Source organism: Osmerus mordax, chromosome 9 (genome assembly GCF_038355195.1).
Source record: "Osmerus mordax isolate fOsmMor3 chromosome 9, fOsmMor3.pri, whole genome shotgun sequence".
Classification (NCBI taxonomy): Eukaryota; Metazoa; Chordata; class Actinopteri; order Osmeriformes; family Osmeridae; genus Osmerus; species Osmerus mordax.
In genome coordinates, this window is record NC_090058.1 from 15583366 (window position 1) to 15704834 (window position 121469).

Sequence of the window (121469 nt, forward strand, 5' to 3'; positions counted from 1 at the left end):
ATGTTCTCCTCCAACCTGCGCTCCAAGTAGGCAGACACCAGTAGATGTCTGGTGCCAGTTAGAGGGGTGAGGGTCTCATTTGACACGTGAAGTGAAAGACAAAGATCTTCTGATTTGGTTGGAACAGCATAATAAGACTTCATACGAGTTATGAATCCAAAAATGACCATACATGCAACTGCATATATGAGAATAACCTTCCATTGTAGTTTTATTCGTTGCATTTGGGTAGGATGGTCGAACCTGAGACAGAGTTTAATCTAAGTTTATTAACAAAGGGGATACATCTTGAAAACTGTACATGCATGCACTTTCTATTAAAAACATCCATGAGAGACAAGACTAGACAAACTACAATATGATTAATTTGATACAAATGAATTCATACAGTTTAGGCCTGTTTCGAATTTACAAGAACTCACCTAATTACTGAATTATTCTTATAATTGGAGGCAATCATATCCAATTCAGTTATGTGAACAGTCATGTCTTGTCACACATTGGCTGCACCCTGCACAAACAGAAATCATTTCACAATTAATTTAGGAGTATATCAGGGTTCTAGAGTGCGACCAATTTGTTCGCATATGCGACCAAAATGTGTACGGGTGCGACTAAAATTCTTACTAGGTCGCACCGGTACACCTAACCTCCTCGCATCCGCTGCCTCTCCAGGAACGAAGCGTTTGTTTCTTCTTTGAAGGAACTCGCACTCATGGTTGGATCATATCGTGGTCTAAACTAATCAGAGACAGAGATGGGGCGGGTCTTTGCCTCTGATATTCAGATATTCCTGTAGGCCTACACTGCTCCGTGCTGTGTGATTGAAATTACGACCTGAGCACCAGAGAATCAGTTATGGCAGAACTGGGCATTGTACGGCCCGCAGGGCCACAACCGGCCCACAGGCTGTTCCAATCCAGCCCGCGTGAGGTAAATCTAAAATTAAAAATAAATAAATGTGTTGAGCGGTTGTAAATATGTAGTCCTGAAACACTAGTGATCAGGCAATTTACATATGTGCGCTTGCGCAACCTCACCGACAGGAGAGTTAGGTGGTTAGCCCTCGAAAATGAAAAACGAAAGGTTGATACAGAATGTAGAGTTTTTAACAAGACATGGACTTCTAAGTATCTGTTTACTGAGGTCAAAGTCAAAGCTGTGTTCTTAGTTTTGGAGAACAGGTCGCTGTGTTGAAGGATTACAATTTGAATCGGCACTAAGGGACTCAAGAAAAAAACTAACGCGGACATAATAAGAACTTGACTGATTCAGTGGGCGCGGGCTGATGGTTTGCTAGTTAAATTGCACACTCGGATCATCACCCGTCAGCTGTCCTTCGCATATCCACCTCAGACATTCAGCCAGATTTCGATGCACTTGTTCAAGCCCACTGGATTCCTCTCACATAACAAAATGAACGGCAAAAAAGTATTGCTTTTTGTATAAAGTTGATCAATTGCATATCTTTAACATACTGCAAAACAACTTTTCAGTGTTGGTGAAGATTAACTAGTTACAAATAAAATGAAACACTGATGTAATGATTATTTTAGTTTTTACTGTTACGTCGATAGTCTTTTCCTAGTTGACCAACATGTAAAATATTTATATAAATATTTAGAATATCCTTATTCTTCTGATAACCAGTAGCGGCTAATCAAAATATATACTTTACTGCTTTTTACAATGGGGGAAAATGAATAGTGAGCAGAATTAAGTTCAAGTTATCGTTGATGCGGCCCTCCAACACATTTCAGGTTTCTCATGTGGCACCTTGTCAAAATTAATTGCCCACCCCTGAGTTACGGAGCTGGGCCATGGAGCTAACCCATGGAGCTAGGATGTTGATGCTAGGGAGAGTGTGGCAAGGGGGGACCCGCTATAAGACTTTGAGCCATGAAATGTTAGGTCTCAGTTCAGGGAAGCACTTTTAAACAGTAGCACTTTCTAATAAACAGTAGCACTTTCTATTTTAAAATGTTTTATTTTGCTTGCAATGTTTTAGTTTGGCAGCTCAGTGAAGCACTTAAAATATTTTTATATACAGTTTAATTGTGCGTCAAATAACCAATATTTACCTACACCTTATTCTTGTTTAAGGTCATTTACATAATATATGAATGTATATGGAGCGTGATAAAAAGGTGACCTTGAAATTGTGGCGACGCAAGGAAAAATTTGGGTGCACCTAAATTTTGTGCTGGTGCACCTAAATAAAAAAGTTAGGCGCACCAGTGCAACCAAGGGAAAAAGTTAGTCTGGAGCCCTGAATACTTAAATGTGATGTTTAATATAACTAAATCTGTGCGGGTGCACACACAAACACACACATTGATTTAGTTCAGGGACGCACAATTTTCAGCATCATACATTTAAGCAATTCAAGACTTGCATGTACAGTAAGTAATGTCACATTAAATAATGTATTTAAACTCAAGCTTGTTTGGTGCGTCGCTGTTTTCAATGCCACAGCCTAAACTTAATGTCAAAAGAAACGTTTCTCATTTCCGGCACATTCAAACAATCCCCTCAGTGAAGTTTGGCTAGCAACAGCAGCTAGCTTGCTCGTAGCACAATTTACCGGGGTCATGTTCTCCACGCAGGGCTCTAGACTGAGGCCAAATGGTCGTATTTGGCATTGTTACTGACAATGATCGCTTCCAGCAAACTTCTTTTGAATTAGCCATTTCCCCCTAAAAAAATGTCTTATTTAAGTTTTTGGGGGCATATTTTCCGTTAGCAGATGGTACTGTTTGAATCGCGATTCCTTCTGAAATACTGCTGGTGGCAACGTTGTTATAATAGCATTTTTCAAAAGGGGTTCAGCTTGTTTCAAAGGTGGTTCTTAATGAATTAATGCAATATGAATGAGCTAAATGCTTGAAAATATCACTACTGTAGAAGGGAAATACTTAAGGTGACATTTATATAGGTTAGGTTCATTCTACATAACATTTAGTCATTTAGCAGACGCCCGTATCCAGAGCGACTTACAGTAAGTACAGGGACATGCTACACTTCACTTTTTGTATTTTGAATTGTACATGAGCAGCAACAAATGTAGGCTATGCTTTTAAATCTATGCAATCTTCATAAATAATAAGTAGGCATTTTTATATAAAATATACAGAAATATCAGTTGTAAAAATTACAGTTTATAAACGGACCCATCTGCAACCGATGCAAGCAAGCACACCCTACAATTTCCCCCAAAATTGTACCCTCTCTAGTTTAATGTGAAATTACTTACTGTACATGCAAGTCTTGAATTACTTAAATGTATGATGCTGCCAGTACCGTGCGCAACAGTCTTACTACATCTATGCACGTTGTAGTTATGCGTCGTTGCTAACGTGTGCTGACGTTGGGCTTGCACTGATTCCCTTTGGCGACAAAAGGCACTTTTTGCCACAAAAACGTAATTTCAACTTAAACCGTGCAACGGAACTTGAATAAAAATACAAGCAACGCAATCGCAAACAACACAAACCTTTTGACACTGCCGTTGTCTATGTAGCGCAAATATTGATTGATCCTTAGGGGTGGGAAAATAATCAAAATAATAATATACAGGTGAGAGAACAATGGTTGTGCTCGCCGAAGGCGTGAGCACACCCAATAATGATTAACAAACAACAGTACAACACAAAACACTTAACAAACAACCAGTCTAACAGGCTGGTCAAATGTCACAAATCACAAGTCCTGGGGGGTGTTCCATCAACGTCGCTAACGCAAGTCGCGCTAATACGAATAAGTCTCACTTGGGTAAACGTCAACTTAGACTTAAGCCTCAAGCCGTTCCACTAACAGGCAACGCTAATTCAAGCTAGACCTCAATAAGCTTAGAATGTGCAGCCCAGATCAGGCGATCGTTGGAAAGAGGAGTTATGTCACAAAAAGTGTAGCGTAAAGCAGCAGAGGGGTGTTGTTTCAGCAGCGTAAATTGATTTTTTGAGTTTTTTTGGAGTTGTCCCCAAAAAGGGCAATGTTGCCGCAATTAACATGGCAAGGGAGACAACTTGTCAAACCATTATGACCGTTAAAATGTGTAAATTGTAGACCTAACAAATCTACTTAACATATATATATATATATATATATATATGCATTTAGGCCTACTGATAATTAGCGTAATTTGATGAGCTGTCTGAAACCGTTCTGACAGTAGGCTAGCCTATGGCCGATATTCTCAACAGGAGATTGAGAATAATAGCCCAAAAAAGAACGTGGCAGCAATTGAAAATTGTAGGATAAAATTCAAAACACTGAAGAAGGACATGGTTAATTGCACTTGATGTGGGCTAATAATGTTTTTGTCTTCACATCTTGAACAAAATAAAAAATTACTTCAAAATAACTTTGCCACACATTTATTAACTGATAGGCTAAATGCTGAGCTTTAAGATAAAAGGGAAAGATAACCATGACTTCACTGAAATGACTGGTATTGCACAGATCGAGCACTGACTTTTTAGATCAGAAGGTGACCCAAACTGCACACTTTGTTTGGCAGAACAGTCATTTAAAATTGCTCAGCATGACTATCATTATTATATTACGAGTATTTCCAATTAACATAGTCTGCCTCCACAGATCCAGAGGGGGCTTGGACAGTGACAGACTGTGGCTGTGCCAAGTGTTGTCACAGCCTCACTTTGGGAAAGCATGCCCTACTGGGAACATTAAGGGAGACTGTTGGGCACAGAATCTAATTGTCTTCTTTGGAAAGGGCAACATTTGGGACACTGTCATGTAGGGGTAGCATAAAGGGCACTTCATAACAGCACCTTTTTCCATTGGAAGTAAGGGCATGGGAACAGTCCAATTTAGGCCATTGTAAGGGCACCTTATAGGGTACTGCATCACATTTTCTATACTATAAAGGAACTCATAAAGACATGTTTTTACATTTATAGAGGGCACACTGTCATTTATTGCATGGGGCATCCTGTGCACTCAAGCATATTTCACAATGTGAATGGCAGACAGTAGGGCAATTGGTCTAATTTTTGCCACTCTAGAGGACCTTTTAGAAACACTTTCAACCATGGGGGCACCAGGCAGTCACCCCCTGAGTCTTCCAGTGGGCCTGGATACACCCATGGGGAGAGTATATTGCACCTATTGGGGAAGCCAGAGGAGAGGTAATATAGAGGCTTGTCAACATATAGGCTACTTTAAACAATGAAAATACTTTATACAATTGAATAAAAAGTCTCCTTGATCCTTTGTGTTTCAAGATTACCTGAAAAACTGATGATAATATTCAGGTACTGCTTTCGAGCAAGGTATACCCTTCATATTTCCTGGCATAGTTGCCCGTTCAAGAATGTCCCACATGCAAAGACAGACAGATGCAGACAGACTGAACAGTGTCAAGGCTTGGCTACAGTGGATTTGCTTCCTTGTGTGTGATACCAGCAGACTACATAGTCTAGGCCTACCTACATAGACTGCAGTCTACTACCCTCCTTTCTACTAGTATAGTCTACTCTCCTTTCTATTACTTTCTACAAAGGATGGTAGGCTGCTCTTATGTGTTCATTGCCATCCTTAAGAGTTGCTAAAGTGTTATTTCATATATATATATATTTATGTATTTATTTTTTTAAGAATGACAATTAAATGTATCTAGATAAACTATGCTGGGCCTGCTGAACCTATACTTCTTCCACAGATACTGGTCAGGGAAGCATTACTTCTGTCTCTGAAGACCCTTGGGGCTGGTGGGATAAACGCTCTTTGTATAATCTGAGCACCTTCATCCACCACAGGGTTGTCAAAGAACGGATACGCCATAATTGATTGTAACTTGTCTAGACGCTCTGCTTAGTTTCTAAGTCCTTATTTTATGTCAATTAACCAATGGCTTTTGAAAACAGTTAAAGTGACATTATTTCTAACTTGTTTATTTAAATTTATATATTTTTTGGAGATGAAGTAAACATGTAGCTAAATCATTAATGTCTGTGTGACGGTGGTCAAACAGGGGACTGACGAACACTTTTGACGAAGATTGCTTGGTTCTTTAATTCCTGTTCATGCACAAACAGTTGGCATACGCAGCATCGTTGACAGGCAAACTTCTTCTGTCTAGTTACGGCAACAGTACACGCATACAAGCTGCATATCTGCAGTACGCCACAGCTCCAAAGGGGGCTCCAAAACACCAAAATTATTAACAACTGTAGAATTATGGTGAAACTCATCAGTTAAACTGATTTTTCAACTCCGTTACATCTGCACTTCAAAAAATCTGAATTTACGTTTCCGAACACGGACTAAAGTGGTTTGCGCGCAGGAATTTACTCGACGGAACTGTCTTTTGAGATTCTGTTTCCGCCTGTTTGAAATTATTTGCAACACATTTTAGTTTAGCTTGACTTTTAGCCTGACACGGATCAGGCTAAACGCCCCCCCCCCCCCCCCCCCCCCCCCCCCCCCCAAATACACAAACCCTGAGGTTTGGTGTCGTGACAACACACACGGACCCCTGTCATCGCATAGCTGCTAAAGTTACCAGACGCGTGACAAGGCATCCGCAACCACATTACTAGACCCCTTTATGTGCTGGATCTGTAAATGGTACCCCTGTACAATCAACGCCCACCGCATTAGGCGACGGTTGTGGTTGTACATTCTATTGAGGAATACCAAGGGATTATGGTCAGTAAAGACCACTACCAGCAACGCACTGGACCCAACGTACACCTCAAAAAACTGTAAAGCGAGTAACAAGGCCAAAGTTTCTTGCTCAACTGTAATCTAGTCTGGCATGGATTAAACTTATTTGAGAAGAAACACACGGGACGGTCTACTCCACCATCGTCTTCCTGAAGAAGAACTGCCCCAGCTTCTGTACTACTGGCATCAACCTCCAATTTAAATGGCTTGTTGAAGTTTGGAGCTGCTAGAACGGGAGTAGTGCAGAACAGCCTCTACTTTCCTGGCCACTGGGCGCACTTCGCCACGGCCTACCTCTTTCCCCAAATAGGTAACAGTAGCCTTGCCAAACTCACATTTGGCTAAATTCAATGTCAGCGATGCAGTCTGCAATCTTTGGAATTGCACCTTTTAATGTGGAAACATGCTTTGCCCACGTGGAGGAGTGAACCACAACATCGTCGAGGTAAGCGGTACAATGTGGCACATCAGCCAATACTACGTTCACAAGCTGCTGAAACGTAGCAGGCGCATTGCGCATCCCAAAAGCCATTACAGTGTATTGCAAAGGCTGGCATTACAAAGGCTGAAATGTCTGAAGCACGGGAGGTCAGCGGAACCTGCCAATAACTTTTCAACATGTCAAGCTTACTGACGTATACTGCAAAGCCGATGGTATCCACACAATCGTCTATGCGTGGCATTGGATACGAGTCGGGTACAGTGACAGCGTTTACGCGTCAGTGCATAGCCTAGAAGTGCCGTCTGGCTTGGGCACAAGGATGCATGGCGAACTCCAAGGACTACTACTTGGTGTAGCCATACCGTGTTCGACCAAGTAATCTGCTTCCTTTCGCATTACCTCTCGTTTGTGGGCGTTGATGCGGTATGGATGCTGTCTGATAGGCGTGGCATCTCCTACATCAACGTCGTGTTCCAACACTGATGTGCGGCTTGGAACGTCTTGGAAGAGGCTGGGAAAAGCACGGATTAGATGGACAAGATCAGCTTGTTTCTTCCTATCTAAGTGTAACATTACCTTAGGTAGCACATTCAGTGTTTCAGAGTTACACAGACGTTCGCACTTCACATGAGCTTTGCGCTCTTCTAACCCATCATCGGCATCGTCCTCAGGTTCAGCATCAGCTACCAGCATTCCAGCCACCCGACATGACCCTTTGGGCTGGGCGGACCTGTTCAACCTGGGAGGAGAGTCCCTTCTAAGGTACTCTTTCAACATGTTGACATGGCAAAGACGTGAGGAATGCCTGCGCTCTGGGGTTTTAACCATGTAGTTGGTGTCACTAATGCGCTTCTCCACAGTGTACGGACCGGAAAAACTGGGCTGACAAGGATGAACCAGGCAGCGGCAACAAAACTAACACCTGATCACCAGGCACAAACCCCCGGCTCACAGTCTTCTTATCATACCTTGTTTTCATCCGTTTCTGGGCAACTGAGAGAGACTCCCCTGCCAACGCGCACGCGTCATGCAGTCTGTCACGGGTCTTGGACACGTAATCCAACACATTTCTCATAGTACAGACTGAGTTATGACCCAACTTTTGCTCTTTCACTTCTTTTAGAGGACCTCTCACTGTATGTCCGAAAACAAGGTCAGCTGGACTGAACCCCAACGACTCTTGTGCTGTTTCTCTTATAGCGAACAAACAAACGGAACCCCTTCATCCCAGTCTGATTTTGTTGCTAAACCGTATCTCCTAAGCATCCCCTTCAAAGTTTGGTGCCATCTCTCTAATGCACCCTGGCTCTCGGGATGGTACGCACTGGAAGTCTGATGTCTGATGGCAAGTGTCTGCATCACAGAGGCAAACAGTTTGGACGTGAAGTTGGATCCTTGATCAGATTGTAACGTCCTCGATAGGCCAAACATAGTGAAAAACTTAATCAATACCTTAACCCTTGTGTTATCTTCGGGTCATTCTGACCCATCAGTCATTGTGTCCCACCGTCGTATTGCGACAACTTTACCGCATACAAAAACAAAGTGAAGCATTTTCTTTTAACCGTTGGGCTGTCTCAGACCCCCCACATTGCAAAGGTTAAAAGAAAATTATTTTAATTTGTTTTTGTATTGGGTAAAATTGGGTAAACACAACGATGGTTCGTTATGAACCTTTGGGTCATGTGACCCGAAGGCAGCACAAGGGTTAATCACTGTTTTTGCGGTGATTGCACGGAGAGGGATTGCGTCGGTACTTCGTAGTACAGCACATTATGGTTAGTAAAAACTGGTTGCCTGACTTCGTTTTTGGGAGTGGGCCAACACAGTCTATTATCACCCTTTCAAAAGGCTCACCCACCACCGGTATCGGGTAGACAGGAGCTCGGGGAATCGTCTGATTTGGCTTTCCCGTCAGTTGACACACATGACATGTTTTGCAATACTTCACTACATCAGTTTTTAGGCCAGGCCAGAAGAAATGCCTAAGGACACGATCGTACGTCTTTGTGATCCCCAAGTGTCCTGACCTTGCAAAGTCATGTGCTAGCGCCAACACCTGCTGTCGAAACTGAGTAGGTAGGACTACCTGACAGACGGAATCCAATCCTTTCTCTTTGCCATGGGCGTTCCATTCCCTCATCAAAACCCCTTTCTCTAAAAAGTAGGTGGTTTTCGCTTCGCTGGCTATACCTGCTGAATCCACTGAAGCGAAACACTTCTGAAGGCTTTCGTCTTTTTGCTGGCACTCCATCACCCTCACAGGTGTGATGGTGTCCAACAAACTGCTTAACTCCTCATCGCAGGCACTTGGTTTGAGATCCGTTCTAGGTGGCTTGAGCGACTCCACCTGAGACACAGGGGGCGCAACTGGACTCTTGTCGGATGTGTATAACGGAGAAAGATCGATGATCTCTCCGCTCTTACCCACTTGGGCGCGAGTCACCGCGCAAGCCGGAAACACTGGAAGGTTTACGTTCGGATCTGAATCCAAGTAAGTGGGATCAGGGTTGTCCAACACCTCCATTACGGGGACAACTCTACCCCCAGCAAGATTGTTACCTAATAACAGAGCCACACCTTTGACGGGCAATTTGGGCACCACCCCAACACGGAAACGGCCAGACACCAAACCTGATGACCGATAAACCCAATGCAGAGGCACTGAAACTGTCCCAATTTCGATTTCCGTTAACAAAACATGCGACCCACAATAGGATTCGGAAGACCAGGGCAGAACGTCTGACATAATTATAGTTTGTGCTGCTCCTGTGTCACGTAGTACCTGTACTGGCTGGCGGTTGGCGGTTTCTTCACTCAGGGAAACCCACCCACTAGAAATGAACGGACTATACCCACAATCAAGCTCCTCGGAGCGCACAAAGCCAACACTTGTGTGTTTTTTCTTTTGAGGAGGCGACATGGGTGGCCTAGGCTTGTTCTTTAAAGTAGGACAGTTAGCGACTAAGTGGCCTTCACGATGGCAGTAAAAGCATTCCCTCATGTACTTACCCAGTACAGAGGGAGAGTCAGCTGAATAGCGAGACGGTCGAGCCACTTGCGAAGTGTTTGACCTATTCTCGGAAGGTGGTCCTTAAAATCCTCCAGTAATATTAGTTCACGTATACCTGCGTAATCAGTCGCTTTACTGTTTACTTTTTCTGCAAAGCACAACAACCTTAAGCTTTCCTAAAAAAGATGGGGGATCATGGGTCATTTGTGGACTGTAATAATAAGTTTTTAATTATAATAAGTAGGCTACTTGAGTATTGTCTGCTGTTTTATACTTGTAGTCCACTGCATCTTGGACACAATTATTGTACTTTGAATTTTCATTTTGCTTTTTATACTTTTACTTTTTAAAAGATGCACAGTTTTGTTTTGTTTGAACACATGGGCTCAGGCCTGAAGTGGCCATCCGAAGAATTCCTGGTGGGCTGCTCTGCCCGCTTATAAATTGGGCCAGCAGATCGCCTGCTTTCTCTTTGTTTTTTTCACACACCGAATAAAACGATGTGTTAAGTTTGTTAAGTTACTGTGTGACTGATAAGTAAGCTAATAGGCTACACTAGGTTTTAATTTAAATAAGCGCATTATCAGACTGCATTAAAAAGTGCTGTTTTCAGTTGTTGTGCATGCTCTCTTTCTCAAACCCAAGTGCGTGTACCAAGGTTGTTGACATGGAGACAACCCTAAACCATTTATTGTTGTGGAGGGAGTTAGCAAGATTAAGCTGATGCGAAAAGAATAACATGGATGGGAAAAAGATGCCAGGGGGAACTGAAAAAGCCAGGTAAAAAAAGAAAGATCTGTCACTTCATAAATCTAGGTTCCTGCAAGGGTGGGAAAAATATGTTTTCTCAAAAGCCCTGAATCTTTCAGGTAAAAATTTGGGCTGTAATTTCCGTAAAATATAACAATATGAGTCCAACGTAATGATTATATTACATAAAGCTCAAAAAACCTCGCTTGCACGCTCGCATTAGTGTGAAGTTCCAATTTCACCTCACATCAACACCTTGACTAGGTTCGGGTTAAGCCCCGAATGTTCAATGTATGGCTCAGCCCCTGGTGGGGATGGGCTGGTTTTGGCCATTACACTCCCAGGCTGAAAATGGGTGCCACTCCAGCCCTGACTGGGCTTATTCCGGTCCTGACTGGGCTTATTCCTGTTGTGAATTATCATCATGATCAAACACTAACTACCGTAGTTCAAAAGTATTTTTGTGTTTGTTTTGTTAAAGCTATTCACATATAGGGATTCCCATGTACCGTTTACCCATGCCACCCTGCCAAGACCTCTTGCCACCCCATGTAACATTTTCTAGATCCGCCACTGAGTACATGAGTGAATACTACATGTTCAATAATGTGCAGTATAGTTTGAGCACCAGGAAATGGAGCTTCACCCCCATCCCCCAGATAATAGGCCAGCTTCCAGGTAATAGGTTTATACATTGTTTCTTCAGTCTTCTTTTTCCTTCTTTCTTCTACCTTTAGTCAGATCTATATTCCATTCTTTCTGTATCAAATCTCCAGAAGGGCCTTCTTTTGCTTAAAAATGTCATTGTGTTACATTTTTCACAACCAGCACAGAGAACAAGTGAGTTTGTAGGGAGTATGAGAGACAAATAAAGAGAGTTGGTCTGTTTGTAATGGGACACAATAATATAATACTCTGGCCAAATACCCTGACAGCAACTCACAATATGACAAACACGTTGAGGCTACTGGTGATAAATATATTGTATGCACTGTATTCATCCTAACTATAGTCATTTCACTTACCTCCAGTCTTGGATGTGACTAAAGCCTTTTTACTTTCTTCTATGTTTTGGGTTTGCACTCTTCTTCTTACTCCTCTTTCAGTGTTATGGACCTGTTCAAATAACTAGAACTTAAGTTTAACCAGAGTCTATTGAAGTTTATTGATTCCACACAGTCCACACTGGAACTTATTCAGCTACAATTTTAGCTCTCTAGTTTAGCCAGATATCAGCCTACTGAGCCAACATTTAAGAATGAGCAGACAGCAACAGTGTTGTGTGTATAGATGTGTGCAAGTGTATGGCACTACCAACAAGGAACAATTGAAAAAAAAAAACCAGTCAGGCAGGATATCTATTTCCTATTGTGTGTGCGTTAAGGGTATGTCTAACAGCAGCCATATAGCAGCTGCAATATGATGAGTAAAAGCCACAGGGTTATATTTGTTTGGGTGTATTACGTGTTTGTTTCGCAGCTTTGTTGAATACTTTAATCTGATTGGTCAATTATGGCATTATATAGTCTTTTATTTCTGAAAAGCAGGCCAATAAAAAACCATTGCTGTGGAAGCAGTTCCGACCAAAGACTCTGGAGGACCACGTACAATCATATCAATCCACAGGAAGAATTTGGATACATTTTGTTCTAGGTGTATCAACTGCAAAGCCCCAGCAAGAATTCCTACTGTACTGTTATAAACGTCGTAATTAATATTCCTCAAAGAAGTCCCTTTCACTTCTCCATCAATTGAAATGTAAAATGTAATGTGAATTAGGCTAATCCCCAGATTGGCCTCACATGTTACTGTAATTATTGTTTTGTGTGGTTTCTGATTCTTAATGTTTGAACCTTGATGAGGTTTGTTACATTTACATTTGGTCATTTAGCAGACGCTCTTATCCTGAGCGACTTGTTACTTTGCTGTGTAGTTATTTGGTTGGCACTGTTTTGATAGTTTAATGAACAGTTGGATTCAAGAATTTGACTTTTGCCTCTGACTCATTTGGAAACATTACACGTGTCAGAAGTAAGATTAGGTCAAAGGACTACAATTCTGTCAATGGCTGGCCTAACGTGATGTCAGTGAGTTAGCTGGTTAGCTAGCTACTTATCATGAACTATTGTGGTGGGACAAGAGTAAAGAAGGAGGAGGTGAGACAGGATGAAGGAAAGAGCATGTGGTTGGTCAGAGGACGTGGCCAGGCGCAGGGAGTTTGGTGTTCACCAGAAGCAAAGGATAGCCTAAGGGAGCTGAAGTGTGCATAACTTCTTCATATGTGTTTTGCTCTGTTTTTTGCATAGACCTGGCGCGCGTGTGTGCTTGCATGTTTGAGTGTGTGAGTGTGTGTGTGCGCTCTCTGACCCCTCTAAGCTTGACCACATTATTAACTCTTTTATGGCTGCTCCAGTAAGATAGTGGTCAGCCCAGGTCCCCTTGTTTATGTAAGCCTAGTGTTATCCAGAGTTCAGATTTGGGGGACCTCTTTTTGAACACAAAGCTAAACACAGTATCATTTTATACAGAATACAAGGTTACATCTTCAATTTTTCCGACACATCCCTCCTGTTTATCCTGAATAAAATGTGTTATTCCAAAACCACACCAACACAGTCAATAAAATCAAAAATACATAAAAAAATCTTGTGAGTCAGGTGGCTAAGCGGTTAGGGTATCGGGCTATGGTTCAACAAAGGCATACACGGTATTTTATTTCATTTATTTTGCCATCAATGTGTTTTATATTTGATTGGAGCCATGATGTAATGTAATTAAGTTTGTAAAGTGATTAAGTTTGTGCATGTTTCAATGTGTGCTGCGCCATTTAGCCCACCTAAGATGGCAGATCAATAATTCAAACTTTTGTCTTTTATTTTCTTAGTTTTCACGTTGTTAGTTGAAGAGAGAGAGAGAGATAAAATAAACTTCAAGGAACATCTGTATGATTCGTGGACTTAATTAATTGAACCGGTGTAGCTACACCAACAAACCTGGCGTCATAGAGCCGACCAGCTAAATAGTTATTTAAGACTTACATGTACAGTAGGCCTACGTAATAGCGGTTTAGGTTTATATAGGGTGACCAGACGCCCTGTAGCAAACCAGGAAAATCAGACCAGCCAATCCAGCACAAAAGGCGGGTCCATAGACTTAAATTAGGGGAGGTGATAGAAGGAGTCTGTCTGCCTGTCGAAATGCTGCTGCCACTTGGCACATGGCACTGGTCACACCTGCAGCCCATCAGCTGATCAGGAGAGGGCATAAAGGGAGCCAACCCAAGGCCGCAGGGGGAGAGAAGGGACCAGAGACAACCCTGGAGGAGCGTTGTGCAGACAAGAGACGACTGACCTCTCGCTCTGCTTTTACCCCCCACAGGACCACACCCCATGAAGGCAAACAGACCCCGGACGGGAAGAATCCTGATTTGAAGTTTGTCCCAGTACCCTTACCCTCTCCCTTATGTTTCACCTTCTTGCACGAGCTCTGACTGTAAAGACACCTGTCATTTTGATCAGATAGTGCGGTATGCAATACACGACCAGCACCCCCCAACGTCGATGCAAGGTTCTTTTTCACAAACCCAAATCTGGTCACCCTAGTTTATATTACAGTTAGTGAAATAGTCTGGTTCAGTACATAAGTGAAGTGAACACCATTTTGCTACCATATACCTAGCAATAGCTTAGATTCGTTTTGCTCCTAGATTCAGACATAGCCCTGGTAAATTGTAGAGCTAGCTAACTACTAGACTTCTGCCTGCATTTTACAAAATTCTTTATTGATTAAATAGTTTCTTGATTCAAGAACTTCATGCAAATATCATGGTGGATTATTACCTTAATCCGTCATGCTGTATAATGAGGATTTATCATGTTATATGCGAGTGACACTGAATATTCAGTACAATATGTGCCATTCCTGAGGTCAACCCATTAAATGTGCCTTCTGGGCATAAGAGTGACCAAGGTGAATTGTCTTAGAAATAAAAGACTTTTCTAAATGTAACGCAAAAGTAACTTAACGCTTACTCTCTACAGCAAGTAACTAAGTAACGTAACTAGTTACTTTACAAGAAATGTAACTAGTAACTGTAATTAGTTACTTTAAAAAGTAACGTTACCCAACTCTGCTCACGTGTACCATGCTATCTCCTTGATCACCTCTGATACTAGCCAGGAATGACCCCATCCACCTCGGGTCATTTCCAGGACAATCCAGTCTCCTGATCTTAGGTCCTCGGACCTCTCACTGGGTTGAGACAGCATTTCCCGCCTGTCTGTGAATTTCAGAACGAAGTAGACTACACACATAGTAATAAGGGTTTCTCTGGTAGGAGAATCCTATTGTTATTGGTGGCCAAGCAGCGAAGCTGGGAAGCCACCTAGAGGGTTTCTACGTATTTAGGGGCCAAGCTATTGTTTTTGTTAGTATTATTATTAGGGTTCCTCCGGTAGGAGGGAACCTATTGTTGGTATTATTAGGATTCCTCTGTCAGGAGGAACCCTATTGTAATTGTTGGTATTATTAGGGTTCCTCCGGTAGGAGGGAACCTATTGTTTTTGTTAGTATTTCTAATATTAGGGTTCCTCCGGTAGGAAGAAAGCTATTGTTTTTGTTAGTAATCTTATTATTAGGGTTCTTCCGGTAGGAGGGAACATGTTGTTTTTGTTAGTATTCTTATTATTATTTTTCCTCTTCTCCGCTAAATGGCTCAATAGCTCAAAAAGTCCTCGACCCGATTTTTTCAAATTTGGCCCAATGATACAACAGGTCACTCACGACCCCCAGACGGCTAGTGGCCTACCTACGCCCATAGGTGGCGCTATAAGTCACGCTCAAAGTGTACGTGATTTCCCCAGCGCCCCATTACTCCAAAATGCCTGAAAATTGTATACTTGCCTTATTTCTCATGGGGAACAAAAAAGCCTCAAGGACCCATAAGGTCCGCCATGATGGATTTTCCTGTACAGCGACATTTTGCAAAAACCTTCAAAATCGATCTCTTTAAGAAAAGGTCAAATTGACTTGAATTTTTTTACAGATATGTATCATTGATGTATTTAAAAAAGTTACTTAAGACAGTGAATCGTTTTTTCCTTAAAACATTTTCGTTTGTTGGCACATCCAATTCTTGCAATTTATTTCTGTAGCTTAGTTCAAAGTTAGCAACTTTATCAGGCAATCGCCTCCCCTAAAACTCTTTGGCGCCCCCCCAGAGGAGGCGGGCCTCACACTTTGAAAACCCTTGCCTTAGCACATCCTAATGCCTCCGCTTTCACTTTTGCAACCATAGGGTCAAACTGGACACAGGGGGCTAAAGTGACTTGACCGTCTGTCATCTGCATTTTAAATGCATAAAATAAGTCTCCGCCTAACACTGCAGACCCATGCTTTACGATGTAGAGGTCTGTGTCAGTATTGCGGCTCCCAAATGCTACATTAGCTTTTAAGCATCCCTGCACAGGAATATCACTTCCCCCATAGTGGGTGGTGGGCCGAGGCCGCATATCTGCTTTAGTTTTTGAAATTACCTGTCTCGTCGATGGAGGAGCTGGATTTTTGATATTATCAACATCGTTTTTTTCTTAAAACATTTTCATTTGTTGGAATATACAATTCTTGCAAATTTTTTCTGTTCAAAGTTAACAACTTAATCAGGCAACTACCTAACTCTCCAACCAACCAGAACTTGTGTATCATCTTGTTAGCTAACCGAATTGTTTGTAACAGGATCAGCTGGTAAAAACAACCTAAGTGACCATGTGTCAAGTAGCTAGCCTAATAAGCCTACAAGTCTCGGCATCACAATGGTAACTCAGTTGAGCTTTAATTAAATACTTGCTTTCCGTGTCACTGTCTGTCTTTAATTTACCTTATTTTCTTAATTTTTTAAATGTGGCGGTGATTAAAACTGTTGGGCACTCACTGACACTGGAGATTTAGCTGGCTGTGCTCAGGATAGCCAAAAAACACAAAGAAATATGAGAACATTATTGAGACGTTTTTATACAACGAATACCATAATATAGCATGTTGAAAGTGTTTGTGTAATCTCGGCTCTTCCTCTTGTTGTGTTTAGTGGAGACTTAAAATCGACACTGGCTGACCCTGAATGGGGTAGCCCTTGCAAGTTCCAAAAACCCTGTAAAAAGTAATACACAACATCCGAGTTGGACTGTTTTTAAACATCTGATGCTATAATGTGTTCCAGGTAGAGGGTGTAAGCTGTCTTGTGTCTACCTCTTGTTGAGTGTACTGTAGACTGAGCTGGCTGGTGATGGGACCCAGAGCTGACTGGAGATAGTAGACTGAGCTGGCTGGTGATGGGACCCTGAGCTGACTGGAGATGGTAGACTGACCTGGCTGAAGATGGGAGACCGAGCTGTGTCAACATAATCAAACAAGCGATAGGTCTCGGTCTGTTATTTCCCGACCTTTAACCTTCGTCATTGTCTTTCTTTCTCTGTCCTTAAACATCTAGGCCCAGTTTCCCGGACATGGATTTAACCTAGTCCTAGACTAAAAACGTTTTCAATGGAGATCTTCATTGAAATATTATCTTTCTCTACGACTAGGCTTAATCCATGTCTGGGAAACTGGGCCCTAAAGATAACTTTTTTAATCTCTTCACTCTATAGCCTTTATTGTACAAACTCTACAAAGGCATTGTCTCCTCTCTCTTCAGCCTCAAAAAGGTCGCTGACAACAGCATCTGATGCTAGTTTTCATGATGTTATGTGACTTTCTCCCTCTAATGTTTGGTCAAATGGGTTGATCATACATTGTTGACATGTTTTGAATATCCTTTTTATCTTTTCATGATTCATGCAGTTCACTGTGTTGGAGTGATGTGGTGCTTCTATGCACTGCATCTTTGTGTCGGGAGAATCCAGTCAGTCCAATTTTAGTTTTGGAGTCTCTGTTGGCTGTGTTTGCAAAACCATACTCCTGTTGTCTCTGAGAAACAAAATCCCCAAATTGTACCTGTAGGTATATGCAAAATGTATGTCCTACAGACTGTTCACCTCCAGACAGTAAGAAGAAAGGCATCTTGCATAGTTTACCTTATCGTATGGAAAGAAAACATGGGAGCAGACACTCGGACGACTAGAGTTGCATGGTATTCCACATCAGATTATAGGTCTTCTTTGTCCTGCCCATCCTCTCCTCTGCCCTGCCCATCCTGTCTGTGATTTTAATAAGCATGCAATGTATGTCAACTTATTTTTAAATAAAATGTGGTGCACTTAGATTGTAACAGCAAAATTGATTGTGCAGTAGGTTATTTGTATACACTGACACCACTGTAAATGTTGCCATACAAAATACAGAAAAACTTCTCCAGAGCTGTATTTTCACTCTTAAGGCCGATTTATACTTCTGCGTTTTTACGGAGACAGGGAACGCCCTCTCCGTCAAGGAACGCCCTCTCCGTGCCCTCTCCGAGCCCCTCGGAGAGCTCTACGTGCACCTCCTGATTTTCCTGACTATCCATCTGTCCGTCCGTCATTTTACGGATAACCCTTGGCTGTGATTGGTCCGTATTAAGAACCGCTTGCGTCAGGGGCGGGGTTGCCGTGATAAACAGGACTAACAGAATCCTTTGACCGCCATTGCTGTATGTTTTTACAATTCATATTTCAGCTAAACAGTACATGTAAATCAGCATTTGAATTAAAATGTGACGATAAATGGGCAGTGTAGTTGCTGAAAATGTGCGTATTTTATTGATGAAACGGCTAATTTGTACATTTGCTCCGACTTCTCGAAAACCTAGGTAAATAAACACTCGACGTCGACTTACAAAAAACCGTCGCGCCACCTAACTACTCTTCTGGCGGTGAATTGTTTTCAGCACCCACGGCCTTCGGAGTACTATAAATTCAACCAATCCGTCCGACTCCGTCCGTCTGTCCGTAACGGAGTCTGAGAAGTATAATTCGGCCTTTACATGCTTACATGCTCTACAGCCTGCTAACGACCATTGAAATGAATAGTCGTTAGCAGGCTTCTGCATAACTAGATAACGACCCATTCATTTGAATCAGGTGTGTTGGAGCAGGGAAACATCTAAAACATGCAGGACAGGGGTGCCCTGAGGACCAGGGTTGAGCCACACTGCTTTAGCTATATGTGTTGGTGAAGTTACTGTAACACCCCTGTGAAATCCAGCATTACTTAGCACAGTGGTTCCCAACCCTGGTCCTCAGGGGTGCCCTGAGGACCAGATGTCTGTGGCGGCCATATTGAATTAAAACAAAATGGCCACCGTAAAACATTAATTTATAATATCTCGGCTTCTGAAAAAGCTGGAATGTTGATTTTAACTGCTAAACCAATATTTTCAGGGTCAAGGAATCCAATGGTGCTAGTTACAAAGCTACAAGACTTTACCACATTAACCCATAGATGCATAAGTGGGTAAAAAATGACCCGGTGTAGTTATCAGTTATCACAAGCAGTTGGTCAGATAACTCGGAGTTCCTTTTATTGAAGAGTTTAAAATTAGCTAATGTAAAACATGGATGTTTTATGTATGATTAAGCAACCTTTTTAAAAAGACAGTTTCTATACATCATCATCGCTTTCATACATCACGGCTTGGGAATCGTCATCGTTCTGGCACTAGCTGCTGCAGGGTAAGTCCTTAGCTCTGCAGGAGCACCTCCCAGAAGAGCAGTCAGATTTACATTTGCATTGAACCAACTCAAGGATGGCCTTTGGGGCTGGGAGGACCTCTGTGGTCACTGGTTTAAGCATGCCATCCGAGTGTTTGAAATATCCGTTTTGCAGAGGATCCAGTTGTGGATCCTGCAGAGCAATGGCTGCCTGTGCCCATACTGTTGTTTGAACATGGACTCTCAAGATGTGCTGCTTCAGAGCCCCAAGTGTTGGAGGGAGCTTGTCACTTTCTGCCGTGTTTGCAGAAGATATGCCATCGCAGTTGAGGGATTGCCTTGATGTTGATCCCCTTGGGTGTGTAAGCTGCACATGTAAAGGATTCCAGGGCTGACAGCATTCCTTCTGTCACATCTGCTTCATCCAAAAGCATCTGCAGAGCTTTGACAATATCTTCATCTGCTTTGAGGTAGACCTGCAGCCAGGTTGCCTTGCCTATGCGGGAGAACCTTCCTGTGTTGTCAGCCCCAGTGAATGCATGGAAATGGAATAGAAATGGACGTGTTCTTCAACATGAGATCATAGTTTGCTGTGACTACCACTAAAACATCTGTATCTGTTGAGAAAAACACCAACTGTGCATCATGTGGGTTTCGCTGTGAAGCCAGCACAGTCTGGTGAATCAGCAGTGTGTCTGCTTCTTCATGGTTTTTTTCTTCAAAGACAAGGTCTTTGTTGCTCCTAGTGAGCCCAGAAGCAGATGTGATGATCAGCTTGGAGGATCCCTTGTTGTACTCCAGAGTTTTAGCAGCAAGATATTCAGTCAAATCACTCTTAGTCTTGTCATGGGAGAGGAACCTGCTCATTGGGATGTGTTTGATGTTTGTGTCATCTCTGACTTGATACTGAATAGAAGCTTTTCCTTGTCTTCGTTTAGCTCTAGTTGCACTCTTCAGAGAATCTGCCCTATATGTGTCAAACACAAGGATGATTTCATCATAATCTTGTGTTAGTTGCATCAGTCTGTCATTGAAGCAGCCACTCAGATCCTTGACTGTCAATACAGTCGCTGTTTTTTTGCTCAGCTTCTGCACAAGCACCATACCGTCCACCAGTGTTATCTTCCAACTTGGCTGATCAGAAGATGTGAGGTCTGTGAGTCCTGTATCCATTGTATCTTGGTGAGTAGAACTTCCAACTTGAGGCGGCTGCTGGTCTTCATGGGGCATGTCTTCTTTTGTCAGCTTCTCAAGTAGATGGAGTAACTTGGATTTGTCATGGCATGGCAGAATTGTTCCATCAGGAGCGAACAGTGCCCTTGGTGTCAGGGTGAATTCATAGTTTCCTATGGCCTCTTTCTGGTTGATGTCTCGGTGTGACCTGGCAAGTAGCATCAGCCTTGCAAAAAGGTCCTTGGTCTCCTTCAGATCCACAGTATTGTCTCTGAGTTTCACTATAATCTTCTTGTTCCCAGACAGGAACATCTTGTTGTTCTCTTTCTTCACAGGGGCCCAGAGGCTGACATCTCCATTGATACGCTCTGACACATAGTCTTCATATAACATCTGGCCAGTGACATCAGCATTCAAGATCTGTTGTACATACTCATCTGGGATGTAGGCTTGCGTGATCACATTGTGCAGGTTGTCAGCTTTAGTGGTAAAGGGGTTTCCATGGCTGAGTATGGCTGCCTTGATCTTGTCGATTGTATCATGTGCCCTCTTGACTGCACTTGGCCCAAGCTCATGATGCTCTGTGATTCTGTCAGCTTCCATGTCAAACTGACTCTTGAACTCTTTCAACAGACGAGAAAGTTCTGGTGTGACCATGAAAAATCTCTTCCTGACATTGGCATTGAGATGCCAATGATCCCAGAGCTAATCTTCATTAGCTTGTTCAGGTGTTGACTTGGTGACTGACATATTGCCTGCTCGTAGTTCCTCCCATGTCTGAGGGTGATTGGTCCTAAAGTCATGCATGTCTGCGATGTATCTTGGCCAGAGTCGCTTGTACTTGATGCGGTCCATGGCAAAGAACAGCTTGCTAAGTGCTTCTTCAGCTTGTAGATGGAGTTCCAGGTCAGCATTCCGAGATGCCGCTATAAAGGACAGGATTATTTCCACACGATGTAGGTAATTCATCATGACCTTGAACATTGCATTCTGGGTGTAGAGGCCAAAGTACAATTCATAGTAATGTGAATAAGACTTAATGTTAAAATGGTAAGTAATTTCATTTGGAAGTTCATGTAATGGTTAACCTGTTAAATGATTCATCAAATGTTAAAAGCATACTAGAATTCACGTTTTTATAGGATTTTGTACATATTGGTAAAATAATGTACTGCCTCTTTAAGAACCAGCCAACTCCGGCTAGTTACGTTGATTTTCATTTTGTGTGATTCAGATCTTGAGAGCTGTGGAAGCAAACGGATTTCTTACCTGTTAACTGCTAACTTCTAGCTATTTCTATTAAGAATTTCTTTTAATGTCATTAGCAACTATAATAAGTGTATTAGTAGGCTCACATTCTCTCTTGTAAATCGGAAACCAAGGAATAAAAACCGGAGATTTTCAACTTTTATTTCAACAACGTTGCAGAGGCGGATTTATTGGACTGTGTTGCTGGGTTTTCAAATGGGATTAGCTGCTTGGAATAATGTTAGTTAGATAGTTACAGGGTAAGCCATTGCATATTTTAAGATTTCAAACCTCTACATTAGTAAGAAAACCTGCTTGACATTGGACAACGAGCCTTTGTGGAAAATGGAACATAGGGACTGATCATGTGCTGTGCTCGTGGCTGGTGAGCGATGAGTGGATTGCTAACGGTCTCAACAAGCTCGTTGTTGCTGCTGCGTGACTGTTGCAAGTGGAACCTGTAAAAAAAACTGACTGACAATCAAAGCAATCATGACGGAGACTGGAACAGAAGCCACGGTAAGTCTAACTGAGGAAAAGCGAGTGGTTAAACCAACACTTAAAGCACTGGAACACGATCTGCAAACAAAAATAAGCTCCAGAAGAGCCATACTAGGACAACTTACTGAGAAAAAGAACGACTTGTATGCTTTAATGGATGATGATGCAAATGTGGAAATCATAGCAAAGGGATAGTTGGCCAAGTATGGACCAACAGGTTCAATTGTAACTTGTTTAACTGCATGCTCTTATGGTTCTTCCCTTTGGCACTTATTTGGTTTTCCACAATGTATGCTTCATGTTTTGGCTGCTTGCAATGTTTGGGGCTATCTCGTTGTTATGATCAGTGACCTATGCTCTTTTGTAAAGCTCTCTCTTGGAAGTCGCTTTGGATAAAAGCATCTGCTAAATGCATAAATGTAAGTATGAAACACTGATAAAGGAATTCAGTAAAATAAATGCTGACGTTAAAGACAAACTCCGCCAGATTGAATGCGTAGAGAATTTGAACGCAGATCAAAGGGATTGGTTTGAGCCAAGAAATAATGAGCACAAAGAATTTGTGCAAGAAGTGGATGCATGGATACAGAATGCAATACTACGCAGAGAAGAAGCTAACAAGGTTAGTGAGCAGATATATCCTGAAGATAGTGTGTCAGTCACATCCAGGAACTCTAGAAAATCTAAGTCTGTTTCTGCTACTTCTGCAACATCCTCAGCTCCTGCTGAGCGCTTAAAGGTTGAATTGGAGAGAGCTGCTCTGTTAGCCAAATCAGCCACATTGAAAAAAAGACAGACTTAAGAGGAGCACGAGCTACAGTTCAAGGTTGAAAAAGAGCAGTTGGAGCTGCAAGCAGGGCTCGCTGCAACTGATGCACGATTAGCCGTATTAAGAAAATATTAACCCTTGTGCTACCTTCGGGTCATTGTGACCCACCGTCGTGTTGCGATACCTATACATACCCCTTGTGCTACCTTCGGGTCATTGTGACCCACCGTCGTGTAGCGATACCTTTACCTACTAACAATAAAAATAAATATTATTTTTGCATTAACCCTGCCACGCCGTGTCGGTGCGACTCTTCCTAATACAAAAACGTAGATACGTAGGGGAGGGGTATATCACATAATATCAACAGTTAAAACTAGGAGGAACACTCGCGCTGCCCTCAGGTCATTGTGACCCACCGCAGTGTCTGCGTTGTCAAAGTGTGTATATCACGTTATATCACTAGTTAACACTAGGTGGAGCTGTCTCCGGGTCATTGTGACCCAGCGCAGTGTCTGCGTTGTCAATTGTGAACCCGCCGCCTGCCCCAGAAGTTTATATATCAGGTTATATCACTAGTTAACACTAGGTGGAGATGTCCGCGGGTCGTTGTGACCCACCGCAGTGTCTGCGTTGTCAATTACGGCGGTCGAATTAGGTAGGCGTCATTGTGCTCTCTCAACTTGACGAGGTTTGATCCACGCCTCCAACCTCTCCCCTGAGTCTAATGACGCCTTTACGATTCGACAATCAGCGACGCCTCTCGGCGGTAGAATGAGTGTGACGTCTGGCGTCAGAGAAACCGCTATCGGACCCGTCTGCCAAGCGGCCGTGCGGCCCCTCGGAATCGGATTGGCCACATTGACCTAGATAAAATTGATAAGGTCGGAACGAAGGGAGACAGATGAAATCGACGCCTCTCTCCGACCTCGTCTCGTCCACTTTATTTATTTTATATTATTTTTTATCTATTTATTTATTTATATTTATTTTTTTGTCCAACCGCGCGCGCACGCGCCTCCTTTTACGATTCAACGATTGGCGATCCCTCTCGGCGGGAGAATTGTCTGTGCGTCAGAGAACACCGCGGTCGGACCCTTCTGACAAGTTGCCGTGCAGGTCGGACGGCCTCGGCAAGCAGACAGGCCACGTGACGTCTGGCGTCAGAGAAACCGCGGCCGGACCTCTCTCACCACTTTGTTTTTATTTTATTTTTTGGTCCAACCAGAGAAACAGAGAAAACCGCGGCCGGACCTCTCTCACCACTTTATTTATTTATTTCTTTTTGGTCCAACCAGAGAAACAGAGAAAACCGCGGCCGGACCTCTCTCACCACTTTGTTTTATTTTTTATTTTTTTTGTGTCCAACCAGAGAAACAGAGAAAACCGCGGCCGGACCTCTCTCACCACTTTATTTATTTCTTTCTTTTTGGTCCAACCAGAGAAACAGAGAAAACCGCGGCCGGACCTCTCTCACCACTTTATTTATTTCTTTCTTTTTGGTCCAACCAGAGAAACAGAGAAAACCGCGGCCGGACCTCTCTCACCACTTTGTTTTTTGTTTTTTTGTGTCCAACCAGAGAAACAGAGAAAACCGTGGCCGGACCTCTCTCACCACTTTGTTTTTATTTTTTATTTTTTTGTGTCCAACCAGAGAAACAGAGAAAACCGCGGCCGGACCTCTCTCACCACTTTATTTCTTTCTTTCTTTTTGGTCCAACCAGAGAACCAGACAAAACCGCCGTCGGACCCTTCTGCCAGATTGCAGGTTGGACGGCCTCGGCAAGCAGACGGGCCACGTGACGTCTGGCTTCAGAGAACACCGTGGTCGGACCCGTCTGCCAAGCGGCTGCGGCCCCTCTGAATCGGATTGGCCACATTGACCTGGATAAAATTGATAAGGTCGGAACGAAGGGAGACAGATGAAATCGACGCCTCTCTCCGACCTCGTCTCGTCCACTTTATTTATTTATTTGTATATTATTTTTTATATATATATATTTTTTTTTTTTTGTCCAACCAGGCGCGCGCGCCGCCTTTTACGATTCGACGATTGGCGATCCCTCTCGGCGGGAGAATTGTCCTTGCGTCAGACAAATGGTAACCGTGGTCGGACCCGTGTGCCAAGCGGCCGCGCGGCTGCGGCCCCTCGGAATCGGATTGGCCACATTGATCTACATTAATTTGATAAGGTCGGAACGGCGGGAGACAAATGGTGACCGTGGTCGGACCCGTGTGCCAAGCGAACGGCCGAGAGGGGTCGGCGCAGGTCAACATTTCAAAGACGGCCTTTACGATTCGACGATTCTTGATCGCTCTTTGGCGGTCGAATTAGGGAGGCGTCCTTAGAATAATTTGTCCATGCAATGTCGTAAGCTGTAGACAAGTGCTACTAACACACATTCCGTGGGGGTCAGGACAGCTTCTGTCTAGGGTAACGCAGCTATGGCTCAGGATTTCAGTGCGCTGCAAGTTCTACAGCAGATTTTTGCCAATATCGAGCAAAGTGAGTCTGAAGAGGAGGCAGAGGATGTGTCAGAAGATGACGGCAAAGAGTGTGCAGAGAATGTGGCAGAAGAGGACGAAGAAGAAGAAGAAGACGGGCAAGAGTACGCCGAGCATGTGTCAGAAGAGGAAGACGAAGACGGGCAAGAGTACGAGGCAGTCAACCACGACGACGACGCTGCCGCCGCCGCCGACCAAGCCCCTCAAATCGACAGAGATACTTTCTTGTCGAAAAACGGCCAAATTGAATGGTGTTCGATTGCGTATCGGAGGAATCCGAGGCTGCTGTCGCAAAGTGACAGTACGGAGAGGACCCCCAGAGGACCCACAGCTTACACCGTTTCCCACGCTCACGACATCGTCTCCGCATTTTTACTCTTTGTCACGCCACAAATCGAAAGAGTAATCTTGGACGTCACAAATCGGGAAGGTTATCTGAAACGCGGAGAGGAGTGGAAAGCCATGGACGCCACTGACCTACGTGCCTACATAGGGCTGCTAATCCTGGCAGGGGTGTACAAGTCCCGAGGCGAAGCGGCCGCCAGTCTATGGGACGCGCAAAGCGGCAGAGCGATTTTCCGCGCTACCATGCAGCTGAAACTCTTCTACACCTATTCGACGTCGATACGATTTGACGACCGTGGGACACGAGCGGCGAGACGCGCGACGGACAAGTTGGCGGCGATAAGAGAGGTCTGGGATATGTGGGTAGAGAGATTACCACGCCTCTACGACCCAGGGCCCGAAGTGACCGTGGATGAACAACTGCTCGCGTTCAGAGGACGGTGTCCTTTCAAGCAGTACATGCCAAGCAAACCGGCGAAATACGGCATCAAGTCGTGGGTCGCGTGCGATGCAAAATCAAGCTACGCTTGGAAGATGCAAGTCTACACCGGGAAGCAGATGGACGGAGTCCCGGAGAGGAACCAGGGGATGCGCGTCGTGCTCGACGTGACAGAGGGCCTGAAGGATCGCAATGTAACGTGTGACAATTTCTTCACCTCTTACGAACTCGGACGAGAGCTCATGGCGACGAGAAACATGACCGTGGTTGGCACCGTGCGAAAGAACAGGGCCGAGCTCCCGTCCGAGCTGCTGACGACGAAGACGCGACGGGTGCTGTCGTCGCAGTTCGCCTTCACTCCAACCACCACTCTGGTTTCCTACCTCGCAAAGAAAAATAAGAACGTTTTACTCATGAGCACACGCCACACAGACGCTGAAATCAGTGACAGAAACGACGGCAAACCGACCATCGTCCTGGATTACAATTTGAACAAAGGAGGAGTCGACAATCTGGATAAGGTCATCACGGCCTACAGCTGTAAAAGGAAGACGGCCCGCTGGCCCCTCGTCATCTTCAGCAACATCGTTGACGTCTCCTCCTACAACGCCTTTGTGATATGGAGAGAGGTCAACCCCAACTGGATGCCGCGTAAGCGCAACAAGAGGAGGTTTTTCCTCGAGCAGCTCGGAAGGGCCCTCGTGACTCCGCTGATCGAAAGAAGACGATGTCTGCCCCGCACGGGAGCTGCTGCCGCGGTTGTGAAAGATCTACGGATGGAGCAGCAGGACCGACGTCGCCGGTGCCTGCCAGTAAGAGGAAGAGATGTCAAGTCTGCCCGGTGAAGAAGGACCGTAAAACGTTCACCGTTTGTCGCGGGTGTAAGAGGCCTGTCTGCAAATCATGTTCTCATGTATACTGCCCCACATGCCAAGGAGAGGTTCCCGTTGACCCTGGACGACCTGCGGGAGTGTGTGCAGAAGACTGAACAACTCAGTCGAGTGCAGAAGAGGGCTTCGCTCAAGCCACAGCGCTGCTAACGCTACTACCAACACATGCATCACGATGTATATGTCGTGGTGAAGCAAACTGACGTTGTGACAACTTTTTCATAATAAAAAATAAATAAAGTCAAACCTTTTATTTCTAGCCTTGTCTGCCTAGCCTATTAGTACACTCTCGCGCTGTATCCTAGTCTGCGCTGTGACTCACCATACCTAGTCTGTTACGCCACCCTCGTGCTGACAACCTTTCGTAATACAAAAATAGTCAAGTGAAACATTATCCGTCTAAATAAAAATGAAATCGTATTTGCCCTGACCGTGAAGCGAACCCCGGCCACGGAGCTGAAAGCCCCACAGTCTTGCCACTAGACCACCAGGGAGATACTTGTTTATTGCCTTTCATTCCCACGCTGTGGGTCACAACGACCCCCGAAACAGCGCGAAGGTGGCGTAATATACAACGCTGTGGGTCACAATGACCCGGAGACAGCGCGAAGGATAAGTTCAGGTTGCATAGACAATGAGGAGAGCGTAAGGGTTATTGCGCTGTCTCTGCCTTTTTGTTAGACACGGCAACGTCTGTGGTGTCTATTACGAGACCCCGCACTGTCTCCGGTTCCTTGTGACCCACAGCGGTCTTCTGAAAATTTTACATAATACAAAAATAAATAAAGTCAAACTTTTCATTCCCACGCTGTGGGTCACAACGACCCCCGAGACAGCGCGAAGGTGGCGTAATATACAACGCTGCGGGTCACAACGACCCCCCGAGACAGCGCGAAGGTGACGTAATATACAACGTTGTGGGTCACAATGACCCGGAGACAGCGCGAAGGATAAGTTCAGGCTGCATAGACAATGAGGAGAGCTTGAGGGTTAAAGTTCAGATGTGTCACGTAGAACCAAAGGCAGTAGAGTGGAAATATTGATGTCCGAGCCAAGGAAACGTGATGTCAGCCACAGTAAGAGAAGTGTAGCTAGCGGTGGAACTTGGCATAGCCACACTAGTGGAAGAGGCATAGATGTGATACGAGCTCCTGTCACTTCAGATAATCACACAGATAACCTGGTTACCGTCATGCAACGGTAAAACGACATCACTGAAAGCCTAATAAAGCAGCAAAGGCTATCTACATTGCCATCAACGAACATTACAGTTTTTAAGGGAGATCCATTAGAATATCGTCTCTTCATGAGAGCCTTTGAGCACCACATAGAAAGCAAGACTGAAAACAGAAAAGATCGGCTTTACTATCTAGAACAGCACACAAATGGGCAGGCTAATGACTTAGTGCGCAATTGTTTTCATATGGATCCAGATCAGGGTTACCCTGAAGTCAAGAGACTGCTAAAGGAACGCTTTGGTGATAAATATAAGATATCTTGACAAGGCTTTAAACTGGCCTGCCATTAAAGCAGATGACACCAAAGCACTTGAAGCATACGCCCTCTTTATGACAAACTGCAATAATGCAATGTCAGATCTGGAGTACTTAGAAAAGATGGAAAATGCTGCTAACATGTGCACCATCATCTCAAAGCTCCCATACAGTCTTAGAGAGAGATTTAGGAGTGTCGCCATAGACATTCAGAAAAAACAAGATCGGCGGACAAAGTTCAAAGGCGTAGTGTCATTTATCAACGCACTGGCTGAAATGGCAGCACACCCTGTATTTGGTGAAATCTCAGGACAAACAAATCACCAGACTGAAAGGTCGAGTGGAAAGAAAAACATCACAACACTAGCCACTGAAGTAAAAGAACAGAAAGCTGAGAAAGATGCCGCTGGTGCCGGAAACAAGAAAGTTCAGGAGAAGGGAACAAACAAGGACAAAGCCTTCATGAAACCTTGTATCTTCTGTCAGGGAGATCATATCATGGAATAGTGCAACAAACTCAAAACTAGAGAGGGTACAATTTCTGGGGAAATTGTAGGGTGTGCTTGCTTGCGTCGGTTGCACAGGGGTCTGTATATTTTATATAAAAATGCATAGGGCCTACTTATTATTTATAAAGATCACATAGATTTAAAAGCATCTGCTTTTGCTACTCATTTATAACTCAAAATACGAGTGAAGTGTAGAATGAAATATGATGTCTTCTCATTTCCCCTGCAAGAGGCAGCCTCATCGTTGAATCAAAACGAATACATTTGGCAGACCGGTGTAAAAATTGACCTAATCTCTATGACTTAAACGTCCTTTTATGTTTTTCCTTTCTCGTGATATTTTCAGGCATTTAGCCTACTCATTGCATTCATTCATTAATAAAGAACCCCCTTTGAAGATTATTCTACGACGTTACCGGCAGTAGAAGATGGAATCGCGATTCAAACAGTACCATCTGCTAACTGAAAATATGGCCCCCAAAACGTAAATAAGCTTGACATTTATTTAGTGGAAAATCGCTCATTCATAAAAAGCTCACTGGTAGCGATCATTGTCAGTAACAACGCAAAATGCGATATAGCCCTGTGTAGAGAAGCCCCGGTAAATTGTACTACTACGGTACAGTACTAGACTACTGCTGTGTTCGTCTTGGTAGCGATTGCGTTGGTTGAATTTGAATTAACGTTCCGTTGTACGGTTTAGGCTGAAATTAATTATTTTCATGAACAGATTGACAAAGTTTAGGCTGTGGCAATGAAGTTCAGGTTAGTAGTTAGACTTTTGATTTAAGTAAGGGGAGTGCCGAACATGTTCTGTCGCCGTTTGACTTCCTAAACAGCTGTGTATATGTTTTTATAGTGTCTCGCGTAGGCTACAACGTTGCAGTGAGCTACACTAGTTTGAAACCACAGGTAATGATAATTTCACCCACAAATCGTTTACTTGTAATCTAATGTCATAATAAATCCTACAACGAAAATGTATTTGTGAGGAATGTTTAATTTAACGATTGAAAACAGATGCATCATAGACCACTGTAGTATGTGTTGCCCGGGCAACAGAGGCTAATGTCGTGATGCTAATACTTCAGTGAAATAGTAGACTACTGTTTCCAAAAGTAGATGTACTTCCTTAATAATATCAGCTTATATTGTACATTACACATCACAATTGTGTGTCATATCACAAAGTAAAATGAGTAAATAGTTATCACCCTGGCCTCTTTTCTTGTGGCGTTTCTGCAGCTGCCTTGCAGTAAAGCTATAGTTAGCCTAGCTATCCCCCAAGTTAACAGATGCGAAACGAATGTTCTGCCAAAGGTAGTCACGCGTGTTTTCGTGACGTTAGTAACGTCAGTGACTGTGGCTAGCAAATTAGCCACCGTTAGCTTCACTTTTCGCCACAAAACCTTAACTTCAGCCTAAACCATGCAACGGAACGTAAATTCCAATAGAAGCAACTCAATCGCTACCAAGACGAAACGTTTGACACCTACGTTGTCTATGTAGGCCAAATATTGACTGAGTTTTAGGGGGGCAAAAAGAATAATAATAATAATAATAATATATATGTGAGAGAACAAAGGTTGTGCCCTTGCCGAAGGCAAAGCACACCCAAAAAGGCTGCACAAAAAAAAGCTTGAATTCCTTAAGAGCAAAGGACTTTGTTTCAGTTGTCTTATAGGAGGACACATGAGTAACGCCTGTGAAAAAAGAAGAGCTGTCAGATATGTTCAGCGACACACCCTACGTTCTTACACATAAAGCAGAAATTTAAAGACTTACCAAAGGAAGAGGCTTCACAGGGGCCAAAAAGAGGAGTCTCCAAAGGAAGAGCAAACTATTGTCAGTGGATTCGTGGATGCAGGGGAAGCATGCTCTGTACCTGTACCACCGACCCCAGTCGGTAATGTAATGTCCTCGCCATCATTCCTGTGAAAGTAAAGGCAAAGTAAGGCAACAAGGTGCTGACTTGTTATGCATTCATGGATCCAGGGAGTAATGCCTCTTTCTTCACTAACAAGCTGGCGAACGACCTTCACTTGCAAGGAAAAAATGTGAAGATCCTACTCACCACTATGGGAGACCAAAAGACAGTCTCATGCAAAGCTGTATCAGACCTAGAAGTGAGTAGCCTAGAAGGTGATGACTTCATCGAGCTTCCAGGTGTTTTCGCACAAAAGGTTATCCCCGCAAGTAAAGAAAACATTCCAACCCAAAAAGATGTTGATAAGTGGCCACATCTGCGAGGTGTACAAATTCCATCGATCAACGCGGATATCGGTCTTCTGATTGGAACTGATGTGGCAAGGCTTTGGAGCCAAAAGAGGTAATACGCAGTGTCAAGGATGGGCCGTATGCAGTACGCACAGCTTTGGGATGGACAGTAAACGGACCGCTGCGTGAGAACATCAGAAGCTGGACAAAGAATAGACACCCGCATATCCAGATGAATCGTATCTCAGTGGCTCGACTCGAAGACTTGTGGACTCAGCAGTTCAAGTATGATTTTCCTGAGAACGCTCAAGGAGAGCAGTTAGAAATGTCTAAGGAAGACCAACTGTTTATGGACAGTCACCAAATCGGCAAAGCTGGTCAACGGCCACTACTCTATTGGTCTGCCGTTGAAGAACAAAGAGGTGAAAACACCCAACAACAGAGCAATGACAGAGCAACGAGCGCTCAAAATGAAAAAGAAGCTTCAGAGAAATCAGACGTTCAAAGAAGACTATGTCAGCTTCATGAATGATATGATAAAAAAGGGCTACGCTGTAAAGGTCCCAGATGAAAAACTAAAACGGAGTGATGGAAAGGTGTGGTTTATCCCGCATCACGGTGTATACCACCCTAAGAAGCATAAAATGCGAGTGGTATTCGACTGTGGCGCTTCGTATCAAGGAACCACACTCAATGAACAATTACTGCAAGGGCCTGACATGACAAGCAGTCTGATTGGTGTCTTAACTAGATTACGTCAAGAGCGAGTCGCAGTCATGGCGGATGTGGAAGCGATGTTCCACCAGGTCAAAGTCCCACCAGAAGATGCTGACCTCCTCAGGTTTTTGTTTTGGCCGGACAGCGACACCTCAAAAGAGCTGCAAGAATACAGAATGGTGGTACACTTATTCGGAGCCACCTCCTCACCAAGCTGCGCGGGTTATGCGTTGAGGAGGTGTGCGGAGGACAACAAGAATACGTTTAGTGCAACAGTAGTGGACACAGTCTTACATAATTTTTACGCAGACGATTGCTTGAGACTAGTTGCCACTGAACAAGAAGCAGTCAGACTACTCCAAGATTTGAAGGCCATCTGTCAAACAGGAGGTTTTAGACTGACAAAATGGACAACGAACAAAATGTGTTGTTAAACATTCCATTTGAGGACCGGGCAACAGAAGTCAAAGATCTCGATCTTGACCAGGATTCACTCGCCATCAAGAGAGCTTTGGGAGTACAGTGGTGTATCTGGTCAGATCAGTTCAAGTTCCACGTGCACATAGAGCAAAAGCCTCTCACCAGGAGAGGTATCCTGTCCACGATGAGTTCAGTCTACGACCCACTGGGAATGTTGTCGCCAGTCATACTGTCTGATAGAAACATCCTGCAAGAATTGTGTAGACTAAGAACAGGCTGGGATGACACTGTGCCAGAACATTTCGCACAACAATGGACAGAGTGGACTGAGGAACTTCAACAGCTCACTGACTGTGCGGTGAGGGAATCGGGCTAGTAATCCGAAGGTTGCCAGTTCGATTCCCGGTCATGCCAACTGACGTTGTGTCCTTGGGCAAGGCACTTCACCCTACTTGCCTCGGGGGAATGTCCCTGTACTTACTGTAAGTCGCTCTGGATAAGAGCGTCTGCTAAATGACTAAATGTAAATGTAAGAAGAGTAGTCGAATCTTCAGACTGAATCCACAACTTGAAGAGGGAATTCTTTGTGTTGGAGGGAGGCTCAGTCGAGCATCTATGCCAGCCGAAGCCAAGCACCCGATGTTTCTGCCTAAGAAACATCGTGTGGCTGACCTAATTCTCCAGGATTCACATGAGCAGCTGGGACACAGTGGACGTAATCATGTCTTGTCTCATGTACGTCAAAAATACTGGATTATCGATGCTCCCTCGTCAATTAGAAGAATGCTGTCACAGTGTACTATCTGTCGAAGACAACATGGTGCATCAGGCACACAAATGATGGCGGATTTACCAAGAAACAGAGTTATACCAAACGAGCCACCCTTCACCAGAACTGGAGTGGATCTTTTCGGTCCATTCAACATTAAACGTGGAAGATCATCTGTAAAAAGATAAAGGGTGATATTTACCTGCCTTGCTTGTCGTGCGGTCCACATAGAAATGGCAACATCATTGGAAACAAACCTCCTTTATTCAAGTTCTGCATCGCTCCATTGCTAGAAGAGGTCAGGTGAAGGAGATGAGATCTGATAATGGGAACAACTTTGTTGGAGCTGATCATGAGCTCAGAAAGGCAATAAAGGAGTGGAATACTTCACAAATCGAGTACAGCTTGCTCCAACGTGACATCAGATGGTTATTCAATCCACCATCCGGATCCCATCATGGAGGGGTGTGGGAAAGAATCATCTGCTCCATCAGGAAAATCATGGGTGCTACACTGAGAGAACAAAACTTGGATGAGTAAGGTCTTCAGACGTTCTTCTGTGAATGTGAAGCCATTGTAAATAGTAGGCCTATTACCATGCCTTCCAATGATATTAATGATCTGGAAGCTCTTACCCCACAGCACTTACTCCTGTTAAAGACTAACCCCAATTTACCACCAGGACTCTTCCATAAGGATGATACTTATGCGCGTAAAAGATGGAGGCAAGTCCAGTATATGAGCGATCTGTTCTGGAGGCGCTGGACCAAGGAATATCTGCCTCAACTCCAGAAGAGACAAAAATGGAACCATCCATCACGGAACTTCATCCCGGGAGACGTAGTCTTGATTGTCGACGAATCAGCCCCCATGGGATCATGGCTGATGGGAAGAATCGTTAAGACTATGGAGGACGAGCATGGAGTGGTCCGCAAGGTTCGAGTCAAGACAAAGACGAATGAACTTGAGAGGCCGATAAATAAACTCTGCTTACTTCAGGAAGCAGTATGAGAAGGACTGTTATTGAGTTTTACTCAAAAGAAAGGCATTTAAAGTTGAGGGAGTCAGGTGGCTGAGCGGTAAGGGAGTCGGGCTAGTAATCTGAAGGTTACTGGTTCGATTCCAGGCTGTGCAAAATTACGTTGTCTCCTTGGGCAAGGCACTTCACCCTACTTGCCTCAGGGGGAATGTCCCTGTACTTACTGTAAGTCGCTCTGGATAAGAGCGTCTGCTAAATGACTAAATGTAAAGTTGTAATTGCTTCTAGGTTAGAAGGCAATTCGGGGCCGGGTATGTAGAGGCCAAAGTACAATTCATAGTAATGTGAATAACACTTAATTTTAAAAGGGTAAGTAATTTCATTTGGAAGTTCATGTAATGGTTAACCTGTTAAATAATTCATAAAAGGTTAAAAGCATACTAGAATTCACGTTTTTATAGAATTTTGTACATATTGGTAAAATAATGTACTGCTTCTTTAACCCTTTGACACCTAAGTTCTAAATTTCTTGACTGCCCCCACAGCGTGAATTATTTTGGCACGTGAGTTTGTTATCTAGGCTATGTTACGTTGTTTGTGTGGTCGGACTATAACGAATACACAATCATTCATATTCATCCAGTCAGTCTAACTTGATTGCTATGCATCGTTTTGTTTTCTCTATATGGCTTCCATCTCGTAAACCTACTGAGGTGGCAACACAGCCCGTGTTTACAAAATAAGTAAGGAAAATAAAACGATGCATCCTAGCAAGTTCTGACTGGATGCACCTGCATTATTTTGTACTCGTTTTAATCTGATCACACAAACAACGTAACATAGCCTAGTAAATTATCAACAACTGTTGATTGTCAACCAAGTTGGAAAATAACTCCCAGACCCCTCGACCAAAGACAATCAAGCAAGCTCATGCTGCTTGGATACCTTCAACCCTTTTTGGTTGGCTTCTACTTTTCTGGGCAAAGCTTTCTGGTAAGTATATTAAATGAAAGCATGACCTGTTGTTGATTTCCACGATCTGATGTCTTTGCTAGCTAGCTCGTAGTAACTTGCTATGTTTAGTCTAATTAGAGCAAACACAATAATGCAGACATCCATTCTAAATTGATGGCTGTTTTGTGATCTCTTGCTACCATCTACTGCCATTCATTTCCGTGTTGATGGAACATTTATTATTCCTCGTTCCAAAAGACAGAAAATGTTGGAGGATTGCACTGCTGTACAAGTTGTCCATGTATAGTACTACATGACCTTCTCTCAGGTGTGCAGAGCAAGTAAGGTCAGCACAAAGCAACCCATCCCTACTGAACATCAACTAAACCGTTGAGCACCTAATTCCTTGGTGTACCAGCAGTGGCTAAAAGCCCATCTCCCATCCCACATCTTCACCACATTGTATAAAGGGACTATAGAGAGCATCCCGGCCTGGTTTGGGAACTGCACCGCTTCGAACCGCAACTCTGCAGAGGATAGTGAGGACAGCCGGGAAGATAGTCGGGGTCTCTCTTCCCTCCCTCACAAACATCTATACCTAACACTGCCTCCGCAAAGCCACACGCATTGTGGACAAACCCATGCACCCCACATGCTCCTGTACATCATCAGACTCCACTCAATATTTTTGCATATGGATGCTACCTTAATAACTGATGCTCACATATGGTATTAGTATGTTATGTTTACATTCACATATCGTATATTATCTGTATATTTAGGAGGTTCCCTACATTTTAGCTTATCATAGATGTAATCTATGTTCTGTGTACTTATATGTTATGTTATGCCAGGTTGTCTTGCGTTGTCTTGTCCTAAGAATTTCAGTGCCCAGTCTGAACTTGTGGTGTTCTGTGCACCTGACAATAAAAGACTTGAACTTGAAGTATCCCCACCTCTTTGTGTCTTGGGGAATTTGTCACAATTTCATCTTATCTTGTTGGACCAATTTTATTTACCTAATTCTACTTAGTTGTTGTAGTTGTCTAGGTTATGTCTAGGTCCTGGAAGAATGTTGTTTCGTTTCATTGTGTAATGTAAGTGTATGATGACAATAAATGCCAGTTGACTTGTCAAGACAACGGACCCAGATATCCCAAGCCCATCATGATCCTGGATGTCCATAGTGGATCCTGTTTAAAGGTCCTAAATATAGCCAGTATATCACACAACTCATACATGCTGTACATGTTTGAGTTGTGATATGTTTTATGGCTCAATGTCTGTGCTAATGATATTCCTTGATATGTAACGTGAGAGTGATGTGATTGTACCCTTTCCTGGACATGTACCTGAAAACGGGCTCTGCCTGAAACGAATTCAAGGTAATACTGTGGTAAAAATTAAGAAACTTGTTTGTGTGGGTTTTTTTATAGGTTGTTGCGAATTAGGGTTATAACTTATTACTGTCATTACTGTTCCGAATTTGAAATATTCATATAAGTGAATCCACAGTGATCGGATATGGTATAGGATCGTATGTAGCTGTCGACAAGCTAACTTGGCTATAACCGATCATGTGGGCTGCCATGTTTTTTGTTTTGATCAGTACTCAATGCATTGTGGGTGTCAAAGGGTCAATGAGTTAACCTACTCTTCTCACAAGAAAATACTGAGGTGTACGGGGTAAAGTGGTACATCATCAAAGTTCATCTTTGTTGCCGGAACACAAAAAAATCAAAGATGGCCGCAAGTAAATACGAGATGAAAGACAGACGAATGTCGGATGTTTTAGATGCATATTTTTGAATGTATATCTATTATTTTCGATCGCTGGTTGGTTGTACAATAGTAAAATATGTTGAAAGTGATTGCCAAGTCAAGGAATACGGATAATATTATGGTTTACTAGGTGGCGTAAAAGCGTGAGTTATTTTTGGTTAGCTGTTAGCTAACATTAGCTAAAACTACATTGTCTGAACTTTTTCATATAGATAATAAAGGTAAACTTTCTCAAAATATACAGTAAATTGAGTCTTATGTTTATAATATACACGTAGGCTAATGTTTGACTCTCTATTGTGATGTTTATAAACAAAACTGGATGTTCGAAGGACGCGTTCTGCTCACACCTGTGTGATCGTACGCTCCTGGGCCCAGCCAGAACTGATCACACTGGTGTGATCGTACGCGTCAAAGGGTTAAGAACCAGCCAACTCCGGCTACGTTACGTTGATTTTCATTATGTGTGATTCAGATCTTGAGAGCTTTGGAAGCAAACGGTTTTCTTACCTGTTAACTGCTAACTTCTAGCTATTTCTATCAAAAACTTTTTATCTCATTAGCAACTATAATAAGTGTATTAGTCAACTCACATTCTCTCTTGTAAATCGGAAACCAAGGAATAAAAACTGGAGATTTTCATCTTTTATTTCAACAACGTTGCGGAGGCGGATTTATTGGACTGTGTTGATGGGTTTTCAATGGACATTACAAATGGGATTAGCTGCTTGGAATAATGTTAGATAGTTACAGCGTAAGCCATTGCATATCTCAAGATTTCAAACCTCTACACTGGGATTTCTGTTCCTTCCATTTCTGGAATGCTGTGATGACCTCAGCAGTAGTCAAGGCTTCCAAGAGGGTGCTGTTTGCTTGCTTCATGGATTCAGCCTTTGTGTCTTTTCCTTCAGAGCAGGCAGCTTCTACTCCCTCTGTAGCCTTCAGGCACACATCTTTCAGTTGTGAGTTGTCCTTGAAGAACTCCAAAGCCATTTCAGAGAGTGCTACATATGAGTAGATGTGGGCATGGAGAGCTCGCTTATAGTGTGTGCATTTCAGGATTTGCCTTGTCGCAGGACCATACACATCAGCTTCCATCCAGGCATCATCTATGCCCGAGTTCTCCATGGAGGCACCAAGAGCTGAGGGCTGCCATGACAACATGCAAGTCACCCGGTCTGGGAACAACAATTTGTTTCAAGTCAGGTCTGGCATCTAGGAGCTTCACCACTTTCTCATAGAGGGCCATGTCAAAGGTAATGACCGTGGGGTGATCTTTCCCAACTGCCAACTTCCTCAGCTTATTTGCTTGCATGATCACAGTCAGCAGAGTTGACCACTCGTGTGCCACCTCTGGGAGTAGTGGCAAAGCTCCAACCTGTGTCAAGGGAAGGCTTTCAGACAGCAGTGAGGTGTATCCTGCCCAGACTGGAATGTTGCTGGAAGTTTCTTCTGCTTTCATTCTTGATAAAGCAAATGCAAAAACCCATCCTAGCTGTGTCAGCTGATAGGATTCTGAGATCCCCTGGATGATGGCAAACTGTTCTGACCTCTTGGTAAGCTGCGGTTTCGGCTTGTCACAATGAAGCATCTCTACATGGTAGGGAGTGACTGATAGACTCTTTGCATCACCTATGATCAGAATCAGAATTCTGTTTATGCGCCATGTATGTTATAAAAAATACGGAATTTACTGTGGCTGGGAGGTGCAAATCACTAAACATATACGAATCTTAAATTAAGTAAAAGTACAAAAGTTTAACTATTTTTAAGAACTAAACAATCTAAGAATACAACAATTTAAATATAAAATAAAAAATATATACAAATATATATAAAAATAAGAATAAGGTTCAGAGGTTCTGCAACAGGTTCTTTTGGGATCAACCTTCTGGTACACTGCAGTGATCGTTCCGTGAGTGGTTACTTTTCCATCAGGAGTGTCCTGTGTTAAAGTCTGTTATCTAATGCAGAAAACACGAAGGTTCCCTTCTTCAGGAATGGTGGTACATAGAGGCCTTGGTGCGCTTTGATGTTTTCTACAACAGCATTGGCGAAAGCAGTTTCCATGAGAAGGGCACGGCCATGTGAAACCGAGTAGCCATGAACATTGAGAAGATTCATTAGCTTCTTGTTGCGTGTGTCGTGGTGGACAGTCAGTGCTAGTCCCAGAACCTGTGGGTTCTCTCGTGCCTGGGGTGACCTGAATGATGCTGCTTCACTGCTCGGCATGTACTTTACCTGTGCACAGGATTTGAACCCATACATGATATTCTGGCTCAGGGTTGCTCGGTCAACAACTCTGGTTCTCTTTTCAGTTTGCAGCTTTTCAACAGGCCCAACCATTATCAAATGTATTAAGGTGTGTAGTTCAGCTGGAACATCGCCAATATCACTAGATACCTTTATGACATTTCTCTCCTTGGTCTTGGTAAAGGTTGCAATACTTTTCCTTATTATTTCCTCCTCCTTGCCAGCTGTCATTGTGGTAGTAACCATGTCCTCTTCACATGCATCTGGGGGGTAGAGGACTGCTGGCCTCTTTCTATTTGGACAAACAGACATCAGGTGTGGCAAATCAGTGAGGAATATTTCTTTCAGACATTTTCTGCTGAATGCAGGTACATGAGTTTCCAAGACTTCTGAACCAATCAAATTGAGATGTGGTTTCAATGTCATCCATATGAAGGTACGTTTGGTTTCGTGTTTCAACATCAATAAGGTTTATCAGCTCAAGAAGACTCGACCTTTGTAGAAAGGGTTCTTCGGCAGTTTTGCTAGTGGTAGTTTTTCAAAGAGCGTGAAACACATTTTCTCTCCAGCAAGATTTGTGGTATTTCACATCAATTGCATGTGCATCACCAGGTGAAATGCAGGTGTTCAGCCTTGACTTCAGTGCAGTATTATGGGACCTTTCCACAGCATCTTTGAGATCTTTACCAGCACTCTCAGTCCTGATCTTTTACAGTGGCTGGCCATTGTCCTTTTGGCAGAAGAAGCACTCTTCCTTATCCAGTGGATTTGTATGGGATCGTGTGAATGGCAATGAAGAACCATGGGCCTCATGTATAAAGGATTGCGCTGCTTTCATACCAGAAGATGGCATATGGTCAAAACTCGAAAAGTACCTACGCACAGAAATATTCACATGTATAAAACCGGTCATACGCCAGGTCCTGTGCACCTTTCCTTTATAAATCACAATCAACGTGAGATTGACCGCACGTGAATGAGCCACTGACCCGCCTTGCCTCCTCCCATAAATGAATATGCAGATAGCCTATAAATGCGCTCCTGAGGTCATTTCTTTGACTGAATTAAAATGTCTGAACACAAAATAACAATTTCACAGACTGAGGTTCTAACAATAGAGCTGGAGGCGAGAAAATGTTTCCTGTTTGTCGGTCTGTCATCAGGCATTAGCAACATAAGAAAGTCGGCGAAGTAAACTGTCAGGCGCATGCGCCCTTTCTTTTTTTTACCTGAAGCACTTTGAGATTTAGCTAAATATAAAGTGCATTACAAATACAATTATTATTAAAGGGCCGTAAATGCTGTGGGTTCGGAGAACCGGACCATGGCAGAAATTAAGAAAAAAAGGTCCGATGTAAAACTCGAAATTAAGAAACGTGTGGTGGCGCATCGTAACAGCATGATTTCCTGAGTGAATTTGTCGTTTCGTTTGACAGAAGTTATTAAGTGGTGGCGGATTAAACAGTAGCCTACATAGAGCTAGCATTTCCCGTTTGGGTTTTGGCATTTTGATGTGATCATCCACATTAATGAAAAAAAAAGAAGGTAAAAAAATGAAAATGTGATTTGAATAGTCAACGTCATAGACGTATGACAGTAAGTGGAAACTTTATTTTGTAGTGTTAAGTGAGTTTCGGCACTTTGCGACTTTGCGGACGGTCCGCACATTCTCACGTCTGCTCAAAAGTTTCCGTGATGGCCCGCACATTCTCACGTCAAGTAAATCTTAATACATCACACCGTGTGCGTGCTTTTTGTGTGTACGCAACGTTAATACATGAGGCCCCAGATGTTGAGGGGTCTGGCTCAGCCATTTCTGTGCTTCTTTTCTGTCCACGCTTTTTGGCAGTGTAGTGTCCTGTAGCTAAAGAACCCTGATTGTTTTTGCTAGTTTAACATTTTATTACCAAACATATAACTCAATACCAATAGCCTAACACAACAGCAGAATCACAATGTAACACCTATTCAGAGGTGGTGGTTCTCTGCTGTGTATCTGTCCCTAAACAGCTGGTTGACGGTGGTTGATCAGGGCTTGGCAGGGACGGACTGGGAGTAAAAATAGGCCCTGGACTTTGATCCAGACCGGCCCACCAGAACCGGCCCCCGTATACGCCACCACAGCTGCCCTGCCAATGCATCCAGATTCTGTGTCTGATGTGATGCTAGTTATGGAGTTCCCAACGTAATGCGAGCTACATTTTTTGGCCTTTATTTGAGCGCAAAATAGTTTTTGAGCTTCGTGTAAAATAAACAGACGTTTTTCAATTGGTAGAACCTTGTCTAGTGAAGTTGATGTATTTTTGTCTCTTAATGCTTCAGCCCCACCCTTACGTTTCTTAGCCTGGTTTTCCAAATTATAAACATTTAAAACTGAAAGCATGCAGCCAAGGAGCTCTCCACCTTTATTACTAATTTAAAAACTATTTGATAAATCGAATATAAAAGCATCATAGAATGTAAAGTAAAGTAACAGCTAGCTGGCGTCAGTTACTTGTAAAATGCATAGATAAAGTTTAACATTAAAATCTCAATTTAGCTTGCACCTAACATATTTGAGTGTGCTAACATTAGCAATAACGTCAGCTAGTTCGAGGTGTATGCATAGGCTAACCATTTAAATTAGCAGCACATTTCCCGTATTTAACAATGAGTAAACATGGACTTACCTGAAAGTGATGCACGGGCATCATTTTGCAGTTTCTTTCTCTTTCTTATTTCTGCCCCTGACTCCTGTTGTCTTCTTGAGGCCATTTTCGAAAAGTTGACACTACTGTTAAAGTTCGTCAGGCCACTGAGATGGGAAAGGGCGAGCTTGGGAAGTTGAGTGTGTATTTGTTTTGTTTTTTTTTGGGGGGGGGGGGGGGTAATTAATTATATGAGTAATTATATGAGTAATTAAATATATCTCTTGTTCTGGGGGGGCTCCCACAAAGAGCAGCCTAGGGGCCCCTGACCACCTTAATCGCCTCCTGGAAGGGTTAATATGGTAAAGTGCAACTAGCACCATTGGATTCCTTGACCCTGAAAATGTGGGTTTAGCAGTTAAAATCAACATTCCAGTGTTTTCAGAAGCCGAGATATTATAAATTAAAGTTTTACGGTGGCCATTTTGTTTTAATTCAATATGGCCGTCACAGACATCTGGGCAAATGCAAACATTGATTTTCTGACTCCTTATACAATAACCTTCCCAAAAATGTATAATTTAGCTAATCCCCCCAAAAATCCCACAAAGGTTAAAATCTGAATATAATGAAGCTGACTATATTGTTAAATGCGAATTCAAGAATAAAAATGACTGCACCCACTCATTGTCAAACTAATGTTAATGTACAACTGTCAAGTCAAAGATGAGTTTGAACTTTACTTTGGGGTTTAGAGAAAACGCACGGGGAAAACAGAAAGAAGGGAGGTGACAATTTCACTGTGGACCAACGAGACGCAGCAACGGAACACACGTGCAACAAAGAGGAGGGTAACAGGTGCCTAATTAGGTATATACGGTGGCCCTGAAGTGCAAATCACACCCACTAACATGAGTGCATCCCCGAAATGAAAACACTCCCCCCAAATACGAGTCAACTCCCCCCAGATAGGATGACTTGCTCTCCTTCCCTCAATACAAAGACACGCTCCCCCAAATGGGAAACGACATTACATTAACTCAAAAACACATTACATTAACTCCAAACGGAAATGGTTGGTACTGGTACTACACTTTGTCGCTGAATGGATGCAGTAACTAACAAGAACTAGACAGGGTACAATTTCTGGGGAAATTGTAGGGTGTGCTTGCTTGCGTCGGTTGCACAGGGGTCTGTTTTTTAATGACATTTTTACAACTGACATTTCTGTATTTTATATAAAAATGCATACTTATTATTTATAAAGATTACATAGATTTAAAAGTATTTCTTTTTGCTGCTCATTTACAACTGAAAATACGAGTGAAGTGTAGAATTAAATAGATGTCTTCTCATTTCCCCTGCAAGAGGCAGCCTCATCGTTGAATCAAAACGAATAAATTTGGCAGACCGGTGTAAAAATTGACCTAATCTCTATGACTTAAACGTCCTTTTACGTTTTTCCCTTCTCGTGATATTTTCATGCATTTAGCCTACTCATTGCATTCATTCATTAATAAAGAACCCCCTTTGAAGATTATTCTACGACGTTACCGGCAGTAGAAGATGGAATCACGATTCAAACAGTACCATCTGCTAACTGAAAATATGCCCCCCAAAACGTAAATAAGCTTGACATTTATTTAGTTGAAAATCGCTCATTCATAAAAAGCTCGCTGGTAGCGATCATTGTCAGTAACAACGCAAAATGCGATATAGCCCTGTGTGGAGAAGCTGCCCCGGTAAATTTTACTACTACGGTACAGTACTAGACTACTGCTGTGTTCGTCTCGGTAGCGATTGCGTTGGTTGAATTGGATTTAACGTTCCGTTGTACGGTTTAGGCTGAAATTAATTATTTTCATGAACAGATTGACAAAGTTTAGGCTGTGGCAATGAAGTTCAGGTTAGTAGTTAGATAGACTTTTGATTTAAGTAAGGGGAGTGCCGAACATGTTCTGTCGCCGTTTGACTTCCTACAGCTGTGTAGATGTTTTTGTAGTGTCTCGCGTAGGCTACAGCGTTGCAGTGATACACTGGATTGAAACCACAGGTAATGATAATTTCACCCACAAATCGTTTACTTGTAATCTAATGTCATAATAAATCCTACAACGAAAATGTATATGTGAGGAATGTTTATTTTAACGATTGAAAACAGATACATCATAGACCACTGTCGTATGTGTTGCCCGGGCAACACAGGCTAATGTCATGATGCTAATACTTCAGTGAAATAGTAGACTACTGTTTCCGAAAGTAGATGTACTTCCTTAATAATATCATCTTATATTGTACATTACACATCACAATTGTGTGTCATATCACAAAGTAAAATGAGTAAATAGTTATCACCCTGGCCTCTTTGCTTGTGGCGTTTCTGCAGCTGCCTTGCAGTAAAGCTATAGTTAGCCTAGCTATCCCCCAAGTTAACAGATGCAGGTAGTCACGCGTGTTTTCCTGACGTTAGTAACGTCAGTGACTGTGGCTAGCAAATTAGCCACCGTTAGCTTCACTTTTCGCCACAAAAACTTAATTTGAGCCTAAACCATGCAACGGAATGTAAATCCCAATAGAAGCAACTCAATCGCTACCAAGACGAAGCTTTGGACACCTAGGTTGTCTATGTAGGCCAAATATTGACTGAGTTTTAGGGGGGCAAAAAGAAAAAAAAAAAAATTATTAAAATATATATGTGTGAGAACAAAGGTTGTGCCCTTGCCGAAGGCACAGCACACCCAAATAAGAAATTGATCGACAGAAGTACAAAATGCAATAGCCTGACAAAGTTACGTGCACCAGGACATTTATTTGGGTATCGAAGCATGTAGCAAATAGTAGGCTACTTATGCAAAAGCATAAATTGCGTGTTAAACGTAAACATCGATAGCCAAACAACCATCCCGGTCCACGTAACTCTGTCATTATCATGAACTTGATCGTTTTGGTTGGAAGAAAAGAAGAAACATTCAGTCATGACTTGCACTACTCTTTTTTTTTTATCAGGGACATTCCTATGAATTAATCTTAGATATGCTGTTAACGTTTCACAACATTAAAATAAGTAGCCTATGCGCACGCTAAAAACGTCATTTTTTGGAAAACGGCTCTATCGGCCTTAACGTGTTAACCCTACTTGGTGTGCGTTACAAGGGTAGCTACTGGATAGTCTGAAAGTAGTTTCAGGTCAGTGCTGATTAAATCTAAGGGTCTGTACCACGTGTCATTGTTATTTGGTTAGCTAGAATCTGTAAAAAAAAAAAATGATAATAAGATATTATCAATTGATAAAGAGCTATTGTCATTTTAATAAACCAATGTGTCACTTTGTTGACGGCCCCTAACTGTTTTTATCAGACTCAAGAAAAATGAATGGGGAATATCTGTGGAATATCCAACCTAAAACTAACTTTACCTCAGTTAAGCACCTAAACCGTTTGTGCCTTTGTAATAGACTCAAATAACTTGTGTTTTAGAAGTTAGAACGTTCTAAAATGTTGTTATAACCAATATGCTGTGAGCCTTGAATCTGTCGGACTGAACTTTGAGTGAAATCTGTCAAGTCAGGCAACTCTTTTTAGACAAGCTGCATTCTAATTATTTGTAGTGCTATTTGGATTCGCTCATTGGAGCTGAAATCTCACTCGCCTATACCTTAGTTGTAGCTGGTTTTCTACCGGCAACATCAAATGTAGTCTGAGTTTCGGTAGTGATGGAGAATACTATGTAGGATTTTAACTGACAGAGCTAAATTGGGCGAAACCACCAGACCACAGCGAATGAATAGGCTTATTGTTATGCCGCTTTGCTGTCGCTGACCAGGGGTACTTCATTGTGGCTGAGGACATGGCAGCTCAGCTGATCAAATAAAGAGAACGTAGGAATTATGTAGTGGTGCTTTTTGTAGCTTAGTCAGTTGTGCTTAGTTGGTAGACTACAGTCCAAGATAGAAAATCATTTATGCTCTCTTCACAGTGACGCGCTGGATCGTTTTTTGGGCAATAGATTTTCGCTGGCTGGGATTTTCCTGTTTATGGTGGCACAGTGTTGTCAACCCGCAGTGCAAAAGCCTCGTCTCTGCTGAGAATGCTTCCGAACCAAAAGTCAAAAGGCGCCGATGGCGCACCTGGTTCCTTAGTGTCTGAAGCTGCGCCAGTGCCTGGGGATGAGATCCAGGCGTCGGAGTATGGAGTGGTAGACAATCACATAGGAGACAGCGATATCATAAAGTCTCCGAGTGACCCCAAGCAATACAGGTAAGACAATATATCAGTTGTCAATGCAAGGTTATTATTATATATTACCCACCTCCCCCAGCCTCGTAATTGTTTTGCCTACAATCAGTGGCGGAACCAGACTTTTATATATGGGGTGGCCAGGGCTACTTCAGCGGGTCCATAGACCAAGACTGAAAATGTGTGTGTAACCTTAGCCTGGCATCTAAACAGTGTAAATTATTCATATGATTGCTGTTGAGAAATAGAAATTCACTTAAGCCTGAGTTCTTCAGTGTGGCCTAATATGGTCCACTAGGGTTACTTTAATCAAATTCTACATTTACTATGAATAGACTGTGTCTACATCTGAATTGCAACTCATTTCTTAAACACACTGTACTTTACTCACAAACTGGAGAGACTTTGGTCACTCTGTTTTCATGAATATATAATCTGGGTCTAACCAGGTTAGATGTTAGATCCTTTGATGAATCTTTTACATTAAAACATAACTATTAGTGTATACTCACACAAAAAAAGCCATCAACACAAGAACACTCATGAATGAACAACCAACATTTTAAAGTGAGCTCAGCTTTTTGAAGAAGTCTGCTATCTCACCCTTTCTTTGAATGTTTGAAGTGAACCCTAAGCAAAAATAACATGTAGGCCTACACATCCAATTACCCACATTTGAGTCCAATCTTAAACATATCCCCATTATTATCTTCAATCAACTACCAGCCTTTAAGTTACTAGATCATGGCTAGCCCTACTCTGAAATACGTATTTCAAACAGGCATTATACAATAGCAAACAGGGTAGCTATCTGACTGCAGTGTGTTAATCTTTTGTTACGTTAATAGGTTGATATGGCATATCATCAAGGAATCTTAGCAGTTAAAGTACAAAAATCGTGCAGCGACCCACACAGAAAGACGTATATGTTAGGCTGTTAGTTGGTTGTTTACCAGTAGTGTTTGCGGGGTCCGACATGCCAATCAACCTGCTGTCTGCCAATCCCGGGAATGCCCGGAATGTTCGGATGCCAGGCATCCTGGTGGTTGGCGGAGGGGCATGGAGGGGGGTTGGGCAGCTGTTTGGCTAGTAGCCTGTGTATCGTGTGGTTAATAAACGTCAATTCGGGAACTTCACAGTGAACCCAATTGCGTTGCTTGTATCTCCGCAAATGTTCCTTTTTACGGAATTAGTTTATTATTATAGTTTCCCATTTCAAGGCCTGTACAACAAGCTGCGAGTCAGTGGAGACCGACTTAGTGAAGACAAGTCATTTTACTACCTGCATAGCTAGCTATGCCTGACAATTTTTTTTTATAAAGCCCAGGGTGGAATTGCTTTGTTTTTGCGGATATTTTTCAGCTTTTTGTTCGATAGCTAGTTAGCTTCCGGGAGGTAGGCCTACTGTATTGCCAGTCTGTGACTGGCTACACAACAAAATCTACACAACCATCTGGGGGTCAGATGGCTGAGCGGTTAGGGAGTCGGGCTATTAATCAGAAGGTTGTCGGTGTGATTCCCGGCCGTGCAAAATGACGTTGTGTCCTTGGGCAAGGCACTTCACCCTACTTGCCTTGGGGAGAATGTCCCTGTACTTAGTCACTCTGGATAAGAGCGTCTGCTAAATGACTAAATGTAAATGTAAAATGGCCACAGGAACAGCCCAAGGTGAAACTATCATATGTAGATACTGTAGCTTGATAAACTTTGTTCTTCCGGTTAGGAGTCCCCCCATAGTATTAACTGTATTAGTTAATTTTACTTTCTCCGGCATGGAGCGGTAGACTATGATTGCAGCTGGTTGTCGTCCAGGTGAGCATAAATAATGGTATTAGTAATTATGTCTGCTAGCTATTAGCAAAAGTATTAGCTAGTTGTCCAAAGCACCAAGTCTACCAGCTGGTAGCCAGCTACTAGCTGCTACAAGCCAGTTAGCTAGATAAATACTTAGTCAGCTTTGTTGTCCTTTGCACTGATGCTCAGCTAGAATCGTGGTGGGACTTAGGGCTGGGTGGAATGGCCTAAAATGTATATGATGGTATAATTTGGCATGGACGGTAACAGTATATATCACCATATATTTGTTTTTCTTAATTAGTTGGCTAGTCTACCGCACTCGGATTTGGATGGGTTATGGCAGGTGTGTCTACGGTGGCCCACGGGGGCACATCACAACAACATTAGCGAAGCAAACAAAAGTTGAAAACACAACAACTTTAACACACAACACAACGACATTAACAAAAACAATCAACTACTTAAAACACCACAACATTAAGTGACAACACGACAGCATTGGTTCACACCACCAACATCAGCCGAGAACACAGCAGCATTAGCCGAGAACACAGCAGCATTAGCTGAGAACACCGCAGCATTAGCCCAAAACACAACATTTGCAGAAACGCTGCATTTCAAGTAACAGCTTCATGGCAAATCCTGCTTTACATTGTCCCAAGTTTTCAATACTGTCCTCTGTGAAATGGTTCGAGCAAGTATGTAACTGAGGGTTGAACTGCACAGGGATCTTCTCATAGACAAACATCACAGCCCGTCGAGTGTTTGGTTCCTTGGGAAGACTCTGAAAAGTGTCAGCATTCCCTGTACAGCCTGGAACACTGCATTTACGACTGTAAATTGTCCACTGTCCATTTTCAATATCCTTGAAAAACGTTCTTCTTTGTAATTCCCTGGAAGTACACAGAGCAGCGCGCAGCAAATTTGGGGGCGTGACAAAGGTACAGACCAGAGCCAAAAAAGGTGGAGCCACCAACTGACATCAATTCGGTGGCTTTCTCAAAACCTACCGTTTTACAGCTAAATTTAAATTTACAGCAACATTTTTAATATTTAGATTTACATAGGAAAGAGGTGTCAATGGACTTTGGGGTTCACACAAAATGTCAATTTTACCCACTGAACTGTCGTTATTCAACTGTGACAAGGTAAATTCGGTTTTGCAATCAATGACCCCTTTAATAAAATCATTTATGAATGTTGTATTGTTATATTTTGAAGTATAAGCAATGAATGAACATTTCAAACACTGAACCCAAAGTTACCGGCCATTTCACACCTATACGTGAATCTCAGGACAACGCCCAGCTGGAGTAACTGACCAATGAACAATTTCACGTTGACAAAGATACCCCTCTTTTATTGTGGATTATTAAAACCCACGTCGAACAATCACCCGCTTTTTCGTAGGAATAAACCTGAAGTGAATGTGTCACTCCTAACCTATTCTTCTAAATCAGCAACTTACTGACTTACTGGAACAACGGAACTTCAATCAGGAGAGACCAAGTATGAGTAGAGTGATGTTTATTACGGACTGGTAATTGTAATACAAAGTTTGGAGCTTAGACCCCGTGGGGAATCATAGATCAGCGGGCGCCTGCCGGACATCCGAGAAGAATCCCTCCACGGAGTCCAGACACTGGTGGCGGTGGCGGCAGGCGACGACCAACGAGTCGAAGAAAGAGACAGGAACCGGGCGGCGACGGGGAGGTTGAGCAGCCATTGTGTATCCCGCTTTCATTATAGTGTACTGTACTATTCAAACTCAAGACTAACCCATAACTTATCTGGTATTTGTTCATTATATAATTACATGTTCTTAAATAAATCATTGTGTATAATACTTGCGTTATCCCTCATGTTATCTAATCTGATCTACTTTCATAGAATGTATTATTTAAGATTAGACTGATTATTACGAAGGCTATTAAACAAGGTTTCCTCAGCCCCTTTAAACACATTCTGAGGTGGTGTCCCATTATATCAGGATACTTTATCATAGAAATACTTTATTTATCTTAAACGAGCAAACCCCGCTACACATGGCTTCACTCATCCATGCAACATTTTTGACGTTCCAAGTCTTTGTAGGCTAAACGTTGAACGTTGTGTCATATACAACTGAAGGGTAAAGCCCAAAAGTGATTGCATAATATTGCTTGCTATGTTTACGTAGATTGATTGCAAAAGTTGCGTTAAAGCTCTGTACGGTAATCTTATGCCGTGCCTGGTGTGAATGGGTCTGTGCCCCCCCAAAAACCAGGAAGGCTCTACCGCGCTTACATGGTATAGTCAAAATCCATATTGTAGGCCAAATTCACACCGGTAGGGTTACAATTTCCTTTATACACAAAACCAATCAATCAGACCAAATTTTGAATGGGGTGTGAGAGCCATCAAGTTGAGACTGTCCAGAAACTCCAGACTTCAGCATATGAGAGGTGGGACGTGCTTCTGCATTTTTCGAAAAACGGACACATGGGAATGCCCTCGTCTCCGAGGCACGCCCTCTACGAGCTCTCCGTCAGCCCTCGGAGAGCACCGGAGAGCTCGACGTGCACCTCCTGAATTTTCTAACTATCCGTCGTAATTTCGGCGAGCTACGGAGACCCCCTTGGCTGTGATTGGTCAGTATTAAGAACCGCTTGCGTCAGGGGCGGGGTTGCTGTGATAAACAGGACGAACAGAATCCTTTGACCGCCATTGCTGTAAGTTTTTACAATTCATATTTCAGCTAAACAGTACATGTAAATCAGCATCTGAATTCAAATGTGACGAGAAATGGGCAGTGTAGTTGCTGAAAATGTGCGTATTTTATTGATGAAACGGCTAATTTGTAAATTTGCTCCGACTTCTCGATAACCTACATAAATAAACACTCCACGACGACTTACAAAAAAACGTTGCGCCACTTACTCTTCTGGCGGTGAATTGTTTTCAGCACCCACAGCCTACGGAGAACCATAAACGAAGTCTATCCGTCCGTATCCGTGCGCCCGCCCAACCGTAAACGGAGACGCAGAAGCATATTTCGGCCTTTACAATCCTCCCTCTTGGACACAAAAGGACAAACAAAAGCTGCAGTGTTCATCGTGTGCTAACCTGCACCCATAGGAGAGAGGAATTTGGTTCAGAGAATCACTTTTGGATCATGGCTATTTCTCAGAGGATCACTTGGAAGGAGCTTTGTCTATTGGCACGCAGATGTTCCTTGTTTAGCATTTTCCTGCTACTAAAATCCTTGTCCTGTTGCAGAACACACTTGAAGCACAGCACTTGGTTAACAATGAAAATTGTTAAGTTTGGAGTGGTCAACCAATCCACAATACCCAATACTCATCCACACAAACCAACATAGGAACCCATGGATGGACAAAACATATGCACTGTGCATATGCTACAGGAACTGGCGCAGCAACAAATACACTGACCACAACTGAATCTTTGAACTACATCAAAGACTAAATACAGGGGGTAATACAGTAGGAATGTAGCAATCTCACAACTTGGAACTGAATTAAGTAAATGTAAGAGATAGAATTGCACGTCTTGAGTCAAAGGTATTTTTGCCCGATGTATCCCCCAGCGTATGCTGCCTGTAAAATAGAGGAAGCCTACCCGTTCCCAGATCCCAACATTTGGACTCAGTGTGGCCACTTCGTAGACAAGCACGACAAAATATAACTTTGTTGTTTGAATAAAACAAGCTTGTGGGCAGAATACTTCTTCCAAGATCCCAACATCGCATTTCGGTGTGTCCTTGTCTTTTACAGAAGTTAGACTGTCTAGTAATGGGCTGCTGGGGCTTGGTGTTTACCTCGGTCGCCAACCGCCACGACGGTTCTTTGTAGAAGGCGGTTTGGGAATGTGCGCACCAATTCTACTGGCTGTGTCTGAACACCCAGTAGAATGTGAGTCATCATGGGTGGTCTCGTTACTGCTTTTGTTAGCGGTGTATTGCCTTGTGGCACAAAAAGGTTTCGCTGCTTTGAGGACAGAGTTGAGAATACATTTGCCAATGAAATGTACAGTAAGCTTCAATATTTGTTTCTTTTCTGCTTTCTTTTTATGGACTCCTACTGTTTTCCAATGTTCAATGATTTCAGGTAGCGTAAAATCAGTTTTGTCTTTCTTGCTCAATTCAGATAACGTTCGGTTAACGCTAACTTTTCCCCATAGGTTAAAACCATTTGTTTACTTCAGTATCCCATTCCATTTTTCTTCATTTTATGCAGGAGCTAATATCAGAAACTAGTAATAGGCTTGTACCAACGGAAGCAGGCGGAACATAATTAATGTACATTTATAAATTCGTACTCACCGCACCATGGTCTGAGACGCCGGTTTACCAAACTGTAACTGAATTGCTCGAAACATATCACGTCGGGGTCACCAGAACTGTAGGGGGTTAAATATTTGTCAAACAACCAAAACAGTTCCCCTGTGGTTTAAAGGAAGAAGGGAAACTGAACAGTGTATCAACATGAACCAAGTAAGGCCAATACCAATAGAATTACAGTTATTTGACTCTATGGGTTAAATCAGAGCAAGAATGGTCAAAGGCAGGTTGACACCCATTGTCACAGTGTATTTGTTATTGCATTTAAAGTAGTACAAAAACAAGTAGTTCAAGGTATTACAAACTGCGTTCCCTCTGCTTCTGCATTTCCCCTCTGCGTCTATGTTCAGTGAGTGGCGAAAGTCGGAGCGGCACATTCCGTGACCGCACTGTAGCTGACATACAGGGGAATGAGCTGCGCATGTCGACGCAGTTCTTCCACGGACCAATCACTTATAAGCTTCTCCTTTATTTCAAATTTGAACAATTTATTTGTCCTTGTATTCTAATATAGGCTATACTCACTGTCACACTTAAGTCACCTTACAGAAGTCAGTGACTGTAGACATACTTCCATATTAGTAGTTAAAATGGATAAGTTTGTCACGCATGCAAAAAGGAGTTGTGGCGACGACGTTGGCACCAACCCCTAAAAAGTCTAAAACACGTAAATATGATGGTAGCTATCTTCAATTTGGATTTACGGTGGCTGGAACAGATTCTGAACCGCTGCCCCAGTGTGTAATTTGCATAGACTTGCTGGCTAATGATTGCATGAAGCCATGTGAGCTTAGGCGCCATTTGGAGACCAAACAACCAACATTAAAAAATAAACCTTTATATGTTTTCAAACTAAACTTATCTTGCCCAACAAAAAAGCAACATCAGCAAACACACAAGTGTCAAACAGATGTCTGTTTAAAAAAAAAAATATTAGGAAAACCTCACACCATTGCTGAGGCGCTGATCGTGCCTGCTGCCAAAGACATATGTCAAATCATGTTTGGAGAGAGTTTTGCCCAGCAGATTGGTGACATCCCCCTGTCTAATGACACCGTTAGCCACCGGATATCCGACATGGCAAGCGACTTTAGGAAGAAATTGCTAGCTAACATCATGCAAAGCCAGTACTATGCCCTGCAGCTTGATGAAACAACTGATGTTTGCAGGGCTAGCCCAGCTCCTTACCCATGTCAGATATCTTAAAAATTGTCATATCGAGGAGGACATTCTTTTCTGTCGGTCTCTTCCAGCGCACACAAATGGCGAGGCATTGTTTGAAGTTCTGGATGGGTATATAAGGGATGCAGGCATATCCTGGGATAAATGTGTGGGGATATGCACGGACTCACTGATCCACTGCATGATTCATCGCGAATCTCTCGCATCCCAAAAAATGCCTGAGTGTCTGGACTCAATTTTAAAGCAGGCAGTGCAAATAGTCAATTTTATCAAGACACGGCCATTAATTAGGATCAGAATAGTAAATGCACGCCTGTTTTCCTTGCTCTGTCAGGAAATGGGAGACGAACATGGGAGTCAGGTGGCTGAGCGGTGAGGGAATCGGGCTAGTAATCCGAAGGTTGCCAGTTCGATTCCGGGTCATGCCAACTGACGTTGTGTCCTTGGGCAAGGCACTTCACCCTACTTGCCTCGGGGGAATGTCCCTGTACTTACAGTAAGTCTGCTAAATGACTAAATGTAATGTAACGTGAGCAGCTCCTATTTCACACGGAGGTTCAGACTTTGTTTACACGGAGGAAAAACGCATATATTTTCACGCGGTTTGGGCTTTCATTTACACGAAAACACAGGTTTTTATCACGGAAAATGATCATTTCTAAAAACTGGCCAAAGTGGAGACTTCTGAAAACTCAGTTTTTGTGTTTGCGTGTGCACTAGGTCAAACGGGAGTTTTAGGTACTCAAACGTCAAAGTATGCGACTTAAAATACATCACGTCATGTGAGCGTCCTATGTTTACAGTTAGTTTGCTTACTGATCATGGATTGCCAGACAAGGCAGGCAAAAATATAGTTTTATCATGGACTGGTCAATTTTGAGATTTTTGGGCTATTTTGCTTCTAAAACATGTCTATTTTCAAACTAATTAAAAGCAAACATCCAAAATACACATTAAGGTGTTTATTTTAGTACACTTTGTCTCTTTGCGTCGGCAGATTTCTCACAAATTCAACAAAAGTTAGCATTCTAACGTAACGTACAGTACTGCGACCGTTGTCTGCACCATGTCATCAATGATATAGTTGTAAAGCTCGCTTTCTCCTGCACAGTATTATCGGATCCAAACATGGTAATTTCCTTTGTATCAACCACCAATCGTGAAAGTATAAAGGAGGGTTTAGACCTCAAAAGGAAATCCCATTGGCTGGTGTTCATTTTTGACAATGTGATTCGTTCAAATGCATCACGTGACGTGTTCTGACACTCCCTTGTTTAGCTTTCAGCGGGGACAAAACCCTCTCAAAAGACAACAACAATTATCACTAGCAAGAACACAAACGAGACCAACTAATGAAATAGATAATGAAGTGCATCCAAACGTAAATTGTCATTCAGAAAGTTAGAAGATAGCGCGGGTGACCAACGCGCCACACAGCAGAGGCTGATCGTTCATGTAGCGTGTCTGAATGAACTGGTCAGTGGGTTAATCTGTCCTAATTGCATAGGGACAGGCCTTAAAATAAATATAGATCCGCAGAATCATGGGTTCTGCAGCAGTTTGCTACTTGAGTGCAGTCTGTGTGAAAGAGAGAGGTACCGCAAAAGTGTGTACACATCTACCTGTCTTCAAGACGGAACCAGGAACGACGTCGCGTTTGATGTGAATGTGCGAATGGTGCTCTTAGCGCATTAGTTATTGATGGGGTATGCTGCTCTGAAGAAAATAGTTAAGGTGTTAGGGATTCCTGCACTTCATCTGAAATCAGATACATGACAAGAGAGTTTGGAAACAGGGTTTAGATAAAGAAAACTTTAAGCTATGGGGGAGCAAGAAATGCATCTCTCTCACTAGCTGTAAAATTGGTGGCACTATTGAAAACTTCAAAAACTAATGAAGAGTCGCATTCTTCTCCCCCCTCCCCTATATTACTGCTGGCTCCACTGTAGCCTCAATCTATCTGGTTACAAAATAATAAAGTAATATTTCATTCAGTATTTTGTATTATGTGGTCAGTTTTACTTTTATAGGACAGACTTTTCCTTTCGATGTCAAATTGAACAAAGATTTATTTAAATAATGTAGCCTACCAGTACACATTTATTTTTCCTTTTGTGGCAGAAACATAACACACAATAAGTATGTGATTTGGATAGGACATGGAGGCAGCTTACAAAGGATGCGAGGGAGAGAGGTTATTCTTATTGTGTGTCATGCCACAAAGTAAAAAGACATGTGTACTGTATCAACAAAACTTAACCAGGTGAACAGTTTGTGATACGCTATACATTTCATTTTAGTGGCACAAATTGAGAGAGGGCTGGAGTCACTTCACAAGACCAGGGAGCAGATCAGGCAGGCTTACGCAGATGTTGACCAGAAGTGGCAGTGTTGCTGAGGGAGGATGCAGACGCAGTAATAAAATCAGCGTGTCTTTTGACGGCACCTGTCAGAAAAAAGGCTTCACCTCTCACTATGGAATTGGTCGGTGCATTGATCTCCTTTCAGGACTGGTGATAGACTACGAGGTCCTATCCTCATATTGTCATGCTTGTGCCCTGAAGGACAATGCCGAGCGGGAGAATAAAATAACATAGCAGGAGTTTCACAGCTGGAGAGAGACACACAATGACTGTGCTAAAAACTTTGCAGGATCTAGTAAGGCAATGGAGCAGGAGTCAGCAAAGAGGATGTGGGCCAGGTCTGTGAATCGCCACCAGGTGCGGTACACTGAGATGCTGTCAGATGGGGATAGTGCAGCATTTAGGCAGGTGGTTGCACTGAACCCATACCCTGGGCATGACATTTTCACATTGGAGTGCATCAATCATGCTCACAAGCGAATGGGAACAGCACTGAGAAAATTGAGTTAGGAGGAAAGGGTGTGGGAAAGCTGACTGCAAGTAAATGTAAAACGTTACAAAGTTATTACAGGGGGGCAATTCTGAACAACCAGGGTTCAATAGATGGGATGAAGGCAGCAATATGGCAAGTCTCCTTCACTTTATGTCCACTGATGACAACCCCTTGCACACCAGGTGCAATACCTTCTGGTGTTGGTACAGGGAGGCAGAGGAGAATGGGGAAACACCTGGTAGCCATAACCACCATGCTGGAAACATTTTAACACGAGAGGTGGGGAAGAAGCTTATTTCAGTATACCACCGCATGTCGAGTGACAGCCTGCTGCAGCGAATGCAACATGGAGGCACTCAGAACGCAAACGAGTGCCTCAACTCGTTATATGGGCGCGGTGTCCAAAACCTTTGTAGGGAAAAGCATTAAACATAGGCGAGTCTGAGCACAGAAAAAAACTTAAAAGACACAAGCAGGAAGTGGATGAGGGGGTTAAATATGGAGCAGGCATGGAGAACTAGGCTGCAAACACAAATGGTTAGGCTAACTAGGCAAAGTTAAGCAGGATGGACAACCACCAAACCAGGATGGAAGTTTTAGTAGCAGTGTGTGTCTGTGCGGGTGTATTTTACTACAGTTCTGTTCAGGCCAATGCTGGTTCAGTTTTAATGTGTTTGGGATGTTGTCTGTTGTTGTTGCTAAGGTCTTGATGAGATATTTTGTCTGTAAATAGTGCTTTCAAATACATTTGTATAAAATTTTACAACACAAGGCCGTTTTCTCAAAATGAGTTTTATGTCATGCTCTGAGCGTGAAATCTCCACTTCTGTAGTACTTACATACATCAAACTTTCTATTTATATTCCTATTTACTTTGTCTAGGATTTTACTGAGGGGTTTGTTTATACATATTTCATAGCCTGTTTTATTGGGAATTTTATTCAAAGAAAGTGGCGAAAATCGTTTTTTTATAAGTGTTGACAGTATTTTCTGATTTCTGAAGTGATAAAAAGAGATACCTTAAGGTAGTGCTCATTAATGCGTTAATGCAAACCCTTTTGGCCTGTTTGTATTTACAAACACAACTAAACTTTTTTATATCGAGGAGCAGAGGCAAAGAACTGCACGGAGGTCAGCAGTCCTTCTAAAGCTTTCACTCCCAAGACAAAGTTACATTGCCTGCCAACGTTGCCGCCACCGGTTTTGGATCCGACCAGGGTGAACCGCTGTCTGGTGGGAAAACTTTGAGACGTCCTCCCGGAGGAATGTAATGAGCACTTCCGAATGTTGCGCTCATCACTACTGTCTCTTTAGCAGTTACTTCATCCCTCCATAAAAGGTCAGACTACGATCATGCGGTCGCCGGTCAGTGTAGTTAAAAAAGTTGCCCTCACCCTATACTATTTATCTGATGAGGGTAGACTACGTAAAACTTCAAACGCATTCGGTCTGTCTAGATCGGCCATTTCAATAATAATCAGACAGGTGTGTAGAGCCATAAGTTGACTTGGGTCCTAAATATATCAAACTGACAAAAACAGACGCTGCTGTCCAGTCACTTGTGCAGGGATTTGAAGAAGCTCATGGCCTCCCTCAGTGCCTAGGTGTTGTGGATGGGACGCATGTAGAGACTAAGCAACCATCGGCCAATTCTACTGATTACCTCAATAGAAAAGGGAGGTTTACTTTAAACATTCAAGCCACCTGCGATTATAAATATTCCGTCATGGACATAGTAGTGAAATGGCCTGGGAGTGTGCTTGACGCCCGTATTTTTGCAAACTCTTCACTGTCCTTGAAAAATGGAAACATCCCTCCCTTTCCAAGGCAAATCATTAAAGATGAAGAGGCCATACAAGTGTACATACTCGGTGACCCTGCATATCCACTGCTCCCATATGTTATGAAAGAGTACGTAAATGGGGAACGCACTGCCCAGGAGCAGTACTTTGGACTATCTTTGTGCCGAGCACGGATGGTGATAGTGTGTGTTTGGGAGGCTAAAAGACGGGCAAATTTACATTTCCCCGTTTCGCGACATGTGGAGGGCGACACATCACCTAACCGTGAATTTCGCAGAATACGTTGTTGTTTATAATACATTTACATTTATGCATTTAGCAGAAACTTTTATCTAAACCGTCAAATTGTCAAATTAAATTCTTGTGCACAAAATGGGCATTTCACTTCCACTACACCATCACCACAGCAATCACAATGAACCATCCCATCAGATGTAGCCCCCATATGAGGCAACTCTGTAAAGTTAGCGTGTGAAATCATCTGCTGACAATAGTAACTTAGTGCCTGCTGTTCATGATCGCATCCCCTAGCGGTTGCTTTGGTTGTAAACCCAGTGCTCAGAGTGTAACAGATGCTTTTGATGAGACTTGGTGATGGACTCTCCAGAGGTGTGCAACAAACAGCTTTCATGCGTGAGGCTGTAACTCTGCCAGCCCTATATCTGTGCCAGACTTTGCTCTTAGACTGTCCTCTTGTCTGCTGTTCAATCGTGTCAGCTTGCCTTTGAGTAATGTCAACTTCTATAGCACTGCAATGTAGAAGTAACTCATCATTTGCCATGGATACACACTGTTCGTCAAATAGCTCACTCAGGGGCTGGGATGTACTGGTATTTGTAACTGGAGCATAGAGCTCAGCATAGTCTGTTAGACAGAGAGTAAGACCGCTTTGTCACCATTGGCATTTAACTGACTAAAAAAGGAAGCCATCTCCTCATCGGTTGGCTCTGACACATCAGGTAGATTTTTTCCTTTATATTCTGTTGACGTTCCTTCTAACAATGCTTTGTCCAGCTTGCGGTTGACTGTGACTTTGGAGTGAAAATCAATTTTTTCTACCTCAAGGTACTTTGGTTCGGTTCCACCCGGCAATAGCCAATAAGCTGGTTGTTGGGTCCCCGTCTTTGAGTCACGGAGAGTTACAGCTGGCTTCACTGCAAAAAGAACCGCTCCAACATGGCTGCAAGTCTCCCCAAGAGTAGAGTAGACAGAGAAACGTATTATCCCCGGGGGGCAATTTGTAGTACAACCAGCAAACACATATGACAGGGGTTGAAAGAACATGTATCACACAACATGAATACAAAGAGAATGTACAACACTGAACAGTCAGCACCTAGTCCTGCCGTGCATGTACAGTGGGCAGCCAGGATTAAGCCATCCTCTTGGGCAATCACCTATGGCTTCAGGGGCGGGGCACTTAGCTTCTGACTGTGCTTCACCTGTGTCGAGATAAGAACACAAATTGTGTAGTAGTTGTGTCACTTTTGTGCACACAATAGTTTTAGGTCAGAAGTGGCAGGTTCTGTTTAGGAGTCAAATGGCAGATTAGGCTACAATTTATTCATTCACATGGTAACTATTCTTCTAACTAAGTCTAGACTGCTGCTTGCATAACAAGTGTAGCTGGAGATTGCTCTCTGGTCTAGCAGCAAGTTGCATCTCATGTGGCCTTAGCTAACGTAAGCCTTCAGTGATTGGCCCGTATATGCAGAAGAAGTGTTGATTAGATAATTGTAAATGTCACCATATTCAATCAATGTTAAATGTAATGGGTCTTTACTCATATCTTCAACATCAATTTCGTAAGGATCCACTCCTCCAACCAAACGTAATTTATCCGCATATGTAATGTCATTTATTGAAGCCATCGCGTACTTGTGACTCAAATCTGCTGTCAACGGCTGTCTAGCTACGTGGGGGGTGGGGGCTTTCTATAACAACAAAATGGCCCAGGCAGGCTATTGTGACGCTGATCAAATAAGGCCAATATGCCTTTCGGAGATCAGTTCATCTTCTACTCATTTAACTATTCACGGTAACAAACATTGACCAGTGGTGTCAAACTTTTGCATAAATCGATATACATAATATACACACATACAAATAATCATTAAAAAGTAACAGAAAACATACACCTGCGCCTTTTGATAATTCCTTAACCATGACCTACCCCATCCCCATTTTTTCTAATATTTGTATTTTTTTTTTGTAAATTACTGCAACTTATATTTTATTGTATAGTTCATTTTAATCTAATTCCACTTAGTATTGCTAGTTATGTACCCTTAGTATAGTTAGTCCTCATATTTAAATTTTTGATTCCTATATGTTTAATGTTTGCACCTTCCTGCCAAAGCAAATTCCTTGTCTGTGCAAACTTTCATGGCTAATAAAACCCATTCTTATTCTGATTCTCTCTAAAGTTCCACATGCAAAATAAATAAGGAAACAAAGTTAACAATACAAGTGTATGTTTCTAGCTGCGTTGAATGCCTCCTTCCTAATCTCGGGCAGACTGCTCCAGAACAAATTAAATGGGTGGGCATTTCTTTTCACAAGGGGGGCACACATTTACAAAGCATGTATGAGAGTCAAAATAAGAGCAGACATACATATTCTGCAGGAAAGTGTAGCCCGGGGTATCTGTTCCAGGACAAGATCTCGGGCATAACCTGGCCTACCTCATTCATCAGAGCAACAGAGTTCCATAGATAAAATCTCTATTAAATAGATAATATACCATATTATAATTCCACTGATGAATAGAGTGTGCGCAGTGGTTACAATTTAATTGCCAACATATTTTTGGCTACAGTGCATGCTGATAGTCACAGCTGCCTTTGAGTACCGTAAACATTTTGCCCAGTATTGTGTTTCAACAATTTAAAGAGCAGTCAATCTGTAAACCAAGTGTGTCAGAAAGATATTTTGAAAAATGTTCCCAAAAATGTTGGTGTTAAATAAGTTGATATATGCAATTCAGGTTTGTTAATTAGGGTTCCTCCGGTAGGAGGAAACCTATTGTTATTGTTAGTATTCCTATTATTAGGGTTCCTCCGGTAGGAGGGAACCTATTGTTTTTGTTAGTATTTCTATTATTATTATTAGGGTTCCTCCCGTAGGAGGGAACCTATTGTTTTTGTTAGTATTCTTATTTTTCTTCTTCTCCATGAAATGGCTCAATAGCTCAAAAAGTCCTTCACCCGATTTTTTTTAAATTTGGCCCAACAGGTCACTCAATACTCCCAGACCGCTAATGGCCCACGTACGCCCATAGGTGGCGCTGTTAGCCACACCCAAAGTTTGCGTGATTTCTCCTGCGCCCCATTTCTCCAAAATGCCTGAAAATTGGTATACATGCCTTATTTCTCATGAGGAACAAAAAAGCCTCAAGGACCTATAAGGTCCACCATGATAGATTTTGCTGTACTGTCCAAATTTTGTACAACCTTTAAAACCATTCTCCTCATAAACCATAGATCCAATCCACTTGAAATGTGTTACAGATGTGTAGAATACCTTTATAGGTGAAATGGAATAAGAAATGCAATACAAAATGGCTGAAAGCGGTGTATTTATATAAAAGTCCACATTGCCTCAATATCTTTTTGTCAATAAATCTAATATCATTTTGACTGAAGGTTTGTCAAACCTTATTGGCTTCAAGATGACATGATTCAGATGATCTCAATCTTCTACAATGTACAAATCTTTATAATATTTTGCCATTTTGCGGAGGAACCCGCATCTCTGCTTGCAGCTATATTTTATTATTTATATTCTGTGAAGAACAAGAGACATTTGTCAGTGCCGCCACTCCCACCACGCTAGAAGGGAAAAACTTATCACTAGAAGGGAAAAACTTAAGGTGACGTTTAAGTCATAGGGGTTAAAACAACTTTTACACCGGATTTCCCAATATCTTTGTTTGATCCAACTTTTCAACTGAGGCTGCTATAGCTTATCACTATTACCTCTTGCAGGGGAAATGAGAAGACAACCTTTTCATTCTACACTTCACTTTTTGTGTTTTGATTAGTAAATGAGAAGCAACAAATGCATGCTTTTAAAGCAATGCAATCTTCATAGATAATAAGTAGGCATTTTTATATAAAATATACAGAAATATCAGTTGTAAAAATTAGTTAATTAACAGACCCATCTGCAACCGACACAAGCAAGCACACACTACAATTTCCCCAGAAATTTCCCCAGAAATTGTACCCTCTCTAGTTGGTATTGAGTTATATGTTTGGTAATAACATTTTTTATTGCCAGTTTAACCGGGGGTGGGCATCATAAAGGAATTATGCTTAGGGCACCAAAATGGCTAGCAGCGGCACTGGACATTCTTCCAAACTCTGACCCAGATCTGAGGTCTGAGGTGTCTGATTCAACATTTGACCCCCTTTTCATAGGTACATCGAGCTGACCAATGGGTTTCGAGCTCTGCTCATATCCGACTTTAGTGGCGTGTTGACCTCGGATGATGAGTCAGAATGTGAGGATGATGAGGAGGAAGGAGAGGAAGGGCAGAATGATGACTCTGGAGAGGGGACAGAGGAGGATTCTGATGAAGAGGATGATGGGAATGACAGTGACATTGAGAATGTGGATGATGAGATGGAAGGAAAAAGGAAAAAAGACTTCTCAGAGAAACGGGTAACTGTAATGACCAGTCAGATTTAGTGTGACATAACCTATACAAATGCTGTTTACCTGTTATTGATGCTGTGCAGCCAATGTGACATCATAACCTGTGTGCATTAGTCTGCGGCTGCGTTGTGTGTAGGGGTGGGCAGCTTCAGTGACCCTGATGACCTACCAGGCTTCGCCCATTTCCTAGAGCACAGTGAGTATTATCCCTGAACTCTTACCTCAGGCTGTGGCTTTGCGCCGTAGAGATGTGATAATCTCTCGCTCTCTCTCTCTCTCTCTCTCTCAGTGGTGTTCATGGGCAGTAAAAAGTACCCTTCCGAGAACAGCTTTGATGACTTTTTGAAGAAGCACGGTGGCAGTGACAACGCATCCACTGACTGTGAGAGGACAATCTTCCAGTTTGATGTCCAGAGGAAGTACTTCAGAGAGGCCTTGGACAGGTGATTGGATGGGGGCTGGCATGGGAATTGGAAATAGTCCATATAGTACGATATATGGACACAACCTCTGTAATGTTTGCTGACCTCGGTATTCCCCATTGTGTTTACATGTGTGTCTGTTTACAACAAACAATAATTGTAGGAATCTCGGTCTCTGTGTTCAAGTATTTGTGTGCACAATTTGTTCAAGAACTGGGCACTGAATGTTGTTGAAAATGTAGGGTGTATTGCTTTGGACCCAAGGACATACGGTGACGCAAGTGACATTGTTTGGATTCTTTTTGTATAGCTTAATTATAGCTTTATTATGATTAGGAACCTCTTGTTATTGTCATTTTTATTATTATTAGGATTCCTCCATCAAGATGAAAACTATTATTGTTAGTTTTATTATTAGGAGTCCTCCTGAAGGAGGAAGCCTATTGTTTTGGTTGGCTTTCCTATTATTATTATATTTTATTACGGTCTTCTTCTGACAACCGTCTGGTGGTCCCACCGCTCAAGAGCGCCCAGTCCCAACACAAGCTCTTCTCCTGTCTGGCCCCCCAATGGTGGAATCAACTCCCCACCTCCCTCAGAGACACTGACTGTCCCCCCACCTTCAAGAAAATGCTCAAGACGCACTTGTTCCGGGAGTACAACGGTACTTAGGAATGATTTGCTGGACCTGATGTTAGTTTCCTCCAGGGTCACAAATGACTCTTATTGAGAGACTTGTTGCTCTTGTTGGTTAGTTGCAACTGATTTAAAATTCTTGTACTCGCTGCGAAATATATTATTGTTGCTTGATTTTTCTACAGGTACTCTTGCACTTTTGAGGTTCATGTTGTTTAATTGTAACTTGTTTAACTACATGCTCTTGTGGTTTTGGCCTTTGGCACTTATTTGTTTTTTCACAATGTATGCTTCATGTTTTGGCTACCCGCAATGTTTGGGGCTATCTCGTTTTTACGATCAGTGACCTATGCACTTTTGCAAGTTGTAAAATGTGTCATGTTGAAACTGCAGAGCATTAGTAACTACCATACCAAACATGGCCTATGTGAGACAATAGGTGGCGCGTCAATTTTCAAAGTTATGCCATTTGCAGCCCAAATTTGCAGTCCCAAAATTCTGATATTTAGTATATATTCCTTATTTCTCATGAGGAACAAAAAAGCCTCAAGAACCTATTACGTATTGGATTTTTCTGTACAATATTGAAATTTCCAAAACGACAAAATTCTTCTCCTCATGAACCGTAGCTTCGATTGACTTGATTTTGAGCCCTACGTGTGAAGGATACATCTTTCTATAGGGTGGTAAGCAATAAGGAATATATTACAGAATATTACAACATTGACATCGGGACTTGATCTGTCCCAAACAGGAGGAAGACACTACAAATGTTACCATGTGCGAAGGCAACTTCATATTTATCGCAAACGCTAAAATAATGCTTTACACATCCGCCGGTCAAAAACTGATACTCTGATTCAATCACAAGTTCATATAAAGACTCTTGATAATGTTTAGTACACGAATCTGAGAAATAGTTTAATGGAAAAGTAGATTTATTATGCATGTTATGCATGCATGTTTGGCTAAGTGCTAGGGCTTCTGCCAATGAACAGTCTCCCTTTCCAAATTCTCACACGTCCTGACACACATGCGAGCTTAGGGCCAAGGCTTCAAATCAGGCAGTTGCCATATCCGTGGTTTTCTAGCCAAATCAGGGTACTTTGAAAACAGTGTTGCCAGGGCCGGATTAACCATTAGGGCAACATGACATCTAAGGGGCCCTGGACAATGTCAACTAAAATGTTATATCACGTTATGAACGCAGTCCTGACTTTCCTTAATGTGAGTACTTTATTGCAACTCGTTTGATCAAAATGTTATGTTAAATCACGTAAAAAACGGTGTTTGTGTAGTCTAGTAGCCAGTAACTCTCACTACGCGCTGTGCATAGGGCACCAACTCCTGAGGGGGCACCAAAAAATAGCCAACTGAAAAATCATCATAGTTATAATTCTTATAATACCGATATTATTTTAGTATAGAAATATTAGACACGTATATTACAAAACAGGCAGAACAAGAGATGTATTTAAATGCTCACAAAAAGTTACGATGGTGCCCCCGCCCCCCCCCCCCCCCCAAACAAAACATAAACAAATAGGCTACACACTCAACTTCCCAAGCTCGCTGTGGGTGCCCTTCCCTCAGTGGGCTGACGAACTTTGACAGTAGGCTAGGTCAACTTTTCTAAAATGGGCTTAAAAAGTTAACAGGAGTCAGGGGAAGGAAAAAAGAAAGAAAGAGACTGCGAGATGGTGCCTGTGCATCACTTTCTGGTAAGTTTAATCATTGTTAAATACGGGAAATGTGCTGCTAATTTAATGGTTAGCCTATGCATACACCTCAAACTTGCTGACGTTATTGCTAATGTTAGCACACTCAAATATGTTTTAACTTATTTAGGTGCAAGCTAGATTGAGATTTTACTGTTAAACATTATATATGCATTTTACAAGTAACTGACGCCAGCTAGCTGTTACTTTCTTACCTCCTGTCTGACAAGATTTTACCAATTGAAGAACGGCTTGTAAAATGTTTATTTTACATAAAGCTCAAAAAACTATTTTGCACTCAAATAAAGGCCCAAACAATTCTGAATGATTCTTATGATGGCGGAACACTGATGTTCGAGACACCATCAGATGGTGAGGCGTTCTACACTCGGAGGATTGAGAGGAAGGCCGACATTTCTGCTGGTCCTGAACATGAGGATTAACTGAACACTGGCCATTCCATGGTGCTGGGTAACGTAACAGCCATGGCTAGCTCAGTGCGTTATCATAAATTAGCCCTGGGCGTTTCAAGACGTTTGGATTTGTTGGATTTTATTAGGGCATGTTTATTAACTGTTATTTCATATGGCTGAATACTGGAACTTGATTTAGGTTTGGAGTTTATTTGTTTCATTGATGTTCAGGAGCTCTCGAAAGAAAAGTTTAGATGATTGAGGTGAATTGTTGGAAGTGTTCAGAAGGGGGACGAATCCTGCACTCTGCCAGTTTGGCGGAGAAAGGGAATGGTCTGGAGAGGCTGGACATTTTTCTTTTCTATATTCACTGTAAACTTTTGGGATTTTATAAAAAATGTTCTGTTGAGGGAGGGAGGCGTGACATGTACATGGTTATATATGGCTTTTTTTTCTAACGCCCATCACCAAGCACGTGCACAGATAGACCCCTAGTGGTGCCCAAGCATCTGCCCTTTTGCCCTGGATGAGAAAAGTGCCCCTTCTGCTAGAGCCCAATTTTTTCTTCATTCATCAATATTAAAGAATAAAAATGACTCTGTCATCAATTCTCCCCAAATGTGATATCTGACGGGGCATTTATTTGTGTTCTTGTGAGAATTTCGTCGACATGCTCCGCGGCGCTCACAAGCCCCCGCTGCGCCCCTCCCTCCTCCACTTAGTGCTCATGCAGTGCTGAGCGCCAGGCCAAACGGCTGCAGCCTACTTCTTCTCTGACCCACAGCATCAGACAAACAGGTAATGACGGTGTTTGTGCAATCCCCCAACATTGTTTGGTGATAAATTAACCACAACATTCGCGCAGCTGAAAACATTACGTTGCAAGTGGTTCAAGGTTTCCTAAAAAATAAACAAACGAAAAACTCACGAAATCCGTGATTTCAAAGCCTTGTCCAGCTGTTTACTGACGTTTGTCATGTTTAATGAAGAGAGAGAGAGATACAGGCAGACAGACAGACAGGCAGGCAGAGAATTTAAAGGCAGTTTTACTGTTCTACAAATTAGACAAGTTCACTAGTTTTGTTTCTTTTAGAATCGTAATTATTGAAATGAAAGGTAGGTCTTAAGTTGAGCTACATGACAGTCTGGTGAGGTATATTGTGGTATATTATTAGTGTAATGCTGCTTATGCTTCAACTCTGTCAGAAAACAGTTAAAAAAAGTGTGTGTACTGTGTTGTCAGTTATATAGAGATTATGTAAGTCATTCTTGATTATTATGCACAACATTGATTTATCTCATTTACAAAATTTGCAGCATTATGCCAAGAAAAGAGACTCCAAAATCCGAAGGACAGGGAACTGCAGCAAGCAGCTCAGGGTAGCAGCTCTCTTTTATCTTGGATCAGGCCATCAACTAGTAAAACAAATGAGGGAGAATCAGTAACCCTACCTGGTCCAGAGGAGCCCATCACAGATGAGGAAGGACAGACAGAGTGTAGGACTGAGTTATGTTCAGGGGCAGCAACAGAAACAGTGTTTCCTGAGGAGATGAGTCAAGAAGAGGGTGAAGTGACAGCAGCTCCCTTTACATCACAGCAAGGGTATGTGGAGGAAAGAGCTGTTGATGAAAGTGAGGATGCAATTTCAAAAATAGCCACCATGCCATATCCTACAGATCCATCCCATGTTGAAGCATTTCACATCAGGTGCAATGAGAGCTACATTGCTATGTGCTGCAGTGTAGATGTGTAAAACCAGATTTTTTTTTCTTCCCCAAAATGCTGAATCGCGGTCATTCCAAAAGCATTGGTTTTCTGGAAATGTGTGGCTGGAGTATTCCCCAAGTTCTGATTCAATGCATTGTTTCAGTTGTTGGCTTTTTCTACCTGAAGATGGATATAAAAGCAGAAGGAGTGGAGAAATGGGATCAGAAAGTGGAATAATGCTCTTGAAACAGCATAAAGCAGCACTCTGTCACAGAGGTCCACATGACAAGCATGGTGAGGTGGACCAATTACAAAAAAAGGTACTCCAGACTTAATTTGATGTAAAGGGAGTGGAAGCCAGAGAGCAAGAGAGGCAGACAAACAGAGAGATACTGACCAGGTTAATAGATCTCACAGTGTATCTCGCAAGGCAGGGACTAGCATTCCAAAGTGATAATGAGAGTAACTCAAGTAACAACCGTGGTAACTTTCTGGAACTCATGAATCTATTTTCCTGCTATGACAGTGTGCTGAAGATGCATACAGAAAATATTGGAAGAGTGAAAGTCACCAAGAAAAAGCCCCAGATGTCACTGCTGTCAAATAGAAGCCAAAATGACCTGATCACAGCACTGGGTACTTGGAGGGAGATCCAAAGAGAAATCCAAAAAGCTGAAATGTACTCTATTCTCTTGGATGAGCCCAACAATGTTTCCCACAAAGAACAGGTGTCATTTGTAGTGCGATATCTACATCAAAAGCAAATAAAGGAGAGATTTATCGAAGCAACATTGATACAACAACAGGCCAGGAGCTGGAGAATACTGTAGTCTCCCTAGTAGAAGAATGGTCTGGAGCTGAAAAACATGTATGGTCAGGGCTACGATGGAGCAGCCAACATGAGTGGCATGTACAAAGGTCTTCAAGCCAGAATACGCACACTCAATGAGAAGGCCCTCTATGTGCACTGCGAAGCACACTGCCTGAACTTTGTCCTGGTGGAAGCCTCAGTCAAATAAGCACTTTGTGACCTTCTTTAACCTTGTGGGGAAGCTGTATGCCTTTTGCAGTGGCTCCTCAAAGCGCCTTGCTGCTTTAGTTAGATTGCAGCAGTCACTGCATCCAGAGGGACACATTGTGGAGCTCAAGAGGCTGTCAGATACCCGTTGGTCTTGCAGGGAACAAGCACTGAAGGCCCTTCAGAGAAATCTGGAAGCTATAATGATGCTCCTCAATGAGATCTGTGAAATAAATCCACCTGACCTGGCCCTAAGGGATGCAAAAATTTACTAAAATGCGATTAACCTCGCATTTATCCTCCATGGAAATCACCACCCCAGCATTTGAAGTCACCGCTCTTGCATCAAACGCTCTGCAGGAAGAAAACCTGGACCACTCCACAGCCTACAAGCTAATTGATGGTGTAATTCACATAATACAAGCATTGAGAAGATTGCCGAGATATTTCAAGGTGTGTCAGAAAAGGCAGAGGCTCTCAACATTCCTTTACCTACTGTTGTGCCTGGTCAGGAGAGGAAACGGAAAGTCCCAGTGCGTTTCCAATACAGCACAAGTGCATCACAAGTGAGTTCTGAGATTGACTCTGTAGAGTCATACTATAGGTCAAATGTGTACTACACATGTATTGATACCTTGACAAGAGAAGGCACCAAGGATGTTCCTGTGAAGATCCTTTAATTCATTCAGAGCAGAGTTTTGATAAGTTTTAAGTTAGAATATTTTTTTTATTATTTTACATATTATTTGGTTATACAATATGGCCTTGTTTTGTCAGTTTTTGCCTGACATTCATTTATTTATTCAATTTGATCATTTGTTTTTTTATTTATTTATTATTATTATTTTTAATTTCATAAATAATTTTGGCGATGGCTGCCTTTTTTGGGGTTTCAGCACCTGCCCCCCAAAATGTCTGTGCACGTGCCTGCCCATCAATAATACTCTAGAATTAATTACTTTTTTATTGATAAAAAAACTGATGAACTCTTTGGAGAAGGTTGAATACGGCACCATCGTAGAATCAGACCATATCTCTTTCGATCACATCTACACTAGTCGTCCTCAGTGGCGCTTTAATACTACATTATTATCAGATGAGATGTTCTGCAATTTAATCTCTATAGCCATCAGTAGTTTTTTGGAAACTAATTGGACAGACTCAGTTTCTCCGTCATTACTTTGGGAAACACTAAAAGTAGAGGGGAAATAATACCATATACAGCAATCAGAATAGAGAAAGAAAAAAAACAGTTGATGGATTTAATATTGGATCTAGATAGGAAGTGCTCCGTTTCTTCAAGCCCATGACTCTACAAAAAGAGAATAAATCTTCAGAAACATAGGAACTTATTATGCGATGGCGTGGGATGTTTTATGAATATGATGAAAAGGCGTGCCGGCTTCTGGCTCATCAACTAAAATCTAAATCGGCCTATTCTAAAAGCCCAACTAAAATCTAAAACATATTTCTCAAATTGAAGATGCAACAGGAAAGCTGACCACAGATCCTTTAAAAATAAATGATTAACAAATACATGAAAATTACATATAATTTGTATAATTCAGATCATTTAAAGATATCACTTTTCTTGATTGTTTAGGATAAAATACAATAAAATAAAGTTCCCACCCTCTCTGATGGACAAAAAGAGCAATTAGATCAACCGCTGGCTGTCATGCAAAACGGAAAGGCCCAGGGCCTGATGGCTTCTCCATAGATTTTTATAAGAAATCAATTAGCCCTCTGTTGTTAGATATGGTTAACCACTCCTTGTCCCAAGGTAAATTACCAGGTTCCCTTACTGAAGCATCCATTACACTTTTGCTGAAACCTGGTAGGGATGCATCTAAATGTGGTTCATACCGACCTGTGTCGCTGTTAAATTCTGATGTTAAAATATTCTCTAAACTGTTAGCTATGCGATTGGAGGCACCCCTGCCACACCTGATTTCAACCGTCCAGACTGGCTTCATCAAAGGGAGGTATTTATTTTCTAATGTGCAACGTCTTTTAAATGTACTTTACAGCCCTTCGCCTAATGTCGTACCAAGAAGGAAAAAGCATTTGACCGCGTAGAATGGGAGAATCCTTTTTTTTGCTTTGGAACTATTTGGTTTTGGTTTAACATTTAACCAGTTAAATGTTAAACAAGGTACTTGTCTAGTACCTCTAGACCTTGTCTAGAGGTACTAGACAAGGTTGCCCACTTAGTCCACTTTTATTTACAATAGCAATAGAACCATTGTCCCTTGCTTTAAAATCTACACCCTCAATACAGGGTATTCCCAGATGGGGAGTGGAAAATAAAATATCACTATGTGGATGACATGTTGCTCTACATATCAGACCCACTGTTAGAACTCAATGAAATACTTTCACTGTTTCGCTCTTTTGGACAGATTTCTGGCTACAAACTTTATCAAAAGGCAAATATTTACCTGTAAATAAATCAGCGATGAGAATCCCAGATCATGCTTTACCATTTCATATATCAAGGTCAGGTTTTAAATATTTGGGCATTAACATAACTCCTGCCTTCACAAATCGTTTTGATGGGAACTTTGGCCCACATATTGTTAAACTTAAATCAGACCTACAAAGGTGGGGTATCTTACATTTGACCTTAGCTGGCAGAGTGAACTGTCAAAATGAATATATTACCAAGGTTTCTATTTTTGTTTCAATGTCTCCCTATTTCTTATCAAAATCCTTTTTCCATCAGATGGATTAATTTCAAGATTCATATGGAACAGTAAGACTCTTAGGATAGGTAAAGACATACTCCAGCGATCAAGAGCAGTAGGTGGGTTGGCCCTCCCTAATTTTAGGAGCTATTACTGGGCAGCAAACATCCACAAAATAACATTGGGTGCAATCTCCAGATACAGACTTGTGCGAATTGGAGTGCAGGTCATGTCGACCTCTCTACGTGCCCTGGTCTGATCTAGATTCTTTGTCAAGATGTTGCAGTTTACATCTAACCCGGTGGTCATCTCCATTCTCAGAAAATGGACTCAGTTTAGATGGCATACTAACACGAGGGGAACACTTTTGACTCAGAGCCCGCTGTGTAACAATCACACGTTTTTGTCAGGCAAATTAGACCATACCTTTGCAGGATGGTATAGGAAAGGGATTCAAAGATTTAGTGATCTTTACAGGAATGGGATATTTTCTAGTTTCGATGACTTGATTTCCAAATATGACCTTCAACTAACTGACTTATTTTGTTAATTTCAAGCTTGCCAATTTGTTAACCCTTGTGTTATCTTCGGGTCATGCCCACCGTCGTATTGCGACAACTTTACCGCATACAAAAACAAAGTGAATCATTTTCTTTTAACCGTTGGGCTGTCTCAGACCCCCCACATTGCGAAGGTTAAAAGAAAATAATTTTTATTTGTTTTTGTAATTGTGTAAACAACAATGGTTCATTATGAACCTTTGGGTCATGTGATCCAAGGGTTAAGAGCCATAGCTCACAATTTCCTGCTCTCCTGGATAGGTCCCTTGTGGACTCACTTTTGGAAGTTCCTCCTTGGTTGAAAGGTTCCACAGCACATTCCTATTCGATGATTATGCTACGTGATAATGTTAAGATAGACAAGATCAAAACTGCGTGTGAAAAGGAACACAGAACTGAAATTTCAGAAGACGTATGGACTAAAGCTCTAACAAGAGTGAACAACAGCACTTTCTGTGCAAGACTGGGTCTAAATCAATTCAAGGTTGTTCATCGCCTACACTGGTATAGAGCTAAGATATCCTCATTCTATCTTAACCCTTGTGTTATCTTCGGGTCATTCTGACCCATCAGTCGTATTGCGGCAACTTTAACGCATACAAAAACAAAGTGAAGCATTTTCTTTTAACCGTTGGGCTGTCTCAGACCTCCCACATTGCGAAGGTTAAAAGAAAATATTTTTATTTGTTTTTGTATTGGGTAAAATTGGGTAAACACAACGATGGTTCGTTATGAACCTTTGGGTCATGTGACCCGAAGGCAGCACAAGGGTTAATGTAGATAGCAAATGTGTGAGATGTCGTGTTAATGTAGCTGACCTGACACATATGTTTTGGTCATGCCATACACTAGCAGGATACTGGTCAACTATATTTGATGTATTGTCTGAAGTTCTTGGGGCGACTTTGTAACCATGCGCTATCATTGCCATATTTCGTGTACCAGATAAAGAAACAAGCTTTACACTAAAACAACTCAACATTTTTCAACATATGCAAATAGTCCCCTCTTTTACATCAGTCAATCTGCTCTTGAAATCCAATCAGAATGACTGATTTCACCTGACTAGAACTAGTTCACACTTTCCCCTGTGCTGATGATATGACTTACTGAAATTATGTTAGCAGTCATTTTATGCCAAGGCCCAGCAAACTTTGCAAACACAAAATGTATGTCGCTCCCAATACTTTTGTCCACGGCTGTAGTAATCCACTATGGTGGGTCATGATAGAGTTTTGAAGGCATGTCGTCCTTCACAGAAATCTTATTTGTGTATTCATGTTTCAATTTCAAGTATGTATTTCCTTTTTAATTGTCTGTATTGTTAATAATTTCTTATTTGGTCCAGTGGGGGTGGGATGGGGTGGGCCGGGAGGGGGGTAACTTTTGAACCGTATGACTGATTTTCAAAAATGAGATACCGTTGGATTCCCTGGATCAAGACAAGTTCAACTCACACTCAGGGAGAGAGACAAAACAAGGGCCTGAACAGGGCTGGAAGACACACACACAGAGACAGCAGGGGCAGGGAAAACTAGTCTAAGGACATTAGACAGAGTGGCTGATGGGCCTTACTTTTGGACAGGAATAATTGACTTTTTCAACTGATACCATCTGGCCCAACACACATTGTAGCCCTAATTCCCCCTATCTCTTAGTCTCTTATTTTAAATTTAACTGGAGAGTAGCCAAAACAACTGCAATGCAACATTGTCCACCATCTTCTTTAGGACTGAATGGGTTACTGTCACGGTGTGAGGTGGGGTAGGACCCAAATGCAAGGGAGTACGCAGCCATACTGAAAACACTACAACGTGAAAACTGCATTTTCAAATGTATCCACTGAATGTGACAAAAACACTGTCTCAGTGTGGACTGAAGGCCAAAACAGAGAAATAAATGCCTTTTCAAACAAAAACATATTAGTGTGAAGCCTTAGATAAACAATTGTAAAACAACAGATTGAGTAATCAAATTTTTGTAAAAGCATTATTTAATTATTCCAAAACTATACAAAACAACAAACCCAAGCTTTAAAAAAAATCTGGTTCTGACATATAACAAGGAAGAAATAACATTACCCTATTTCTTGCAGATACCAGCATGAACAATATGGAATAATCAGACAAAGGGTTTGTGTTTATGTGTATGATTATTTAATTATAAAATAATAATAAAACCATAAAGAAGCCATTATACTTAAGTGTGGTTTTGAGTTCCAAAACGGACAAATCTATATTACGGCCCTATTTTGTGTTTGTCAGTACAGATTGAAAAATACAAAAACAAATGGCTACCGAATACACGGGCCACGCACAAACTCCAATTACACTAACACCAATAAACTGAACGAACCGACATCTTAATACCATCTACGTCACGACCATTGCACTATTCAGTATATATGATGTAAACAAAGATCCTATTGCAACGGGATTGGCAGTATATAGCCTGTTGAGTGGAATGGATTACTCTACAGTATACCCCTGTGCAAAATGATTCCTATTTAGTGCAATTTAAAGAGTTAAATAGAGTTAAGTTAAACAAGTCTATTTTACTTTTTGTTTTGGTTGTGTGTTTGTTTCATTGCTATTAGAAAGGGTGTACTGGCTTTGTTATGCTATTATATTATGATTATATCAGTGGCATAAAATGGTCTTAAACGGTTGTACAGTCAGGTCCATAAATATTTGGACATTGACACAATTTTCATCATTTTGGCTCTGTATACGACCACAATGAATTTGAAATGAAACAATCAAGATGTGCTTTAAGTGCAGACTTTCAGCTTTAATTTCAGGGTATTTACATCCAAATCAGGTGAACGGTGTAGGAATTACAACACATTTTATATGTGGCCCCCCCCCTTTTTAACTGCAAGTGTTGGGCACTTGCAATCCATATACAGCTGTATTTCTGACCCTAAAAACAGCAAGGTTTTTATATAAACTCCTCAAAAAAAGTTCGGAAACGTTATTTAGGTCGATTATTCCTCCCCTTCAATAATACCAATTGGTATTGTATTTTATATCGTTGGAAAGCCTGACTAGTCACCTTTATAACGAGGTACAACTTGTAAGGATCGTGCTTTCGTTGAATGAGCAACACAGCTAACCGTGTGGGTAGCGGCCCCAAAAAATGTGCCAAAATCCTCTGCAATATTCTTCTGTTGGTATTCACTCTCGTTTTGAGCTTCAAGTGGGATCAGCTTGGGCGTGCTGTATGTGCCAGAGTGACCAACGCAAACATGTTGGCTGACTTGGACAAATCTTGGTTGAGGATTGGGATGCCATCCCACAGCAGTGTGTGACCAGGCTGGTGACCAGCATGAGGAGGAGGTGCCAAGCTGTTGTGGCTGCGTATGGATCTTCCACACGCTACTGAGGTCCCTGACAGTGTAAAATGAATAAAGTGTAAAAATTGCCAATATGTCCTGTTTTTTCCTTATTACTGTGGGAGAGTGCAATTATCCAATCCACCAATCAACTCAAAACGAGAGTGAATACCAACAGAAGAATATTGCAGGGGATTTTGGCAATTTATTTGGGGCCGCTACCCACACGGTTAGTTGTTTTGCTCATTCCACGAATGCACGATCCTTACAAGTTGTACCTTGTTGTAAAGGTGACTAATCAGGCTTTCCAACAATATAAAATACAGGTGCATCTCAATAAATTAGAATATCATCAAAAAGTTAATTTATTTCAGTAATTTGATTCAAAAATTGAAACTCCTATAGCTATTATATAGATTCATTACACACAGACTGATATATTTCAAGTGTTTATTTCTTTTAATTTATATGATTATAACTGACAGCTAATGAAAATCCCAAATTCGGTATCTCAGAAAATTTGAATATTGTGAAAAAGTTCAATATTGAAGACTCATGGTGTCACACTCTAATCATCTAATTAACTCAAAATACCTGCAAAGGTTTCCTGAGCCTTTAAATGGTCTCTCAGTTTGGTTCAGTAGGCTACACAATCATGGGGAAGACTGCTGACTTGACAGTTGTCCAGAAGACGATCATTGACACTCTGCACAAGGAGGGTAAGACACAAAAGGTCATTGCTAAAGAAGCTGGCTGTTCAAAGAGTGCTGTATCCAAGCACATTAATGGAAAGTTGAATGGAAGGAAAAAATGTGGTAGAAAAGGGTGCACAAGCAACAGGGAAAACCGCAGCCTTGAGAGGATTGTGAAACGAAGGCCATTCAAGAATTTGGGGGAGATTCACAAGGAGTGGACTGCAGCTGGGGTCCGTGCTTCAAGAGCCACCACGCAGACGTATCCAGGACATGGGCTTCAACTGTCGCATTCCTTGTGTCAAGCCACTGTTGAACTACAGACAACATCAGAGGCGTCTTACCTGGGCTAAGGACAAAAAGGACTGGACTGTTGCTCAGTGGTCCAAAGTTCTCTTCTCAGATGAGAGTAAATTTTGCATTTCATTTGGAAATCAAGGTCCCAGAGTCTGGAGGAAGAGAGGAGAGGCACAGAAGCCAAGTTGCTTGAGGTCCAGTGTAAAGTTTCCACAATCAGTGATGGTTTGGGGTGCCATGTCATCTGCTGGTGTTGGTCCACTGTGTTTTCTTAGGTCCAAGGTCATGCCACGCCGCATTGCTCCAGTAATTCATGCAAAAGGACTGCGACCAAGTGTTGAGTGTTGTACATGTTCATACTTTTCAGTAGTCCAACATTTCTGTGTTAAAAATCTGAGATAATGAATTTTGGTTTTTCATTAACTGTCAGTTATAATCATCAAAATTAAAAGAAATAAACACTTGAAATATATCAGTCTGTGTGTAATGAATCTATATAATATTGGAGTTTCACTTTTTGAATCGAATTACTGAAATAAATCAACTTTTTGATGATATTCTAATTCATTGAGATGCACCTGTACAATAACAATTGGTATTATTGAAGGGGAGGAATAATCGACAGAAATAACGTTTCCGAACTTTTTTTGAAGGGCTTATGTGATGACTATGATATCATTACTGTAAACTAGCTAACCCCTCTTTCTCTTAAACAACTGCTAACTATTCAAACGTAAAGTCAACTTTTCCTTAAATTTTTACTTATTACAACCTCAATTCCAAAAAAGTTGATATGCTGTGAAAAACGTAAATAAAAACAAAGGACCAAATGAGTATGAAAAACCAATCAGTCTTGACACAAGCCTCACACATTGTCTTTGTTTTACATTCAGTTAAATATCGGTGTAAAGGGATTTCCAAATCATGTAATTTCAAATGAGTTTTGAGTTTAGTTGTGTGTAACAGAACAATCCAACTATTTAGCTAACTTTAACTCACTACGACCACTGCAGTTGGTCGCCTCGATACACAACAAACTATGTCAAACCGATTACATAAAGATGTGTTTTATGGCTAAAAAATACCATTATTAATATACCTGTATATTGTTACGTTTAACTTTACTTGAGCTTGATGAAGTGTTAGCTGCAATTACATGTATATTTGGACGGCTGGCATTGTTTCCTCTCCCCGGAGATAGAGGTAACGTTAGGTTTAATGGCACAAATCAACAATCTCCTCCTCTCTGTTTTCTTTATCGGACGGAATTTTAAAGAAACACAGTCCAGGCTTGTCTCCTCTTCGATTACTGCATCCGATAGAACAACAACTATCTGGCATTCTGGCAACACAAAAGCAACAGACTCAAAGAAAATGTTGACTTTATAATGGTTGGCAGGCAGCGTCAAGTCTTTTTTTCCCTCCAAAGGGGCGTGCCTTGAAACATGACATCACGTGAAAACTGAATTGATAAGTTACACAAGCTTTAAAGTATGTGTGGTGTATTTATCAGGACCAGATTGTACAGAAGCCTAAGTTCAGCTATGGAGTCCAGCATAGACAAACAATACCCAGAATCACAACACACCAAGGAATCCCTTTGGGAATCACAATCCCTTTTATTATTTAGAATATAGAAATAAAATAAAAAGTTGACTGATTTTATTATTGATTATCAGTTTCTTATTAACTGTTTAGTTGTATGTATTAATTATTAAGCTATTTGTTATTATCTATTTATTTATCTAACTATTGCTTATTATTATTATTCTGTATTAACTACTATTCACTATCTATTACTTTCTCTTATTTTTGTCTATTAACTCTTAATTATTTAGTCACTAATGTTTCCTTTTAAAACGTTACTCTTTTAAATGTTAACCTTTTAAATGTACCCTTTTTAAATGTTACCCTGGTAACCAAATAAAAGAAAATACATCAATTTCAATTAGCCAAATAACAATGTAGCTAACACACAAATCTCAGATCTTCTTGATGATCTTGAACACAGAGGACTGGTATCTGCACACCCCAGAGCCATGGAAAAAGAGAGTTGCAACACTTCCATAGACTCCCATTTTTATCGAGGAATGCGGAAGTAAAGCGTGTCACATGCATCCTGTAGTTCCAAACATTGCATTTTCCACCGTTCAAACCCATTCATTTTCAGTGTCTCCGAAGCAAGTTAGCTGGTAAATTGATTAAAATCCTTCATTTTTTCATATTTTTACCACCACATATCAATTGTTATTAGTAGTATTTCATATAGCTAGCTTTAGATAAAGTTTATCATAGGATTATAGCTTGTGTGATTCGAAACGCAGTTAGAGCTAGACTGTAGGTCTAGTATAAGCAACACTTTTACTGAAGCTAGCTAGAGAGCATGTGTATCATAACCAGAAGTCAGTTGGCTTATAGTCTGTCAAATTAGTTCTAGTTATTGGTTTTCGTTGGCATACAAAGTAAGTCTTCTATAGAGCTCTTATTAGCCTAGTGAGTATATATGGCAACAATGAATTGCAGATTAAGGGGTCCGAAGCAAGTTAGCTGGTAAATTCACGAAAATCCTGCATTTTTTCATATTTCGACCACCACATATCAATTGTTATTAGTAGTATTTTATATAGCCAGCTTTAGTTAAAGTTTATCGTAAGCTTGTTATATTCTAAATGCAGTAGGAGTTAGACTGTAGGTCTACGTAAGCAACCCTTTTACTGTAGCTAGCTGTACGTGTATCATAGCCAGAAGATCACCGGATCACTACAAACAAAAGGAGTGGAAGAACACTGGACATATTGTACAATAAAATGTTTTATTGAATGCAGTTGGTTGCCTTGTTTATTCTGTTCTATTTACCAAACAACTTTCTTGTCTTAAATTGAGCAGTTGCTGGTGATAATGGTGAGATTTAACTTGCATCAAGTACTACAAATATAAGTGTTGTTAATGTGGTAAATTGTAAGTGGGCTGATGAATAAAAAAATGTTTAACCTCTTCAGAATCCTGTTAAATTTGCCTGAAAACGCCTAAACAGCATACCCAAAGTAAATTGGAAGCTGTTCTTGAACCATTTGGAGTACATGCATGTAAATGATCTCTTTTGAAAGCTGACACTCTGAAGTTATGTCCCCTGTTGTCAGGACCCCTGTCAGTCCTACTAGTGTTGAGTAATAGAAGCTTGAACACAAGGAAAGTGAAAATTTCTATTTCCGTCTAGATTTTGTTTTGAAAACAGAGGCCTGAAGAGGCCTAGAGGTGGTAGGTATTAGCTGGAAGACTAAATTGGACCACAGGTTGAAGCCTTACCCAATTCAAATCAAAAGTCAAACATAATACCACAATATATTCATATTTGACACATGTTTTTATAAGAGTACATCCATTCATTTTCTAAAAGGGCCTTTTGGAGACTCCAAAATGACCCTTTGTAACCAAGGTCAAATACTCAGGATAAAAGGTATTATTTTTCATAATTGTTATCTCTAATGAAAGGTGGTACTTAGAACTATCATATATAATAGCTAAATCCCTAATTAGTATTACTGAAACACAAAAATTGAAGCATGAACACATTGGAGTGCTTTATCTGATTCCCAGGATTGGCGCACAAAGAAAACTGATTCTTTCAACCCTATTGCGCAATCGACTTTTATTTTGACGGCTCCACAGACACATACAAATGAGGTATTGGCATTTTCAGCTAGCTTTCAGCTACAAGGCTAACGAGCTCATTTCAGAGCCAGTCGAAGCCAGTTCGAGAAATTTGTTTAGAAAGAGTGTGGGGGGGGGGGGGGGGGCGGGGGGGGGGCAGGACGCACAGACCTAATTGGCTTTAGAGGGCTGTCAACGGGGCATGGAAGGTCCTATTGGGTCAAACAAGGTGTCAATCAAAAGGGGAGGGTTCAACGGACATTTTGATCCCTCCATATTGTATTTTCTCCGTTTCTAACCGGAGGAATGTGCACTTTTATTTGAACAAGTTGTTTCTTCCGTCGGCTAACTTGCATAATGAAACAAAGGATAATGGCTATTCATGAACGTAAAACATTGTATTTGGAGAATTACTTTACATGGTTAGATACTTTGAACCCTTGGGAATGTACGCAGATCAAGTTTTGATGTGTTGTTTGCATACCTGGACGACACAGAACCTTTGAGGGTAAGTAGAGACGTTTGGCTTTGTAAACATCACCAAAGTGGTGACTGGACAAAGACGTTGACTAAACTTGTTGTTGTGACTCGATCTTGAAATGGTTTACATATCTACAAGCACAAGAATCGTAGCTTTCCAATGATGTATAACATGTGTAGCGTCTAAAAAATATATTTGTTAGAATTTAGTGCGTCGTAACTGAGGAAGGGGGGGCAGCATTTTTGTAACGCGGGCGATACAGGAACGTCAAGTCCCATTTACTTCAACAGTCGAAGGTTAAACGTTAAAGATCCTGTAATGTGGAATTAAAAACGAGTTTCAAGTTCACCACACCACAGAATAATGTGTTATTAACTACCCATCCAAATTTGAATGAAAAAAAAACACTGACAAGTATGTTCAATTAGGCTTTGAAATCGTAAGAAAATCTTCTCTGTTCAAGACTGGGGGGGCATGTCGCCTGAAGGAGCTGAAGCTCGGCCCCCCTCACAGGTGCCGCCTCTCTCAAGTAAGCTACCTACGACCCAGATAATGGACGCTACGTCAAGCCGAACAAAACAGTATAGAATTAGAATGTACTTGTTCAAAGAGTTAAACATACAGATGCATATAAATGAAATATTCCCCTGAGCTGTAACACAGGAGTAAACATTTACAGCAGACAGTGAGCTCTCCAACTACTTCTGGCACATTAGCTACCATTTCACCAAAATAACATCATTCTACACGAGTAACCTAATATCAAGTTAGCGGTTTGCACTAATTATAGCAGAGATACCTATGGGGCGAAATGACGTAGATAGGGCATTTTTGGGCTCCGCCCATTAAAACCTGATCTGAAAACGGAAGAGAAACTGTTCTTCGGTCTAACTCCACATTTCAGTGCAACAAAGTTTTAGCGCTTTGCACATGCTTTCAGGAACTCATTTCACACGTATATAATGTACAAAAGCAAGAATCTATTCTAAATCTGACATATACTTAGTACTAACTTGGCCACATCAATACCAAATACATGACCTTGTGCTCTGCCTCATGCAACAGTAGCTATGTAACATAGCTATGGCGACCTAGCTACCTGCGCTACCAATTAACAAAACACTGTCCCCAAATTAAAAAAAAACATCTGAAAAGTATAAAGCATAACTTAACAAAACATCATTCTCAAAGTCAAATAAAACATCTGAAAAGTATTGTACATAACTTAACATGTTCACCGTTTGAGTGACATACATTGCACAGCTTTGTTATGACTTAAAATACTAGCAACGGTACTCCTTACCAATGCGGTACTTAAACAAAATCACGACTGCAGAATCTCAACGATACACGCAATCTTCACTCCGATTGTAACCAAACTCAATGTAAAAACGTATTCTTTAAACTCTGTTGTTTGAATGATTTTATGTTAATCGATCTGTTGACCAGCATGGCTGCTCTCATCCTCCTCTTGGTATGAAAAGGAAGGAGTGAATGAGCACACGCGGGTTTTATTACGGACCTGTTTCTGATTGGTTGTTGAATTGGGGTTTCTGATTAGTTCTACCAACTTATGCTAACCAATTGGAAAATAATATATAAAATAAGTATTTTTATTAATTTTCTTTTAAAACAAAATCAAACCATCACTTCAGACTAACCAAATAGAAATAGTGTGTAAATAAAATCCATGGATATTAGATTTTAACCTGGGTTACACCAGGTTACCAAAGTGTATAGTGCCAGGCAACATTGAATGAGGAAAATCAGAGGAATTTCAAGGCTAATTCTAGGAGCCCTTCTAACCCTAACCCTGTCTAAAGATTAAACAAAAGCTATCTAGTACCATGAATTTGATCTTCTTTCTGTGCTTGCGAGGCTTTGTTGATTGTCACCCCCTTACCATATTGGGATACTATTTAACTTCCCTTCATTCCTGTATTCTTTGTCCAGTCCTCTGGGATGCTCAGCTTGAGTGTATCAGACATCTGCACTTTACATACTGTACCAGTCAAAAGTTTGGACACATTTTCCAATCAATTGTAATAAATACTTAGATTTAGGGCCAATCCCAATACTACCCCTTACCCCTTACTTTTGCGCGTTCACGTGAGAGCTAGTGGTGTCCCAATACTCTTTTTGAGCTAGGGGTAGGACTAAGATGAAGGGGTATACACCCCTTAAAACCAAGTGAAAACGAAAACTTACTTGAAACCTAGGGGTATGTTTATACAGCGCGACCGGCAACAATGGCGGCCAGATCATCCAGAGAGTCCGATAAATTTAATATTTTCGTCTTAAATAATTCATTACAAAATTATGACAGTCTTGTTTTGTGCTATACACAGTCCTGTACATATATATTTGCAACCATGTTCCTAACTGAAACGTTTTTAAAAATCGCTAGTTTGCTACGATAATGTTACATTGCTGATTTGCACAACAGTCCCACATTTCTTTGACTAGCATGTCTACAGTTTTAACTAAACTCCATTAGCAGCAAATTTTGTTTGATATCAATGCATAACACTACTTGCTTTGGAGATATCAATACGTGCTAGATGATGTACCCGTAACCAGACATCCCAAGTCTCCCGGAAGTTCCGGGAGTCTCCCACATTTCAATAGCGGCTCCCTGACGCGCGCAAATGCTATACAATCTCCCGGAAATGAGTCTCTGCAGGTTGAGATGTCTGCGTAACCAAGTGGCGTCCCATTTCTTAGGGGTATGTAGTCCTTACCCCTCAGCTTCGAGGGCCAAGGGCTGTGGGGAAAACTAAGGGCTAGGTTTAAGGGGTAGGGGTAAGGGTAAGGGGTAGTATTGGGATTGGCCTTTAGTCTTGAACTTTTTGGCAACGCATTTGGCAACTGACTTAATTGACTTTCACAGGAATTGGGTACAATAAGAGACTTCCTCACTGGTCAAACATAAAGAGACAGAATTACCACAATCTTGATCAATCTTCTTGTGCCAGTCTAAAGGTGATTGCAGTGTCCTAGTGCTGATTGGCGTACCATTCTCCTCCCCCATTTTTTTCTACACCTCCACCCCTCTCCATCTCTTCACAGGTGGGCCCAGTTCTTTATCTGCCCCCTGATGATCCGAGACGCCATCGACAGGGAGGTGGAGGCTGTGGACAGTGGTGAGTAGCATTCTGAGTAACTCCCCATCCAACCGCCCTTTCCAAAAAAGTTTTAATTATAAACTAAAGATAAGCTATGTCTGTGTAAATTAATGTACTGTATTCTGCTCTGGATTGCGTTTCTTACGTAAGGATGTCTGTGAGTTGGTTAAGCGGCATCTGTTGCTCTCTTTTTGGCAGAGTTCCAGAGGGCCAAACCGTCTGACTCCCACAGGAAGGAGATGCTGTTTGGGAGTCTGGCCAAACCCGGCCACCCCATGAGCAAGTTCTGCTGGGGTGAGACAGTCAGGCACACTGTAGTCTTAGCCTACACACACCTGGGGGTAATACACACTGTAGTCCAAACATAAACACACGTAGTGTGTAGTCACATCTCCATAATCCGGATTATTATACTGAATTAGAAATTGCATCCATTGCATTGCTAGGCAACGCCCAGACCCTGAAGCAGGAACCAAGGAAGAAGAACATCAACGTGTACAAGCGTATGCACTCCTTCTGGAATAGACACTACTCCGCCCACTACATGACCCTGGCAGTGCAGTCTAAAGGTCAGATTGAGCAATCAATCCCGTCCACAGCAAGGACTGCAGCACATCTACAGCAAGGACTGTCAATCTATACCTGAGTAATTAATTATGGTTTATGGGAGAGTTCCATACTCTAGTGTAGTGGACCATGATCAGACCCTCTGATCCTTAATCCCATCCCTCTCTCCATGTCCATCCCCCCGTCCCCCCTCCCCCACCCAGAGAAGCTGAACACTCTTGAGGGGTGGGTGAGAGAGATCTTCAGCAACATACCCAACAAGTAAGACCTCTTTTCCTTTGTTCCTTTTCTTTTGTCCACCACCTCCCCCTCTTTCTTACTCTCACTCATAATCGGCCTTTGTTATACCAGTGTTTCCCATACATTGATTTATTTGTGGCGGCACGCCACAATAAAAATAATTGCACCACAAATTTCGCGCAGCGCATTGATTCGCTCAGCCCCTTCTTGCTTTTCTCTGTCTCACTACAATGGACCCATCTGTGAATAGCCCCCTCTCTCTCTCTCTCTGCACGGGACGAACAGCTTTTTCCGAGAATCAGAGCTTACGAACGGTTAGTATTATAATTCTCTGCACAGATCTGTCCAAAACGGATACATTCAAGATAAATATAATAATATTCAAAGTTAAACACATTCAGAAAATATAACAATATGAGACATAACGTTTATATTACGTGAAGCTCCAAAAACTATTTTGCACTCAAATAATGCAAAAAACATTCTCGAACTTGTTGACGTCCCTATCTACACTCACATGTAACCGATACTAGGACATAGGTTTGGGTTGAGCCCAACATTTTTACAACGTCTGGCTCCGCCCCTGCCTACTGCCACAAATATAATCACGTTCTGTGTGAAACACTGTATACCCATGCCTATTGTCTTTGCCCAGCTCCAACACACTTCCATAGATGAGTAGGAGTCATTACTAATAATGGGCTGTTAATTACATGCCATTCATCTCACTTTTAATGTTGCTATCTGCTACCATGGGGATAGCGGTCTGCCCAAACCAGACTTTTCCAAGCAGGTGGAACCCTTTGATACCCCAGCCTTCAACAAGCTTTACAGAGGTACAGTCTAAATAACTCTTTAACTGTTTTACAAGCTTATTTATAGATTATTGGTAAGTTTAATGTGTATTACAGTGGTTCCTGTGAGGAAGGTGCATGCCCTGACCATCACCTGGGCTCTGCCCCCCCAGGAAAAGCACTACAGGTGGGTCACACTGCTACCAGGGACACAGAAGAAACTTAGAGAACTTTCTCTTATTCACCTGCTGTCTCACATTATCTCTTTATCTGCCGTTCTCCCACTTTTTCTGTTTCTCTCTCACTCTGTCTCTGTCTGTCTGTCCATATCACTTTATCTTTCTACCTCTCTCAGGGTTAAGCCTGTCCACTATATTTCATGGCTAATTGGTCACGAGGGCACTGGGAGCATCCTATCAGTGCTCAGAAAAAAGTGAGTGAGATCAGTGTGTGTGTATATTTATATATACTGTAAATATAAACATCTCTGCCCTGTGTGAAGGTGCTGGGCCCTGGCCCTGTTTGGAGGGAACAGTGAGACAGGTTTTGACCAGAACACCACCTACTCCATCTTCTCGATCTCCATCACTCTCACAGATGAGGGATTCCAGAACCTCTACCAGGTTCAATCATCTCTCAATCTCTCTTGTTCTCTCTTTTAACTTTGTATCTCTTTAATACCCAACCTGTGGGTATCCAGATCTATCAGTATCTCTCTTTGTATCTCTGTTTCCCTTTATCACTGTTCCTTTTAGTACGTGTCTGCTGTGTCTGCCTTGTCTTAGCTGTGTGTCTCCAGTGGATGTTCTTTCCTGTATTTCCTGTATTGAGTCACTATTGGGGGCTGTAGACTGACTTGACTCTGTCTTCATCTGCAGGTGGCTCATTTGGTGTTTCAGTATCTCAAGATGCTGCAGGACCTTGGCCCTCAGCAACGGTAATGCACACACACTTCTCTGGGGCTCAATATCTGAACATGGAGGAAGCAAGCCCGAATTTTGGTTCTGTGAACATGTCACGCCTCCCTCTCTCTAGAGTATACGAGGAGATTCAGAAGATTGAGTTCAATGGGTTCCACTACCAGGAGCAGGTAATCACTGTAATTCACACCACTGTGAAATTAGAAAATAGCTGCTGCATTAACAAATGTGCAAATGTTTCCTGTCAGACTGATCCTATAGAATACGTGGAAGACATCTGTGAGAACATGCAGCTGTTCCCCAAGCAGGACTTTCTGACGGGAGACCAGCTCATGTTCGAGTACCAACCAGAGGTGGGGGCCGTCACACATTTTGCATTGTGTGTGTGTTCATGCAGAATATGTATGTTTGTGTGTACTGTACATTATGGTTGTATGTGTGTTTGTGTGAGTGTGTATTAACCCTGTCAAGTCCAGCAGGTGATTAGTGCAGCCCTATCTTTCCTGACCCCAGAGAGAGCCAACCTCATGCTGCTTTCTCCACAACATGAGGGACTCTGTCCCCTGAGAGAGAAGTGGTTTGGAACACACTACAACATGGAGGGTGAGACAGAGTGTGTGTGTTATGTGCATGTGTGCAAAGGTCTATACATTGTGTGTGTCATATGTGGTACATCAGGTGGACCCAAATGCAGGAAAACGCAGACAGGATCAAGGGAACTAACATTATATTTATTTAACCCAAAATTTGGAACATGAACGTCAGACATACTGATAGGTGTTCTGTTCTCTGTGGTAGATATCAATCAGGAATGGAAGGATCACTGGTCAGGAGGGCTGGAGCCCAACAATGAGCTGCACCTTCCTGCTGAAAACAACTATATTGGTGAGTGGAGATGATGATCAGGATGATTATAATGGTAATAGTGATTATAAGGCTTTGTTGATCGGCATGTCAGATTGAATGTCCTGCCCCCCTTCTGCTGTTTACCGGCCCCTGCCCCCTTCCCCTCTGATGTGTTGTCAGAAAAGTTGAAGATGTAACTTTTTTTTCCAGTATAAGAATTAAACTGTGTTCAGCATTCTTTGTGTGCAAAGGGAGGCCTACCCCCAAATGTGAACTCTAGGCTTACCTAAACAAGGTGACTTGGGCTGACCACTATCTTACTGGAGAGGCCATAAAATATGTTTAACCTTATCTGTAGTAAGTTAATCATATGGTCAGCCTAGGAGGGGTCAGAAAACTTTGTAAGTTTCCACTGCTAGGGACACATGTGCACGTGTGCGAGACCTCTGGGATCGATCACATTGACAGCTGATATGCAGGGGAGGAGACTTTCCACCAATATGTTTAAATGGTCTTACATGAAGACTTGAGAACCAGACAAACTTTGTATCACCATGACGTGTGATGTTTTGTCTCCTTGTGGGCTGGCCACAAGCAATAACACTTTCTTAACTGCTTCACCAACTGACTGTGCAATACTTGATAAAGATTAATATTTCTTACATGTGTACCTCCTCCTACCCCTGTCCCCATCCCCTTCTGCTGCATACCTTCTGCTGGGGTGCCTTTAGCCACTGACTTCACTCTGCAGCCCCCTGACATCCCCAATTCTCACGTCCCAGTCAGGATTGCCACCAGCGGCCTGGGCTGCATCTGGTACAAGAAGGATAACAAGTTCAAGATCCCCAAAGGTGAGAGGGTGTGTGTGTGTGTTTGTATGTGTGCTAGAGATGTACTACCACCAATGTAACTTGTTTCTTCTTGTGTTGTAGCCTATGTGTGTTTCCACCTAATCTCTCCTGTCATCCAGACATCAGCAAAGAAGTAAGCTCCTTCCCCTATTCTCACATACCTATAACCCAGCACTACTAGCACTCATTGGTTTTTCTGTTAACAAACTCAATATAAAGTATTTGGTCACTCTCTCTTTCTCTGCCCAATCTATCACCTCTACCCTTCCCCCACCCCACTCTCCCTCTCTTGTTTTCCCTAATCCTTTATTTTCCTCATCACCCTTTCCTCTTCTCATCTGGACCCCCTTCCTCCCCCACACACCATAATTTCCCCCCCCCCCCATCTCTCTTCTCCCCCTTCCTCCCACTCCCCAGTGTGGTTCTGTTTGACCTCATGGTGAACATCCTGGGTCACAATGTTGCAGAGCCTGCCTACGAGGCTGATGTTGCCCAGCTGGAGTATAAACTGGTTGCTGGGGAACATGGTCTGGTCATCAAGGTCAAGGGCTTTAACCACAAGCTTCCTGTGAGTCAGTTATTGTTATGCTAACGGTGGGTGATGATTATGATGGTGGAGGTGATATTTATGATGGTGAATGTAGTGATATTTATGATGGTGGTGTTGTATTTTCCTTCTACCGTAGCTGCTGTTGCATCTAATCATAGACTACCTGGCTGACTTCTTAGTCTCTGCCGATGTCTTCAGCATGTTCTCAGAGCAGCTTAAAAAAGCCTACTTTAACGTCCTCATCACGCCAGAGAAGCTTGACAAGTGAGTTGTGTGTGTCTGTGCAAGTGTCTGCAAGACACGTTTTCTGTCTCACCAGTAAAGAAAGTAGTACCATCATCCTCCCACCCAGTCACCCACTTTCTCATATTTATAACCTCACTCTGTCTCACCACCTCACCCTGTCCATCAGGGATGTGCGTCTGTTGATCCTGGAGAGTTCTCGCTGGTCCATGGTGGAGAAGTACCAGGTCTTGTGTGGGAGCCTAACTGTGGAGAAGCTTATGGAGTTCAGCAGAACCTTCAAAGCCCATCTCTACGCAGAGGGACTGGTGCAGGGAAATTTAACCAGTGCGGTGGGGATCACAACACACACACACTCGCACAACCACACAGTAATGAACACTGACATGTAGTGTTGTTACAAAAACCGGTACCCTGGTACCAAGTCAGTACTCCAAAAAAAAAAAAACGGTATGATACCAAAATTTCTGAAGTACCACATTGCAGAGTTGGAAGCTGACAAGCACAGTACTGCCCAAAAAATCTCGCTAAAAATCTCGAGATGAGATTTTTTGTCACCAGTTAAATTTGCAACACTGGACAAGCAGCTAATGCTGCAGCGGGCTCCACTCAAAGTTGACCAGAAAAGTGGAATAGCCACGTATGGAAATAGCTTCGGTGTAAAGCAGATGACAATGAAAACATTGTCGATCACCAAAACAAATATTGGCAAACGTCACTGTTCAGGGCTCTCAAGTTTTATCAAAAGTTTGGCATTAGATTACCATACATGTAATGTATAGCGTGACTCTCACGGCAAATGTGTGAGACTTGAAAGCCCAGACCGTTCCTGTCCTTTATGGTTTGCAGCAGACTGCAAATACAATACGTAATACTGGGGCACATGACAGGAAAGGGCACAACAGGCTTAACACATTTTTACAGAGGTTTTAAGATTACATAGTTGCCGAAATGTGTTTTGGATGTAGGTCTATATTTACGTTTTCTGCTTGTAGCGCAACCAACATTTTAAGAGCCCCATGAAGTGTTGAATCCACTCTTTCTACTTCTTATAAATTATGTTCAAGTCAATATTTATATTTTTGAGCTCTACAAATGAACTCCAAGTCATCTGCTGAGTTCACTTAATGTCTACACTGTCCACAGTCTCCACACAGGTTTTTTTTTGCATTTAGGCCTACATGCATTGTCATTGTGTTAATGCTCTTTTGTTGTCATAAGTAGGCTACAGCCTTATATATTGTAGGTGACTGTTACTGTCAACAAATGAGTTGTTCAGTAACCTATATATATATTATTTTTTTTGCTTTGGTATTGAAAATGGTATTGTGGGAGCCCAATTCAGAAGGTATTCAAGGACGAGTATTCTTTTGAATCAAATACAACTGTTTAATTAAAGCTTAAAGCATGGTTTAAAACACCGCCCCCACCTAATTTAGTGTAGAAAATGCGTGTTGTTTGTTCCCTTTGCCAGTGTTCCGTCTCCTTATTCTGGCATGAGTGGTGGGTGCAAGCTCCTCATCCCCTCCGATATCGGACGGGAAACGTGTATGGTTGCTTATTGCTCCTTACCAAATATAAGTGGCCAGGGCGTGGCCTAAAGTCTAAAGGTTTGCTCCCGTTGTAAGCCAATGTTCCCTTGTTAAGTATACGTCAGCTATTGTGTCCACTCTTGGTTTTTGGGATTATGTAAGGACAGTATTGAGTACCGTGAAATTTCACTGGTATTGGTACCGACTCCTGACATTTTGGTACCGTGACAACACTACCGACATGCATGGATATAATGGATATTATGGATATAATATAGCAAAAACAAACATTGCTATGCCTGGTACACAACTGTAACAACAGCTGGGAAAGGAAAACCAATTTCAGTCAAGACAATCACGTATTAGATTTGAGCATTTATTGTTACATGGCAATAGAGATATAATCCCCCTGTTGGAGAGAACATACAGACAGCATGGGGGAGAAGGGGATGGTGGAGGGCTGCAGCAGTACTGATCATACAACAACCGGGGTGAGTGTGTGTGTATCCGCGCGTCTTTTAAAGAAGCCTTATCGGACGTGGCCCAATGAATATGCACTGCTAACGTGGGTGTAGTAGTAGGCGGAGGAAAGGAAGGTGGAGTAAGACGCCTTACTTCCCCAATAAATGAATGACGCACGCTGCCCGATTGCCCTGCCTGAACAAGCTGCGCTTATGTAGGGACATTTGGACAAACTGTTGTTGAGCCCAGGTGCGGACAAAGAGAACAGTCAGTCAAGCAGGAGGATTAAGTCAAATAGCATTTACTGAGGCAAAGTTTCAGGCAGTATATCCAAAATTTCAAATCCAAGAAGGGAATCAAGTATAGCTGTAAGGAACAATGAAGGGGCCAAGCAGTCCAGAGCAGGAGAGAGCCTCCATGGCACTTGTTCTACAACCAAGTCACAATAACAATAAGTTATACTTATGCAACAGACCAAGTTTGGTTTAAATATCTATTTGCCTAATAGTGAGAGTTTAAAGTGATGGTTATGTAGTATTTTATGATGGATTGAATGTGTTTTAATACCTGTCTACAAACAAATTTCCCCTAGTGGGATCAATAAAATTGACTGACTGACTGATTTTCTGGTATAGCACCCCCATGCGGCTGATTAATGCCAAACTGAATTGGCTGTACCGGACTAATGGTTGAAAGATATATATATATCAATATGATAACTTGTGTGATGCTCAGTCTGAAGATCATCTGTGCCAATTTTGGCAAAGATTGACAAAGGTTTGTGACCTGTAAATAATTTAAGCTTTTCGTTAAAATGAGGAAATAACATATTCGATAAAGTCAGAAAATATATATAACCGTAAACAGTCTTGGACTATGTTGAACTTCTTTTGATCCATACGGTTCACGTGTCAAGTATTGAGAGATCCTTAGGGGTGGGAAAATAAATAATAACTAGAGAGGGTACAATTTCTGGGGAAATTGTAGGGTGTGCTTGCTTGCGTCGGTTGCAGTGGGGTGCGTTTTTTAATGACATTTTTACAACTGATATTTAGTCATTTAGCAGACGCTCTTATCCAGAGCGACTTACAGTACAGTAAGTACAGGGACATTCCCCCGAAGCAAGTAGGGTGAAGTGCCTTGCCCAAGGACACAACGTCATTTGGTTTGCATAGCCAGGAATCAAACCAGCAACCTTCTGATTACAAGCCCGATTCCCTAACCGCTCAGCCATCTGACTCCCATATTTCAGTATTTATATAAAAATGCATACTTATTATTTATAAAGATTACATAGATTTAAAAGCATATTTTTTTTTGCTGCTCATTTACAACTCAGAATACTAAGAGTGAAGTGTAGAATGAAATAGTTGTCTTCAAACTTCCCAAGAGGAAATGGTGATCAGAAGCCTCATAGTTGAATCAAAACGAATACATTTGACAGACCGGTGTAAAAATTGACCTAATCTCTATGACTTAAACGTCCTTTCAAGTTTTTCCCTTCTCGTGATATTTTCAGGAATTTAGCCTACTCATATTGCACTCATTCATTAATAAAGAACCCCCTTTGAAGATTATTCCAACAATGACGTTATCGGCAGTAGAGCTATCTCAGATGGAATCGCGATTTAAACAGCACCATCTGCTAACTGAAAATATGCCCCCAAAAACGTAAGTAGGCTTGACATTTATTTAGTGGAAAATCGCTCATTCATAAAAAGCTCACTGGTAGCGATCATTGTCAGTACCAACGCAAAATGCGATATAGCCCTGTGTGGAGAAGCTGCCCCGGTACATTGTACTACTACAGTACAGTAGCCTACTAGACTACTGCTGTGTTCGTCTTGGTAGCGATTGCGTTGGTTGAATTTGATTTAACGTTCCGTTGTACGGTTTAGGCTGAAATTAATTATTTTCATGAACAGATTGACAAAGTTTAGGCTGTGGCAATGAAGTTTAGGTTATGAGTCAGATAGACTTTTGATTTAAGTAAGGGGAGTGTCGAACATGTTCTGTCTCCGTTTGACTTCCTAAACAGCTGTGTAGATGTTTTGTAGTGTGTCTCGCGTAGGCTACAGCGTTGCAGTGAGCAACACTGGTTTGAAACCACACAGTTAATGATAATTTCACCAACAAATCGTTTACTTGTAATGTAATGTCATAATAAATCCTACAACGAAAATGTATTTGTGAGGAATGTTTATTTTAATGATTGAAAACAGATGCATCATAGACCGCTGTAGTATGTGTTGCCCGGGCAACAGAGGCTAATGTCATGATGCTAATGCTTCAGTGAAATAGTAGTACATATACTGTTTCCGAAAGTAGATGTACTTCCTTAATAATATCATCTTATATTGTACATTATACTTCACAATCGTGTTTCATATCACAAAGTAAAATAAGTAAATACTAGTAGTTATCACCCTGGCCGCTTGTGGCGTTTCTGCAGCTGCGTTGCAGTAAAGCAGTTAGCCAAGCTATCTCCAAGAGCTGCTAAACTAATGTTCTGCTAGAGGTAGTCACGCAAGTTTTCGTGATGTTAGTGATGTAAGTAGCGTCATTGACCGTGGCTAGCAAGTTAGCCACCGCTAGCTTCACTTTTCGACACAAAAACTTAATTTCTACTTTAACCGTGCAACGGAACGTAAATAAAAAACCAACTCAATCGCTACCAAGACTAAACCTTTGACACCTAGGTTGTCTATGTAGTCCAAATATTGACAAAGGCTTAGGGGTGTGAAGAGAAACGATAATAAATATAGCTGCAAGCAACAATGGCGGAGTCCTCCTTCAAAATGTTAAATTGACATAATAGATAGTTACACTGGGATTAACCAGAAGACTTGAAACTGTAATTTCTGTCATAATAATAATAAAAAAAGTTTATACCTTTGCCTGGATTAAAACCCACCACCCTTCGCACATCAGCACTGCGTCTCATCCTACTAAGCCATTCGCAGACTTGATTGTACAGTTTTTGATTGTACAGTTTTTGTATCAGGAAATAAGACATTTCTCCAATGGCAAGCATTGTCAGATTTGGTTAAAGTTCAAACAGCTGTAATTTAGTCCTATTTGAATATGGGACATAAAAATGGGACAACGGGATGACTGGGTTGCTGCTGTAAAGAATAGCTTACTCGTAGTGCTTTAATCAGGTTGTTTGGGGTGCCATAACTTGTCATGGAAGGGAATTTCAAATCATGCCTAGCATCAGTGGCGATTTGTCCTGGCTGAGGTTACTGAAATTAATTTGTGCAACAGACAAGGGATCCACCTGAACAATCAATATACCTCATTAAAGCTAACTCGGTTGTGAATCTGACACTACCATGCATAGACTCCAAGTAGCTAGCTACTGTGGTAAACCTGTCTTGTTTTGCAGTGGCTCAAACAGCTGTCATTAAGTAATATTTTCACATATCAAGGTGAAACTTTGCAGGGTACTGCAAAGTTTCACCTTGAAGTGAATGATGACAAACCATCATTCAAAATGGCATTTGATTTAGTGACACAAACATATTGAGGCATTGTGGACATAAATACACCCCTTTCAGCCATTTTGTATTTGATTCAACTGTCTTAAGTAACGTTTTTAAATACATCAATGACACATATCTGTACAAAATTCCAAGTCCATTTGATCTTTGGTTCAAGAGAAGAGGAATTTTGAAGGTTTTCCCAAATTATCACTGTACAGGAAAATCCATCATGGTGGACCTTATGGGTCCTGGAGGCTTTTTTGTTCCTCATGTTAAATGAGGCATGCACACCAAGTTTCAGAAGAATTGGAGCAATGGGGTGGAAATGCCATCACTCTGAAAAGTGGACATTTGGGCATGGCCTGTGGTGCCCCCTATGGTCTGATGTGGGCCAGTCTGTGTTTGGGCGGTATTTGTGGCATGTTGTATCAATATGCCAAATTTAAAAACTTTTTACCAATGTGTTCATGAGATAAATTACAAGAATAATAATAATAAATATAGCTGCAAGCAGCGATGCGGGTTCCTCCGCAAAATGGCAAAATATTATAAACATGTAATGTATAATTAATCTATGGCATTGCATACCATATCATTGTTGTTGAAACGTTTTCCATATGCATATATAATTATAACATTTTGAAGACTGATCAAATTATTTCAAAGATTATAAATGTGACCATTCATTAAATCTAAGGTGGAATGAAACCACCGCGCTAGTGGTTGTTTTGATTTCATTCTGCGAGTTTAGAAGTACAACAAGTGAGAAAATGACTGTGGTAATTGTTAAACAATGTCAATGCTGTTGCTGTATTTGGCTGAGATTGGGGAACAAAAAGTTGTCCACAATCAAGATATGTAAATTTCCTATAAAAACAAGACATGGGGATGACCTGGTTTAGCCTGGCTGCCAGCCCAACTTCTCCCCGCCCACAAAAGAATTTGGTCGGGAAGTTGGGTCTGGAGGGTCTCGTATTGGGAACAACTACATAAAACCAGGATCTTGACGGACCAATGAAATTGCCAGGGCGGGCTTTATACGATGATGGACAGATGATCAACAGTAACATAATCAACAACGTCACGAAAGAGCCCTTGGGTTGAATTTGTTTTCAACAAACAACATATTACGTTGCTCTGATTGGTTGTAGGTCTATCCAATTGAGCGAAGAGGCATTTGTTTTACGAGTTCGGTTGAAACAGGCCCCGTAGTCACAGCCCAACGGAGAGTTTTCAGACTCATATTCTGACTAGAATTATGAGTATGACAACGTCAGGCTAGACCTGGTTGCTGCTGTAAAGAATATATTACTCATAGTGCTTAGATTAGGTTGTTTGGGGTGCCATAACTCAACATAAGTCATGGAAGAGAATTTCAAATCATGCCTAGCATCAGTGGCCGTGTGTCCTAGCTTAGGTCACTGAAATAATTTGCACAACAGGCAAGGGGTCCACCTCAATAATCAATATACTTCATTAGAGCTAACTCAGTTGTGAATGTAACACTACCATGTGTAGCTAGCTACTGTGGTGAACCTGGCTTGTGTTGCAGTGGTTTACACAGTCTCGCTAAACAGATGTGTTGTGATGGGCTCAAATAAACACGCATTGCTATGTTTTACAACCGGAGGATTTATCGGGAGACTAGAAACCGTTTGGTCAGAATAAAAAATTAAAAACTATGCCTCTGACTGGTATTGAACCTTGATTACCAGCACAACATCTCAGCCAATTGAGCCATTCCCAGGCATGGAATACACAAAGTTCAATAACTGGATAATTAAAAAAAGCTGTTTCTCCAATGGCGAGCATTGTCAGATTTGGTCCAAGTTCAAACAGCTGTAATTCAGTCATATTTTGACATATCAAGGTGAAACTTTGCATGGTACTTCAGAGGCATGTCACATTAAAGCTTATTAGGTTTGAACCATCCTTCAAAAATACATTTGATTTAGTGACACAAACATATTGAGGCAATGTGGACATTTACATAAATACACCCATTTCAGCCATTTTGTACTTGATTCAATTGCCTTAAGTAATGTTTTTAAATACGTCAATGATACATATCTGTACCAAATTTCAAGTCAATTTCACCTTTGGTTCAAGAGAAGAGGAATTTTGAAGGTTTCCCAAATTATCACAGTACAGGAAAATCCATCATGGCGGACCTTATGGGTCCTTGAGGCTTTTTTGTTCCTCGTGAAAAATGAGGCATGCACACCAAGTTTCAGAAGAATTGGAGCAATGGGGTGGAAATGCCATCACTTTGAAAATCGGACTTTTGGGCGTGGCCTGTGGCGCCCCCTATGGTCCGATGTGGCCCATATTTGGTGTGGGGGTACCCACTTGGATGTAGTATCAATGTGCCAAATTAGAAAATTTATGACCAGGGACTTTTTGAGATATTGGGGCGCAAGGAGAAGAAAAATAATAAGAATAATAATACGAATAATAACAATAGGTTCCCTACCGCCGGAGGAACCCTAATACCCTCCTGACGGAGGAATCCTAATTATATATATGTGAGAGAGAGAGAACAAAGGTTGTGCCCTTGCCGAAGGCAAAGCACACCCAATAACTAGAAGTTGCATTTCCTGCAGAAAATGCATTAGAAAGCTGAAAGCTGAAATTAATTTGAAAAAATTGCTGAAAATACAGAAATGAGAAAATACCCGCAAGCTGAAATTAAGTTAACAAAAATTTGAGTCACACAAAAGAGTGTGGAAGCTGAACTGCATCATCTAACAAAAGAGCTTAAATGCAACGCGGGAGAAGCTGAACTGTTAAACTGTAGAAGTAAAATATTAGTTTTAGTAGCTACAATTATAGTTGGGATAGTAATAGCAGGAGCAGATACAGTAGTATCAGTGGCGTAGTAGAATAAAACAGTTCCATTAGCAATAGTAGTAAAAGAGATAGCAGCATCTGCAGAATTAGTAGTTGTAGTAGTGGCATAAGATGATGCAGTAGTAGTAGCAGCACAAGTAGTATCAGTAGTGATAGTAGTACTGCTCTTAGTCTTCTAATGAGACGATTTGATTGAATAGCTCCGTCTTGTGACTCCACTAATCAGCTATTACCAATAATCTTTGTTAGAGACTGAGCGGCGTGTCTGTGTGGTTGCCACAGTGATGTGCGGTCAGAAATACGACTCTACCGACAGTTTCAAAAACTTGTACCTTCTGCTTTCTCTGAGAAATTTGGTGCGCATCTTTATCGAGCTGGGCCAGTTGCATAAACTTAGTTTAAGACTAGTCTTAGCCGTAGATTGTCTTAAATGGTCAGGTTAGACTACTCTAACTAAGCCAGTCTGTTGCATAAATAGTAAGACTGACTTAATTTAGCCCCCTGGCTAAATATTGTGGTAAGGGCTGAGTTGCTATGCCAATGATCTGTTAGTAGGCTAGGTCATTATCTTAGCATAATATATTACGAAAGGAAATAAGTGTGTTATTTGTAACTGCAGAAAATGTTGACTGGGTTCTGCTTTTTTTGTCATTTATTGAACGAGTGAGTAGATGACAACATAACTCACTTTATTGACGCTAGCACCAGCCTGCATCTGCGTTGGAGTTGTTGATAAATGGAAGTAGTGTTGGGGTTAAATTAAGAAGATTAAAAACGCATAAACTATTAATAAGACAACTTTTTCAATATCGTATTCCTCCAACAGATATACTGTAGGGTTTTCATCAGGTTTAAATGTATCAATCTTTCACCGTTAAGTGTCGCTGTTTTGTCCGCCATCTTTTCTTTTTTCGCAAAGTGTCTTATTTTACCCATAATGCAAAGCGCAACAGGCTATCGAAGTCAGTCTTACTGATAGTAAAGCTTTATGCAACAGGTAAATTGAAGTGTCTATGGCAAGTCAGACTTAAAGTTGCATTTAAGTTTAAGACTAGGTCTATTTTTATGCAACTGGCCCCTGGGCAGAGAGAACTACATAAATGTACGTAGAATCCACACCTCAACCAAGTTAACCTAGACGCAAAACTACACGTCCAATCCAAAACATAAGGATATTTTCCGAGACCCAAGACTCTGCCGAAACCATAGATGTCCTTTATATGTCTGTGCGGTCAGAAATACGACTCTTAACAGCAGTTTCAAAAAGTGTACTTTCTGCTTTCTCTGAAAAGTGTGTCACCAGATTTGCATTGGTCTCTATGGGGCGAGAGTTGGACTTTGTCTCATTCTCGTGGGGCTCTGAACACATGTGTAAGTCTGTTGGATTCCACAGACAACTGTCTATGACCAGCACAACATGTCCTATCTATTGATCCAAAAATGAAGCATGAAGAGTGAAAATTGTGGCAATGCCGGCAAACTATAAATATTTTTTTAACCAGATTCCGAAGATCCTCTCTGGTGGCTCTAGCTGAAAGATTGAGGAAGAAGAAAGATGTGAAAGTTGAAGAAGTTTAAGAGGATTAGAAAAAAAACTCAATTGGAAAGCCATGTAAAAAATATTATGAATATTGATTTATATTAGCATAAGAGGTAGAAAGCTGAAAAGTCATAGCAGTCATAGCCCGAAACCCCTGAAATTTTTGACAGCTGAACGGTTTTAATAGCTGAAGCAGCATTCCAACAATAATAATAATATATATGAGAGAGAACAATGGTTGTGCTCTAGTGATGTGTCGTTTGTGAACGATTCGGGAGTAACGAGTCCTCTCAAAGAGTGATTCGTTCTTTTTCTTGTGGCCACGCATCGGGACTGTTGCATAGGCTTGTCCAAGTAAACAGAAATGATTCGTTCATTTCCCGACTCGGTCTTCGGGTATGAGTCTTTGGAGTCTTTGGAGACGAGTCTGATTATAGGTGGGAAGCGGCCAACCTGGTGACCTGGTGCAGCCAGAACAACTTAGAGCTCAATGCTCTTAAGACAGTGGAGATGGTTGTGGACTTCAGGAGGTACACAGCCCCACTCACCCCCATCACCCTGTGTGACTCCCCAGTCAACACTGTGGAGTCCTTCCGCTTCCTGGGCACTATCCTCTCCCAGGACCTCAAGTGGGAACTGAACATCAGCTCCCTCATCAAGAAAGCACAACAGAGGATGTACTTCCTTCGGCAGCTGAAGAAGTTCAACCTGCCAAAGACAATGATGGTGCACTTCTACTCAGCCATCATTGAGTCCATCCTCACCTCCTCCATCACCGTCTGGTACGCTGCTGCCACTGCCAAGGACAAGAGCAGACTGCAGCGTATCATCCGTACTGCTGAGAAGGTGATTGGCTGCAATCTGCCTACCCTCGAGGACCTGCACACCTCGAGGACCCTGAGGCGAGCGAGGAAGATTGTGGCCGACTCCTCCCACCCTGGAAACGCCCTGTTTCAGTCACTCCCCTCCGGCAGAAGGCTGCGGTCTATCAGGACCAATACCTCACGCCACAAAAACAGTTTCTTCCCTTCCGCTGTTGGCCTCTTCAACAAGGCCAAGGGACCACACTGACTCAAATGACTTCTTGCTTAAAACACTCTGCTTTTTGCACTGCATTACAACATGGTATCTTGTACATTTGTATTTTTTGTAATATTTGTATTTTTGTATTTTTATATTGTAATTTACGGCAACTTATATTTTATTGTATATTTAATTCTATTCTATATCCCACTTAGTACTGCTAGTTTATGTACCCTTAGTATAGTTAGTCCACATATTTAAATTTTAGGTATATGTTTATTGTATGCACCTTCCTGAGAAACAAACGATTCGATCATTTCCCGACTCTGTTTTTCTACGAGTCTTTGGATCCTTTTTTCACGTGACCCGCATTGTATTTTTTAGTAGAGGAAACGGTTTCCTCATTCCCTTTCACGTGGCCGCTGTTTTAGTAAGACGTGAATGATATTCGCCCAAGTCATCATACTGACTGGTTTTGTTATTTTCACTTTACATTTCCACTTACAGTTTAGTGCAGTGTAAATGTTTGCCGTGATAATTCTCGTTCATTTTACTGAACGAGATTCAAAGAACCGAATCAGTAAAATGATCCGAACTTCCCATCACTATTGTGCTCGCCGAAAGCTTTATCACACCCAATAAATTTCTGGGGAAATTGTGAGGTGTGCTTGCGGCTGCTGCAGCAGTTTTTTCAATTATATCACCTCCAAACCTGTTGTTTGAACTAAGATCAAACACAATATTTTGAGATAGACAGGTTTTCAAGGGTGTACTTACATTTTACAACTGATATACTGTGTTTCCTCCGTGTTGATTTTGCTGCCACGGTATCAGGAATATTTCTCTATCTGATATGTCTGTATTTTTTTAAGTAAGTATGCATATTTACTATTGAGGATTGCATAGATTAAAAAGCATACAATATACACTTGTTGATGGTTATTTACACTTCGAAATACAAAGAGTGAAAGTGTAGAATGGAACACGGTTCTCTTATTTTTCTTAGTGCAAGAGGTAATGGTGATGTGGCAGCCTCACATAGTTAAAACAGTTGCATCAAAACTAAGAAAAAAGGGGCTAATCCTGTGTAAAAATGACTTAATCTTCCCCTTTGACTGATTTTTAAGCATTTACTCATTGAATTTCATTAAAGAAACCCCATTAGAACAAGTTGATTCAAACAACATAGTCACTCTGGCAGAATCTTAGCTGGGATTGCAATTCAAAGAGTACCATCTGAAAATATGCCCCAAAAAACATAAATAATTGTAAAATGTATTTTTGGAAAAACTGTCTAAGATAGGTTTTCTGGAAATATGGTTTGACACATTTCCAATTGAATTGTTGCCTAGCAAGTAATTGGGTGTGCTTTGCCTTCGGCAAGGGCACAACCTTTGTTCTCTCACATATATATTATTATTTTTATTATTTCTTTTTGCCCCCCTAAAACTCAGTCATTATTTGGCCTACATAGACAACCTAGGTGTCAAAAGTTTCGTCTTGGTAGCGATTGAGTTGCTTGTATTTTTATTTACACTCCGTTGCACAGTTTAGGAGGTTACAACGTTTTTGTGGCAAAAAGTGTCTTCTGTCGGCGAAGGGTAGCAGTGCTAGTCTACGTCACTACGTCAGCACACGTTAGCAACGACGCATGGATACAACGTGATAGAGACGTTCTAGCACGCAAATTGGAGCTTGGATTATGAGTGAAAAATGCCAACCCCCAAAATTACCAACCATTGGGTTTTGTTGAGAAAGCAATTTCGAGTGGAACTGCAATCTAGGATTTTTTATTTAGGTCGTGAAAGTCTTTGTAATTTGAGCGAGTGCGGTTCGCCCGTGAGACTGCTCAGGCGGCAGCCATGCAATCGTCATCGTAGTTTAGTATTTTCGTAATTTTATAGTTCGGTCAATTCTAAACCAAAAAACAGAAGGAGGGCAATGTTATGACGATATGACTATTGTGAAGACAGCCAGATGGTGAGATTTTAATGTAGGTTGCTGTAAAAACTTTGATTGGTTTGCTACGTGAGAGCCCCGTCAGCCTCCGTTGACGATTGCGTCAGCTGTTGTCGATCTCTGATGAGTATTTTCTTAATTTCGTACCAGGGTCAATTCTACATAAAAAAATCTGAAGGAGGGCAGTGTTTTGAAGATAAAACGATTGCGAAGATAGCCAGCGGGTCAGCATATTTTTGTGATTTGTGTAAAACTTGGAATTTGAGTGACACCGCGGCTTGTTTTGACGTTAGCCTCAGTCAGACTCGGCTCGCCCACTGGCAGTGTGTAGTAGTACTGTCTTCAATGCCACAGCTAAACTCTATGTCAAAAGAAACTTTCTCATTACCGGCGCATTCAAACAATCAGTGAACTGTGGAGCAACAGCAGCTAGCTTGCCTCTAGCAAACTTATTTTGAAGTAGCCATTTCCCCCTACATTCATGTCAAACTTATTTACGTTTTGGGGGGCCGGCATATTTTCAGTAAGCAGACGGTACAGTACTGTTTGAATCGCATTCCATACTGCCAGTGACAACGTTGTTACAGTAGCTTGTTTCAAAGGGGGTTCGCAGCTGTTTCAAAGGGTGTTCTTAATGAAATATGCAATATGAGTAGGCTAAATGCTAGAAAATATCACTACAAGGGAAAAACTTGCAACACCTGCAACCGACGCAAGCAAGCACACCCTACAATTTCCCCAGAAATTGTACCCTCTCTAGTTAAGAATGGTTTGTTCATACCTAGACTAGGTAGCGAGAAGGAAACTTGACGTGCTCACTTTCTGTTGCTATCACCTTGTATGGGTCGTTGTTTGGATATTGGAGGGCATCGATTGCTCTCCAGGGGCCTGTACTACGAATCAAGATCAACATGTTCTGGATCACTTTCAGTTACCAGGCTACGCGAAGCGTAACAATCGCAATCACGAGAAGTGGTATCACGACGGCGGTTATCAACTCTCTAACTCAACCCAGATCTTTCCAATCTAGAGACGTGCGCGTTCACATAAAGGGGCGGTGTTTGCACCGTATGTCCAATCGCAAACATGGACAAAACAAGAGCCGCATATTTCACGCAGGAGGAGCTGACAACAATTTTCCAAACTTTGTCTACTCCTCCTGCGTGAAATATTGTAATACAAACATCAGGAATACAGACGTATAATACAGACAAAAATCAACAAAGTCGCTGCTGCCAAGCTGGCAGAAAATAGCAGACGCTGTAAATGCGTAAGGTACATGACTCCATAATTACACGTGTGCATTCCATAACGTTAAACTTTTGTTGCTGTATTATTTTAGTTGCAACCCTGGCAGTGGCAAACGATCGTGGGAGAAATCAAAAATAAATATAAAACCATAATTCAAAACGGTAAGTAGCAGTAGGCAATACTTGCACATATTTTAAGGCCAACAAGTACAAGGCTGAATTGCCTGAGTCAGTCCCTTTTGTAGGATATTGGTATAGCTACAATAGCCTATAGAACAATGAAATTGCCTGCAGCCGACAGGAAGAAAAATAAGGCAAAGAAAACTGGGGGGGCCCTCCTCCACAGGACTTCACTCCTGCTGAGGAGCTGGCCCTCTCCAGCTATCAGGGTCGCCCCATGATGGAAGGAGTGGAAGGGGGCATTTCTTCAAACCCTGGTGGCAGCAGCTCGGAAACCCAAGCGTATGTATGTTTCAAGTAATCTATGTGACCATGTTCATTCAACAATTATTTATGAATATTGTAGGAGTGAAATGTATTACTGTTCTCTGCAGTGACAGGAAATACAGTGGTGTTGCTGCCACCACCCACTGTTGTCCTACTGTGCCATACAGAGGTAACAGTGAAACTAATAGTCATACGCCAGTATGTATGCCATATGTGGTTGCTAAATATTGATCAAATATGCCATTTACTTTCTCAAGTGGAGGTCCTAGATGATCAGGAAACTGTGTCTGCCTGCTCAGAGAGCATTTTGGGGGTACACTTTTGAGTTTTATTTACCACTTGCAACACAGATGGTGAGAGTGTGTGAACGTGTGGCTGTGATTGAAGTGTCTGTAATGACTTGCTAATGGTGGTGGTCTGAACACAAGTCCTTACAGTGCTCATTTCAAATATGACTCAATTGATTAAATTGCTATGGTGTTAAACTCAGCAGGAAGAGGAACTTCTTCCTCCCCCTGAGTCTAGGGCCTCCACTTCAAGGCCAAGACAAAGACACAAATTATAAGCAATGAACCTTGAAACACAGTAGTCAAATGGACACCTTCAACTTTCTCCAAGTGTGCCTTGCAAAGGGACAATGTTCTTTATTTGTTTCAGTTTGGAGCAGACAATGTGAGGGCCCAGTATAAAAGAACCCTGGAGCTCGATATAGAGTATAAGAGGCTCGATATAGAGTATAAGAGGCTCGATATAGAGTATAAGAGGCTCGATATAGAGTATAAGAGGCTTTTAATAAAAAAAACAAGGCTGGCTTTTCTGTGTTCCTAGGGAAGGGAGAACACATAAGGATGTATTTGTTAAACCTTTTTCTACGTTTTGGTCTTTTTATACCTTTTTGTGGCTTTTTTGTTTTGCATTTTGAGTCTTTTGTGGGGGTTTTCACCATTTCTTTCTTTCAATGTCCTATTTATTCTTTTTGAAAAATGCTATAAAAGTGAATGAAACAAATTCAATGAAAGTAGTGAAATTATCATTTATTTAACTTGTGAAGAGCATTGCATGGTACCATACACATTGTTCTTTTTGGTTTGAAATGTTTTGGTTGAAAGAAACACACATTTCTGATATGGAAATGATTAGAAAAGGCACAAAGCAACCCAAGGACAACAGAATGGGTTAAGGGGAGACACCCCAGGGATAACATATCAACATGAAACCTCCCCAGTTGATAACTAATATTAGGTCAAATATTGTTTTCATTACTAGTTTCCTGTAAATGTATGTTTAAATGAGCAAATGATGCATTAAGTTGTAAAATATGATATAATGTGCATACATTTACAGAACGGAAATCAGAACATTGCATGAAGACAGAATGAAAATCCTTGTTTCATTTTGTCAACATATTACAGTCCAAAGTTTTTACAAAGGGCACTTTGGATATCTCTTTTTCATCACTCCATTAATCAGAATATGGTGGCAACAGCCATTGAAGAAAATCCTTTTCAAATTGCGCGGCAGACCGTGTTCTTGCTCAAGTTCTCTGCATCACCCAAACTATAAAAGTAGGTAACGAAATAACGAAACGGTATATATAGTCTGTGGGACTGTGAGCGCACGGCTTCGATGTGTCGCATTGGCAACATACGGCTCAATAAGCTGGCAAAGATACGTAATTCCCTCTGCTGAGAATCTATATCTTTCATAAATATACTCATGAGGGAATGTGAAAGGGTTTTGTTGGTCTCTAAATGTTCTGGCTCTTCTGAGCGCACCTCTCACTATCCGCGCACCAAACTCCACAGGATCTTCTATGAACGGTGACGGCATTATCCTCAAGAATGAGTTAGTGGGCGGGGCTTTTATACCGGTTGATCTCTGATCTCCAATTTAACCTGCTCCCGACCAGGTTAACCGTTCAGCATGTGTTACCATGGCGATCTACCCCGGTAACAAGTGATCCACCGTTGTAGTACAGAAAACCCTGGGTTGAACCTGAAGTTACCTCGCTAACGCCAAATCTTGATTCGTAGTACAGGCCACAGGACTTCATTTGATGCCCCTCTCGTGCTTTATTGCTTTAATAATATATCAGTCCCACCATGAATCTAGCTGAGCAACAGTGCAAAAACAGGGAGAACAAAGCTGACTTAACCCTCGTGCTGCCTTCGGGTCACATGACCCAAAGGTTCATAACGAACCATCGTTGTGTTTACCCAATTTTACCCAATACAAAAACAAATAAAAATAATTTTCTTTTAACCTTCGCAATGTGGGGGGTCTGAGACAGCCCAACGGTTAAAAGAAAATGCTTCACTTTGTTTTTTTATGCGGTAAAGTTGTCGCAATACGACGGTGGGTCACAATGACTGATGGGTCAGAATGACCCGAAGATAACACGGTAAGTAATTGGCTAACTGGCTAGTAGCTTGTGGCTGTTTATCAGACAGCAGGCAAAATGTGCAATTTTGTTGACCTGGAGAAGATGTAGTTGTGCTTCGCTTATTCCTCCATATACCGTTTTGTTCCTAGCTTCAGACCTGACTCTCGGTTTAAGTACTAGTTTTACTAGAGCTAACTAGTGCTGTTTGGGATTGCTAGGCATTTCTGCAGCTGTCTTTTTGCAGTTTTAGTTAGCTAGCTTTCTACCGGAAGCTAAAAAGCTGTTGAACTAGTGTAGATAAACGCGCACAGGTTTGTGACGTTGTGATGTTAGTGAGGTTTGTGACTGTGGCTAGCTAGTTAGCTACTGTTAGCAGCACTTTTTGCACATAACTTTTAACATCTCCCAAACCGTGCAATTGAACCTTTGCGTAAGTACAAGCAACACATTCAGGATCAAGACAGACATTTTGACACTGTTCATGTCTACATACTGCAAAACGTTTGGGACTACCATATTTTTTGGAAAACAAGCCGCATTTTATATAACCCGCACCCCGCCAGAATGGGAGCTTTGTGTTTGTAAATCGGATTTTAACCTGCACTGAAATAAATGCTGCACTTGATTCGGGAACAATGATAGAGCTACCAAGCAATGCACGAGTAGACTATAGAGCTCCGGGAGTTGACGTCACGCAATCCCAGCATGCACCGGTCAACTATTACATACATATATACTTACATCCAGATTGTACATAGTTTAATTGGCTGCCTATTTCAATAAACGTTGATTTAATATTTACGTGTATGCATTTCGCAGACGCTTTTATCCAAAGCGACTTTCACGAGAGAGCTTTACAAAAGTGCATAGGTCACTGATCATAACAACGAGATAGCCCCAACATTGAGAGCAGCCAAAACATGAAGCATCCATTGTGAAAAACAAAATAAGTGCCAAAGGGAAGAACCATAATAAGCATGCAGTCAAACAAGTCACAATTAAACAACATGAAACTCAAAAAGTGCAAGAGTGTACCTGTAGAAAAACAATCAACAGTAAAATATTTCACAGCGAGTACAAGAATGTAAATCTATTACAACTAACCAACAAGAGCAACAAGTCTCTCAATAAGAGTCATTGTGATCCTGGAGGAAACTAACATCAGGTCCAGCCAAGCATTCCTAAGTGCCATTGTACTCCCAGAACAAGTGCATCTTGAGCCTTTTCTTGAAGGTGGGGAGACAGTCAGTGTCCCTGATGGAGGTGGGGATTTAATTACACCATTTGAGGGCCAGACAGGAGAAGAGCTTGTGTTGGGACCGGGCGCTCTTGAGCGGTGGGACCACCAGACGGTTGTCAGAAGAAGACCGTAGGTGGCGGGTGGGGGTGTAAGGCTGGAGGAGAGACTTGATGTAGTCGGATGCAGTCCCGTTCACCGCTCGGAAGGTCAGTACCAGAGTCTTGAATCTGATACGGGCCGTGATGGGAAGCAAGTGGAGGGAGATGAGGAGCGGGGCAACATGGGAGTGTCTGGGTAGATTGAAGACTAGACGTGCCGCTGCGTTCTGAATCCTCTGGAGAGGGCGGGTTGTGCATGCTGGGAGACCGGCAAGCAGCGAGTTGCAGTAGTCCAACTTTGAGAGGACAAGTGCTTGGACTAGCAGCTGGGTGGAATGCTCAGACAGGTATCTCCTGATATTCTGGATGTTGTAGAGGATGAATCTACACGACCGGGAGGCCGCAGCAATGTGGGCTGTGAGGGAGAGCTTGTCATCCATGGTCACCCCGAGGTTCCTGGCAGAGGATGAAGGGGTCGCCGTCACAGATCCCAGGGTGATTGAGAGATTGTGGGAGATGGAGGGTTTGGCCGGGATGATGAGGAGTTCTGTTTTGGCGAGGTTCAGCTGGAGGTGGTGCTCGGTCATCCAGATGGAGATGTCTGTGAGGCAGGCCTCGATCCTAGCTGAGATCCCCGGATCAGTCGGGGGGAACGACAGGTACAGCTGCGTGTCATCAGCGTAGCAGTGGTAGGAGAAGCCATGGGAGGTGATGATTGGTCTAAGCGAGGTGGTGTACAGGGAGAAGAGGAGGGGTCCAAGGACAGAGCCCTGTGGGACACCAGTGGAGAGCTGGCATGTGCCTGACACTTTGCCTCCCCAGGAGACCTGGTAGGATCTTCCCTACAGGTAGGATGAGATCCACTGAAGTGCAGTGCCAGTGATGCCCATCTCAGAAAGTCTGGCGACAGGATTTGATGGTTAACCGTATCAAACGCTGCAGAAAGGTCCAGCAGAATGATTACGTATTACTTCGAAGCCGCTCTGGCAGACTGGAGGGCAGTGGTGACTGACAGGAGGGCAGTGTCTGTGGAGTGGCCAGTCTTGAAGCCCGATTGGTTGGGGTCAAGCAGGTTGTTCTGAGAGAGAAAGTTTGACAGTTGGTTAGATACAGCGCGTTCAATTGTTTTAGAAAAGAAGGGTAGCAGTGATACCGGTCTGTAGTTCTGGAGGACGGCTGGGTTAAGGGAGGGTTTTTTGAGTAAAGGGCTAACTCTGGCCTGTTTGAAGGCAGAGGGGAAAGTGCCGGAAGTAAGAGAAGAGTTAAGGACATGGAAAAGAAAAGTTATGATGGAGGGAGAGATGGTTTGAAAGAGATGGGAGGGGACTGGATCAAGGGGACAGGAGGTGGGGCGATGAGAGAGAATGAGGTCAGAGATCTCTGCCTCGGACAGGGGAGAGAAAAAGTTTAGATATTTAGTAGGGTCAGTCATAGAGGGTGAGTGGATAGGAATGGTGGGTTCAGGGAACCGACTGCTAATGTCAGAAACGTTATTCTCAAAGAAGGAGGAGAAGTCGTCTGCTGTCAGGGTGGGGGGGGGGGGGGAGGTGGGTTAAGAAGGGTGGTTTGAGGCAGAGACATGTCCAGTTCCTCCACAAAGTCGACGAGCGGCCCTGGTGGGCGATAGAGGACAACTAAAAATTAGTGGTGGGCCGTTATCGGCGTTAACGAGCTGCGAAAAAACATTGGCCGGGTTTCCCAGATTCGTTAAGAAGCTCTGAACGCTAAGAGCTTCTTAGGAGCGTTCTTCATTGCCGTTAATCTATTCTCAAAGTTGGGTTGGGAGCTGGGTCTATACTACGCAAGCTATAATGACTTTCACCTTGATATTTTAGCGCGGATGTATAGTGCCGAATTGCACTGTAGGGGGCGAGAACGAGTCTTCGAACCTGTGTGTATGCCTTGTGTATGAAATTATCACATCAAACGTGACTTGCTAACATGGATGCAGCTATGAAGCTGCCTGGTTTGCTTCAGGGAAAATGTATTTTTAAGAAGCCTCCCTAATGGAAACTTCGACAAGACTAAGGTTGTTTGCACCTTGTGCTATGCGGAATTAGTTTACTGTAGGAGTTCTTCCAGTCTCAAATACCACCTAAACGCAAAGCATCCCTTAGCTAATGCGGAAGATGCCGGGCCAAGCACAGATGTAGCGCAGGGGAAGAGTCGTTGTCAAACTACGATGTTTGAGTGCAACCGAGGCAAGCCCGTCAGCACAGCTCTATCAGCCAAGCTAACTAATCTAATAAACAGTTAATAAACACAAGTACATCTTATTGAACATAATTTATTTTCATCACCAGTTATCATAGTAGAACAGCTTTCTCAAGCAGTTTGTGATGCATTAGAACAGGAGATGAGCTCCTGGTCTAATGCGCCACCTGACTTGAGAAACCCGTTCTCAAAGACTTACTTTTAGTCATTATTTGGGTAGCACACATATTCTGAATGACTTCGGCAGAATTCAAATGAGCCATTTTAATCTCGATTAACGCCAAGATTACAGTGAGATTAATCTAGATTAAAAAAAATAATCTATGCCCACCACTACTAAAAATGCTTTGATAGGATCAATTAGCATCACATAATGGTGTTCAAATGATTTGGCAGTAACAGAGTGATGTGGATGTCTATTTAATATGAGGGGAAAGAAGCAAACCTGTCCCACCACCTCGCCCGGTTGAGCGGGGTGAGTGAGAGAACGAGTGGTTGACGGAGAGAGCAGCTGGAGTTGCAGTGTTCTGTGGGCGGATCCATGTCCCTGTCAGCGCAAGGGCGTGCAGAGAAGTATTGGATGCAAACACCGGGATGAAGTCTGCCTTGTTCACAGCAGACTGGCAGTTCCAGAGCCCTATAGAAAGAGAGAGGACAGGTGGAGAAGATCTGGATAGGTGGCTAAGATTAGAAGTGGAACGTATATACTTTGTGACATATCTACGTCTACGTCTGCGAGTGTTGTAATGAACGGGAAGGCTGAAGAAACACATGCTAGCTATGAATATGTTCTATGTGGATTAGAATACAAATAGGGTGATACTTATCAGAAGAGGTGATCCGGCCTCGTCGGCCATCCTCGGTGGATTCCCTGTCTTTGTTCAACCAAGTCTTCGTGCACCGAGGCTGCCAGACGAGGCTGCCTCTGCAGTGCTAGCCGCCTTAAATATAAGGAGCAGCTGACCCTAATTATGTAAACAAAGCCAGGGTCTCACTCGGTGGCAAGTACCTTGATAGCTACCTATTGACCAATTTACATTTAGCAGACGTTCTTATCCAGAGCGACTTACAGTAAGAACAGGGACATTCCCCCGAGACAAGTAGGGTGAAGTGCCTTGCCCAAGGACACAACGTAATTTGGCACGGCCGGGAATCGAACTGGCAACCTTCTGATTACTAGCCCGATTCCCTTAACGCTCAACCATCTGACTCCCTACCTTCCAATTTAGCAGCTATACCCTTACACTCTGTCCTTGAGACAAAGTGTTTGCTAAACACAAATGAATGAAACAAACTCTGGTTACTTACAGTCAAGATGGCAGTCATGAAGTACACTCAGTAAGACACTATTAGCTCTTTAACACGGTGGATAGCTGCTTTGCGCCGGGATGCCTAAACCATCAGGGAAAAGATAAAGGGAGAGTATTTTATAGGATTCCTAAGATCCAGAGAGAAGAACCCCATAATTCCTGACAACCACCCATCGCTTCAACTGAGGATCATTCAGTCTCTTGGAATGACTTATCTGTAATAAATATGTAATGGCATTTTTGTGATGAAAAGTGCACTGATATAATGTACGTTAGCCAATGTTAGTAGCTAACCGTTAACGAATGTTACAGACTAGCTAACGCTAGCTAGCTATACAAGTTATAAAACTGACTGCATTAACTTTACACATAGCAATTTGTAACCGGTAGACTTCTAAGCTGAATATTCATCACTAATCCAGCTGATTGCGTCCATTTATATCCCTCCAGGCTTTTGTAGGCTTTCAAAGACTCTAGAGTAGGAGGAATGAAAGTTGGAGTTGTAAATATCTGGATACAGAAGGTAAGGGAAGCCTTCCGTTTCACTCGTAAACGTCATAAAAATAACTCCGGGATCATTATATGGATCACTAATGTTTAATCGATCAAGTTTTGCTTTATAGCTGCCTGTCTTTTGAATTAAAGTGCGCAGTGAACTCGGACAGGTTGAAATCCGCACTGGCGCAGTTCATTTTTGCCACTACTTTCCTGCCAAAATTACGACGTAAACAGTAAAGTCACATGACTTCCGGAGCTTTATAGGCGATCTTACAGCATGCCGTAACACACTTCGGTTGTGGATAGTATGTCCATGCGTGGCAAAATCCATTGTTATGTCAACAACATTATTTTAGGTATAGTTTAAGTTTAGCTAGCTTGCAAATCCTGAGGATAGCCTACAGAAGTTTAATTAGGCAATGTCGTTAGCGATGCTAGCCAACGTTGGTTTGCTAGCTGTATATAAAATTTCACTGGATCTTGCAGCTGTTTGATTTACTGAAATTATTATGAAATGTTATGTTCTACTAGCCATTTGCCTACTTTAGAAAGTCACTGTATTTCCAAGCCTTGATAGTGTAACTGAGACGACACAGTAAATAATTCCTCTTTCGATAAGCCCCCGTTCCAGTGTTGAGCATTAAATTAGCTGCACGGTCTGTAGATCTTGTTACGTCTGGACAAGCGGCTCCACGTCGACGCTCGGATTCACCAGCGTACTAGTGGCGGCGCTGTCCAGTGCTATTACGCACCATTGCGCACACCTGTGTTTCTATTGTTAACCTGTTTTTGATTATCGTTAGTAGAGTATATAACCTGGGTTTTTCTTTTACTTGGTTGTCGGTTATTATGCATTACACTCTTCTGACGTACTAGTGTCAGAGTTTTTTGTTATCCGGAGTTATGTGCCTCCGTTGTTGTAAGATCCCTGGAGGGTTAAAAGAACCATCAAATCTGCACCTGCCTCCTCATTCCTGTAAATACCGTAACAGAGCTTGGGACGAAGCCACTTTTGTGTTTTTAAACCGGGCTAAATGCCGCTTTGAAATCTAAGCCGTACAACCACAAGAAAACTGTAAAATCGGAGTACAAGCCGCGGTTTTATTTCCGAAAAATATGTTAGTTAGGTCCTTGCCGAGAGCAAGCATACCAAAAAATAATAAAACTAACAAAAACAATAGGTCCCTTTGCAGCCTTGCTGCTTGGCCCCTAATAATAATAATAATAGACCCCAGTAAGATCCAAAGGATCCACAGAATACAGAAAATGCAGGTCTTAAATACACATATAGATAGCCAACAGATGGAACACATCTGGAACCTGGAACCTTCCAGAATGAGAAGAGTTCCTAAGAATTGTGCCATCTATTGCCAGTGCAGGCAAGTGTGGACATTTAGTCATTTAGCAGACGCTCTTATCCAGAGCGACTTCACACATGGACACTTCACACATGCCTAAATAATGCCTTTATTATAATGCCTTGCATGTGCAAAACATTTTAGTTTTCTGTCTTCAGGAATCTGCCCAGTTCCTGCAGTATGTCACAGAGTAAGTATGAGTTATTATCTACTTTGTCCCTCACCCCTCTCTTTCTCTTCCTGCCATTTCAGTTGATAGATTTACCAACAATTAATATTTTCTCTCTTCTTCCTCACAGTAAACTACAGTTCACTAAGCTGACACAGGAGGTGCCAGTGATGTTCAGAGTGGTGGAACTGCCCCAGAAACACCATCTCTGTAAAGTCAAATCACTCCACAAGGGAGATGCCAACTCAGAGGTCACAGTATACTACCAGGTACACACACACTACGAATCTTCCCACTAGCTTGCCATTTGTACCTCTTCGTCCCAGGTACCCTTTCAGACCACCATTTGTTCCTTCCCTTCTTTGATGTTTTTTCGCTTTCTCTGTCTCGCTCTTTCTTCTGAGTGATTTCACCTTTTCTATAGTCTGGACTTAAGAACTTAAGAGAACACACTCTTATGGAGCTGCTGGTGGTGAGTACCAAAAACTCCTTTACCAATGATTTCCTGCAGGTCAGTCATCCTGTCTTCCCTGACCCTGCTGTTGTTGTATTGTAGATGCATATGGAGGAGCCCTGCTTTGACTTCCTCAGAACCAAAGAGACCCTAGGGTGAGTTTCTTATAGCCTCTCTGTCTCACTCCCTCTCTATCTCTCTCTAACTCACCTCTCTCTCCTCTCCAGGTACCATGTCTACCCCACCTGCAGAAACACCTCTGGCATTCTGGGTTTCTCTGTCACTGTGGAAACACAGGCTAACAAGTTTAAGTGAGCCCCCAAGCGTAGTATCTAACACACTGCCTGTACCATCCCGTTAACCAGCTCATCTTATACACATGTATGTACTCATTACACCTTCTCTCTCAGCACTGAGCTGGTGGAGCTGAAGATAGAAGAGTTTCTAGCTTCTTATGGGGAGAAGATTAATTCCTTGACAGATGGGGCATTCAACACACAGGTGTGCGTGTTTCTGTGTGCTTGTTATTAGTTTGTGTTGTGCATACTGATCTCTAAACCTGTAACAATATGTGTGTCTCACCCCCAAGGTGACAGCGCTGGTCAAGCGGAAGGAGTGTGAGGACACACACCTGGGTGAGGAGGTGGACCGAAACTGGGCTGAGGTGGTCACTCAGCAGTATATCTTCGACAGGCTCAACAGAGAGGTGAGACTCACTCATGCCTACCGACCGGCCTTCCTTCCTTCTTTCTTTCTTTCTATCCATTTTGTGTTTAGGTTGAGGCCCTGAAGCAGATGACCAGAGCAGAGCTGGTTTCCTGGTATCTGGAGCACCGTGGACACAACTGCAGGAAACTCAGCGTACATGTAAGTGTTTGTGTGTGTTTGTGTGTACTTGCATGTGTATATTTTTTAACGTTGTCATGTTTATTAGGTGGTGGGATTTGGGACTGAGGAGAATGACTCCCTGGAGGAGGATTGTCGGCAGATTGAAGGGGATGAGGAAGAGGAGGATTGCAGGGTGGAGGATTGCTGTAACTCTTCCTATGGGGAGGTGTCCAAACTAACCTTACTCCCCACCTCGCCAAAGATGGCCGAAACTACAGCCATCATTGACATTCCTGCGTTCACCCATAGTCTGCCCCTCTTCCCCTACCACAAGATTCTACAATAAACAGTCCTATCACTGACTGACTTGATGACTTTTTGAGCTTCCCTGGTTGCTTCACCTCTTATTTTAAAATAAACTTTTCTGTTCTTCTTTTGGGGTGTTGACTGGGAAATGGACTGTGTTTAAAATGACTTCTTACATGAGTGTTATTGAAGGTCTGCAGTGCACTGTTTAAACTAACAAAATCATGCTGTGATTTGAAACCATATGTCAAATAAACACAAAAGATGGAGGACTGAAAAACAAATTCGGTAACACTTTACATCAAGGTACACATATTCACCCTTTACTAGTTGCTTATTAGCATGCATATTAGTAACAACTTGACACTTTATTAGTTATTAGTTACCACTTATTAATGAGATATTATGCATGACCATATTCTACAACTACTAGGCCATTAACTTCAGGTTTTTCCTCACTAACCTCATAATTACTGACCGTAATTATAATAATTATGAATACGGCCTTGAAGGACATTGTTAAACATGAATTAAGATCTTAAATGCTTTGCTCAGTATGGGCTTTATAAGGCGATGGTACCACAAGAATAGATATTATACCTTAATAACGCCTAATTGTAAATTGTATAATAAACACAAAATTACTACGTGTTTTATTAGTGTCCTAATAGCTCGAAATTAAGTAACTAAGAATTTGTTCCCCATTCTAAAGAGAGGTCTTGCTCATTACTATTGAACTAGTAGTTTTAAACATATAAACCCACATAGATTCCCTATTCTAAAGTTACATCCTCTTCACACCTATTACATCTATTATAGCACATAACTAACCCCTAAGTGATGGGTTACATTTTAAATATATTGAGGACTATTGCTAATCCCCTTCTGTGATAAAAGAACAAAGTCAGTCCAAGTAGAAATATCTTCTTTATTAATCAACTACTTAAGTGATTGTTTAAGCATCTCTTTTATAAAAATAAAACACATTCAGCTGACATTTTCTTGGAGTATAAAGCTTAAAAGTATAAAAGTGTATAAAGCTTCAGAATCTATGAATACATCATAAGTTTATTGGGTGTGCTTTGCCTTCGGCAAGGGCACAACCTTTGTTCTCTCACATATATATTATTATTATTATTATTTTTGCCCCCCTAAAACTCAGTCAATATTTGGCCTACATAGACAAAGTAGGTGTCAAAAGTTTCGTCTTGGTAGCGATTGAGTTGCTTCTATTGGAATTTACGTTCCATTGCATGGTTTAGGCTGAAGTTAAGTTTTTGTGGCGAAAAGTGAAGCTAACGGTGGCTAATTTGCTAGCCACAGTCACTGACGTTACTAACGTCACTACGTCACTAACGTCACGAAAACACGCGTGACTACTTTTGGCAGAACATTCGTTTCGCATCTGTTAACTTAGGGGATAGCTAGGCTAACTATAGCTTTACTGCAAGGCAGCTGCAGAAACGCCACAAGAAAAGAGTCCAGGGTGATAACTATTTACTCATTTTACTTTGTGATATGACACACAATTGTGATGTGTAATGTACAATATAAGCTGATATTATTAAGGAAGTACATCTACTTTTGGAAACAGTAGTCTACTATTTCACTGAAGCATTAGCATCATGACATTAGCCTGTGTTGCCCGGGCAACACATACTACAGTGGTCTATGATGTAGCGTTATCTGTTTTCAATCGTTAAAATAAACATTCCTCACATATACATTTTCGTTGTAGGATTTATTCTGACATTAGTAAACGATTTGTTGGTGAAATTACCATTACCTGTCGTTTCAAACAAGTGTAGCTCACTGCAACGCTGTAGCTTACGCGACACACACTACAAAAACATCTACACTACACAGCTGTTTAGGAAGTCAAACAGCGACAGAACATGTTCGGCACTCTCCTTACTTAAATCAAAAGTCTATCTAACTACTAACCTGAACTTCATTGCCACAGCCTAAACGTTGTCAATCTGTTCATGAAAATAATTAATTTCAGCCTAAACTGTACAACGGAACGTTAAATCCAATTCAACCAACGCAATCGCTACCAAGACGAACACAGCAGTAGTCTAGTACTGTACCGTAGTAGTACAATTTACCGGGGCAGCTTCTCCACACAGGGATATATCGCATTTTGCGTTGTTACTGACAATGATCGCTACCAGTGAGCTTTTTATGAATGAGCGATTTTCCACTGAATAAATGTCAAGCTTATTTACGTTTTGGGGGGCATATTTTCAGTTAGCAGATGGTACTGTTTGAATCGCGATTCAATCTTCTACTGCCGGTAACGTCGTAGAATAATCTTCAAAGGGGGTTCTTTATTCATGAATGAATGCAATATGAGTAGGCTAAATGCTTGAAAATATCACGAGAAGGGAAAAACTTAAAAGGACGTTTAAGTCATAGAGATTAGGTCAATTTTTACACTGGTCTGCCAAATTTATTCGTTTTGATTCAACGATGAGGCTGCCTCTTGCAGGGGAAATGAGAAGACATCTATTTCATTCTACACTTCACTCGTATTTTCAGTTGTAAATGAGCAGCAAAAAAAATATGCTTTTAAATCTATGTAATCTTTATAAATAATAAGTATGCATTTTTATATAACATATACAGAAATATCAGTTGTAAAAATGTCTTTCAAAAACGGACCCCTGTGCAACCGACGCAAGCAAGCACACCCTACAATTTCCCCAGAAATTGTACCCTCTCTAGTTTATGTTTGTCATCGTGAGTTTCCTGATCAAGAAGAAACACAACAAGAATGTTGTCCCATCGCTACTAGTTTTTCAGAATCTAGAGCCTACTTGTCTAGAATCTAGACAAGTAGGCTACTTTATCCTTTCTTCAGAGTGTAGTTTAAACAACTGTGCCAATGCTTTTATCTACCTCTCTTATGAGCTTGCACAGCCACAGTTGCAGGTGACCGTGTGTGATGTGGGGGCTCTCAAAGGTCATACTACCTGATGCAGTCCGCAGACCAGCTCCTTGGTAAAATCATTAGACATGGGTTTGATGAGGATGGGACTAAAGTCTGGTACAGAGCCACAGTTATAGGGGGAAAAGAGGTCAATAGTAAGACCATTTTCCATGTAAGATATGATGGGGAAAAGAGACTGTGGTGGTTTGATTTATGGTCGGATTTTCAGGAAGGGTATGTGGAGTTGTTGTTTGTCAGTGCTGCAGACATGATAGGCAGGAAAATAAAGCACATGTACGTAGATAGTGATGATGGGTTGGAGTGCTGGTATCCAGATAGAGTAGTGGGCTGTGGCACAGGTAATTTACCCTGTTGTAGAGTACGAGGGTGAGGACGAAGAGGAGGGGGTTTACGAATGTCCTCTTTTAGATGATTATTTAAATCATCTAAAAGTCAGATTTACATAGTTTTTAAAGCAAGCCTGTTGAGCGGAATTTAAAAGCCAACATTATAGAGTAGGGCATTGGCAGTTAGACTTTTGAGCGGGATTAAAAAACCAACAGTATAGAGTAGGGCATTGGCAGTTAGACTGTTGAGCGGGATTTAAAAGCCAATAGTAGTAGTCGTCTTAATTTGGAATTATTGTGTATCTTTCAGGTAAGATTTCTGATGTTAGTAGTTCCCTCTGCATATATTCTTATCTCTGGATGTTTATATAGCAAAATATTGGCAGTTTGACTCTAGTAAGGCTGTTGATCAGGTTTGAAAAGCCAGCAGTATATAGCAGCGCATTTACAGGACATACACAAGGGCGTTTGCAGAACAATGACAATTATATTGTCCCTAATATTTATTTCTAATTTCAAGTATGAAGAGAAAATGAAACAGCAGCAGCACATCCAGTTTGCAGTGAGGTTGTATAGTAAAATGACATTTTCATAAATATGTTTGTAAGTAACTTATTGTAAATAAGTATTTGTTACAAATGTGCACTTATTTTTCTCTCTTTTTCAGATATATGTGCCTTCAATTAGCTACACATTTTCCAGGAGCTTGCTCGATCGCCTTTTTGCTGGGGGTCGGGGAATAATTTTCCGGTATCCCATATTGGCTGAAATGGGTTAACTGTTTTTTTGATTCCCTCTGGAAAATGAGTTAGGTTTCCTATTAAACATGCATATTAAATACATGATATTGTTCTTGAAAAAATTGAAGTGTCATTATTATATTACATGTATTATAGAGGTGTAACGATACACTCAGCTCACGATACAATACGTATCACGATACTGGGTGTACGATACAATACGTATCACAATATTTTGAACATTTTTTATGAAACTGAAATTCAATTAACAGATTTATATCCAAAACATTAAACATTTTCAATAATTGGGTGTGCTTTGCCTTCGGCAAGGGCACAACCTTTGTTCTCTCACATATATATATATATTTTTTTTTTATTTATTTTATTTCTTTTTGCCCCCCTAAAACTCAGTAAATATTTGGCCTACATAGACAACCTAGGTGTCAAAAGTTTCGACTTGGTAGCGATTGAGTTTCTTCTATTGGGATTTACGTTCCGTTGCATGGTTTAGGCTCAAGTTAAGTTTTTGTGGTGAAAAGTGAAGCTAACGGTGGCTAATTTGCTAACCACAGTCACTGACGTTACTAACGTCACGAAAACACGCGTGACTACCTTTGGCAGAACTTTAGTTTCGCATCTGTTAACTTGGGGGATAGCTAGGCTAACTATAGCTTTACTGCAAGGCAGCTGCAGAAACGCCACAAGCAAAGAGGCCAGGGTGATAACTATTGAAGGATTCAAAATCTATGTGTCTATTCCAATATGTAATGATGGTATTCAATGACACAAATCTGTGTTCTAGAAAGAGTGGTCTGGAGTCGCAGAGGTCCGATAATATCAGCTTTAATGCAGCAGTTGGAAATCAACAAGTACAGAGCTCTGGGGTTGTCTACTTTTCCCTACCCGCAACAGAGTTTGAGCTGGTTCACGAAGTCCAACTGTCTATCTTTCCCTGCCCCAGCATATCATATACAATGCAATTGAAAACACAAGTATCAAAAAAGGGTTGAGCTTGTTCTCTCGTGCGTCAGGGAGTTGTTCTTGCCTACGCGCGTCCCACCTGCTCGGGTGCCATCTCCACCCAGTTTCAAGGTTGTTTCTGAAAATGTAGAGATAGAGACACAAAGAACAGCCTGCTTCCCACAGTCAGTGTCAGACCCAATGTTTAAGCCTGAGCACACTTCTAAGTTCATAACTTTAATAAGCACAATGCATAACTTTAATAAGCACAATATATTCTTTACCAGGCAGCGCCAACGGCCTTTCAGCTGCCCAATGCTCCGCTCCACCACTGACCGAGCCCGAGTGTGTACATCATTGTACCGCCGCTCTTGCTCATTCTGGGGGTTTGTGAGCGGGGTGAGGAGCCAGGTTTGCAAAGCGTAACCACGGTCACCTATACAGGTAGTATACATTAACCACATACCAATTAACCAATACAAGATAATTGCCTCATTTTACCGTAGCTTAATGATCATAAATAAAATTACATATATTACCAATAAGCCAGCCATCCTGCACAGCCCCTGCTTGAAGTCTGTTCCCCACACTGCTATTTCGCAGGATAAATAAATCATGAGTAGAGCCAGGCCACCGTGCCACAACATTTGTTAAACACATTTGTGCATCACAGATCACTTGCACATTAATGGAATGGAAGTGTTTTCTGTTCACATACGCGGATTTGTGATCAGATGGTGCCCTTATAGCAATGTGAGTGCAGTCGATGGCTCCGATTACATTTGGAAATCGGCTCATCGCTGCGAATTGCAGTTTAATGTTGGCCTGCTCACCGACAGTGAAGGGAAATTTTATATACCTAGGTGACATACGGATGAGACCGTTCCATACAGCTGGCATGGCGCGGCTCAGGGATGGCTGTGAAATTCCTGACCGGTCAGCCAGCTCTCTCTGGAAAGCCCTCGTTGCGAGGAAGCCCAGTGTGGTCAGCACTTGCAAGGGGACAGGTAACGCGTGGTTCCTTGCTGTCTCACGTTCTAAAGCCGGCCCAAGCTCCAACAGAATAGCCCTTGGCAACCTGAATCGACTCATAAGCCAGTCATCATTGTGGGCCAGCAAATCAGTTTGGTCTTTAAATACACGCTCTCTGCGGATTCTCCTATTTGCAATGTCTTCTAGCAGTGCCAGAGCAGCCATTTCGCATCAAGTAGGCTATCATCATCTTTTACACCTCCTTTTATAGGCTACACCTAATTTCCAACACCTTGTTCACTTATTTACACATAATCCACGGGATCAATTGAGCATTACACGTGAGTGATTTTGCCCACCTGCACTGCGTTTCATCCTTGGGAGGTGTATCCGTTCGTCATGGATCGTTCGTTTGACACCCTCAAGTTTAACAAACGTTATTAAGTGGTGGCGGATTAAACAGTTGATAACATTTCCCGTTTGGGTTTTGTCATTTTGATGTGAATCATCCTTATCAATGATCAAACTTTTATTACCGTGTAGCCTAATTATGTTTTTGAATAACTAACGTTATATACTTTATTTTGTAATGTTTGGTGAGTTTCGTCACTTTTCAGTTAGAATTCGCCACGTTACAGAGCCAGACAAGACTTTGCGTATGGTCCGCACATTCTCACGTCTACTCAAAAGTTTCCGTGACGGCCCGCACATTCTCACGTGAAGTAAATCTTTATACATCACAAAGTGTGCGTGAAAATCAGCGTATGCAAGCTTTTTGTGCGTATGCAACGTTTATACATGAGGCCCCAGGACTTCTGTGTGCGTGCTGCAGTGGCTATTTGGCAAGCTCAGAAGAGAACGCTGACATGGAATTCTGCGTGCATCGGTTTGTGTTTTCGGTTAAACACTTTTACAAGCGTTGATTGGGATACTGCGTTAATTTTTTCCGGGATTATCAATCTAAATGAATGCACTGACTAATAAAGTAAATTGTTAAAACTCAAACTTTTGATTTTACTGGGGCACGTGCCCCAGTAAAAGGGGTCTAACGACGCCCATGCACACATGATCAGTTTCTCCTACATCTTGAAACTGAAACCTATAATGTAGGTTATAAATGTTTACAATGAGCAACGGTTGCTATGTCACAAGAAACAAGGAAACAATCCGATTGGCCAACGCTCTTCATCTCTATATTTAACTAGAGAGCTGGAAACATTGTTCCACTGTTCAAACTTTTTTTCTGTTACTACATTTTTCTACCTCAATTCTGAACGATTCGTTCGTTTCCCGACTCTGTCTGTCTACGAGTCTTTGGATCATTTTTCACGTGACCTGCATAGGCTCTGTAGTAGTAGCTAGAGGAAACGAACGATTCGT

At 41.9% G+C, this 121469-nt stretch overlaps 3 protein-coding genes across 3 annotated transcripts in view; 2 read left to right on the forward strand and 1 right to left on the reverse strand.

The window, feature by feature from the left end:
- Window positions 1-12130, reverse strand: part of LOC136949592 (glycosyltransferase family 92 protein F59C6.8-like) — a 14001-nt gene extending 1871 nt beyond the window's left edge. Inside the window, exons 1-3 of the mRNA XM_067243948.1 lie at window positions 11921-12130; window positions 423-511; window positions 1-243 (exon numbers count right to left, since the gene is read on the reverse strand). The exon at window positions 1-243 is cut by the window's left edge and continues 378 nt beyond it. Of these exons, the coding sequence (XP_067100049.1) occupies window positions 1-243; window positions 423-487 (308 nt within the window). The 5' untranslated portion in view covers window positions 488-511; window positions 11921-12130. The remainder of the gene's footprint in view (window positions 244-422; window positions 512-11920) is intronic.
- Window positions 12131-25512: 13382 nt separating this feature from the next.
- On the forward strand, window positions 25513-27484 carry LOC136948998 (piggyBac transposable element-derived protein 4-like). Its single transcript, XM_067243181.1, is given in 2 exon segments — window positions 25513-27273; window positions 27276-27484. Coding segments are annotated over 2 exon segments (1830 nt in total). The 5' UTR covers window positions 25513-25652.
- Window positions 27485-46192: 18708 nt separating this feature from the next.
- On the forward strand, window positions 46193-114179 carry LOC136948836 (nardilysin-like). The gene is made up of 31 exons (XM_067242924.1): window positions 46193-46362; window positions 62742-62985; window positions 63094-63175; window positions 63269-63422; window positions 83666-83739; window positions 83920-84015; window positions 84168-84290; window positions 84492-84549; window positions 85291-85364; window positions 85440-85509; window positions 85678-85755; window positions 85825-85945; window positions 86201-86259; window positions 86358-86412; window positions 86491-86595; window positions 86722-86845; window positions 87041-87127; window positions 87820-87939; window positions 88021-88072; window positions 88357-88507; window positions 88626-88753; window positions 88902-89064; window positions 112540-112571; window positions 112681-112819; window positions 112975-113022; window positions 113107-113159; window positions 113232-113315; window positions 113415-113505; window positions 113594-113710; window positions 113782-113871; window positions 113939-114179. The coding sequence occupies exons 1-31, from the start codon at window positions 46193-46195 to the stop codon at window positions 114176-114178; spliced, it is 3282 nt and encodes a 1093-aa protein (XP_067099025.1). The 3' UTR covers window position 114179.
- The last annotated feature ends 7290 nt before the right edge of the window (window positions 114180-121469 follow it).

Bases quoted from the DNA above. Each gene is read 5' to 3' on its own strand.
- LOC136948836 (XM_067242924.1), top strand. From the start codon at position 46,193: ATGCTTCCGAACCAAAAGTCAAAAGGCGCCGATGGCGCACCTGGTTCC. The intron at 83,740-83,919 runs GTGAGTAGCATT...TCTTTTTGGCAG, and splicing joins GGTGGAGGCTGTGGACAGTG to AGTTCCAGAGGGCCAAACCG. The intron at 112,572-112,680 runs GTAAGTATGAGT...TCTTCCTCACAG, and splicing joins TTCCTGCAGTATGTCACAGA to TAAACTACAGTTCACTAAGC.